Source organism: Jaculus jaculus, chromosome 2 (genome assembly GCF_020740685.1).
Source record: "Jaculus jaculus isolate mJacJac1 chromosome 2, mJacJac1.mat.Y.cur, whole genome shotgun sequence".
NCBI classification, from domain to species: Eukaryota; Metazoa; Chordata; class Mammalia; order Rodentia; family Dipodidae; genus Jaculus; species Jaculus jaculus.
Genome location: NC_059103.1, coordinates 39,521,659 through 39,665,837, shown reverse-complemented (window position 1 = coordinate 39,665,837; position 144,179 = coordinate 39,521,659). Strand labels below are relative to the sequence as shown.

At 42.5% G+C, this 144,179-nt stretch overlaps 1 protein-coding gene and 3 pseudogenes across 1 annotated transcript; 1 reads left to right on the top strand and 3 right to left on the bottom strand.

Annotated features, from left to right (window-relative positions):
* Positions 1-4,140: 4,140 nt before the first annotated feature.
* LOC123458806 lies at positions 4,141-11,804 on the bottom strand (annotated as a pseudogene).
* A 17,176-nt stretch (positions 11,805-28,980) lies between these two features.
* Positions 28,981-35,272, bottom strand: LOC123458646 (annotated as a pseudogene).
* A 15,782-nt stretch (positions 35,273-51,054) lies between these two features.
* On the bottom strand, positions 51,055-101,663 carry LOC123458645 (annotated as a pseudogene).
* Positions 101,664-108,842: 7,179 nt separating this feature from the next.
* On the top strand, positions 108,843-125,675 carry Ska1 (spindle and kinetochore associated complex subunit 1). The gene is made up of 7 exons (XM_045143834.1): positions 108,843-108,958; positions 111,006-111,101; positions 115,252-115,376; positions 117,135-117,232; positions 120,360-120,497; positions 123,820-123,989; positions 124,684-125,675. Exons 2-7 carry the CDS (start codon positions 111,017-111,019, stop codon positions 124,830-124,832), a joined length of 765 nt encoding a protein of 254 aa, XP_044999769.1. The 5' UTR covers positions 108,843-108,958; positions 111,006-111,016; the 3' UTR covers positions 124,833-125,675.
* Positions 125,676-144,179: the final 18,504 nt, after the last annotated feature.

The following is a 144,179-nucleotide window of genomic DNA, read 5'->3' as shown; positions in this document are numbered from 1 at the left end:
AAAGGCTGCAGAATATACATTCTTTTCAATAGCACATGGAACATTCTCTAAAATAGACCACATATTAGGACACAAAGCAAATCTTAACAAATTCAGGAAAATTGAAATAATTCCTTGCATTCTATCTGACCACAATGGAATTAAACTGCAAATCAGTAGCATGAAAGGCTATAGAACATACACAAAATCATGGAAACTAAACAATACACTACTAAATGATGAATGAGTCAATAAAGAAATCAAGAAGGAAATCAAAAAATTTATAGAGTCAAACAATAATGAGAACACAACATACCAAAATCTCTGGGACACAATGAAGGCAGTTCTAAGAGGTAAATTTATAGCCTAAGTGCCTACATTAAGAAATTAGAAAGGTCACAAGTAAACGACCTAATGCTTCACCTTAAAGCCTTGGAAAAAGAAGAACAAGGCAAACCAAAAATCACTAGGCAGGAAGAAATAATAAAGATTAGGACAGAAATTAATGAAATAGAAACAACAACAACAACAAAAAATCCAAAGAATTAATGAAACAAAGAGTTGGTTCTTTCAAAGGATAAACAAGATTGATAAACCCTTAGCTAATCTGACCAAAAGAAAGAGAGAAGAGACACAAATTAATAAAAGCAGATATAAAAAAGGTAACATCACAACAGATTCCAGAGAAATTCAAAAAATCATAGGGACATACTATAAAAGCATATACTCCACAAAGTATGAAAATCTGAAAGAAATGGATGATTTCCTTGATTTATATGCCCAACCTAAATTATATCAAGATAAGATTAATCACTTCAATAGACCTATAACAAGCATGGAGATCTGAACAGTTATCAATAATCTCCCAACTAAAAAAAGCCCAGGCCCGGATGGATTCACTGCTGAATTTTACCAGACCTTCAAGGAAGAGCTAACACCATTGCTTCTTAAGCTTTTCCAGGAAATAGAAAAAGAAGGAATTCTACCAAACTCCTTCTATGAGGCCAGCGTCACCCTAATACAACAACCAGCCAAAGATAGAACAGAAAAAGAAAATTACAGACCAATCTCCCTCATGAACATAGATGCAAAAGTTCTCAACAAAATATTGGCAAACAGAATACAAGAGTATATCAAAAAGATCATTCACCCTGACCAAGTAGGCTTTATCCCAGAGATGTAGGGATGGTTCAATATATGCGAACCTATAAATGTAATACATTATATAAACGGGTTGGAGGACAAAAATCACATGATCATCTCATTGGAGACAGGGAAAGCATTTGACAAAATCCAACATCCCTTCATGATAAAAGTCCTACACAGACTGGGAATAGAAGGAACATATCTCAATATAATAAAAGCTAATTATGACAAACCTATAGCCAACATATTACTAAATGGGGAAAAACTGGAAGCTTTTCCACTAAAAGCAGGAACAAGACAAGGGTGTCCACTGTCCCCACTTTCATTTAATATAGTTTTGGAAGTCTTAGCCATAGCAATAAGGCAAGAGACACACATAAAAGGGACACAAATTGGAAAGGAAAAGATCAAGTTATCATAATTTGCAGATGACATGATTCTATACATAAAGGACCCTAAAGACTCTACTAGCAAACTGTTAGAGCTGATAAAAACCTACAGCCATCTAGCAGGATACAAAATAAATACAGAGAAAACAGTAGCCTCCATATATACTAACAAAAACACACAGAGGATGAAATCAGAGAATCAATCCTATTCACAATTGAATCAATCAATAAACAAATAAATAAAGTACCTTGGAATAAACCTAACGAAGGATGTAAAGAATCTCTACAATGAGAACTTTAAAACACTAAAGCAAGAAATTGTAGAAGACACTATAAGTGCAGAAACATCCCTTGTTCCTGGATTGGAAGAATCAATATTGTGAAAATGGCAATCTTACCTAAAGCAATCTACACATTTAATGCAATCCCTATCAAAATTCCAAAGGCATTCTTCATGGAAATAAAAAAAAAAAAACAATCCAAAAATTCATTTGGAATGACAAAAAACCTCGAATATCTAAAATAATACTGAGCAACAAAAATAAGGCTGGTGGTATCACCATACTGGATTTTAACGTATACTACAGAGCCATCGTAACAAAAATAGCATAGTACTGGCACAAAACCAGACATGTAGATCAGTGAAACAGAATAGAGGACCCAGATGTAAGCCCAAGTAGCTATAGCCACCTGATATTTGATAAAAATGCCAAAAATACTCATTGGAGAAAAGACAGCCTCTTCAGCAAATGGTGTTGGGAAAACTGGATACATATCAGCAGAAGGATGAAAATAGATTCTTTTCTCTCTCCATGCACAAGAATTAAGTCCAAATGGATTAAAGACCTTAACATCAGACCTGAAACTCTGAAACTGCTAGAGGAAAAAGTAGGGGAAACCCTTCAACATATTGGTCTTGGCAAACACTTTCTGAATACAACCCCAATGTCTCAGGCAGTAAAACCACAGATTAATCACTGGGACCTCATGAAATTACAAAGATTTTGCACTGCAAAGGACACAGTGAAGAAAGCAAAGAGGCAACCTACAGAATGGGAAAAAATCTTCGCCAGCTATATATCTGATAGAGGATTAATATCTAGGATATACAAAGAACTCAACAAGTTAAATAATAAGGAATCCAACAAGCCAATCAAAAGATGGGCTTTGGAGCTAAATAGAGCATTCTCAAGGGAAGAAAAATGAATGGCATATAAGCATCTAAAAAAATGTTCTATGTCACGAGTCATCAGGGAAATGCAGATCAAAACTACATTGAGATTCCATCTCACTCCTGTCAGATTGGCCACCATCATGAAAACAAATGAACATAAATGTTGGTGGGGATGTGGAAAAAGAGGAACACTTCTACACTGTTGGTGGGAATGCAATCTGGTCCAGCCATTGTGGAAATCAGTGTGGAGGTTCCTAAAACAGCTAAAGATTGATCTACCATATGATCCCGCTATAGCACTCCTAGGCATATATCCTAAGGACTCATCTCATTTCCTTAGAAGTACGTGCTTTACCATGTTTATTGCTGCTCAATTTATAATAGCTGGGAAATGGAACCAGCCTTGATGTCCGTCAACTGATGAGTGGATAATGAAGATGTGTCACATTTATACAATGGAGTTCTACTCAGCGGTAAAGAAAAATGAAGTTATGAAATTTGCAGAAAAATGGATGGACCTGGAAAGGATTATACTAAGTGAGGTAACCCAGGCCCAGAAAGCCAAGTGCCACATGTTCTCTCTCATATGTGGATCCTAGCTACAGATGATTGGGCTTCTGTGTGAGAAGGACAATACTTAGTAGCAGAGGCCAATAAGTTAAAAACGAGATATAAAGGGGAGAGAAAGGAAAGGAGGAGGATACTGAATAGGTTGGTATTGTATATATGTAAGTACAATGGTTGAGATGGGGAGATAATATGATGGAGAATGGAATTTCGAAAGGGAAAGTGTGTTTGGGTGGGGGGGAGGGAGGGAATTACCATGGGATATTTTTTTATAATCATGGAAAATGTTAATAAAAATTTTTTAAAAATCCTCAACAATAAATAAATAAATAAATAAGTTAAAAAAAGAAATTAAAAAAGAAGATAAAGCAGTAAGTTTAGCCTTCAGTCTCTCTGTAGCCCAGGCTGGCCTCAAACTCAAAGCAACACTATTGCCTCAGCATCCTGGGTGCTGTTACAGGCCTGAAAGCTACACTCATCTTCCTCTGATAGGTTAGTTCAGTTTCTGTAATTATTATTATCTGTAAAAGAATTTACGTTTATTGAATAAAAAAACACACAAACTATAAAGCAAAATAAGTTGCCAAAGGGGTTTAAATAATGCAATTTAAGAAATCTAGGATGATACACTTGGTTTAAATTTGAAAGCATTGAATACTAAAAAAAATGTTTGCATTACATCCCACAGATTCATATGCAGCTGTAAATTATAGAAAACACAAAGCTGTTCTATGATCCTAACAAAGGTATCCTTTCCTTCACCAGAACAAAATCCAGTTAGGCTATTACATTTAAAAATGTTAACACCAAAACACTTTAAATGAACTCTCTTCATGTTTAAGAAAAAGCTATTCATTTTTTCATTTTCTATTCTTGCCCAAACTTTTAATTCTTCCCAGTGGGACCAAAACTTCCTGAACACTGTTCTGTGTCATCCTGCACTTGAACTTCTTCTATTTCTGGATAAAAAAATCCATTCACAAATAAGCTGTTCAATCCAATCATCCTGTTTTACTTCAAACTTCTTTTTCCCAAAATTAAACAATACACCAACATTTCCTCTATAATCTTCATCTATAACATTAGCTCCTACATCAATGAAGTGTTTTATAGCCAAGCCAGAGTGTGGAGCTACTCTTCCATAGCATCCAGTGTAAGATTCCCGGGGGAGGAGGAATCTTCCGTGGTGGGAGACCCACGCCCAAGAACCAAGACTGAGCCACTGGATGCAAAGGCAAGAGGCAGCTTTATTGTTCACACAGGCGCCTGCAGGCACTCCAGTCCTTTGAGAGGCTGAGCGCGCCAGGCAAGGGGAAGGGTCTCTTTTTATAGAGTTAGGGAGAGCAGAAGCAGGTTTACAGAAGCAGAAGCATGATTTCAGTCCCAGCACTGGTTACTGGTTACTTATTAATAGACTTGGAGTCGGTGGGGATCCCTTTTTTTGTTTTCTTCTCGGAAACATCCTGACAGGGTTATCTATAGTACATTAGGCGGGGTTAATGGTCATGCTATGGTCACAAGGTTGTCTGCCTGTCTGCATCTGGGGGGCTGTTTTGGGCTCCTGGTATTTTTCCATGGGTTTTACATTCCCCCATTTCTCTTGGTACTGAGTAAAATCTTTTACTTATAATCCTATGTCATTTTGGCTTAATGACTGATACTGACTAGTGAGGACGAACGCCTGGATAACTGAGAGCCTGTCTCGTATAAACTGTACCAGCCTGTTGAGAATACATGGACCAAAGGTTAATAGGAGCACAAGAATGAGCAAAGGACCCAGGAGAGTGGATAGGAGGGTGGTGAACCAAGGGGATTTATGAAACCAACTTTTGAACCAGCCCGGTCGTGACTCTAGCAATCTCTGCCTCTGGGCTAGTCTTTCAGTGAGCATTTCCATAGATTCCCGGACTATGCCCGTGTGGTCAGCATAAAAACAGCATTCTTCCTTAAGGGCAGCACAGAGGCCCCCTTCTTTTAGAAACAACAAGTCTAGGCCTCTTCTATTTTGCAATACTACCTCTGAAAGGGAAGTAAGGGAAGTTTCTAGAGCAGAAATAGATTTTTCTATGGCCTGTAAGTCTGTGGTTATCGCTTCTTGTAGGGCTCGGGTCTGCTCAGAGTGTACCAGGGCAGTTGTTCCAGTTCCTATCCCCGCTAAGATTCCTCCTGCTCCCAAAAGGAGGGCGATGGTAAGGGTTATGGGCTCCCACCTAGGTCTGTTTTCAAATACCTGAAGAATGAATTCTGATCTATGGTAGGTAATGCGTGGCCATAACTGGACTAGAACACAGTAATCAGCAGTAGAATTAAGGACAGTAGCAGAAACGCAAGGAGTCAGTCCTGTATTACAGGCCCAATAGGATCCATTTGGAGATTCTAAGTAGTAAGCTCCAGGGGACACAGGAGTGGTTTTGTTACATAAATGTTGAAGAGTAGTGGGTATGGTCCCGATACAGGAGCCCTGGCCAGTTACTTCTGCAAGAGTTAATTTATGAGACGCAACAGCAAGACATCGAGTAGGAATGTTAGTGGAGTTGGTAGTTTCCTGGTAAGGCTATACCCTCATAGTAAGGAGGGCTAGCAGTTAAACAGAGCCAGCAGTCTTGGGCATAATTACTGTTAGAGGGATTCAAGGAGAGATAGGCCCCCTGTATTAGACTAAAGAGTCGATTACCTGTTCCCTGGGGTTTATAGGGATGAGTGGTTGGTCTTTTAGGAGGGGGAATTATAACATTGGTAGGTTTAGAAGGCGGGGCCAAGGAAAGTGGGAGTCGGGGATAGGTTTTTGATCTGGTAGAACTGGGTTGGGGCCTATTGGACTTATGTCAGTTGATAATTGGAGCTTAATGGTGAGGAGGAAACCTGGGTCTGGCCCATCTATGTAAAGATGGACCCCCCAAGTATGGCCTTTGAGCCATGTCCTATCTGCCTTGCCGGGAGAAGTGAAAGTAATGTTTAGAAGCATCTTGTTACCCTGATTTAGGCGAGTTACAGTAATAAAATCCCAGGAGGATTTGGGTTGCCAGTATACATTTCCAGTGGTTTTACATCCCCAGTTTTTACAATAATAGTCCACTCTAGTTCCACAGTCTGATGCCTGGGCATGTTGGGGGCAAACATATAGAGTGGAGTTTAACAACTGTCTGGCAGGTTTGGAGTAACATCCTGGGCTAACAGGAGGGTTGTGTCTTTTCCGGTGAGTCTTTTTTTAAAGTCTCTTTAAAAGGTTTTCTATGGGCAGTCAAGGCGCACAGATTGGGGGTTAAGGAGGGCCACCATGTCCATAATGGGGCAGGGGAGGTATTAGACCAAATAATTTGTCCTCCCTCAGAAATGACTAGCCAAGTCAAAGATAAGGGAAGGTGAGGACTAGCAGAGACGTTACTCACAAAACTGAAAGTTAAGAAGAGGCATGTTAAGATCGAGAGAGTCTTATCTTTAGGGGATTTGGAGTGTGATGTGCTTTCCATGATGCGAGGTTTGGTGGTGTGCTGTCTGGGTACTCTGTCAGGGCAGCCTTGACGTGGGAGGTGTGGATCCAAGTGGCAATTCCATCTACTTTTAAGGCCGTGGGAGTTGTCAGGAGCACAGTGTAAGGTCCTTTCCAGCGAGGTTCCAGATTCTTGGTCTGATGTCGACGGACCCAAACCGAGTCCCCTATCTGGAATGAATGGGGGATTAGCGGTTTATTAGTTGCCTCTTTATAGGCAGCTGCTAGAGGTTTCCAAACTTCCTGGTGTACCAACTGTAGGGCCTTCAAGTGAGCCTGTAGGGTGGGGGTATCAGTAAAATTAGAAATTTCTGTAAGCATGAAAGTGACAGCTGGCGGGGGACTGCCATAGAGGATTTCAAAGGGGGTTAGGCCATGAGGGCCTGGGGTGTTCTGGGCCTTGTAGAGGGCCAGGGGTAGGAGTTGTACCCAATCCTTTGAGCCAGTTGCAAGCGTTAATTTAGATAAAGCCTCCTTAATTGTTCTATTTATCCTTTCTACCTGACCTGAACTTTGGGGTCTGTATGCACAATGTAACTTCCAATTGATCCCCAGTGCCTTGGCCACTGACTGACTTACCTGGGAGACAAAGGCGGGTCCATTGTCTGACCCGAGTGCCTGTGGCATTCCATACCGAGGAAAGATATCATCTAGCAATTTCTTGGTTACCACTCTGGCGGTTTCATGCTTGGTGGGAAATGCTTCTACCCATCCTGAAAAAGTGTCTACAAAAACTAGGAGATATTTGTAACCATACATACCCGGTTTTACCTCAGTGAAGTCGAGCTCCCAACAAGCCCCGGGTTGGTGTCCCCTCAGGCGAGACACAAGGGCCATCTGGGCTTGTCCAGCATTTACCTGAGCACACACTTTGCAAGTGTTTGCAACTTCTTTTAGGATTGAACCTTTGTTTAGAAAAAGATGTTCTGTTTCCTTTTGTTCTAGTAGAGTATTCATCTTCTGAGCACTCATGTGGGTTAGCCTGTGAAGTTGCTTAATGAGGAGGGCTGTAATCTTTTGAGGTACAATAGTCTTTTCTAGGTAAGTCCATTTGTCGTGGGCAGCATCATATGATGCCCCCAGTTTCTGAATCAAGTTCAAGTCCTCATTCGTGTATTCCCATCCCAGAGTTGGAGATGCTGCTTTAGGAGTCCCCTCCTCAGTGGCCATCAAAATCAAGAGTTGGGGTCCCAGAGCTGCCTCACGGGCGGTTTTATCAGCGAACCTGTTCCCTATGGCCTCGGGGCTGTTTCCTTTCTGATGACCTGGACAGTGTATAATGCTGAGCTTCTGGGGTAGGTACAGAGCCTTGAGGAGGGCCAATATCTCAGTCTTATTTTTGATTTTTTTTTTTCCTCTGAAGTCAGCAGGCCCCTTCTTTTGTAAACTTCCCCATGTATGTGGGCGGTGGCGAATGCATACCAGCTATCAGTGTACACATTGAGTTTTTTACCTTTAGCCTGCTGGAGGGCTTGAGTCAAGGCAATGAGTTCCGCTTTTTGTGCCGAGGTCCCTCCGGGCAGGGCGCTAGCCCAGACTACCTGGTCTCTGGTGGTCACTGCGGCCCCGGCTCGCCTCTCACCATTCAGTAGGAAGCTGCTACCGTCCGTGTACCAGGTGAAATCTGCATCCTGCAGCGGCTGGTCAGTGAGATCCTTTCTGGTTCCGTGTACCTCTGCAAGAATCTGCTGGCAGTTATGAGTCTCTGGCCCCTCAGGGAGGGGCAACAGGGTGGCCGGGTTTAGGGCCACTACCGGACCAAATTGCACACGGTCTTTGTCGAGAAGCAAGGATTGGTAATGAGTCATACGTGTATTAGACAGCCAGCGATCTGGGGGCTGTCTCACGATAGACTCAATGGCATGTGGCGTTAGCACAGTCAGAGGTTGCCCCAGGGTTAGTTTACTTGCATCCTTGGTCAAGACTGCAACTGCAGCGATCATCCTTAGGCATGGTGGCCAGCCTGAGGCCACTGGATCTAACTTTTTTGAGAGATATGCAACCGGGCGCCTCCGTGGTCCAAGCTGCTGAGTTAGCACTCCCTTCGCAAACCCCTGTCTTTCATCTATGAATAGCTCGAAGGGCTTGGTGATGTCAGGCAAGCCCAAAGCCCGAGGAGAGAGGAGAGAGTGTTTAATTTTGTCAAAAGCCTCTTGCTGTGGCTTAGTCCAATTGAAGGGGGTTCCTTGTTTAGTCAAGGGGTAAAGAGGGGCTGCCATTTCAGCAAACCCTGGTATCCATAGGCGACAGAACCCAGCGGTCCCCAAGAACTCTCTGAGTTGTCTATGGTTCTGGGGGACAGGAATGCGAGCTACAGTGTCTATGTGGGCTGGTGTTAACCAGCGTTGGCCATTTCTTAATTTGTACCCCAAGTAGGTGACCTCTTGTTGACAGATTTGGGCCTTCTTAGCAGAAGCTCTATAGCCCAAGCGTCCCAGAGTCTCAAGCAGGGCCCTGGTACCTGTACGACAGTCCTGATGTGAGGAGGCCGCAAGCAGGAGGTCATCCACATATTGGAGCAGAATTAAGGAAGTGTGCTGGATTCGAAAGTCAGCCAGGTCCCGATGTAAGGCTTCATCAAAGAGGGTGGGACTGTTTTTAAATCCCTGGGGAAGTCTTGTCCATGTTAATTGCCCTGAGATTCCACAGTCAGGGTCCTTCCATTCGAATGCAAACAGTGGCTGACTCTGGGGAGCCAGTCTCAGGCAGAAAAAGGCATCCTTTAAATCCAAGATTGAATACCACTGATGAGAGGGAGGTAAAGAACTCAGCAGGTTATAAGGATTAGGCACAGTGGGGTGGATATCTTCCACCCTTTTGTTAACTTCCCTAAGGTTTTGGTCAGGGCGATAGTCCCCGGTCCACTCTGGGTCTGGGTCTCCTTTGGTCTCCCAACCTATTAGTCCTATCATTGTTCTGTACTACAGTGGCCAAGAGGCGGCTCAATTCTCTGCTTCTCTTGTGTTCCCTAGCATTTTTTTGGGGTTTTTTTTTTTTATGCTTGTCTTCTCTATCCTCTGCCTCCCTGCGTAGGCGGTCCTCTCTCTTTTCTGCTGTCTCTCGTTTATTAAAAATCCTCTCTGCTTCCTTAATTCTCTCTAGAAAGGCAGCAGGGGATTTATCTGGTTTTTGTATTACTTGCTTTACCTTGGCCAAATTAGTAGGGTGGCGCCCAGCACCACGGAGGCCCGCTATGAGCAACTGGCGATAAAGGCGTAGGTGTCCCCTACCGTCTGCTGAGGTGTGGTCCCAGTCGGGGCGGGTCAAAGGAAAAGCATCATCAATCTCATCTAGTATCTGGGTGGGTCTCCCGTTATCGCCTGGAACATTCTTTCTGGCTTCCAGAAAGACTCTCTGCTTTTCTTCTGTCGTGAGAAGAGCCTCAAGGGAAAGGCTTGTGAAGTCTCCCCCTGTGGTGGCTGCTCTCGTTGGCTCCGTAGGCGTCCAGCCACTGGGGAAGGGAGTGCAAGGGGGGGAGGGCGCGGCGGCGCGGCTGGTGCCTGGGTTTGGGATCCATAGGGAGGGGGTCCTTCTGAGAGGAGATCTATGGGGGGGGTATTGGGGTCCGGGGGAAGTACCGGTTTCAGGGGCTGCTTCTTGGTATCAACCGGACAACAAGAGGAGGAAGTAGGGGCAGGGAGAGGCAGTGGCGGGGCAGGTTGGGGGGGATAAAAGGGGTGACCCATAGCGGTGGGCCAACTGCTAGACACTCCCAGGTGACTATATAGGGGACTTGGTCCGGTTGTCCATGTGGACTGTGATTGAACACCTTTGCTTTCACCTGTAAAATAGTAGAGAGGTTAAAGGTCCCATCCCTTGGCCAGCCCACATTAAAGGTGGGCCATTCCGCGGAACAGAAAGTTTGCCATTTTTCCTTTTTGACGTCTACTGACTGGTTGGAAGCAATCTTTTGAACGTCTTTCCAATGATCTAGGGTTAAACTCAGGGGGGTCACCATTTTTTTTTTTTTGACCCATTTTTGTCAAGAGACAACACTAAACAAACACCAAGGACTAAGACAACAGAGAGACAGCCGGCACAGAGACGCGCAGCGCGGCTTCAGTAACAGACTGAAAATGCAGATTCAGACGGGGAGACTGTTCGTCCACCCAACAGACTAACGTATCCCTCGGATACTTGTTGAGCTCCGAAAAATTGGGCTCCCAAATTCCCTGAAGTGTCCTCCAGGGTGGCGGGGGAGAAGTCCGAGCCCGTCAGCTCCTTCTCAAGCCGCCCAGATACAAAACGACACGGATCCGAGCCGATTTTCTAACGCAGTGCAAAAAATGGAACTAGACGTAGACAGACAGAATGGTGCACCAAATCAAATGCTTACCTTCCGGTGGGCAGTAATTGGGTTGGGCGGGGGTCCCCAATCCCGGACGAGCCCCCAGCTGTAAGATTCCCGGGGAAGGGGGAATCTTCCGTGGTGGGAGACCCACGCCCAAGAACCAAGACTGAGCCACTGGATGCAAAGGCAAGAGGCAGCTTTATTGTTCACACAGGCGCCTGCGGGCACTCCAGTCCTTCGAGAGGCTGAGTGCGCTGGGCAAGGGGAAGGGTCTCTTTTTATAGAGTTAGGGAGAGCAGAAGCAGGTTTACAGAAGCAGAAGCATGATTTCAGTCCCAGCACTGGTTACCGGTTACTTATTAATAGACTTGGAGTCGGAGGGGAATCCCTTTTTTTGTTTTCTTCTCGGAAACATCCTGACAGGGTTATCTATAGTACATTAGGCGGGGTTAATGGTCATGCTATGGTCACAAGGTTGTCTGCCTGTCTGCATCTGGGGGGCTGTTTTGGGCTCCTGGTATTTTTCCATGGGTTTTACACTAGGAGGAACAGCTATCTGAATGTCGGTTTTCACAATAGCTTTCTCCATAGGTGGCACCTTATAGTCATATGCACTGTACAGGGCCTAGCCAATGGCCACGCAGACCCTTGGGTGGGGGCCATGGTGTGCTCCGAGAGCTGCACGAAGCGGAGTTGCGAGGCGCCCTGCTCGGTAGGCTGGACCCGCTTGCTGGGGGAGATGGCTACGACCTCCTTGGAGCACGGCATACCTATGGGAGAGCGACCAAGCGGAGGTCATTTTCATATTTCTTATTCAGAATATCTTAAATTTTGATTGACCTTCTCCCCGTGTCCTTCTTTTATACACTCTCTTTCCCTGACCTCACTTAGGCCTTTCCCTTGCCTGTAATCTGTTCTTCTACTTACATATATATGATACCATCCTCTTAAGACCTTCTCTCTCTTCCCTCCCTTATAGCCTTTTTCTAGCTTATGGGCCTCTGCTACTGATTTTTGGTTCCAGACCACACACAAGTCAACATTTGTAGCTAGGATCCACATATAAGAAAGAACATGCGACATTTGGCTTTCTGGGCCTGGGTTACATCACTTAGTATAATCCTTTCAATATCCATCTATTTCCTTGCAAATTTCATTTTTCTTTACTGCTGAATAGAGCTCCATTGTGTAGATGTACCACATATTTATTATCCATTCACCTGTAGATGGACATCTAGGCTGGTTCCATTTCCTAGCTATTGTGAACAGAGCAGCAATAAACATTGTTGTGCAAGTATCTCTAAGGTAGTGAGAAGAGTCATTAGGATATATGCCTAGAAGTGCTATAGCTGGATCATAGGGTGAATCTATTCTTAGCTGTCTCAAGAACCTCCACACTGATTTCCACAATGGCTGTACAAGATTACATTCCCACCAACAGTGCAGAAGAGTTCCCCTTTTACCACATCCTCGCCTGTTGGGCCTTGAGGGGCCCGGACATGAGGCCTAGTGGAACTTCCTGAGCCTAACTGCCTCAGCCTAGCTATGACTCAGCAGGGGGCCAAATGGCCTCTGGCCTGCTATTTCCACACAGGAAATTAGAATTCCTGCCTGTGGGCACTTAGAACTCAGCAGGGGGCCAAATGGCATCTGGCCTGCCACTTCCGCACAGGAAGTTAGAGTCCCCCACTCACGTGCGCTTACAACTAATCATCTCAAAGGTCGCAGTGTGCTATTGGCCCTTACATCTCACCCCACCCTAAAGTTTCCGCCTTCGTTCTCAACATTATATAAACACCTGCCTGTAATAATAAAGTGAGTTCCTGCTTCGGAAGGACTCCCGACTCAGTGTGGTTTTTCTCCAGTGGCCAGGAGAGGTTTCTGGGTCCTCCGATGCTCATCATCCTCCCTCAACCCCTAGGGAGGAACCAGCAGGCCTGGTTCTTCCCTCGGCACTACCTGTGTGGGAAGGAGCCCAACATCTGGCACCCAACGTGGGGCTCTGGGACCCCAACAGACTAGTGCACCCCGTGAGAGGCAGTCATTGAGGAGGTAATCGGTGTGTGCAGGTGAGTGTACCCTCATAAGTTATGAGGCAGTCTTCATATTTACTGCACTAAACTTTGTTTCTACAACCTGTACTTACTTGTCAACATCTCTTCATTCTCTTTCTCTTTCCTTTCACTTTCATTTAGCAGACAAGCTGCATCTGCAGCTTTTGTACAACATGTTTACCTATCTTTTGGATCCTTGCGGTTGTGTTATACTCGTGTGTATGTGGGTTGCTATTGCCCTAGTTTTATAGACATCTCTCTCTCAATCTACCTCTAAATCCAATCCTGCCTTAGAATCTCTCGGGGCACTCCTAAAGAGTAGAGGGCTTAATTTGACTGATAATCAGGCTCAACAGACCTGGGATTGCCTTTTCAAGCTGGCGCCATGGCTACCAGAGATAAATCTCTTTGATTGGGACATGTGGGATAGGGTAAAGGCCCTTGTTTGTCGGGCACATGTGGAGAAGGGTCAAATACTCCCCTCAGGGGTCCTCCCTATGATCTGGGCCCTCAAGGACTGATTCCCTCCAAGACTAACCAAACATAAACAAAAGACAGAAGGAAAAGATAATATACAGGCTGATCTGGCTACTCCTCCTGGAGATACAGCTATAAAACCTCCGAAAGAGGATAGATACATCTTTATACTCCTCACTCAATCCCTTTGAGAGTGCTCCCTGGCCTTCCGGGGGACCTCCTCCATTGACTAACCCTTTCTGGACCCCCTTGGCCCCTCTTTTGTATTAGGCTGCCAAACCACCAGAAAATAAAGCTACTTTTTTATTCCCCGTCAATCTAAATCCTGGGGGCAATCGCCCTGCTGCTTGGTATCCATGGGAAGTGCAGGACCTTAAGGAGCTTAAAAAGGCATTCTCGGGAGGATGGACCCAACTCTCCTTGGGCTGAGACCCTATTACAGGGACTTGCCCATCAACTTTGTATAACCCAAGATTGGAAAAATCTAGTCAGGGCTGTCTTGTCGGGTCCCCTATACCTTAAGTGGTATGCCTATTTTAAAGATGAGTGCCATGCACAGGCAGAACGAAACCAAAATCAACAGCCCCCTGTGCCAATAACTTTTGGGATGCTCTCTGGTATCTCTGATCAATATGCTACAGGCACTCAACAGGTGGCTATACCTGACCCGTATAGGGACCAGGTCAGGGCACTGGGCTTGGCGGCATGGAAAATGCTTGATGAGGGACCCTCTGAAACCCACCTTATGAGGATTACTCAAAAACCATCTGAGGACTTGGCTACATTTATGGATAGGGTGGAAAAAAGTCTCCAAAGAAAATTCCCCCCAGGGGCATTACGAGATCAATTTACTAAAATGTTGGTTTGGGAAGGGATGACAGCTGATCACCGCCTCACCTGTGCGGGTCTCAAGGACAACTCCATGAGTAGATGGATTGTAGCCACCAAGGATGTTGACACTATCTCCCATCAGGCTAGGGCCATGGCTGCTGCCTTTCAGGAAAATAAACAGGGAGATTTAACTGATAGGACCTGCGCATTACAGTTAAATCCTAAAAACTCAACATGTTTTGGATGTGGGGACGTGGGTCACTTTAAAAAGGAGTGCCCCAACAAGACAAAGCCTCCCATGCCCTCTAGGGGGATGACCAATGCCCCTCGCACCCGCTGCCCTAAATGCAATAAGGGGTTTCATTGGGCTAGGGACTGCCTATTGAAGTTTAACATACATGGAAAGCCTTTAAACTCCTACTGGGGCTACCCCCAGCCCTGTTAAATAAGGGAAAAGAATCTATCAAAGCCAATTGGACCGTCCCCTGGCCTTAGACCCAAAATTATTTTAAATATTGGCAATAAAAAACTCAAACTTCTCATTGACACTGGAGCAGACCGAACAGTCCTGAGAAAGGAGGAAGTGCCCCCCTCCTGGCAGCTTGTGCCCGGCCCTCCCCTACTGGGAGTTGGTGGGCAATTCACCTCCTGGGAGACTGCCACGTGGCTCTCTTGGACTGACCCAGGTGGAGACAAAGGAAAAGTCCGCCCTCTCGTGGTGACTGGGCTCACTGCTAGCTTACTAGGACAAGACATCCTTGGAGATGCCGAGGCTTTCATCACTACTGACCATGAGGCCTTTTATAATGATTTGTTAAATAAGAAAAAATATCAACAACAGTTTGAGGAAGGGAGGAAATGTCATCCCAATTACTCCAATGAACACCCCCAATTCTAAGGGCCACTGCCCAGTCCCCTCCCCCATTTAAAATTCAGTGGAGACCGGGGGACCCTATATGGGTTGAGCAGTGGCCTCTCCCTTCTTCTAAGCTACACCAACACCACATACTTATTGGTCAACAATTGGAGGCCAGACATATCCGTCCCTCCACTAGTCCCTGGAACTCTCCTGTCTTTGTCATAAAAAAGCCTAATGGGTCCTGGAGATTTTTACATGATTTAAGAAAGATCAATGAATGCATGATCCCCTTCGAAACCCCCCACAGGGGACTCCCATGGATCCCAGCTATTCCCAATATATACCATATTACTATCATTGACATTAAAGACTGCTTCTTCTCTATCCCTCTCCATCCAGGAGACATGGAAAAATTTGCATTCTCTGTACCCTCTATTAATTTTTGTGGCCCAGATAGGAGATTTAAATGGACTGTCTTACCTCAGGGCATGGCTAATAGCCCACCCATTTGTCAATATTACCTGTCATCCATTTTCTCTTCTCTTATCAATCTCCCCAATACCCTATTTTATATCTACATGGATGATATTATTCCTGGGTGCCTAGATTCCTCCACACTCCAAGATCTTACCCACCAATGTCTAACTATCCTTCATACTCACAGCTTTAAAGTACCTCCTGAGAAAGTTCAAACCGTGCTTCCCTTTAAGATCTTAGGCTTGACCCTTACCCTAGATACAGTTTCACCTGTTAAACCACAACTTTATTTTTTTTAAATAAATTTATTTATTTATTTATTTGAGAGCGACAGACACAGAGAGAAAGACAGATAGAGGGAGAGAGAGAGAATGGGCGCGCCAGGGCTTCCAGCCTCTGCAAACGAACTCCAGACGCGTGTGCCCCCTTGTGCATCTGGCTAACGTGGGACCTGGGAAACCGAGCCTCAAACCGGGGTCCTTAGGCTTCACAGGCAAGTGCTTAACCGCTAAGCCATCTCTCCAGCCCAAACCACAACTTTATATTCAGGATTCTTACACCTTGCCTCAACTCCAGAAGCTCTTGGGAGAAATTAACTGGATGAGGCCTTGGATACCCATAACTACTGAAGAGCTGTCCCCTTTGTTTGACCTCCTAAAGGATCTTAACTTCTCCTCTCAGGTAATTTTGTCCCCTTGTCATCAACAAATTTTTTATAAGGTACAACAGGCTATAAATACTGTGACCTTAAAGAGGTTCAATCCTAATTTGCCCATCTCCCTCTACATATTCCCTGGGGAAACATTATGCAGCACACTGTTGGCCCAGGAAGGTGAGCCCATCCAATGGATCCACCTCTCAGTTGGTGGGATCCCCAGAGTTTATTCTATAACCAACCAGGTTGCTAATTGCATTATCAAGGGCAGAGACACCTCTGTCCAGTTGTTTGGCACAGAACCTCACCTTATTGTCACTCCCTTTAAGATAACTGATTTCATCTGGCTTCAGAGAAATAATAACAGAGTTGCTACGGCTCTCGAGGGGTTTCTAGGTAAAATTGATTACCGTTATGGCCCCCACAAATGGATGAGTTCTTTCTCCAGGTTAGAATGGAAGCCCCCCCCCCCCCCCGGCTTTTCCTGTCTCAACCTAACCCTGACTTGCTTACTGTGTTTACCGATGGAGGGCACCTGGGGGCTTCCCTAGTCGTTTACCCTCCTTTAAAACAGAAAAAAGAGCCTATCCCCATAAAGTCAGTCTCCCATGAGGTTGAGGGGTCAGCACAATTCAAAGAACTATTTGCTGTCATTCTAGCTTTGGACACTATTCAAGAGCCGTTTAACTTATTTTCTGACAGCCTTTATGTTGTTAATTTATTACCCAACCTGGTTGAGGCCCATATTAGACTGGACTCCAACCCTACATCTCCTTTGATGATTCAAGCTCATTCCCTACTCAAACAAAGAATCAATCCCATTTTTCTTCAACATCTCAGGGGTCATCAAAACTTACCAGGATTTCTCTCTCAAGGAAACAATTTAAAAATGGCTGATAAAATGGCTTCTATGCCTCAATGTAATACTATTACAGAAGCTACATGCTTCCACTTATTGACCCATGTCAACTGGAGAGGTCTCAAGCACAGGTTTCCACAGGTACCAGTCAAGAACCTTAAAAAAATTGTCTGGACTTGTAAGTCCTGTCAGCCTTTCCTCCAAGTACTCCTCCTTCAAAATACAGGAAACCTTGAGGGCTCCGCCCTTATCATCTTTGGCAAATTGTTGTCACACACTATTCTCCATTTGGAAAACTTAAATATATCTTTCTTTCAGTCGATACCTTCTCCTGTGCCTGATGGGCATCAGCACATGCCGGGGAAAAATCTAAACATGCCATTAGTCATATGCTTCAATGTTTTGCCACTCTTGGGCTACCTGATCAAATTAAAATAGATAGTAGCCCCTGCTTCATAAGCAAGGCCTTTATAGACTTTCTCCAGACCTGGAAAATCTCACATTCCACAGGCATCCCATACAACCCCCAGGGCCAAACTAGAGTTGAAAGATATAATCAAACTCTCAAGACTGAATTACAAAAACAAAAGGGGAAATTCTTACCCCCACATGACCAACTAAAAAAGGCATTATTTACCCTAAACATTTTTAACTTTTCTAGAGAAAATAAACAATTATCCACTTTTCAAAAACATTGGTCCTCATCTGTTACCTACAGTTCTATCTGGGTAAGATGGAGAGACTCATTGACTGGGGCCTGGAGAGGGCCTGATCCACTCCTCACATCAGGGAGAGGGTTTGGATGTGCCTTCCCTCAAGATGAAAAAAGACCCATTTGGGTACCAATGACAGACCTAAAATATTTGTCCCAACAAGGGGACACTGACAATCACTTCTCTAGGCAGTGTCCCATCCCTGAGGACTGTTCCTAAAATGGTCCTTGCTAAGGACCTGCTAAATTGAATAACCTGCTAAATTGAATAACTCCCTCCCTTGTGGAGGATTGCTGGCTTTGCCTCCGATCTGGGCCTCTCCAGCTACTTGCAGTACAGTTGCCCATACGATCTTAAAAAACTGCTCAGCCACCTTCCCTGTCCCTGTCCAGCTTTTCCCAATGTTTCCTCTGGGCATTTGGGCCCTGCCTTCCCCTAATAATTCCAGTATACATGTGAGATACATTCATCCCTCCTTCTGTAATTTTAACACAACTGAGCCCAGTGCTCAATGCTGCCTGCCTTCTGGAATGGCTTATGTTTGCGGAGGCAGGATGGCCTATGACTTTCTGCCCAGCAATTGGACGGGCCTTTGTGCCTCAGCCACCTTAATCCCCGATGTAGATATCATTTCTGGAAGCTAGATTCCCTGGCTAAGATAGTCCTACAAAACAGGAGAGGACTAGACCTACTAACATCCAAAAAGGGAGGCGTATGTTTGTTTTTACAGGAAAAATGCTGCTTTAACACCAATAAATCAGAAATCATCCAGGACAAGAGGCTCCAGGAAGACTTGGAGAGGAGGCAACAGGACCCCCAGGACAACCTGCTGTGGACAGGCTTACATGACTTCTTACCCTACCTCCTCCCTGTACCTGGACCCCTCCCATCCTTCTCCTCCTTCTTCTCCTTCTCCTTCTCCTCACTGTCGGGCCTTGTGTAATTAACAAAATTACACAATTTATTCACCAGCAGCTGGAGACAATAAAACTTCATCAGGCTGAAATACATTATTATGGGCTGGCAACTCAGGAATTAAGTTCCTCAGATGACCCACTGCCACCTCCTCTGCCTTCCATGTGACCAATGACGGGTAAGATCCCCAGAGGGGGACAACTTAAGACAGGCCATGGAGTGGGTTCTCAACGAGCTAAACACATGGTACCCTATGATGGGTAAGATCCCTAGAGGGGGACAACCTAAGACAGGGGCCATGGTGACTAATGCTCTTACAAAAACAAAAGGGGGAGATGTTGGGCCTTGAGAGGCCTGGACTTGAGGCCTAGTGGAACTTCCTGAGCCTAACTGTCTCCGCCCAGCTATGACTCAGCAGGGGGCTTGACCCTTGGCCTGCTATTTCCACACAGGAAATTAGAATTCCTGCCTGTGGGCACTTAGAACTCAGCAGGGGGCCAAATGGCCCCTGGCCTGCCACTTCCACACAGGAAGTTAGAGTCTCCCGCTCATGTGCGCTTACAACCAATCATCTCAAAGGTCGCAGTGTGCTATTGGCCCTTACATCTCACCCCACTCTAAAGTCTCCGCCTTCTTTCTCAACATTATATAAACACCCGCCTGTAACAATAAAGTGAGTTCCTGCTTCAAAAGGACTCCTGACTCATTGTGGTTTTTCTCTGGTGGCCAGGAGGGTTTCTGGGTGGTCTGAAGCTCATCATCCTCCCTCAAGCCCTAGGGAGGAACCAGCAGGCCTGTTTCTTCCCTCGGCACTACCTGTGCGGGGAAGGAGCCCAACACTCGCCAACATTTATTGTCATTTGTTTTCTTGATGGTAGCCATTCTGATGGGAGAGAGATGGAATCTCAAGGTAGTTTTAATTTTCATTTCCCTAATGGCTAAGGATGTAGAACACTTTTTTAGATGTTTATATGCCATCTGTATTTCTTCCAGTGAGAACTCTCTATTTAATTCTATAGCCCATTTTTTGATTGTGTTGTTTGATTTCTTATTGTTCTATTTTTTGAGTTATTTGTATATTCGAGATATTAATCCTCTGTCAGATGTATAACTGGCAAAGGTTTTCTCCCATTCTGTAGGTTGTCTCTTTGATCTATTCAGAGTGTCCTTTGCTGTACAAAAGCTTTGTAATTTCATGAGATCCTAGTAGTTTATTAGTGGTTTTATTTGCTCAGCAATTGGGATTTTATTCAGAAGGTCATTACCTATGCCAATATGTTGAAGGGTTTCCCCTACCTTTTCCTCTAGCACTTTCAGAGTTTCAGGTCTGATATTAAGGTCCCTGATCCACTTGGATTTGTTTCTGGTGCATGGAGAAAGACAGGAGTCTATTTTCATCTTTCTACATACAGATATCCAGTTTTCCCAGCACCACTTGTTGAGACTATCTTTTCTCCAATGAATATTTTTGGTGTTTTTGCCAAAGATCTGATGGCTGTAGGTGCCTGGATTAACATCGGGGTCCTCCATTCTGTTCCATTGGTCTACATGTCTGTCTTTGTGCCAATACCATGCTGGTTTTGTTACTATGACTTTGTAATATAGCTTAAAATTGGGTATGGTGATATCGCCAGCCTTATTTTTGTTGCTTAAAATTGTTTTGGCTATTTGAGGCTTTTTCTGCTTACAAATGAACTTTAGGATTTTCTTTTCTATTCCTGTGAAGAATGCCATTAGAATTTTAATGGGGATTGCATTAAATGTGTAGATTGCTTTTGGTAAGATTGACATTTTCACAATATTGATTCTTCCAATCTAAAACATGGGCTATCTTTCCATTTCCTTGTGTCTTCTGCAATTTCTTGCTTGAGTGTTTTAAAGTTCTCATTGTAGAGCTCCTTCACTTCCTTAGTTAAGTTTATTCCAAGGTACTTTATTTATTTATTTTTGAGGCAATTGTGAATGAGAGAGATTCCCTGATTTCATTCTTTGCACATTTGTTGTTAGTATATAGGAAAGCTACTGATTTCTGTGTATTTATTTTGTATCCTGCTATGTTGCTAAAAGTGTTTATCAGCTCTAACAGTTTGCTGGTAGAATTTTTAGGGTCTTTTATGTATAGAATCATATCATCTGTAAACCATGATAATTTGATCTCTTCCTTTCCAAGTTGTATCCCTTTTGTGAGTGCATCTTACCTTATTGCTATAGCTAAGACTTCAGTACTATAGTAAATAAAAGTGGGGACAGTGGACACCATTGTTTTGTTGCTGAATTTAGTGGAAAAGCTTTGAGTTTTTCACCATTTATTATTATGTTGGCTGTAAACATTTGTTATAAATAGCTTTTATTATGTTGAGATTTGTTCCTTTTAGTTCCAGTTTCTGTAATACTTTTTACCATGAAATGATGTTGGATTTTGTTGAATGGCTTTTCTGCATCTATTGAGATGATCATGATTTTTTTGTCCTTCACACCACTTATATGATGTATTACATTTATTGATTTGTGTGTGTTTAACCTGAATGGCCACATTCTTAAGACCAGATAAAGACTGACAATGTCTAAGATCATGCCCTTCCCCCTGCCCCTGCATGCTTCTAACATTAAGTAATCTCACTTAACTCTTAACCCTAGCCAACTGCCTAGACCTGCATGACATAGCCAGCAGCAACTCTTTTTCTTCTGCTTTGAGCCCCCGTAGTAAGAATCCTCCCAGAACAAAGGGAGAGCAACTACAGGTCTGTTTACAGTGTACTTAGCCACCATTAAATCTGGAAATGTGCCCTGTATATTTACACATAGCCACCATATAGTTTAAAATGGGCTGCTGCTCAGTTGGCCCCATACAGAAAAAAAAAAAAAAAAAAAAAAAAAAAAAATTGTGATCAGTGGCAGAAAAGCCCAAAAGCACTCTAGAGATTCTGATTGAGGCAGCCACCACGGTCTTTTATCATAGGGATCTAGAGGCTGATCAGAGGAGGAGAAGGACTTTGGCTCTAATAACTGATTTACAAAAAAGCCAACCCTAAAGGAAGGCTCCTGGAGCTTGCTACCAGTGTGGGCATCTGGGACATCTTAAGAGAAACTGTCCCTGGTGGACACCTTCACCTGGGCCCTGTCCTTTATGCCAAAGAAACCACTGGAGGGCCAACTTTTCAAAGGCAGAGACTTCTGAGGCCAGAGGCTGCCCCACAAATGATCTAAATGGATGAAAGAGCTCCAAGCTTCCCCTCCAGCTCCCACAACTCAAGCCTTCATCACTTTCTAGGAGCCCTGGGCAATTTTAATAATGGAAGAGATCCTGATATCTCCTTCTAGCCACTAGAGCCTTAATATCAGTCTTAATTTCTGAACCCACCCAGCTTTCTTCCCAAACAGTACCGGTGGCAGGCATTTCTGGCAAAAACTGTGACCAGACACTTCTTTATGCCTCTCAGTTTTAACTAGGGAAAATTACTTTTCTTCCAGCCTTTAAAAAATTCTCTATTAAGTTGGGCATGGTGACACATGCCTTTAATCCCAGCACTTGGGAAACAGAGGTAGGAGGATCACCATGAGTTCAAGGCTACCCTGAGACTACAGAGTGAATTCTAGGTCAACCTGGGCTAGAGCAAGACCCTACCTCGAAAAAAAAAATTGTTTATTTTTATAAAATGTTTTTATTTATTTATTTATTTGAGAGAGAGAATGAAGCAGAGGGAGAGAATGCGCACACCAGGGCCACCAGCCATGGGTCCTGGGGAATCAAACCTAGGTCTTCTGGCTTTGCAGGCAAGAGCCTTAACCACTAAGCAATCTCTCCAGCCCTATTTTTTTATTTTAAAATATTTTATTTATTTATTTAAGAGAGAGAAAGAGGTAGATATATATAGAGAGAATAGATGCAACAGGGCCTCTAGCCACTGCAAATGAACTCCAGGTGCATTCACCATCTTGTGCATCAGGATTACATGGGTATTGGGGAATCAAACCTGGGGAGAGGAGGAGAGAGAATGAATGGAAATGGGTGCACCTCCTAAAGGTCTCACCACCTCCTAATAGTGACATAGGTTGGCAACCAAGTCTTTAGCAAATGGGCTTTTATGGGACATCTAAGCTCCAAACCATAAATTTTTCCCATTGACAGGAGTGAGATGGAATCTCAAGGTAGTTTTAATTTTCATTTCCCTGATGGCTAAGGATGTAGAACACTTTTTTAGATGTTTATATGCCATCTGTATTTCATCCTTTGAGAACTCTCTATTTAGTTCTTTAGCCCATTTTTTGTTTGGGTTGTTTGATTTCTTATTGTTCTGTTTTTTGAGTTCTTGTATATTCTAAATAATAATCCTCTGTCACATGTATAACTGGCAAAGATTTTCTCCCATTCTGTAGGTTGTCTCTTTGATCTATCCACAGTGTCCTTTGCTGTACAAAAACTTTGTAATTTCATGAGATCCCAGTAGTTGACTAGTGGTTTTATTTTCTGAGTAATTCGAGTTATATTCAGAAAGTCATTACCTATGCCTGTATGTTGAAGGGTTCCCCTACTTTTTTCCTCTAGCAATTTCAGAGTTTCAGGTCTGATATTAAGGTCCCTGATCCACTTGGATTTGATTCTTGTGCATGGAGAAAGACAAGGATCTATTTCCATCTTTCTACACATAGATATCCAGTTTTCCCAGCACCACTTGTTGAAGAGTCTGTCTTCTCCCCAATGAATATTTTTGGCAGTTTTGTCAAAAATCAGATGACTATAGCTGCCCGGATTAATGTCTGGATCCTCTATTCTGTTCCATTGATCTACATGCCTGTCTTTGTGCCAATACCATGCTGTTTTTGTTACTATGGCTATATAATATAGCTTAAATCAGGTATGGTGATACCACCAGCCTTAATTTTGTTGCTTAAAATTGTTTTGGCTATTCAAGGTTTTTTGTGCTTCCAAATGAAATTTAGGATTTTTTTTTTTCTATTTCTGTGAAAAATGCCTTTGGAATTTTTATTTATTTATTTATTTTTATTAGTTTTCTATTCTGCAAGTACAGGCAGTTTGGTACCATTATTAGGCTCATCTGTGACCTAACCCTCCCCATTGGCCCCTCCTTGTTGAGGTATATGGGTTGTGCATTGTGGAGTTAGCCCACAGTTATTGGTAAGATAAATGTCTCTGCATATTATGACCCAACATGTGGCTCTGACATTCTTTCTGCCCCTCTTCCACAAAATTTCCCGGAGCCATGTTGGGTTCATTTTTTGGTCTGCTTCAGTGACGACCCCATCATACCTCAAAAGGGCCCTGGCTGAAACTAAGGAAAATTGGCAAAACAAGCAAGGGTGCTGTTTTCCTGATGAACCAGATACCAGCACAAGGGGGAAGGAGACCAACACAGAGAAAAATGAATGCCCACCAAATCAGAGAGCTATTGGAATTTTAATGGGGATTGCATTAAACATGTAGATTGCTCTTGGTAAGATTGACATTTTCACAATTTTGATTCTTCCAATCCAAGAACATGGGTTATCTTTCCATTTCCTGTTGTCTTCTGCAATTTCTTTTAAAGTTCTCATTGTAAAGCTCCTTCACTTCCTTAATTAAGTTTATTCCAAGGTACTTTATTTTTATTGAGGCAATTGTGAATGGGAGAAATTCCCTGATTTCATTCTCTGCACATTTATTGTTAGTATATAGGAAAGTTACTGATTTCTATGTATTTATTTTGTATCCTGCTATGTTGCTAAAAGTGTTGATCAGCTCTAACAGTTTGCTGGTAGAGTTTTTAGGGTCTTTTATGTATAGAATCATATCATCTGTAAACCGTGATAATTTGATCTCTTCCTTTCCAATTTGTATCCCTTTTTTGAGTGTCTCTTGCCTTTTTGCTATAGCTAAGACTTAAGTACTATATTAAATAAAAGTGGGGACAGTGGACACCATTATTTTGTTCCTGAATTTAGTGGAAAAGCTTTGAGTTTTTCAGCATTTAGTATTATGTTGACTGTAGGTTTGTTATAAATAGCTTTTATTATGCTGAGATATATTCCTTCCATTCCCAGTTTCTGTAATACCTTTTCCATAAAAGGATGTTGGATTTTGTTGAATGTCTTTTCTACATCTATTGAGATGATTATGTGACTTTTGTCCTTCAGACCATTTATGTGATGTATTACATTTATTGATTTGTGTATGTTGAACCTTCCCTTCATCCCTGGGATAAAGCCAACTTAGTTGGGGTGAATAATCTTTTTGATATAGTCTTGTTATCTGTTTGCCAATATTTCATTCAGAATTTTTGCATCTGTGTTCATGAGGGAGCCTGGTCTGTAATTTTCTTTTTTTTGTTCTGTCTTTGCCTGGTTTGGGTATGAGGGTGATGCTGGCTTCATAGAAGGAGTTTGGTAGCATTCCTTCCTTTTCTATTTTATGGAAAAGTTTGAGAAGCATTGGTGTTCTTTATTACATGAAGTTCTGGTAAAATTGACCAGTTAATCCATCGGAGCCTGGGCTTTTTTTAGTTGGAAGACTTTTAATAACTACTTGGATCTCTGTACTTGTCTATTTGAATGGATTATCTCATCTTGATTTAATTTTGTTAGGTCATATGAATTAAGAAAATCATCCATTTTTTTCAGATTTTCTAACTTAGAGGCATATGTATTCTTAAAGTATGTCTTTATAATTATCTGAATTTCTTTGGTATCCATTGTAATGGTGACTTTTTCATCTTTAATTTTATTAATTTTTGTTTCTTCTCTCTTTCTTCTGGTCATATTTGCTAAGGGTTTATCAATCTTGTTTATCTTTTTAAAGAAGCAACTTTTTGTTTTGTTGATTCTTCAGAGTTTTTTTGGTTTCTATTTCATTAATTTTTGCCCTAGTCTTTATGATTTCTTCTCCCCTACTGCTTTTTAGGTTGCCTTGTTCTTCTTTTTTCCAAGGCCTTAAGGTGGAGCATTAAATTGTATATTTGTGAACTCTCTAATTTCTTAATATAGTCACTTAGAGCTATAAATTTCCCTGTTAGGTCTGCCTTCATTGTGTCCCAAAGGTTTTGGTATGTTGTATTATCATCATCTTTTGATTTTATGAATTTATGGATTTCCTTTTTGATTTGTTCAATGACCCATTGATCATTCAATAGCATACTGTTTAGTCTCCATGAATTTCTGTATGCTCTGTAGCTTTTCTTGTTGCTTAGTTGCAGTTTAATCCCATTGTGGTCAGATAGAGTACAAGGGATTATTTCAATTTTCCTATAATTGGTTAAGATATGCTTTGTGTCCTAATATATGGTCTATTTTAGAGAATGTTCCATGTGCTGCTGAGAAAAATGTATATGCTGCAGCATTTGGATGAAATGTTCTGTAGATATCTGTTAGGTCCATTTGTTCCATGACATCATTTAATTCAGATATCTCTGTTTATTTTTTGCCAGGATGAACTGTCAATTGATGAGAGTGGGGTATTGAAGTCTCCCACTCCAATTGTGTTTGATGTTATCTGTGACCTCAAGTCTAATAGTGTTTGTTTGATGAAACTGGGCGCCCCCATGTCAGGTGCATATATGTTTAGGATTGTAATGTCCTCCTGCTGGAGTGTTCCTTTAATCAGTATAAAATGACCTTCTTTATCTTTCCTCAGTAATGTTGGTTTGAAGTCTATCCTGTCAGATATTAGGATAGCAACCCCTGCTTGTTTCCTAGGCCCATTTGCTTGAAATACCATTTTCCATCCTTTCACCCTAAGGCACTGTCTATTTTTATTGAGAGATGAGTTTCCTAGAGGCAACAAAGGGAAGGATCCTGCCTTTTAATCCAGTCTGCAAGCCTATGTCTTTCAGATGGTGCATTGAGGCAATTAATACTAAGAGTTATTATTGACAGGTATGCATTTATTCTCACCATTCTTCTTATTTTGTAGTGTTTCCTGTTTTCCCTTTACTCATTTGTTTTAACTATTATTTGAGTGTGGTTTATTTTTTTCTATTTCCTCCTGTGTGTGTTTTGCTTTCTCTTTGGCATTAAGAATTCCTACAAGTATTTTCTGTAGAGCTGGTTTAGTCGTCATAAATTCTTTTAACCTGTTTTTGTTGTGGAATGTCTTTATTTCTCCATCAAATTGGATAGATTGCTTCGTGGGATAAAGTAATGTTGGTTGACAGTTGTTATCTTTCAGAACTTGGAATACATCATTCCAGGCCCTTCTGGTTTTTAAAATTTGTGTTAAGCTATCTGCAGTTATTCTGATAGGCTTGCCTTTGTAGGTGACTTGCTTCTTCTCTTTCCCTGCTTTCAATATATTTTCTTTGGTTTGTGTGTTTAGTAGTTTAATTACAACATGGCGAAGAGAGGTTCGTTTGAGAGTTTTTCTGTTTGGTGGCATTTCTTTCTCAATTTGGGGAAATTTTCTCTGGATTGAAATTCTTCTCCTTCTGTTATACCCTGAATTCTTGTTTGATCTTTTCATAGTGTCCCAGATATCTTGAAATTCCTATTCATACTTTTCTATTAGCTTGTCTTTCTCTTTGTTGGACTGTATTAGATCTGCCACCTGGTCTTCTAGTTTAGATATTCTGTTCTCTCCCTCATCCATTCTATTGGAGAGATTTTCTACAGAGTTTCTTATTTCATTGGCTGTATTCTTCAGAGTCAGGATTTCAGCCTGGTTTTCCTTCAGTATTTCTATTTCCTTACTCATGTCTTGTAATGACCTCTTTATTTCATTGAGCTGGTTTCCTGTGTTCTCTTTCAGAAGTTTGTTTTCTTCTTTAATTCCTTTGTTTTCTTCTTTGATTCCCTTCATTTCTTCTCTGATTTCTTTGAACATAGATACCATATTTTCTTGAAATTTTTACCAGGCATTTCATCTAAAACAGGATTTATAGTTTTTGGTGGGATTGTATTGTCTTGATACTTTGAGTTTCTTCTCTTATATTGTAGTGACTTTTGTATCCTGAATTGATTTGATGCTTGGGTTTTCTACTTATCTACAGTGTTCCCAGACATTGCAATCCACCTCTAATATACCCTCAGGATATGAATTCAAGGTGTCAGATGTAGCTCTTGTCCCCCAATCCAGCCACAGAAGTAATCCTATGTGTTGAGTTTGTTTGCTAAGCAAGTATTCTAGTGGACTGGGTGGAGTAATTTACTGGCAGATTCTAAACTTCTACCAAGTAACATACAAAAAAAGAACAACACAAACAAACCCAAAAAACAAAAACAAAAACAAAAGCACTAGCACCAAGTATGCAATTGTGGGGAATAAAACAGCCATACAAAGCCAAAATCCCTAAGGGTGTGTGTTGTTCTACACCCTTAATCTTGTCAGCTGGGAGGTAGAGATTTCTATTCTGAATTGGGTTCCGGATCAACTTGGATCTGGATCAGACCCTGCCCCTAATAATGACGGAAGCAAAGCAAGAAACAAAGGCTCTCTATATATGAAAAGACTAAAGGCAATAAAATTCAACCGCCAAATACAGGTTATTTAAAAAATGGTAAAGCCAACCAAGAATATGTACCCCATAGCTTTCCCTGACAAAGAAAGAGAGATTAACTCTTGCAGGACATGTACCTGTTTTTTTTGGTCAGTCAGCCTCTTTACCTTTTGGGGTACCTTCCAATCTCACCAATGCTGAGTGCCCACCTGGATCCCCCCGTGTTGTGCTGTGCAGCTGTACCTCTGATAAGCTCCACTGGCTGCGCTGCCACTGGGGGCTGAATTCTGGAGTTCTGGGGTTCTGATGGTGGGGGATGGGAGAGTTCAGACTTCTGGAGTTGCTCACGCTTTTAGTAGCTCTTTAGTTGATCTCAGCTGTCTTTCCTTCAGATTTCTTAACTTTGCAAGAAGGATGATGAAGTTGAAGAATCTGTTGCTTGGTCTCTGCTGCTGCTGCTGCTGCCTGGCGCACCTAGAGGGAGTGCGCTGGGTGGGTGTGCTGATTGTGGGCTGTGATTGCCTCAGTGGGACTGTGGCTGTTTTTCTCCTTTCTGGTGTATCTTGGTCTCTCTGGCTTCTCCACTATGTCTAAGAATAACCTATACTCCTTCACTTTTCAGAAGAGTGTATTTTGCTGGGGTTTTGCTTAAATCCCTCCATAGGCTGGTTTGGCATGGCCCCTAAGCTGCCATTTTACCTGGAGGTCAAAAAAAGAGAAATTTTTATAAACTCTCTGAGTATATAGACAAATATTGCTACTGACTTACCTCTGAAGGGCATGCTGCAAAAGCAATAATGGTAGGAAAATTTAAAAGCTTTTTTAAAGTTTTTTTTTTGTTTATTCTTATTTATTTGAGAGCAACAGAGAGAGAAAGATGGGGGAGAGAGAGAATGGATGCTCCAGGACCTCCAGCCACTGCAAATGAACTCCAGACATGTGCGCCCCCTTGTGCATCTGGCTAATGTGGGTCCTGGGGAATCGAGCCTCGAACTGGGGTCCTTAGGCTTCACAGGCAAGCACTTAACTGCTAAGCCATATCTCCAGCCCAGAAAATTTAAAATCTTTTAAGCAAGCTCACTGTAGAAGTGAAATTATTCCTCTAAATATTCAATTTTTGTGCAATCTTATTACTTTAGCTATCCAGCCATTACAAACTCCTACCCCATTGGTATCCAAAGACTGCAGAAGATAAAATTGTTAGGAGGATGAGCTGCCCCCTGTACCATCATGACCCTGATTCTCAGAGTCTTCTGACTTTGAGGAACATAGAAAACCTTAAGCCTCCTCTTCACACTCCCATGGTAGAATCACAAGTTTCAAGTCAACAGATTAAAAAAACAATATTCCTCCACTCTGAACCCAGAGACTTAAAGGAGAACTTAAAAGAATCCAGTCTTGGGTTGGAGAGATGGCTTAGCAGTTAAGGTGTTTGCCTGTGAAGGCTAAAGACCCAAGTTAGATTTCCCAGTACCCATGTAAGCCATATGCACAAGGGGGCACATGTGTCTGGAGTTCATTTGCAGTGCATAGAGGGCCTGGGGCTCCCATTCTCAACCTCACTCTCTCTACCTGCCTCTCTTTCTCAAATAAAGAAAGAAAGAAAAAAAAGAAGTCAGTCTCAAGGACACGCCCCAATAGCACACTGAACACAGTAAGAAATGAGGAAGCAAGGAGCAGGGGCACAGTTCAGAGTTGGAGACAAAATATGGGCCAATCAAAGGATGGGGACTTACATATTCAAACTTGAAAAAAATAGTAATGATTTCTTAAAAGCAAAAGAACCAATATTCAAGTTAAACAGCTGCAGTAAAAGGATAAAGAAAAACTTATAGCCCGGTGTGGTGGTGCACGCCTTTAATTCCAGCACTTGGGAGGCAGAGGTGGGAGGATCACTGTGAGTTCGAGGCCACCCTGAGACTTCATAGGGAATTCCAGGTCAGCCTGGGCTAGAGTGAGACCCTACCTCGAAAAACAAAAGAAAAAAAAGAAAAAGAAAAATTTATAATGAGCTCATTTGTCTTCTGTTTTAAAGGGAAAAATGATAACATACAATTCTAAATATAGATAAAATTTGTGGCCACTTTAATTTTTCATTATATTTTTTGTGTACCAACTTAAAGTGTGAATGTATGTAAATTTTTTAATGATATATTAAAAAGCCTTATAAGTACATATTTTTAAACTTAAGTAGTCCTAATTTTAAAACCCTGCAAAATATTACCTTTAGATTTACTATATATTTCATGACATCTTAAATGTTACTTGTTTGGATGGTATAATATTCATTAGTTTTCAGATGAAGTTTCATCAGGTTATAAAGGTTAATATTATATGCATAAATGTGATGATTTCCTTCCAAAACAGGTTTTGCAATAATTGTATTTATTTTTTCAATGATCATAGCTAATAAAAATATTAAATACATGTAATATACATTAAAGGCTCTTTAATTAGATTGATTACAATGGATTTCTTTTTTAGGATTGATGTTCAAGTAACAAATGTAAAGTCTTTATTTTGTAAGCTTGGTGGGGATTTTTATGTTAAGTGTCTTTTGACAGTGGAGATTTCAAAAGATTCAACTCCAGAAAATTATGACATTCAGAACCCGAGTGAGCCAATTTGGGTGTAATAACGATTGTTATATACATAAGCTACATATGTTTATATTGTTACAATGCTTACATGATATCAAACTAATTTTCAGGTAAATGATCATATAGAAAAATACTGTTGTTAATTCAGATACTTTCTAAAGGCTAAAAGTCCAAAAATCGAGACAATAACTTATTTCTGTTTTCTACTGTCCTTGGTAATTAACATAGCTGAGTGAATAATATATTTGCCTCTAGAAGTGTACAGACTAATCGTTGAAAAATGTTTCATAACAAGAATGCCAAGATGTTATCCTGCCCTGTTTTGTGGACTCCTTAAGTGTTATGAAGATGACAATAACAATAATTCTTCTTATTATTTCATTTAAAACTGACATCAAATTTATAAGATATAAAATTTATTTGTTTTTTGTGACTAGGAATATGTATGTATGTATGTATGTATATATATATATATACATGTATATAGTCTATATTACTGATATGGTAATGTTGACTTATATAAGCACTCATATAAATTAAAAAGTAGCAAATTATCTTAAATATTTTTCAATTTAAAACATTTTTCAGGAGGCTATAATGCTAAGATAACACCAGGAAAATTCATGACCCTCATAAATTAGGATGGCTAGCTTTTAATGTGAATGACCTTCAGAGGAAACTCAAAATTAATTAAGAATATAGACAGAGAAAATACAGGATTCTCCTACTCTTCGAAAAAAATTGTAAAACAAGGCCAGGGAGCTGACGTGGAGCCCTGAGAAGAATTCAAACCTCTCCCTGGAACAGTTCAGCTAGAGTTAGACCAGAGGCTTCAAGGCTGAGCCTACCCCCCCACACACCTGCCATCAAACACCCTCTCCAATAAAGAGCAAAGATATGGATGTGCCTGGCAGGGCTTGGGAATGGCTAAACCCAAGGCCACAGAAAAGGTGAAACACTGCTGTTTGAGCTACTGGGGAGTTCCATCGCTCCTCATCCTGACATTGGGGGAGGGGGTTAAAAACGGAGGAGACAAACCATCATAAAAGTCTTGCTGCAAGTTTATGCCAAGGTCTCTGAGCTTAATTAATATGGATGAGATATTGCCTCAAAACAAACAGACAAACAAAAAAAAATTTTGTTTTGACTTTACTTTTTTTCTATTTATTTATTTGAGAGAGAGTAAAAGAGAGATGGAGGGAAGGAGGGAGAGAGAGAATGGGCACACCATGGTCTTCAGTCACTTCAAATGAACTCCAGATGCTGTGTTACCTTGTGCATCTGGCTTAGGGGTACTGGGGAATTGAACCTGGATCCTTTGGCTTTCTTTTTTTTTTTTTTTAAGATTTTTATTTATTTATTTGATTATTTGAGAGTGACAGAGAGAGAAAGAGGCAGATAGAGAGTGAGAGAGAGAATGGGCGCGCCAGGGCTTCCAGCTACTGCAAACGAACTCCAGACACGAGCGCCCCCTTGTGCATCTGGCTAACGTGGGACCTGGGGAACTGAGCCTCGAACCTGGGTCCATAGGTTTCACAGGCAAGCGTTTAACCGCTATGCCATCTCTCCAGCCCTCCTTTGGCTTTCTTAACCACTAACCCATCTCTCTAGCCCTAACTTCTTTACTTTTTTTTTTTTTTTTTTTTTTTTGGTTTTGCGAGGTATGGTTTTGCTCTAGCCAAGGCTGACAAGGAATTTACTATGTGGTCTCAATGTAGTCTCTAACTCACAGCGATCTTCCTACCTCTGCCTCCCAAGTGCTGGGATTAAAGTCACATGCCATGACCCCATCCCCCCCCACTCTTTCCCTTCCCTGCACCATTTAAATTAACAATTACATGTAGATTGTAAGGCTGAACCTCAGCCAAAGAGGCAATGTCCAGTACCCTTCTGCTAGGGATTAAAAGGCAGGCTGCCTTCCCACCTGGTGTACTGCTTACCAGCTTTTAGTGGCTATGTTCCCTTCTGCAAACTTCTAGTCAGGTTTGCCCTAACAAAACTCCTTCAATTGAGGGCTGGTGGTCTCTTGATTTGCCGCCCCATCATGGTCTCTAACACAGTGGAAGGAAGTTGTATCATTGGAGACATGCTCGTGCAGGGGGTATGGGGAGCATGGCTCCTTCCTCTTTCTTGGCTCCCTGGCTGCCAGGAGATGAGCAGCTTTGCTGTGTGTGTGTTCCTACTGTGAGGTACTGCCTCTGCACAGGCTGAGATGCAGCGATGCCAGCCAACAATGGGCCTGGCCCCAGACCTTTACAACCACGAGCCCAAAGAAGCATTTCCTCCATTAAGTCAATCAACGTAGGCATTTTGTCACTGTTAGAAATATTACTGACACAGAGAAGCTTTATTTTTTTATTTTTTATTAGAGATAATGAAACTTTATTTAAACACCAAACCACTAGGAAAATAGACTACAGCTTTGACACAGCAAATCCACTGGCTGTATCGCCATTTCAAGTAAGAAGTTGGTTAAGGAAAAAAAAAAAAAAAGACAACATGGTGCTCATTCAAAAGATAAGGTGCCATGCTGGGGGCAGGAACACTGCATGGTGCAATGACCCCAGGCAAACATGTCACTTGGCAGAGGGATTTGTGTGCCTCCTTTTGGTTCTATAGCAGTCCCAGCTTTTCTTAGCTTAAGGTGCGTACTGTTTTGGCCTTCTGGTTGTCAGAGGATTACCTCCAAAAGCTGTTAATTCAGGGGGCTCCATAATGCTGGGTGTTTAGGCCTTTATTTACTTATTTTTCCCAAGTGCAATACTTCCCAATTTGCCAGCAGTTCTTATTTTACTGTTTATTCCTGGAATCTGGGGTCTCTGATGTGTGTATCTCACAACCAAACCCCTTTTCTCTTCCGGGGGAAAATGTCATTGCAAGATTATTCTGTCATTCTATTGCAGAAAGTCTCCAGGCCCTGTAAGCTAGTGAAGAAAGCTGTTTTCCACCCTCAGTGTGACATTACCATGCTTTTCCAGGGGTCTCCAGATTGAAAGATGTCATGGAAGAACTGACCAGAAAAAGATAAACACAAGGAACCTTTCAATATACTTACTCAATGGAATTAAGATCTAGACCTCTCCCCTTTTTTTCTTGGAAGGTATGTTTTCACTCTAGCTCAGGCTGACCTGGAATTTACTATGTAGTCTCAGAGTGGTCTTGAACTCACAGTGATCCTCTGACCTCTGCCTCCTGAGTGCTGAGTGCTGAAATTAAAGGTGTGTGCCACCATGCCTGGCTCCTTTTCCCTAAGTTTTGTTTTATAGCTTATACAAAATGGTGTGGTGATACTTTTGGTAAACAGGTTGGCAACAGACACACTCCTCTTCCAGTTTCTCTAGCTCATAGGCCAGGTGGAGGAAATTGCCACCCCATGGATGTCTGTGCAGTCAGAGAATCCGGGATCGTGGTCTCTGGGTTGGTATGAGGGCAGTCTCTACTGTTAGGGACAAGCACTTGCCACATGAAATTTAGGGTGTAAACACGCGTGTGTGCCACCTCTGATCCAACATTTAGCACCATTTTTTCCCATTTCACTTCCTAGGATCAAAACATAGAGAAACCAGTGTTCAAAGACCAATGAGCTGCTTCATTTGTTGCCATTGTGGGTTACCCTACTCATAAGCTTGGCTTAAAAGACAACGTTTCCCTTCTTTTAAAACAGATTCCTGCCCTCAGTTCCAATGGTTATTGGCAAAGCTGTTTATTTCCCAAGGGATGAGAGAGACTCCTCCATCTTCTTCTTTTTTTTTTTTAAATTTATTTATTTATTTATTTGAGAGTGACAGACACAGAGAGAAAGACAGATAGAGGGAGAGAGAGAGAATGGGCGCGCCAGGGCTTCCGGCCTCTGCAAACGAACTCCAGACGCGTGCGCCCCCTTGTGCATCTGGCTAACGTGGGACCTGGGGAACCGAGCCTCGAACCGGGGTCCTTAGGCTTCACAGGCAAGCGCTTAACAGCTAAGCCATCTCTCCAGCCCTCCTCCATCTTCTTGGTCATCGTTGGGATAAGGTGCATGTGGTCATCCACACACTTGGCCCCACAGCTGCCCAGCTGCCATTTTACCTGCAGCTCCTTGTTCCCTGCATCCATGGCGTCTCTGGCTTTGTCACTGCAGTGCGTGGTGCACCGGGCCAGCCGGTCCTGGAACTTTTCCAGCTCACTGGTCACCAAGGCCTGGGCCTGAGCCAGAGGAGCATGGCAGCGCTCAATGCACTGGTGAATCTGCTGCATGGATGCCTGGTTGTCTTCACAGCAGCCAGCTCTGCACCGGAACATGAGGCCCTGCATCTTCCAGATGTTCTCTCACTCCACGTTTTTCTCCATGGCATCCACGGCTTCCTGCACGTGGAGCTGCTGCACCTCCGCCATGGCGGCCCGGAACGCCGCCTCCAGCAAGCGCAGAGAAGCTTTAAATAAATGCCTCTGATATTTCTCCATACCCCACGATCCGTCTGAAGTGTTGCTCTTAGGAAGCGCTGGACTTACACTGTTGGTGCTCTCTTTGTTTGTTTAGGCACGGTCTCGTCGAACCCAGGCTAATACCCTCCTTGCTATGTAGTCAAGGATGACCTTGAACTCTTGATCCTCTTGCTTCCACCTCCCAAGGGCTGATTACAGAAGTATGTCACCTCACAGGGCTTGGTGCTCATTTTCATCCACATGTATGACTACGGACCTGACGAAACAGACAAGGGTTAGTAAAAATTGTGTCAAAATGTGTCCTTTGGTATGTGGCTGTAAGTAGAGCTGATGATAATGTTAAGTCATACTTTATAAAAGCATGCTTGTTCTAATACTCCATAATTTACAAGTTTGTAACAACACATTATTTGATCTTTACAAGTGCATAACAATATAAATGGAAAATGAGGACTATTATAGAGTGAAAACTCTGCAATACAGTGAGATCAATGTACTCAAAAAGCCCAAGCCCCTTACCAGATGTACAGCCAGTAAAAATGAATGTGATATTAACAGTAAAGTCTTCCTAAAGTGAGTGTCGGACTCTAGACTGATATCAGACCGTAGACTGAGGATCCCAGAATGAGAGAGGCTGGTGAAAAGGCTAATGGGTAGCCATGAAATGAAGCAGCTCTGAAAGCTCCATTCATAGTGGGCCTGCAGCCGATTCTAGGTATCAGGATCAGGGTCTTAGGCAGAGAAAGTAGTTACACAAAATGAAGAACCAAATAGAAAACCTCAGAGCACAGAGGGATCATGGCAACAAGAAAGGTGAGCACATCTTTGCCAGAGACGTCTAGGGGTACTTCCAGATAGTTATCGGAAATAGAAAGGCCTCTGGTAAATAAAACTTAATTACCAAGTCATGCTTTGTGTTTCAATTACAATTTGTCAGTAAGTACAGACACAACCATTACTTGAGTCATTTACTGATGTATAGATAAACAAGGTTTACCCCATCCTGCTTAAAAGTACAACTGATGCTTTAATTTTTAAAAATTTGTTTTAGTATATCTATTTATTTAAAATAGAGGGAGAGAGTGAGAGAGAGAGAGAGGTGTACCAGGTCCTCCAGCCACACAGCAGATGTATACACCACCTAGTGCATCTGGCTTACATGGATACTGGGAAATTGAACCTGGTTCCTTGGATTTGCCAGCAAACACCATCTATCCAGCCCTATTTATTTTATTTATAAGAGAGAGAGAGAAAGAGACCGAGAGAAAATTGTCACATTGAGGTCTCTAGCCACTGCAATCAAACTCCAGACATGTGACATCTTGTGTGCATGTGCAAATTTATGCACATGTGTCACCTCGTGCATCTGGCTTACATGGGTTCTAGGAAGCTGAACCTGGGTTCTTAGGCTTTGCAGGCAAGCTCCTTAACCACTAAGCCATGCCTCTAGACTCCACAATTGATGCTTTTTGAGACTGGCTTAGGTGGGTAGCTTGGGAAATGAACAAGGGCCAGCAGGCTTTGCAATCAAGCACTTTTAACTGTTAAGCAATCTTCTCAGCCTGAAAGAACAACTAATATGTGTCCTATTAAGGTGTAATTTACTGATAATAATTACTTTTGAATTCATTTTATTTCAATCACTTTGGATTCTGTGTGCGTCTTTCTAGAATTGGGCTTAAACACATACATGTGTGTGTCCTGTCTTATTTTTTGTAATATTTTAATTGTGGGGAACTAGGGTTGAAGCATGGTTTCTGAAGACCACAGTATCTTGGAACTCAGTATGCAGTCTAGGCTGCTCTCAAACTCCTGGTGATCCTCCTGTCTCAACCTCTCACGTGCAGAGAATACATATGTAAGCCAACACACTGGACTATTGTGGTGGTTTGATTCAGGTGTCCCCCATAAACTTAGGTGTTGTGAATGCTAGCTCCCCAGCTGATGGAGATTTGGGAATTAATGCTTCCTGGAGGGAGTGTATTGTTGGGGGTGGGCATATGGGTATTAAAGCCAGTTTCCCCATGCCAGTGTTTGGCACACCCTCCTGTTGCTGTGGTCCACCTTCTGTTGGCCAGGGGATGATGTCCACACTCTGCTCATGCCATCGTTTTCCCCTGCCATCGTGAAGCTTCCCCTCGAGCCTGTAAGCCAAAATAAATCTCTTTTTCCCAGAAGCTACTCTTGGTTGGGTGATTTCTACCAGCAACGTGAACCGGACTGCAACAGTAAAGTGGTACCGAGGAGTGGGATTGCTGCTAGACACCTGACTGTGGCTTCAGCCTTTTTGGAGCTGATTTTCAAGAGGAATGTGGAAGGAGTTGAAACCTTGGCCTAAGAGATGGCTTGCAGTGCTGTAAGTACAGCTTGATGGACTATTCTGGTCAGAGCTGCAAGACCTGAATGCAGTAAGAACTATGGACTGTGAGGTTTGGCTTATGAGGGTGAGAAAGAGCTTTGCTTGGACTGGGCTAGCAGTTTGTGTAAGAAGCTTGCTCTTATGCCTGTGTCCTGAGAAGTTGTGCAGGGTTGCTTTGCGTAGAAATGAACTGGTGTGTGCAGAGGGATGTGACACAGAAAGAAAAATCTTTGGGTGAACTCTTGCCCGTTCAGCTGCAACTGAGAGATTACAACTTTTGAGTCTGGGCTAGCTGACCTGCGCTGGGGCAAGAATGTCAACTCTTTTGAAGGGGTCTGGGTGCTCAAGGAGTGTCCTGTTCTTCAAAGTCTGCTTTATTCCCCCCTGGATTAACAAATTGGCACCCTACGTGGTATCGTGGATTATAAGAAATGCTGGCAAGAGGGTCATTGAGTTTGCAAGACAGTCTTGTGTTTTGGAAATGGCCATGGGCAGTGTAAAGCAGGTTTGCTGGTTGCCTGCATAGAGACCCCATGGGGCCATGAGGATGAACTGTGGATTGCAGTGGAGACCCAGTGGAGATGCCGGGACCATGAGATGGCTGCCGAGGTGCTGCTGGCCCCGATGAAGTTTCCCAGGACTGTGAGTAGCCTAGCTGGAGGGGCGGAATTGGAATGCCAGTGACTTGTTGCTGCTTAGAATTATCGGACTTGAAGATTTGTCACTGGCTAGAGTTGCTGGACTTGAAGCTACAGTTTGATGTTTGCCCTGGTTGTTTTAAATCTTGTATTGGTTGAATGTTTCTTTGCTATGCCCAATGCCATCTATTGCAGTGTATTTATTCTGTGCCATTATGGGTTTTTTGAGGTTATTTTTTGGTATTACAGCTCAGTTAAAAGATCTTGAACTATGGGGATGTATGAACCTCATTGGAATTGATAAAAACTATGGGGACTTTTAAAGTCAGACTGAATGTATTGTATTTTACATCATGTATGGATATCAGTTTATGGGGGTCAGGGGTGGAATGTGGTGGTTTGATTCAGGTGTCCCCCATAAACTTAGGTGTTGTGAATGCTAGCTCCCCAGCTGATGGAGATTTGGGAATTAATGCCCCCTGAAGGGAGTGTATTGTTGGGGGTGAGCTTATGGGTATTAAAGCCAGTTTTCCCATGCCAGTGTTTGGCACACCCTCCTGTTACTGTGGTCCACCTTCTGTTGGCCAGGGGGTGATGTCCACCCTCTGCTCATGCCAACGTTTTCCTCTGCCATCATGAAGCTTCCCCTCGAGCCTGTAAGCCAAAATAAACCTCTTTTTCCCAGAAGCTACTCTTGGCTGGGTGATTTCTACCAGCAATGCGAACCGGACTGCAACAACTATTATTCTGCCTCTGATTCAGTCAGCTTCTCATTGCTGGCGGAAAGTACTTGACTGATGGGAAGGAAGTTGTTTACTTTGGCTTACAGGCTTGAGGGAAAATTTCATGACAGCAGAGGCAATCGTGGCATGAGCAGAGACTGGATATCACCTTCTGGCCAATGTCAAATGGACAACAACAGAAGAAGGGCATGCCAAACACTGGCAAGGGGAAGCTGGCTATAATACCTGTAAGCCTGCTCCCAGCCCAGAAGGTTATAATCCACAAATTGCCACCAGCTGGGAACCTAGCATTCAGAACACATGAGTTTATGGGGGACACCTAGTTCATACTACCACTGCCTCCTTCCCTGTTTTTCTTTAAGTTGCATTGATATGAAAGCACTTATCTTAATTTTCTATTAAGAGTTCATGCAGCCTTTGCAGTTGTAGGACATTGACAGCTTATGCTGGAACTGAGATAAAAGCCACTTCCTTACTGGCCAGCAACTCTTAGTGCTGGAAAGCACTAAGCAAACTGCGAGGGGAATAGAGTTCACCAATAGTGCAAACTAGCAATGGACCGTACAAACCACAAAAGTTAACCAGCCAAACAAGATACATGAACTGGTGCAATAGTGGCATACAGGTTATGGGGGTAATCAAGTGCTTTCTGATTGGATATGAGGCCTGCTTAATGGGAAAGAATTCATACTTGGTACTGAGAACTAAGTCAGAAATCAATGGCTTGGAAAGTCATTGACCCAAATATGAAGCTCCCACTGTTTTTAGGTTATAATGAGAGGGTATGCCCAGTAAAAAGCTATCTAAATGTCTATGCTTACCCCTTTGATCCATGCAGCTCATATTCTTGGTTAGGGAATCTGTTTTTTACAGATGGCAATGAATACAGTGGAGACCTAAGACTCATCAGTATGACAAGAAAACAAAGGCAACTGCCTACAACTACATGATTCATCTCTATCACATCTACAAGGGCCCAGGACACATTAAGAGGAATTGGTGGATTACATATGAGAGCTGCTCTCATTGCTAGTCTGAGAACCTCCTCCAATAAAATAGAAGAAGACTCAAAACTCATCAAAGCAGAAAATCAGAGACTGCTGAGAGCACAACACTAAAGGAGATTAAAACACACCTTCCAAAGCACAAGGAACATTATGGATGAGGGAGCAGAAAGAATATAAAAGCCACAGTGTGAGAAGGTGTACTGTGGTGCAGTAACCCCCCACCACAGAGGCTGATTGGTGCATTCCTGAACTTACAGTGAATACCAATTAACTCACTGAGGAGGGCCCTCAGTGGCATGGGTGCAAGACAGCGGGCACATAATAGTATAACCTTAAAGGACTATGACCGATAAATAATGTTCATACAATAAAGTTCTCAATAAAAAAAGAGTTGCAGTCTTACACATGCATGCAACACATGCACATACACACAAAAAGAAAGTTCAGGACTTCCAGCCAAGATGTCGACCACCTAGCTGCGCTGCAAATACTGGGAAAAGAAAGGCAAGACATTAAGAGTACACTGGGGCTTTTAGGGGAGAGCAATCTCCAACATATTGTCAGTGAGAGGGCACTGAGTGGGGGGAAACAGGGAATTGCGGATCCCCTCGTGGGCGGGTAACCCACACATACCCCCACCCACTGCCCGCTGATCGATCCCTGCATGCAGAAGCTCAGACAGTTCTACACACCCACCTACTGCTTTGGCCACCACACATTAAATGAATCCTGGCAATAACAGGGAATCCCTGATTTCCTCAGAAGTGGGTAGCCCACCCCTGCCCGTATCCACAGCGCAACTGTGTGCAGATCAATCCCTGTGCGTGGAAGTTTAGACTTCTCCACCCACTCGCTCGCATACTGCTCCTGCCGCTGCACGTTCAGCAAGCCCAGTCCCACAGCAACTGCCACACAAGCTCAGACTGTGTCTCTCGCTTGCACCAGCTCAGGTGCGATCCCCAACCTGTTTGCCACATCAGCCATCTGCCATTGTCCTGTGGCAGGGGAGGGCAGACCGCTTCCGGGTCCCAGCATTCCCAGCCAGAGTTTGGGCTGCTTCAGTGCTTGGTACCTCAGTGACCCTCCTAGCTCGAATACAGGCAGCTTTGGCACATTACCACTTGGGAATTCAGGCAACTTTGGTGCCCCTGCAAGGCAGAAGATAGGCAGCTTTGGCAAGTGAGAGCTAAAGCCCAGGCTGCTTGGCAACTGCCCCAGGCTGCCTCAGATTCCCATTGCGCTTGAGCCCAGATTGATCCACCCACCTACGTGCCCATGCACTGTCATGGGCAGACCACAGCGCAAAAGATATAACATGAAAAATCAAATGCAAGAAAATCCAGTTAGATCACCCAGTCCTACAATGAATACATCTAACCAAAACATAGAAGAGTCATTAGGATCAGAACATCAAATTGAAGCTATGAGCAAGGCAACCCTGACCAACCTACTGGTAGAACTTGCAGGAAAGCAACAAAGGACCAATAATCACGTGGATGCTGCCATCACTAAACTATAACTAATAGATAAGGAACTGGAAGGAGTTCAAAGAGAGTTAAGAGTTTTGAGGGAGAGTGAAAAAGAAAGACTTTAAAAGTCAGCTGGCCATGCTAAATGAAGACATAAAGAAATGCAAGCATGAATTCCAAGAATCATCAAGAAAATCAGAAAATGATGTGAAAAGGGAGCTTGACAGAGGGATGGAAATTATACATAGAAAAGTAGTAGAAAATGAAAACTTAATTGAACAAGTCCAAAACTCTCTAGAAGCTCTCAAGAATAGAGTCAGCCAACTGGAGGATAGAAATTCTGATCTGGAAGACAAGATGGAAGAAACAGTTTGAGAGTTCAAAAATTTCAGTAAGTTCAAAAGTTCCTGTGAACAGAACATGAGGGAATTGTGGGATACACTTAAACATCCTAATATAAGGATTGTTGGAATACCAGAAGGAGAAGAAATTCAGACCAAAGGCATGGAGAACTTTTTTAACAAAATAATTGAAGAAAACTTCCCCAGTCTCTTAAAAGAAAGGCCCATCAAGATACAAGAAGCCAAGAGAACTCCAAACAGACTGGATCAAAGGAGAAACTCTCCAAAACATATTGTCATTAAGACTCTAAACATTGACACCAAAGAGAAAATACTAAAAGCAGCTAGGGAAAAATAGCACACCACTTTCAAAGCTCACCCCATCAGAATTACTTCAGACTTCTCAATGGAAATCTTGAAAGCTAGAAGGGCCTGGAAAGAAACACTGAAAAGTCTATGGCTTCCAACCCAAACTACTCTACCTAGCAAAAGTATCCCTCATAATAGATGGTGAAAGAAAAGCTTTCCATGACAAAACTCAGCTTTACAAGTATATGAACACAAAACCAAACCTACAGAGAGTATTTCAGGAAATTCACAGAGAAGAAACAAATAATCAAACTCAAAAGCCTACAAGAAGCAGATCACAATAACCAAACTCAGAGTAGGCACAAAAAACTTCAAAGTCCATGAAAACACCAACACACATCTACCATCACAATATGGCAGGGATCAAGTCAAATCTCACAGTCCTTATCCTAAATATTAATGGCCTTAGTTCACCCATCAAGAGACACAAGCTAACAGGATTGTTGCAGTCCAGTTCGCATTGCTGGTACAAATCACCCAACCAAGAGTAGCTTCTGGGAAAAAGAGGTTTATTTTGGCTTACAGGCTCGAGGGGAAGCTTTACGATGGCAGGGGAAAATGATGGCATGAGCAGAGGGTGGACATCACCCCCTGGCCAACGTAAGATGGACCACAGCAACAGAAGGGTGTGCCAAACACTGGCATGGGGAAACTGGCTATCAAGCCCATAAGCCCGCCCCCAACAATACACTCCCTTCAGGAGGCATTAATTCCCAAATATCCATCACCTGGGGAGCTAGCATTCAGAACACCTACGTTTATGGGGGACACGTGAATCAAACCACCACATTCTGCCCCTGGCCCCCATAAACTGATATCCATACATGATGTAAAATACAATGCATTCAGCCTGACTTTAAAAGTCCCCATAGTTTTTAATCAATCTCAATGATGTTCATACAGCCCCATAGTCCAAGATCTTTTAACTGAGCCATAAAACCAAAAAATAACCTCAAAAAGCCCATAATGGCACAGAATAAGTATTCACACTGCAAAAGATGGCACTGGGCATAGCAAAGAAACATTCAACCAATACAAGATTTAAAACAACCAGGGCAAATATCAAACTCTGTAGCTTCAAGTCCAGTAACTCTAACCAGTGACAAATCTTCAAGTCTGATAATTCTAACCAGCAACAAGTCTCTGGCATTCCAATTCCGCCCCTCCAGCTAGGCTACTCACAGTCCTGGGAAACTTCATCGGGGCCGGCAGCTCCTTGGCAGCCATCTCATGGTCCCGGCATCTCCACTGGGTCTCCACTGCAATCCACGGTTCATCCTCATGGCCCCATGGGGTCTCTATGCAGGCAATCAGCAAACCCGCTTCACACTGCACATGGCCATTTCCAAAACACAAGACTGTGTTGCAAATTCGATGACCGTCTTTCCAGCATTTCTTATGCTCCACGATACCAGGTAGGTGACAATTTGTTAATCCAGGGGGGATTAAAACAGACTTTGAGGAACAGGACTCCTTGAGCACTCAGGCCCTTCAAAAGAGTCTACATTATTCTTGTTGCCCCAGTGCAGGTCAGCTAGCCAAGTCTCATAGGTTGTAATCTCTCAGTTGCAGCTGAACGGGCAAGAGTTCACCCAAAGATTTTTCTTTCTGTGCCATATCCCTCTACTCACACCAGTTCATTTCTACCCAAAGCAACCCTGCATGACTTCTCAGGACACGGGCATACGAGCAAGCTTCTCACACAAACTGCTAGCCCAATCCAGGCAAAGCTTTTTCTCACCCTCATGAGCCAAACCTCATAGTCCATAGTTCTTACTGCCTTCAGGTCTTTCAGCTTTGACCAGGATAGACCATCAAGCTGTACTTACAGCACTGCAAAGCATCTCTTAGGCGAAGGTTTTAAATCCTCCGACATTCCTCTTGAAAATCAGCTCCAAAAGGCCAAAGCCACACAGTCAGGTGTCTAGCAGCAACCCCACTCCTGGTACCACTTTACTGTTGCAGTCTGGTTCACATTGCTGGTAGAAATCACCCAACCAAGAGTAGCTTCTGGGAAAAAGAGGTTTATTTTGGCTTACAGGCTCGAGGGGAAGCTTCACGATGGCAGGGGAAAACGATAGCATGAGCAGAGAGAGGGTGGACATCACCCCCTGGCCAACGTAAGATGGACCACAGCAACAGAAGGGTGTGCCAAACACTGGCATGGGGAAACTGGCTATAAAGCCCTTAAGCCCACCCCCAACAAGGACGGATCAAAAAAGTAGACCCCTCCATCTGTTGCCTTCAAGAAACCCACTTCACCACTAAGACTGACACCTCCTCAAGGTGAAAGGGTGGAAAACAATATTCCAAGCAAATGGGGATAAGAAACAAGCAGGCGTAGCTATATTAATATTGGACAAAATAGACTTCAAACCAAAAATAATCAAAAAAGACAAAGAAGGCCACTTCCTAAATATGAAGGGAATATCCATCAAGAGGACAATCATAAATCTGTATGCACCAAACATAGGGGTACCACAGTTCTTACAACAATACCTACCCAATCACAGAAAAAAAAATCACCACATAGTCTCACTTGTCTACAGCACCTAACCTTAATCTACCTAAGATACCTTACATATCCAGCAAGTATCTCATGGACTAGACACTAGGATGGATGGGGAGGGAGGGAAGGGCATTGAAGTGGTGGGCACAAATCTAGACCCAAACAGCAATGGTACAATAAAATTCTACTTCCTAAAAGGCAGACCAAACGGCTGAACCTTCACCAGGCCCTAACAGGGAATAACTGAACCACAAGACACTGGAGAGGGTAGGATCAGGCTAACCTTAATCTTCTACATCTTCCCTCCCTCCCTCTCCCTTTCTCACTCTCTGTCTTCTCTCTAACTCTTGTATATTAGATATCTTTTTCCTCCTTTTCTTAGTGGGCACTGACCTCCCAGTACCAGCATGGGGCTATCATCCACAATGAGCATTTGATCAGAGAGACCTACAAGGTTTCCTAAAAGACAGACAGATTTCTATCAGAGTACTTGATGACCCCCCAAAGGTTAGTGGTAAGACCCTACTTCTGAAGACACCATATGCAGCTGACACGTAAAATGGAGTGGCATGGCTGGAAGCTAGAAAAGAGTCAGTCCCCAGACAGTCAGCACATCTAGTGCCAGAAGGTGCTACATGGGCGACTGGGGGAAAATAACCAATATCTGTCCAAGCAACTCATGGTCTAACCTACTTAGCAGCAAATAACCTGTTGTGATGCCCACACAAGTGCAATAGTGGCACATAGCCATGGTGGGGAACCAACTGCTCTTGATTTGGCTAACTGATCCCCTCAGTGGTATGGGAACCATACCTGGAGCTGGGAAACAAGTCAGAACTATATCCAAACATCAGCCCACTTTCCAATATCATGCTATCATCAATCATGGGCAACAAGAGGGCCTACACCTATTAAATTCTCTATAAAACGAAGTAAGGGCCGGGCATGGTGGTGCACGCCTTTAATCCCAGCACTCGGGAGGCAGAGGTAGGAGGATCGCCATGAGTTCAAGGCCACCCTGAGACTCCATAGTGAATTCCAGGTCAGTCTGGGCCAGAGTGAGACCCTATCTTGAAAAACCAAAAAAAAAAAAAAAAAAAAAAAGTAAGGGTTATCTCATTTGTCCTGGTGCTAACTTACTCTCCGTTGGAGAATCTGCTTTTCTTTCTCAGATAGATGTAGATCCTAAGGAGAGAGCCACCCCATCATATCTCAGAAGGGCCCCGGCTGAAACTAAGAAAAATTGGCAAAACAAGCAAGGGTGCTATTTTCCTGATGAACTGGATACCAGCACAAGGGGGAAGGAGACCAACACAGAGAAAAATCAACTCCTACCTAATCAGAGAGCCAGAGCCTCAGAGGCCCCCAACACCTCATCACTGAAGCAGACCAAAAATGAACCCAACATGGCTCAGGGAAATTTTGAGGAAGAGGGTAGCGGAAAGAATGTCAGAGCCACATGTTGGGTCATGATATGCAGACACATTTATTTTACCCATAATTGTGAGCTAACTCCTTAATGCTTGACCCATATACCTCAACAAGGAGGGGCCAATAGGGAGGGGGTAGGTCATGGATGAGCCTAATAATGGTACCAAAGTGACTGTATTTGCTGAATACAAAACTAATTAATAAAAAAATAAATAAAAAATAAAAATAAAATATTTTAGTTATATATTTGAGAGAGAGAGAAAGTATAGAGAAAGAGAATGGATGTACCAGGGCCTCTAACCACTGCAAATGAAGTCCAGACTCATGTGCCACCTTGTGCATCTGGCTTCTGTGGGTCCTGGGGAATAGAACCTGGGTCTTTGGGCTTTACAGGCAAGCGCCTTAACCACTAAGCCATCTTTCCAGCCCTTCTTCCCGTTCCAATTTCTATGAAGCCTTGCTCAGTTCAAGGAATTGTTAACCTGTCTGTTTTAGGAAAAGTGCTCCCCCCTCAAGGGTCAGGGAAGCCACAGGTTCTTTCTTGAGGCTAACAAGGATTTGGAAGCTCCAGAAATGAAGACAAACTGATAAATACAGTGAAAACCAAAAGCAGCAAACTTTATTTATTTATTTAGGCTGTAAACAAAAGCTTCCTTCAAGAAGGAGGGGTCCCAGAGCTGGAAGCTTATTGGAGAGGACTTAGTGACTGGCCTTTATAGGGCTTGGGTCTCCTTCCTCCCATCCTGACATGGTAATGAGGGATTGTCCCCACCCTATGAACTACTAAAACTACTGGTCTTCAGCTGGCCATTTTAATTTATTTTTGAGCCAAACCCAACAGATTGGCATTTTTCTTTATGAGAGAACATGAGAACAAGAGCAAGAGCACGTGCACAAGAGAGAGAGAGAGAGAGAGGGAGGGAGGGAGAAAGAGAGGGAGGGAGAGAGAATTGGTATACCAGTGCCTCCAGCCACTATAATCAAACTCCAGATATGTGCACCACCTTGTGCACATGTGCAACCTTGTGTGTCTGGCTTACATGGGATCTGGGGAGTCGAACATGGCAAGTGCCTTAACTGCTAAGCCATCTCTCCAGCCCCACTTTAACTTTTTCCTCTTTCTTTCCTAACTTCCACTTTTTTTTTTTTTTGTTTTTATTGTGGTGATCAATTAAAAATAAACTGAGGATGGAGAAATGCCTTAGTGGTTAAGGTGCTTGCCTGTGAAGGCTAAGGACCAAGGTTTGATCCCTCAGTACCCACAGAAGCTATATTTACAAGGTAGCACATTACATCTGGGTTTGTAGTGGCTAGAAACCCTCATGTGCCCATTCTCTCTCTCTCTGTATCTTAAATAAATAAATCAAATATTTAAAAAATAGACTCTCTGGACTCTGTCTGCCTTTCTGTTGCCCTATGTCAGAAGTCCCCTAGACCCATTCCCTACTTGCCTATGCCCCTCTAAACTCCCCTCAATGCCTGCATTTTATAGAATAATTTTGACTAGCAGCAAAGTTTCCTCTCATTCCTTTCTTTCCACTTGAACACAACTGGAGGCATTTGTGAAGTTACGATATTCACTTTAGAATACATTTATTTTAAGAAAGAAGTGATTTTGTATGATAAAGTAAGTTTCTTGTCCTAATGAAAAAGATTTTTCCAAATGAAAATAGACAAAATGCGGACAAAACTTGAAGGCTTTGTAAAATGGTTAGGAGTTAAAACTGATGGGTATATCCATGACCTCATAGTGATTACTGATACCACACTGAAGAGGGACCTCAGAGGAATGAGCACTGTTAGAGGGGTTGTAAGAGGATAACCTGATGGGAATAAGACCAATATGCAATCTGTTTAGATGTTAAGTTCCCAATCAAATTTTAATAAATAAGTTACATGAAAAAATTAAAGAGAATGGCATGGGTATAACCAAGTTTGTTATAATTAAAGGTTATTAAGAATTTCTCGCTGGGCGTGGTGGTGCATGCCTTTAATCCCAGCACTCGGGAGGCAGAGGTAGGAGGATCTCCGAGAGTTCGAGGCCACCCTGAGACTACATAGTGAATTCCAGGTCAGCCTGAGCCAGAGTGAGACCCTATCTCGAATAACCAAAAAAAAAAAAAAAAAAAAAGAATCTATAAGGAGAGATGGCTCAGTGGTTAAGGTGCTTTCCTAATGAAACTGGGGTTTGATTTCCCAGTATCCATGTAAAGCCAAATGCACAAAGTGGTGCATGCATCTGGAGTTCGTTGGCAGTGGCTAGAGGCCCTGGTGTGTCCATTCTCTCTGTTTTCTCTCTCAACTTGCAAATGAATAAAGAAATAATCTAAACAAATGAATTTCCTAGGCCAAAATTCAATATCCTAAGACTAAGTTAATGCCAGATTTTCTATTTATAAGAGTAAGATATTCTTAAATATTGATCATATCTTGGCAATGTTTATAAAAATAATGGCTTAGAGAGTGGAGGAATTGGGTCAATGAGCAAAGTGCTTATTGTATGAGCATGAAGACTTTTTGAGTTTGAATCCCCTGAATCTTAAAAAAATATGGGTCGCTCTCTCTCTCCTCCTTTCTTTCTACTCACACTAAATAATAATTAAAAATAATCTTTAACAAAGAATTATTCTTACTTTGAGTAGTCTGCTAAATTACATAATCACAACACTTATTTAAATGGAAAAGTAAACTTTGTGGGGTATTTTGGTCATTGTACAAAGTTTTCATTGTACCTATGTCCTTCAATCTCTAGATTCATTGTTAAATAAACAGTGTCACTAATAGATTGTCAAAATTAAATAAAGTTTTTGGATTTGTATCAGTTTCTTTCTTGTTACTGACCAGAAGCAGGTTATGAAAGAAAAGAGGGTTTAATTTGGCATACAGTTCCAGAGGTAGAGTCAACCATGGCAGAGAAAGCATGGCAGGAGCAGGAGGCTGGCTCACATCATCCCAGCAGCAGGGAAGGAGCAGAGAGCAGTGAATGCTGGTTTCTCAGCTAACTTTCTTGAAAAAAAGTTATATATCCCCCCCAGGAACCCAGCTCATGGAATGGTACCACCCACCGTTAGGATGTGTCCTTCCACCTCAACTAATCTAATCTAGAAAATACCTGACAGACATGACCAGAGACTTGTTTCCATGGTGATTCTAAATACTGTCAAGGTGACAAGCAGAGATTAACCATCACAAGCTTCCTTTAACTAAGACATCCCAATTAGTTCTTCTAAATAAATCGAAGGTCTACAGTTTTGGAAAACATTCATCTTCTTCTCCTAAAATAAACACTAGTCATTCTATAAAAATAAAAGTAAAGATAAAAACTATATGAGCCATATCTATTCATGGAGATACTGAACCGGCCCGACTAACTCCATTTTCTTCTAGTTGACTCCATTTTTGTGCTGTTCTCCCCCACTGAATACCACATCCTGGTTAATAGAACATTCTTATCCAAGTTACACCTGCTATGCTGTTTTTTTTTTTCAGCAGCTCTGTGAGGTTCATTGTTTTTAATTAACTGTAACTTTTATGCCTCTGGTTTAATGTTATTGATTAACTGTAACTTCTATTATCTGGCCTGCATCAGGTATGATGTGATTGTGTTTTGTGCCTTCATAAACTCTACTCCACCTTTTTTCCGGGTAGAGGGTCCTCTGGGCATTATCCCACTCTCAGCCACTTGCAATAAAGGACTCTCAATTGGCTTAAGAAGTGTGGTGGTTTGTAATTCTTTCGTGTGGATGATAACAAAGTATAATATTTTAAGGAACTTTTAAACATGATAACTGAAAATTCAGAATTGGCCTACAAAGTATTTCCACAGTGAACTCCTGGGAGATGAAGAAAACTGGGTGATTTAGTCAACTGGGGTGGGGGGGAGATTATGTGAAAGGCTCCCTCCTCACTGGGATGAATACCGGGTACTGTGTGCAGCTTCTCAGCAGCTTCTGTGCTCCAAAGCTTCTGGGGATAAACACTTTAATTCATTTTTCTCACCAGTATTTATTTATTTTAAACTATTTTATTGTTATTTATTTATTTATTTGACAAAGAAAGGGGAAGAGAGAGGGAGAGAATGGGCAGCCAGGGCCTCCAACCACTGCAAATGAACTCCAGATGCGTGCACCCCCTTGTGCATCTGGCTAACGTGGGTCCTGGGGAATCGACCTGAGTCATTTGGCTTTGCAGGCAAATGCCTTAACCGCTAAACCATCCCTCCATCCCTCTTTCTTTCTTTTTTGTAAATTAAATCATGAAATTTCATTATCCTCAACAGAGAAGGGTCAAGCTTGAAGTCCACGAAGTTGAGTCACCCCACCAATAAAGGGAAAGGCTGTAGTAGCAGTACTCAGACACCCCCCCCCTCGACCTGCCCCCTGCTGGTGGCCATTAGGAGCGATCCCAGATGAGGATCCAGAGCTCTCCTGCCTGAAGTCCGCCTCCTCCCTTCCCCAGCCAGCACTTGGGAAGAAACAGCTCACTTAGCACCTAGAAAGAGGCAAGTCAGCTTCTGGGTAAGCTGGTGAGAATCCAGAGGTGTGACACCGGATCTCCTCCCCAAGTCTGTGTCCCGTGACTCGTGGATGGCACCTCCTGCTGTCTTTTAGCCAGCGTGTGTGGTTTTGGAAAGGAGAATGTGGAAAAAGGCAAGTCTCTCACTGGACGTGGGAGACTTACACTTCCACTAAAAAATTATTTTATTTTTATTTATTGATTTTAGAGAGAAAGAGGCAGAAAGAAAGAGAAAATGGGCATGCCAGGGCCTCCTGCCACTGCAAACGAACTCCAGAGGTATGTGCCACCACCTTGTGAACTGGCTTGCATGGGTCCTGGCCCTCTCTCCAGCTCTACTTCCATTTTTTCTTCTTTTTCTTTTCTTGTGTGTTTCTTCTTCTTCTTCTTTCCTTGTGTCTCTCTTTATATTCTGAGGAGCTGGAGCTGCTCCCATCCTCATCTGAGGCAGAATCCCCCAGTAACTGTTTTAGCTGCTGTACCCTTTTCGTGTCTGTTATGCCCTGGAATGATGCCATCCTTGGGATCTTCACGTGGCACTCTGAGCTGCTCTAACCTTTGGTCTCTCGATAAAGAATGGGCATTCTTTGTCTCCTGTGCAGTGACCATATAGTTAGCCACACCAACACTGCATAACTTTGACTTCTTTCCCGGGTGGCATCCTGTCAATGTCTAGAGCGTTGGGGTCCCTGGGTAAGGGTCGCGATGAAGTCAGGACACAGGGGATGCAGAGAAGCTGAATCAAATGCAGCTGCATCTGCATACTTTATTTCTAGCACTGTTCGTTTTGGTACAGAAAGTAATCATGAAAGAAAGTCACTTCATACATACCAAGTGTTTTTAAAACAGTTTTCTAGTGCACACAATAATTGAGGGATAGTATAACTTCTTCCTTAATAATATTGCACAAAGCAATGATAGTTTATGTTCCCAATTAAACTTCAAAGTAACTCAGGCATGCAAAACACCTTTATCTAAGCAGAAACCACATTCTCATGAGGCCTGAGCATAGGCAAAACATTCAGTCTTGTGGCCAAGAAGTATGCTTCTTGTTGACTTCAGCTTGCTGAAGTCCCATGACCTCAGTTCCCCTTGATCCAAGGACACTCTGAGAATTGATTCTCATGCTTAGCCCATCTGAACTTCCTCAATTCCTCCTTTTTTATTTTTTTTTAATTTTAAAATTAAGGTCCAAAGTTTTCCTACATCTTCAGCATGAGGGCAAGTAATACATCCATAAAAACAGAAGAACAATAAAAATATAAAACAAACAATAATTCCCATTCCTCCTGCTGTATGCACTAGACTTTGTATAAGAGATTGAGGGTCCATACCGTTAAGTTTATGAGCTAATATCTGTGCAATTTCAGCAGCTTCAGTATTAGGAAACATAATAGAGAATGTGCTTTCAATATTTTTTTGTAATTGTTCTATTAACTTCTTTGTAGAATTATTTCCAGATAAGTAGGATTGAATTTGTTCCCACTCATATTCTGAACTTTTATACATATAATTGGTTATACAAAATGTTGTAGAATTCCAATCACATTGTAAAGTTACTTGTCTTTCCAACACGAGAATCTTCTTCCCTAACCAACCCACTGTTTGCTTTAAAATATCCATCTCTGCCTGTAACCGTGCATCAATTTGAGTTTGCTGAAGCCACAGTTCATGTGAATCTTTGTGCCATGTTTCAACAAAATACTTTGTTTGCACAGATGTATGTAAGGCTACACCAGCAATAGCAGTAGAGGTTGCCACAGCAATTAATGTGAGAGCTGTTGCTAAAATAATTCAAAACATATGTTTAATATATTTTAATAATTTTGTTAAAAATTCCACTACAATATGATCTAAAGGATCCTGTGACCAGGATCGTCCCAAGTACACAGGTAGCCAAACATGACTTTTTGTTGAAGAATCATAATAGATTGATCATATATCTCATAATTAATAGATGAATTAAAACAAGAATATAGTTTACAATTATAACAAATAGTTCCTTTTGTAAAACTGAAAGATCCCGCTAGAAATACATAAGGCATTGGGATGTAAGCAGTAATATTAGTCATAGCAAATAATGTAAAGTTATATTATGACATGTTTGTGAAGTTCCGGAAAATGATCCATTGAAAAGTCTCACAGGAAATACAGCTGCAGCAACTTTCCAAATATGTGTTTGAATAGCCGTGGGAGAGTGCAATGCAGCAATGCGATTGTCACTGATTCCACCATCTCCCCAAGCCATCAGACGAGATCCTCTTAAGGTGTCATTACCTGCTGTATTCATCCTGGTAACATTAAGCACATCACATCTGGTAATATTCCAATCAGAACAAGTATTAAGAAATTGACCATAAGGGCCCCAATTTACCCATTTGCCTTGTGTTATTTTACCAAACTTCCCTAAACAGTTTTCCCAAAGAATAGGCCAATATTTTAAATCATGATAGGTAAAGTCACTACAGTGTGGAAGAGATAATTCGAATGAATAAGTAATATTCTCCCAAGTCTGATTTATGGACCAAGCAGATAACCTTTGCAGACGGGTATGTGAGCCTGTAATATTTATCCCAGGAGCAATCCAATGTTGATATCCCATACTTAAACAAGGCTCCTGGCCCAAACAGATAGGAAGTTGCTCACCCTGATCTGTAAAATTATACTCAGTGCCATCATGCACATTTAAATAGGTCAAATTATTCCAAGGAGGTGACAGTATAGGAGGTATGGTATAAACTAAAAGATCCATACCCCCCAAGTAACAGGCTCAAGCAGAGGCAGGTTAGGAATGTAAGCCCAATAACTCATATTACTCCCTGTGGCAGATTGAGTTGTCAGAAGGGCGCACATAGTGAGAAACAAATTTTCTGCATTGCAAGGCTTGCCTGTACATTGCATCAGACTCTGCCCTTGAGCCAACAGGGATTTTATTTGACCCCAAGTTGGCAAAGGAGCAGACCAATGACGACGACAACGTTTCAGCATCAGATGAGCCATAGCAGTGGTCAATGCTTCCCCATGTCCATGGGACACCTCTGGGTACGCATGAGAACTTTTATTCCTGTGATGAGCCATAAATATCTTTCTCCCATCACTCTGAATAGCAGGAGTGGCTCCATCTTCCAGGGAACCAAAATTGGCGGCCATCCTGCAAAACAATCAGACCGTGCCCTCTCCCTTGAGCCAACAATTGTGCAGGAACCCATTCTGCATCTTGTGTAATTTTAACCCATATAGGCAAAGGGTCCTTTGGAAGTAATGCAGAAGGCTGGAAATGCCTATCTGCTCCTGTCAAAGTTTCACCCTGTGGCAAATTAAGAAAATTAACAATAAACAAGACTTGAGACATAATAGCTCTTGGATTATTTTGTAAATTCCATATAAGGTCCATTCCATTGTCTATCTTTTTCCTCCTTTTTAATTTGTGTTTTTAAAGTTGCATGAACTCCTTTAACTAAAGCTTGACTTTGTGGATTATATTCAATGCCTGTAATATGTTTAATTTGATATAATGTACAGAATTGTGCAAACTTTGAAGACACATATGCAGGGCCATTATCAGTTTTAAGTGTACCCGGACAACCCATCACAGCCATAGCCTCCAATAGATGTTGAATAACATGAATAGTTCTTTCACCTGAAAGAGGTGTAGCCCAAACAAATTTAGAATAAGCACCTATGGAAACATGTACATATGATAATTTTCCAAATTCAGGAAATGTGTAACATCCATTTGCCATAAATCATCAGGAGCAGCTCCTCTAGGATTAACTCTTGCTATACCACTACGTAAATGTAGAGGTTTACATATGGGACAATTATGAATGATTTGCTTGGCTTGGGAATAGGGAATTTTATAAGTAACATGCAAATGATTAGCATTAGCATGTAAATGATTATGTTCTTCCTTGAGCATTACCACAAGTAAGATAGCCTGGCAGTTTACTATGAGACTGTATATGAGTAATAAAAATTCTATAATTTTTATTATTTAATAAAACATGTAATTGTTGAAATAATTGCAATATGTCTTTCTTAGCATTATGGACTATTGATGTAGTAATATCTCTAACTATATTTACAATGTATGCTGAATCTGAAACTATATTTAAATCTTCTTGAAAATCTTATAAAATTCTTAGTACAGCATATAATTCACTCTGTTGTACAGAGGTCAATGTAGTAAATTCATGTCAATATTTATTCTCAAACCAATGTGCACTTTTAGTTTTGGAAACATCACTAAAAACAGTTCGCGCATTAGGTAAAGGATGTAAAGCAATTATTGGAGAAATAACAAATTCTTGCCTTCTAAAAAAAATCCCATAATTTATTAGATGGAAAATGATATTCAAATTGTCCAGTGAAAGAAACCAAGGCCTGCTGGATAGGTTCACTCAACTGAAATAATAATCCTACTTTTTCTTTAGTAAGGGGAAATACAATAGTAGCACAATCGTATCCTATCAATGTAATACATCTTTGCCTACAATTAATGATTAATCTAGCTATCATCTCTTTATAAGTAGTCAATGTTTTAGGATAAGTATTCTGAGTAGAGATCCATTCAAGAGGATTATTTTGTTGAGCTAATATAGCAGTTGGATAATTGAAAGTGTTCAATATTAACAATTTGATAGGATCTTATAAATTAACTCTATGTAAAAAGCTACTTTTAATATGTTCCCCAGCAAATTCTAATTCTTTTTTAGCTTCTGTAGTTAATATCCTAGAACTATGCAAATCAGGATCTCCCTGTAATAATGAAAATAAATGCTGTAATTTATAAATAGGAATTCTTATGGTTGGCTGCAACCAATTAATGTCACCCAATAGTTTTTGGAAATCATTCAGAGTTTGCAGTTTATCAATTTGTAAGGATATTTTCTGAAGCATTACATACTGTCTGGTAACAGGAAATCCTAAGTATTTAATTAAGCTATCTCTTTAAATTTTTTCAGGAGCAATCACTAATCCATATGGGCAAAATATTGTAGGAAGGTTTTGTAAAATATCATCTAGCATTTCTGTTTGTGGAGCACAAAATAATATATCATCCATATAATGAGCTGTATATACCATAGGCTAAAGCATGATCAACATATATTTGACACATGGTAGGAGAATTTATCATTCCCTAGCCCAGTGCTTTCCTCTTTTACATTTTGGACAAATGCCAGGACTTTTATGAGGAGTATTATTATCTATTTTTATTTTTGGACAGTTCCTTTTCATATGACTTAAAGCCCCACATCCAAAACATTTTAATCCCTCCTTTGTTTGTTGTAACTTGTTATATGTAGCAGCCATGGTTTCAGCAAATAACTGCATCTTGTGAGATTCAGACAAAAGATCTTTACAAGCACAAAGATACTTATTAATATCTCCTGTTTCTTTTACTGGTAAAATAGTCCTTTTACAATCCTCATTAGCATTTTCATAAGCCAGAATTTTTAGCAATTGTTTTCTTACATCTTCCTCTAACACTGTTCTATCAATAACTTTGTATAATCTGACTACAAAATCTACATAAAGTTCATTAGGCTTTTGAATTACTTTAGTCCATGACCTATAATGTTCACCAACAGGTTTTATGTGATCCCATGTATTTAAAGTTATTTCTCTCAATTCCTCATGAAACTGCTCTGGAGCATTAATTTGTTGATCAACAGTATCACATTGACCTGTACCAGATAACACAGGGTATGTGATAGCTCTCACCACAGGATTCTAACTCTGTGCCTTTTCCCGAGCTTGTTCAGTACAAAAGTCCAGGTACCACATTTGCCATTGTAAATATTCGGTATCTTTTAATAAAGCTCTAGCTACAATTTTCCTATCCTCATGAGCCCAATTATTAAAATGCCTAGCAACCCCATTAAGTAATTCTTTAACATAGTGAGATTGAGGTCCATAGAGACTGACAGCTTTTTTCATTCTTGTTATATGATCAACGTCAATACCACTATAACGAGGTAGTTGTGCAATGCCCTGTGCATCTGGACCTGGTCTAATAACTGGAAAAGAATAACTAGGAAATTCATCCTCATAGTCAGTAACAGAATTGAGATCATCCTCATCTTGTTCTGAAATAAAATGTACACTCCTCAGAGCCGAGTGCATTTTTTCAAAAGAAGTTACTTTCGTTTTTGGCAACGTAACTTGATCTTGACATTTTTTCCTCAATTTTAACAATTTTCTCCATCATTTCAGGTAATATACTTTTTATATCTTTATCTGTCGAGGCAACTTCAGAAATATCAGGAGGAGGAGATGCAAAAGGTTCTGCAGTCATTAATTGTGTCTGATCTGCAGAAATTAATTGCTTCATGTTATTATCTAAATCCAATTCTCTAACAGGAGAGGCTTCCTTTTTCAAGTCAGCTATTAAATTTCTTCACTCATAGCCTTGAAAATTGTATAAGTGAAAGCCTACATGGACCAACATCACATGGGAATATTTTTCCCCTTGCCTAACAGCCTTTTCCACATTTCTCTTTGCTTGCTGCCAATTCCCTGGATCTAATGTCCTTTCTTCAGGAAACCAAGGATTATATTCTTGTATAACATTTAAGAATTGCTCTAAATCAGAAGAAGATGCATGAGTACTATGTGCCTATAATAACTGCTTTAGCACAGAAAAATAAGGAGTAGACTTACCTTGTCCCATTGCACTGTAATAAAAGTTTTTATTTACCCTTCCTAAGTAGCCGTCTTCAGGGTCCCTGTTCAGGCGCCAAGTGTCAACGTCTAGAGTGTTGGGGTCCCTGGGTAAGGGTCGCGATGAAATCAGGACACAGGGGATGCAGAGAAGCTGAATCAAATGCAACTGCATCTGCATACTTTATTTCTAGCATTGTTCGTTTTGGTACAGAAAGTAATCATGAAAGAAAGTCACTTCATACATACCAAGTGTTTTTAAAACAGTTTTCTAGTGCACACAATAATTGAGGGATAGTATAACTTCTTCCTTAATAATATTGCACAAAGCAATGATAGTTTATGTTCCCAATTAAACTTCAAAGTAACTCAGGCATGCAAAACACCTTTATCTAAGCAGAAACCACATTCTCAAGAGGCCTGAGCATAGGCAAAACATTCAGTCTTGTGGCCAAGAAGTATGCTTCTTATTGACTTCAGCTTGCTGAAGTCCCATGACCTCAGTTCCCCTTGATCCAAGGACACTCTGAGAATTGATTCTCATGCTTAGCCCATCTGAACTTCCTCAGCATCCAAAGTCCCATAGTTGGTGCCCAAGCCAGAAATTCCCTGGCATGTTCATTGCCTGGTACATCTATATCCCATCTTCTGGCTTATTCTCATCTTCCATGATGAGTCCAGGAGTCTTCTCATAAAAGGACTCCAGTGCTTGGGCTGCCACAGCTGCGCATCGTGTGGCCACAGCTTCTGCTCCGTGGGCCTCCTTGCCTAGGCAGGATGGCACCGTGGGACCAGCTGCAGACAGGCGGCAGGTTCCTCGACCCGCTGGGCCGAGGTGGAGGGGGTCCTGAGGCCTCCAGCGTCTCAGATGAGGCCTCCAGGTCCCACGTTCTCGCTGCAGGTGCCCCAAGCTTGAGCTCCAAGACGTGAGAGGCCTCACTGATGTTTCTCAATTCAATAAATTCATGAAGTGTTCAATAGCACAGTTAGCAAGAATAAAAAGTTAAATAGTATTCATAGTTTGCACCAAAATGGGAAATATTACAAAGCGACTCCTATTGGAGTCCTATTTTCCTTTCAAATTATAAGACAGTATTTGGTTATGCCTATCAAGCCTATAAAATCCTGATCTCTAACAGGTCTAACCTGTTGGGGTTTTTTTTTTGTTTTTGTTTTGGTTTTGGTTTTTGGTTTTTGGTTTTTGGTTTTTCGAGGTAGGGTCTCACTCTGGTCCAGGCTGACCTGGAATTAACTATGTATTCTCAGGGTGCCCTCAATCTCATGGTGATGCTCCTACCTTTGCCTCCCAAGTGCTGGGATTAAAGGCATGCACCACCATGCCCAGCTTAACCTCTTGTTTTTAAGACATTTGCGAGCTGGAGAGATGGCTTAGCACTTAAGGCTCTTGCCTGCAAAGCCAAAGGACCCAGGATCAATTCCCCAGGACCCATATAAGTCAGATGCACAAGGTGGCACATGTGTCTGGAGTTGGTTTGCAGTGGCTGGAGGCCCTTGCATGCCCATTTTTTTTCTCTCTCTTCCTCTTTCTTTCTCTTTTTTCTCTTTCTAAGTAAATAATATGAAAATAAAATATTAAAAAAATTGCTACATGAATAAAAAAAATCATTAAAAGGAATGTTAACAAGCAAACAAGCACAGGAAGACAAACAGTGCATGTTCTCTCTCATATGTGCTTCCTAACCTGAAATACCTTGAGTTGCAGGCATAAGTGAGGGACAGGTAACTCAAAGGACAGATAATAGGAATGGAGGACTTTAGGGGGAGGGAAATGGGAGAGCAAGGGAGATACACACAACACTAAATCCAAAATGAATTGGTACTATAGAAACTTGGACAGCAGGCAAAAAAAAAAAAAAAAAAAAAAATAGAACCCTTAATAGGAATATGGAGGGATTATCTGGTAAGAAGGGCCTTAGAGATGTATGGCATGAAGCCTAATCCTAAAACATTTGGCTCTGGCTTGTAACTCCCAGTACCAGAAATCCCTTAGAACCCAAATTGAGCTGTTGGTCAGAGAGACCTACTAGGTCCCCCAAACAAGACAAGCTTCTGTCAAAGCACTTGATCACCTGCCTGAGGTAAAAGGTAAGACCCTATTGTGAAGGCACTACATGCTTCAAACACAGGGTGTGGAGAGATCTGGCTAGAATCTGGAAGGAAGCCAGTTCCTAGCTGGTGAGCCCATGTAGTGCTGGAAAGTGCTACATGAGCTGCTGGGAGAAAACAGCCACCAGTGTTTTGAGCAAGCAGGGGACACTGCTATATGAAAGCAACCCACCTGACAAGATGTCATACTTGTGCAATAGTGGCACCCAGCCTGGGTGGGTAACCAATGGCTCTTTGATTGGCTAAGAGATCTGCTCAGAGGAAAGAAACCCATAGCTGGAACTGGGAACTGAGTGACTTCTGGGCTCCCCAGGCAGGTAGTGCTGAGGAGGGACCAGGCCTGCTGATTCCTCGCAAGGGGTTGAGGAGGAGGATAAGTGTTGTCAAGTCAGAACCTCTCCTAGTCACTGGAGAAAAACCACACTGAGTCGGGAGTCTTGTCTAAGCAGGAACTCGCTTTATTGTTACAGGTGGTTGCCTATATAATGTTGGGAATGAAGGTGGGGATTTTGGGGGGGGGGGAGAGGTAAGGGCCAATAGTAAACCGCGACCTTTGAGATGATTGGTCCCAAGCATGTGCGCAGTGCGGGAATTCCAATTCCTACCCAGAAGTAGCAGGCAAGAAGCCATTAGGCATCTTGCTGAGTCCTAGCTGGCCAGAGACAAGTCGCCAAACTTTAGCACTTTAGCTAGGCTCAGGAAGTTCCACTAGGCCTTGTGTCCAGGCCTCTCAAGGCCCAACAAGTGACAATCCTATGGTGACCAAGATTATGGACTCCAACAAGAAGCTCCCACTCATCTTTGGCCAAAAGAGAGGTTACACTCATCAGAATCTCTCTAAATTAACAATGCTTATCCCCTTTAACCTATGCTGAACTTACTTTCTGTTGGAGAATCTGTTTTTCTTTTTCAGAAGACAGTGAGAACTAAGGACAACCAAAATCTATCAACAACACTGACTCCCTGTCAGGAGATGAACCACCCCTCGCACAACAGCCAGGGCCCAAGTGAAACCACAGAGGAATTGGTGAGATGATCAAGAGTGATGCTTCCATGGTGGGCCTGATAACCTGTGCCAGGGTGATGACAACAGCCACTGAGGATACTCAAAATGTACCAAAGCAGAACTCCAGAAGCTGCTGAGAGCAGTAGACTTAAAACATCAAGGCTCAGAGAATTTTGCGGAAGAGTAGGCCAAAAGATTGTCAGAGCCACAGGGTGGTAGGAAATATCCAGAGGCATTGCCCCCTCTCCCCGGTGACTGACTTCTGCTCTCACAACTCCTAACCCACAACCCCGTGGTGAATACTGGCAATCCCACTGAGGAACTCTCTCAGTAGAATGGGGACAGGGAGGAAGAACACACCATGTGTCCATACAAAATTTCTATTTAATAAAATGTATACATATTAATAAACTTTCAGGTTATGGAGATGGCTCAGCAGTTAAAGACACTTGCTTGTAAAGCCTTTTGACTTGGGTTTGAGTCCCAGTACTCATGTAAAGTCAGGTGCACAAAAAGGCATGTATCTGGAGTTTATTTGTCATGGCAAGAGGCCCTGACACACCCATCCTTCTCTTTCTCCCCCCAACCCCGTCTCTCAAATAAATAAATATAAATATTTAAAAATTATCAATAAAAGCTTTTTTTTTTTAGTGACAAAAAGGAAAGGTAAAGAAGTTTACTGGGGCTTTTAGCACCTCTTACCTTCTCATGGATGGGAGTTCTCGGTACTTTTTCTTCTTTCCTTCTCTTCATCTAGTAAAGTCTCTCTAAACCTTCTTCTCTGGTCTGTAGATTCCAATTATTTGGATTAATAAGATAAGAATTCAGGGAACTCTAAAATTCCAGTTTCATATAGGTGCATTGGCGAGGAACCCCCAAATTCCTGTATCACCCTTTTCCTTCTCTTCTTTGGATGCTGACTGAAACCCTGACCAGTTTGCCCTGGCACTTTCAGCTTTTTCCTTATTTTCCTTAGTAAATATCCTTTACCTTTCTCAGAAAAAGAAAATAAATATTATACTGTTTTCTGGGCAGGAGAGATTGCTCAGTGGTTAAGTCACTTGATTGCAAAGCTTGATGGCCCAGGTTTGGTTCCCTAGTACCCACATAAAGCCAGACACACAAAGTGGTGTATTTGTCTGGAGTTCTTTTGCAGAGGCAGGAGGCCCTGGTGTGCCCATTTTCTCTCTCCACCCCCTCTCATAAATTAATAACTATTCTCTACCCCCTCAAATAAATTAATAAATATTTTTAAAAGAAATACTATACTGTTATCTGATTCTATCTATAATATGACTTTCTATTTCCTTTCCCAAACTAAAATTTGGTACAATGCCAAAATAACAGAACAGATTAAATTATCATCGACAAATAACAGTTACAATAATTTAGGAGTTAAAGACCAGTTTTTTCTTTTTTAAATTTTTTATTCATTTATTAGAGTCAGAGAGATAGGGAGGGAGAGAGAGAGAGAATGGGCATACCAGGGCTTCCAGCCACTGCAAATGAACTTCAGACGTGTGTACCACCATGTGCATCTGGCTTATGTGGGACCTGGAGAATCAAACCTGGGTCCTTAGGCTTCAATGACAAATGCCTTAACCACTAAGCCATATCTCCAGCCCAAGACCAGTCTTTTCTAAACAATAGAACTGATAACTATGAACTTACAGCTTTAGAAACAAACTTGCCAAAGAAAAAATTAAACAATAAATTCTCTTAAATACTGGAAACATCAAATAAAATATTCCATAGTGTACAAATAACTATAGATACAGGGGGAAACATATAGTTAATCTAGTTTTAAGAGTATATAATTTTTAGTTGGTTAAAATACCTGTTTACTTCACCTGCTTCTTTTACCTTTTTAGGCATTACTATGTTTTTGATTGCCCCGGCCAGTGGGGAGTTGAACAAGGACCTGAGAGGAAGTTAACCTGAATGAGAAAAGGCAAACAGACACAAGAGAGAGACCATGCTAGATGTTTGTTAATGCCTCAGAGTCTTTATTTTTTACACAGTGGTTATATAGGGGAAGAAAAAAAGGGGGAATAAGATGGCTGACATGATTTAGGACTTTGGAATTGTCAGGAAACCTAGAGGGGATGTAATTAGGTGTTCATCTAATCTTGCCTCAATGGCTTAACATCCTTACTGCACCAGGCTTCACATCCTGACCATAAACTGGTCTTTTGCAAAAGATAAGATTCTGTAAGCAGTCTGCTGACCGATGTTCCAGAAGTACCTTAGAGAAAGCTGGATGGACCAGCTTTCTGAGTAATGAGTCAGCTTATGAGCAGGTCCAGGCAAAATGGAGAGGCTTTTGCTCTATGGCTCCCTACACTTGATAGTTTAGTTAGTTTAATGCTCTGATTATATATCACATGATGTAAAAAGAGAGAAAAAAATGAAACCCAGATAATGATGGCTAATAGATTTGATATGATCCAAGGATTTCTTCCTCAGTGGCTTCCTTGATGGCATTGCCAGCTATTTCTTTCTTCTTAAGACTGCCTTCCTACCTAATCAGGCTCCTTATCAGACCCTAGGAATGAGCCTTCCTAGCAACAGGAGATAGGAAATAATATTTGACCTCTGAAAACACAAAATGTGATGCTTGGCCAACTTGTAGTAAGCTGTTAGATGTGATTTCTGGAAAGATGCCACACCTACAGCAAATCTTCTACAAGGTTGATTGATTAGAACCCCAGTGGTTGTGGGCAGTTGTAATACTGCAGGTCCAGAGTGAAACTATCTTGGGCTATGTTAGCCCCTTAAATAGCTATTTATCACCCACTTCTGTGTGGAACCTGACAGTCTTATGACTATTAAGCAAATCCTTGTGGAATGCAGAAACAGATTCTTAGCTTCCAACAACCCAAAAGCTAAAACTGTCATCATTTAACAACTGAGGCCTGTAGCAGAGATTTTCCCACTTTGCTGTAACCAGCCTTCCTGTTCCCACTGATGAATTGAAAAGTGTCTTGATTTATGACTTTGTTTGTTGTTACTATAACAACTTTATGAAACTGTTACCACATTAGAACGTGTAATATGGAGTAACATAAAACTCTGTTTCTGGACCATAATCACTCATATTGACTCTAGAATAAACTCTCTAATTCTATTTGAGGTGAAAACTATGGGATATTTTTTTTCATCAGCTCTTATTAGAGCTTCCAGGGCCCAGGCTCTGACTCTAACAACTCTGGTGACATTACTAGGTACTGTCAGTCAGCCAATAAATCCACTGTCAACCCCAGGGAATTATTAACTAGATTCATCTGCCCAAGACAAAGTTCTCTTTTACAAGCAATAAACCAATTGGGCACTTATACTTTCTCTTCAAAAGGAACCCCGAGGATCAACATCAGATAAGTAAGTCTATGGATATATATATAGCTCCTGATTTTGAATTTATCCAAATGGGAGATGTTGCAGTCAGGTTCTCATTGCTGCCAGAAATTACCTGACCAAGAGCAGCTGTGGAGAAACAAAGGTTATTTTGGCTTACAGATTCAAGGGGAAGCTCCATGATGGCAGGGGAAAACAATAGCATGAGCAGAGGGTGGACATCACCCCCTGGCCAACATAAGGTAGATAACAATGAGAGTGTGCCAAACACTGGAAAGGGGACACTGACTATAATACCCATAAGCCCGCCCCCAACAACACACTGCCTCCAGGGAGCTTTAAATTCCAATTGCCATCAGCTGGGGAGACTAGCATTCAGAATACCTAAGTTTATGGGGGACACCTGAATCAAATCACCACATTCCACCCCTAGCCCTCATAAACTGAGAACCATACATAATATAAAATGCAATGCATTCATCCAACTTTAAATGTCCCATTTTTTAAATCAATCCTAATGATGTTTATACATCCCCATAGCCCAAGATCTTTTAACTGAACCATAATACCCCCCCCAAAAAAACCCTGAAAGATACACATTTACAAACTATATTTTAGGGGGTTGGAGAGATGGTTTAGTGGTTAATGCACTTGCCTGTGAAGCCTAAGGGATCCAGGTTTTATTTCCCAGTACCCATGTAAGCCAGATGTACAAGGTGGCACATGCATCTAGAGTTCATTTGCAGTGGCTAGAGACCTCGGCATGCCCATTCTCTCTCTCTCTCTTTCCTTCTCTCTCAACTAACTAAATAAAAATTTTAAATTGTATTTTATTATGTTTACTTGAAAGAGAAAACATAGAGATACCACAGCTTCTTCCTGCTCCAAACAAACTTCAGACGCATGCACAACTTTGTGCATCTGGCTTTATGTAGATACTGGAGAACTGAACCCAGGTTGCAGGCTTTGCAAGCAAGCTCCTTAAAACACTGAGCTATCTCCCCAGCCCAAAAGATATAAATTTATGAACATGATTTCAAAGATAAACTCAGGGAAAATCATGTCCAAAAATGTCACCATACAACACACCAAGGGGAACAAAGATTGAAAATTAAAATGTAAGTTTTTATTAGATACCAGAGTGCAAGAAACATTTTTCTAAGGCTCAAAACTGGCCATAAGCAGATGACTTTTTGTTTGACAAAGTGAGTAATAAAATAAAAAACTAGCTGCATTGTAGTACAAATGTTCTCATTTTATCAGGAGGCAGAGGTAAGAGGATCCCCATGTGTCCGAGGCCAGCCTGGAGCTACAGAGTAAGTTCCAGGTTAGCCTGAGCTAGAGTGAGACCCTGCCTCACAAAAATTTATTTTATTGTGTGTGGGTGTGCGTGTGCGTGTGAGTGCATGCACACGCACACACACACACACACACACACACATGCACCATGGCACACATGTCGAAGTCAGAGGACAACATCTGGGTCAGTCTTGGCTTTCCACTCCATTCTGATGCATGGTCTCTTGTTTATCAATCCACTCTTGAGCTTCTGAAAGAATTTCCTGTCTCTGGCCCCCTTCTCACCAGGGTTGCATTGGGATTACAGAAGCCCACCACAGCTCTGGCATTTTGGGGAGCCCTGGGGATCAGAACTCAGGTACTCAGAATTGCCTGGCATGGGAATATTTCTTATGGACCCCCATAACTCTTCTGGGAATACTTTTGTGGGCAGCCTTTCCTATAAGCTCTTGCCTTGATCCTAAAACCAAGTTAATCATATGCTTTGAAGTCATTCGCTGTGTTCTTAAACCGTACACTCAGCTTGTTTAAACAATATGATCTGCCTATATGTCTGAGCAGCCTAGGTAATCAAGCTTTACGAGGAATGTTGGACATACTGATGTGATCTTAAACCATGCTCCGTATTTTATCTTCCAAGTGACTTAGCTGTGCCCCTGGCACAGAGCAATGAGTGCATGGGTAAGATGTAGCAATCAGATTTAGGATGACTGCTGGAAGCAGTGACATCAGAAGCAGTGACTTACCCACAGAAATGCTGAAAGCAGCATGTGAGTTTATTCTGAAGACATCTGTGACCCGTGATTGGTGTGTGTGTTCTGGGCCAACCAAGATCAACAGCCCTTACTTAGCTCTTTCCTTTGAGTAGCATTTAAAGAAAAAAAAAAATTCTTCATTTTTTGGAGGTAGGGTTTCACTCCTGCTCAGGCTGACCTGGAATTCCCTATATAGTCTCAGAGTGGCCTCAAACTCGTGGCGGTCCTCCTACTTCTGCCTCCCAAGTGCTGAGATTAAAGGTGTGCGCCACCACATCCAGCCATTTAAAGAATTTTTAAAGACAAAGTTCCTTGTTCCTTTCTCACGCATTGCTGATTATGCTGCTCAATAAACAGTCAAGAGGAGTACTTGCTTGCTCACAGGTGGGCAGCAGGCTCACTCTTGGTTTAAATGATCCAGAGTCAGGGCTGGAGAGATGGCTTAGCGGTTAAGGCACTTGCCTGCAAAGCCAAAGGATCCAGGTTCAACTCTCCAGGACCCATGAAAACCAGATGCGCAAGGGGGCGCACGCATCTGGAGATCCTTTGCAGTGACTGGAGGTCCTGGCATTCTCTCTCTATCTGTCTCTCTCTCGCCCTCTTTCTCCCAAATAAATAAATAAAATATTTTTTTAAAAAAACAAAACAAAAATAAATAAATAAATAATCCAGAGTCAGTTTTTTTTTTTTTTTTTCATTTTAATTTCAGGCACTGCTGCAGCCTGGCAAGTGTTTAATCCACTGAGCCATCTCCACAGCCTCTGATGTTCTCATTTTTGTTCATAAACTTGCCACCAGTGGACGTGTAGTGAGAGGAAAGCAGACATGGGCAGAGTGAACTAGGGCACCACCATGCACTTGAAGAAGTCCACAGCCCAGGGCAGAGTTTAAGGGAGTAGCGCGGTTTTGCCATAAGGACACTCAACAGATGAGAAAACAGGTATAAGGAAAGCCTGTTCAAGGACTTTCTGAATATAACCCCAGTTGCTCAGGAAGTGGAACTACCAATCAACCATTGGGACCTCATGAAATTAAAAAGCTTTTGTACAGCAAAGGGCATGGTGAGTAGAACAAAGGCAACTTACAGAATGGGAGAAAATTTTTCTCAGCTATACATCTGACAGAGGATTAATATCCAGGATATACAAAAACCACACACAACTAAGTAATAAAGGCTGGAGATATGGCTTAACACTTAAGGTACTTGCCTACAAAGCCTAACAACCTGGGGTTCAATTCCCCAGCATTCACATAAAGCCAGATGCACTGTCAGAGTTTGAACCAAGGTGACTGTGGACACAGAAATGAGATGCAACACCAGCATCAGCAGAGGACTCAATCTCTCTTCTCCAAGTCTGAGACATGGGGATTTTTATTGTGAACCAAGACGAAGAAAAATGTTTGTGAGTGTGAAGTAAAATTAAAAGCAGATGTATAACTTGAGCAAGACAAGAGCTGTGCCCTGAGCAAAACAGGGTGTAAGAGCTCAATCACTACTTTATATGTTACTTATGATATAATGCTACAGGGAGTCGTTCTAAGAACAGTGCAGGAAGTTCACCCCAAGAATGCACTTAGGTGGGATGCCACCAAGTACGCCCAATTATTCGCTTTGTATGCTTGAGAATTCTTTGGTCTTCTGTCTGATTCAACTTCTATCTTGCTCTCAGTTAACTCCTTCATTTCCCCCTTTTGGTTTATCAAAATTTGAAGGCATAATATTGAATATAGTTGCTCAATGATCATTTAATTGTTGGGTGTCAGAGGTTCTTTTCCAGAATGCACAGAAACATGAAAACAATAATCAACACAATTAATACAATTAGAGTAGATCCCCCCAAAACCATTTAAAGTGATCAGAAGGATTCAAATGAGAAACACTCTCTGAAATGTTCTCTAATAATTGTGTTTCAGTAACCTCTTTAAGATGGTTAGCAAAAGTGTTTCTAATATGTTCTTGTAAGTCAATGATTTTAGAACTTATATATATTAAATATATATATATATATATATATATATATATATATATATATATATATATTTGTTTGTTTGTTTTGTTTTTTGAGGTAGGGTCTCACTCTAGCTCAGGCTGACCTGGAATTCACTATGAAGTCTCAGGGTGGCCTCAAACTCATGGCAACCCTCCTATCTCTGCCTCTCAAGTGCCGGGATTAAAGGCATGTGCAACCACGCCTGGCTATCTTTTCTAATATTCAAAAAATTTAAAGTAAAAAGTGCATTTAAGGGCTAGAGAGATGGCTTAGTGGTTAAGTGCTTGCCTGTGAAGCCTAAGGACCCCAGTGTGAGGCTTGATTCCCCAGGACCCACCTTAGCCAGATGCACAAGGGGGCGCACACATCTGGAGTTCATTTGCAGTGGCTGGAAGCCTTGGCGCGCCCATTCTCTCTCTTTCTTTCTATCTGCCTCTTTCTCTCCCTGTCAGTCTCAAATAAATAAATAAAACCAACAAAAAAATGACAAATTAAACAATTAAAAAAATTTTTAAAGTGCATTTAATATTTGTTCTGTAGAGGTAATGTGTATTCTTTCTCTGTTTTTTTAAAAATATCATTTATTTAAGAGAAAGAGAAAGAGGGAGAGAGAGAGAATGGGCACAACAGGACCTCCAGCCACTGCAAATGACCTCGAGAGGCATGCGCCCCTTGTGCATCTGGCTTGCACGGGTCCTAGAAAGTCAAACTGGGATCCTTTGGCTTTGCAGGCAAATGCCTTAGCAGCTAAGCCATTTCTCCAGCCCCCTGTTTTTGTTTTAATAACATTTCTTTTCACATTCTACTAGCTTGCTCTGTAATAGACTATCCTTGAGGGTTATAAGGGATACCAGTAACGTCTGATATTCCATAATTGAAAGAACTTTTGTAATTTGGATGATATATAAGCAGGGACATTACCTATTTTTATTTTTCCCCATAACATTAAAGGATTCTTTTAAATGCAAGATCATAGTATTGGCTTTTTCTTTAGATACTGATGTAGCCCATTGAAAACCTGAATATGTATCTATAGAATGATGGACATATTATAATTTTCCAAAAGAAGAAATGTGCATAACATCCATTTGCCATATTTCATTGGCACAACTACCTCTAGAATATACGCCTTGTGGTAAAGAATGTTTATGAATAACTTGACAAGTTGGACAACTATTGGTAATTAATTTTGCAGCTCTTTGTGTAATGTTAAACTTTTTCATTAGTGATTTCCAATTTGCATGAGTTTGCTCATGAAATTCTACTGCTGAATTAAAGTATACAGAAATATTGTTAGATATCAGAGTCCATTTTATTATTTAATTTTGTCGTAGGTCCAGGGAGTGAAGTATATGCTTTAATATGAGTTATGAATAATTTTGATTGCCAATTATGTAGTAGTTCTTATAATTGCCTAAAAAGAGAAATTAGTTCTTGCAGTGAATCAGGTAAAGTTACTGAATATATATTTTTCACCATATAAGCAGCATATTTAAAATAAGTAACTATATTAATATTATTAGTATAGTCAGTAAGCACCATAATGATAGCAGTTAAATCAGCTTTTTGAACAGAATGCTAAGGGATTTTAACTATTTTAGAATTGTTGCCAACTGTATATCCAGCAAACCCTAATTTATTAGCATCAGTGTATACAGTAGATACTTCATCCAATGGTATTGATTGTACTATAGGATCAGATATAAAACTAGTCATTTTCAGAAATTGTATCTTTTTTGATTTAGTATAATTATTGGATATAGTTCCAATACAATTACTTAAACTAGTTTGCCAGTCTTCATTAGAATTCCATAATTGACCTTGTTGTTGAGAGGTTAATAGTACAATAATTTCCTCTGGGTCTTTTTCCTCTGCCACTTTTAATCCATATTTACTAAGTTCCTTTAGAGCTTTACAGAATATTTCTGTTAAAGAAATTTGTTCAGGGTGTACAAAAAGAATATCATCTATGTAATGTATAATATAGGCTTCGGAGTATTTCTCACAAATTTTTTCAAAAGGCTGATTAACATAATATTGACACAAAGTAGGACTACTTAACATTCCTTGAGGCAATATCTTCCACTGAAATCTTTTGCTAGGTGCTTTATTATTAATAGCTGGTAAAGGCAAATTTTTCTCTGCCCTTTTCTTGCAATGGTATGGTTAAAAAGCAATCTTTTAAGTAAATAATGATTATTAGCCAATTTTTTGGAATGAAACTAGGTTGAAACAATCCAGGTTGGAGAGCTCCCATTGGTTGTAGAACATCATTAATTTTTCTAAGATCCGTTAACGTTCTCCATTTTCCTCGTTTGTTCCCTTAATAACAAATACAGGTGAGTTCCAGGGACTATTATATCCTTCAATATATCCTTTGTCTAATTGTTCTTTTACCAGGTCCATGTAAAGCTTGGAGCTTCTCACCATATAGTGGCCACTGTTCAAACCACACTGGTTTCTCAGTTTCACAATGTAATGGTAGGGCAAAGCTCTGCATAGTGGCTGTGATCATAAATTTGGATATCTAAACTCGTTTTCATTATTCTTTATTTCAGTGTCAATGTGAAATCTCTTAGAACTTTGTTCATCTTTTCCCAAGCTTTTAAACAAGGGTTATATCTCATATTAAGCACCATATTTTTTAAAAAAATTTTGTTCATTTTTATGTATTTATTTGAGAGTGTCAGAAGGAGAGAGAGAGAGAGAGAGAGAGAGAGAGAGAGAGAGAGAGAGAGAGAGAGAGAGAAAGAAAGAATGGGCATGCCAGGGCTTCCACCCACTGCAAACAAATTCCATATGCGTGTCCCCCCTTGTGCATCTGGCTAAAGTGGTTCCTGGAGAATCAAGCCTTGAATTGGGGTCCTTAGGCTTCACAGGCAAGCACTTAACCGCTAAGCCATCTCTCCAGCCCCAAGCACCATATTCTTAACAGTATGAAAGTAGGAATTTGTAAAGAACCTCCCCATTATGATAATAAATCTCTTCCCCATAGATTAATGCTAATATCTGCTATGAATTGGGAGATTAAACCTTGCTGTACTTCAGGCCATTTATATACAACTGCTTTTTCACTTGCCATATGTCAAAAAGTGTTCCAATATCTCCAACAGTAGCATTTACTCATTTCTTTACCCATTGAGATAGTGAAATTAGCTGGGCGTGGTGGCACATGCCTTTAATCCCAGCACTTGCAAGACAAAGGTAGGAGGATCACCATGAGTTCGAGGCCTCCCTGAAACTACATAGTGAATTCCAGGTCAGCCTGAGCTAGAGTGGGACCCTACCTTGAAAACAAACAAACAAACAACAACAAAAAAAAAGAGATAGTGAGATTATAGAAACATCAGCTCCAGTATGTATTAGGTATTTGTTGTTTTATTTATTTATTTTCCAGACTGACCTGGAAGTCACTATGTATTCTCAGGCTGGCCTTGAACTCACAGCGACCCACCTACCTCTGCCTCCCTAGTGCTGAAATTAAAGGCATGCACTACCACACCCAGCCCTGTTCTTTTATTTTTAACTTAGTGTGGGCCATGAATCTCCCTTCTTTTCCTATACTTCCAAATCCTCCTGTTCTCTGCACTGACAATGGATTTTTTTCGTTTTGTTTTTGTTTGTTTGTTTTTGTTTGTTTTTTTGAGGTAGAATCTCACTCTGGCCCAGGCAAACCTGTAATTCACTATGTAGTCTCAGGGTGGCCTCAAACTCATGGTGATCCTCCTACCTCTGCCTCCTGAGTGCTGGGATGAAAGGTGTGCACCACTACGCCCAGCTTGTTTTTGTTTTTTTCTTATATGGTTTGGTAGTTTGAATAGATGGTCCCCAATATATTCAGTATTTTATTAGTTTGTAGTTTGGATCTCCAGCCACCTGGCTGGAGGAGGTGTCACTGGGTGGCTCTTAAGGTGTGGTGGTGAGTTTGAAATTCCAATCTAAAGATATACAAACTTCCTAATTCTACCTAGAGTTCCTGAAGTGTGCTATGTGGCTTTTGGCTTTTAGTTTTTCTCTTTCTGCTTGGGCCTGTGAAAACAGGCCAGCATATTCTACCATTATGAACTTCCCTATATCTGTAAGTGTCAATAAATATCTCTTCCTCCTTAACTGTGTCTGGTCTGAAAGTTCATCTCAGGGAACCTGAAGCTGTCTGCTACAGAAATTGGTACCAGAATGTGGGGTGAGATGAAACTGACCATGTATATTTTAGTATTGTGGAACTTTTTTTTAGAGGAATGAGCATGGCCTTGGTGCTTGCAACTGAAGATGCCTTCTGGAGTGGTAAGCCAAATTTTATGGACTATTCTGATGAGAGTTTGAAAATACTAAGTATAAACAGTATTGAACTTTGAGACTAAGAGGAAGGAAAGACTGCAGAGGACTTTGTTGTAACTGGACTACTACTGGCATAGGGCTGGCCGTGTCCTGATGCCCAGGCCCAGAGTGTTTGATTGAGGTTCAATTTGTAATGGACTGATGTGTTTGGCTAAAGATATTGGGCTGAGAGACTTAAGATTTTAGGTTGGAAAAACTCAAGCAATTTAAAATAACAGGCACTGAGATTGGTTTTAGGTTACTGAAGCTGCTATATTAGCAATCTTAAGGAAGATGGCCCAACTGCTTTACATTAAAACAATGGAGAGGATGCTTGAGGAAAGACTATGATAGAAATGGAAACTTTTTCAGAAGGAGTTGACTAAAGAAGGAACCTGTTAGTCAAGGTCTCAAGGTCATGAATTATTCCCCCCCCCCCCAAAATTAAGAATATGGCTGTGTCCTGCAAACCTGGTATTGGTTTTGGAAGCATGAAAAATGCATGGAGTGGTCATGAATTGCACACAGTTCCAGGAGCTGCTGCTGAGATGTGGCATGAGGCAGGGTGTGATGACCCTGATAGGCTGGCAAAGCCTTTGGAAGATAGATGGAAACCCAAAGATATTTTGGTTATACCAGGAGTGTGCAAGGGCTATCATCGAGTGCACTGTTGGCCTGGAATGAAAATGTTCCATGGCTATTCTGCCCAGCTGGAGGGGCAAAAAACAACAACAACAAAAAATGTGGTAGTTTGAATAGATGGCCCCAAATATATTCAGTGTTTTACTAGTTTGTAGTTTGGATCTGAAGCCACCTGACAGGAGGAGGTGTCACTGGGCGGATCTTAAGGTGGAGTGATGGGTTTGAAATTCCAACCTAAAGATATGCAAAGTGTCTAGCTCCACATAGTTACTGAAGTGTGCTGTGTGGCTCGGTGCTGATGGCTTTTCTCTCTCTGCTTGAACCTATGAAAACATATTAGCTTCTTCTGCCATTATGGAACTTCCCCTGGGTCTGCAAGTGTCAGTAGATATCCCATCCTTAATAACTGTGCCTGGTCTGAAAATTCATCTCAACAAACCTGAAGCTGTCTGCTACATATGGTAATAATAGTAGTTGTACTATGCTGTTACTTTTCTAACACTGTAGGAGTAGTGGTCGAAGCCATAGTTTTATTTCCCTGTATAATCTTCATCTATCACTCCAGTATGAATTTGTAATTGTTAAACTACTTTTTCCCAGATTATTCCTACTGTATCTTTTGGAATAGGTCCAAAAACTCGAGTAGAAATAACTTGTATTGCTTGATTTGGATTTAATTCTGCGTTCTCTGGAATATCTGCATCTAGTGCTGCATTCCCTCTTGTGGCATGGAGGAGGTCACCAACTGAGCATTCACGTGAAATTGTCCATTGGTCACTGGATATTGCACCATGCTTACGTTGATTTGTTTCAGGCCCTGAGCTAAGCTCTTCTGGAAGTTTCCCAAAATTGGTTGTCCATCTTTATCTCATTTAGATCTACATTCCTTTACCCAGTGTTTCCCTTTATTATATCTGGGCCAAATGCCAGGATGAGAATTAATACTGCCAATTTTAGTTTCATTGTGGTTAGCTGTTTTTCCTTTTCTACATTTTTTTCTCATATGCCCTAGCTTTCCATAATTATAGCATTTTGTACATGATCATTTAATACCACCTGTAAAGCTGTAGCTAATAAATTTGCTCTGTAAGGTTCAGATCCAATATCCATATGTCTTAATACATTTCTGTAATGGGCACCTTGAGTACACAATGGTCTAACACCTTTGACACTCAGAATTAGCATTTTCATAAGCTAAGTTTTGTAATAATAAATCCTGCACACCTACCTGAGAAACAGCTTTATCAATAGCAGGTCATAATCTAGACAAAAAAAAATCTGTTTAGCTCTTTAGAAGACTGGGTAATTTCAAGAAAACACTGACCTACAATTTCCACTTTATCCCTGGCCCTAAGACAGCAAAGGTATACTTGAACAATAGCAGAAACATCATATTGTAATTGAGCTGGTATCCCAGCCATGTTCCCCAGCCAGTGATGAGTTCACCAATTATAGGAACATTATTTTCTTGATTTTTTTGAGCCATATTCTGAGCCTCATCTTGCCACAAAGTTCTAAACCTCATATAAGCTCCAGCTTCTAATACTGCTTCAGAAATAGTTTCCCAATTGTATGGAATTAATCTCATTTCTGTTGGCAGTCCTTGTGATAACCCTTTAACATAAGTGGAATGCATACCATACACCAGTATAGTTTGCTTAAGATCCTTAAAAGTTTTGTATGATAATGGCTTATGTTCAAAAGTAAAAGCTCCCTAAGAGTATTGAGCATTAGGAGGAACTTGTTTTACTGTTACTGGAAATACAACTTGATTTTCCTGGCTATCAGGTACGACAAACATTTTGATGATGTCTCAATAAATCATTTGTCCCAGATATATATGGATTCTAAGCAGGGGGAGGAGGGCCTTTTCATTTTTCCCATACTTTTCTTTCCGCTTTATCCATATTAAAAGATAAATTTTGAATTTCAGACATTAATTCTTTATATTGCCTCTTTGATATCTTTATTTCATCTTCAGAAGAGGATGAATTCTCACTAGATTCATGTCCCTTTTCTTTATCTTTGGGTTGTTCATTAAAAAGAGAGTCAAGTTATAAATTACTAAGACTAGCTTTTGCCAATGATATCTTAGGAGGAACAGGTAGCAGATGACCTTGAATTTCCTCCACAGACATATATCCTCTCCAGCTTTCCTTTTCTCAGTTATCTTTCATATCCTCTATATCAGTACCAGCTTTTTGAAATGATTCTTCAGAATCAGTTTGTAATGGCTTTAATGCCTGAGATATCAAAGTACATGAATGATCACATGGGAATTGTATTCTCTCCTTTTTGGTGAGCTCTTCTTAAAGCTTTCAATGCCTGATTACATGTTCTTAGATTCAGTATTGCCTATGCTTGCAGGTGGAACCAGTAGCAATGCTTATGAAATTGATTAAATAATTATTTAAAAGTAGTATCTTTAACCTTAACTCCTTTCAAAGCCATATATATTCATTTTCTACTGAAGGAGAATTTCCCATGCTCTACTTTTTCCTGAAAGTTTCGCTTACCTCAGAATGGCCAATTTTCCTTTTGTTTTCTTGTGCCTGAATTCTTTTAATTTGAGCAGCACTCAAGCTCCCCGTTTGGGTGCCAGATGTTGGAGTTCAGAGCCAAAGTGTTCATGGACACAGAAGTGAGATGCAACATCAGCATCAGCAGGGACTCAGTCTCTCTTGGAGAAGGAGTGCCTTGGCCTGAGACATGGTGATTTTTATTGTGAACCAAAGCAAGAAAAATGTTTGTGCATGTGAGGTAAAATCAAAAGCAGCTATACCTTGAGCAAGACAGGAGCTGTGCCCTGAACAAAACAGGGTGTAAGAGCTCAATCACGACTATATATGTTACTTATGATATGAAGCCATAGGGAGTCATTCTGAGAACTGCGCAGGAAGTTCAATGCAAGAATGTATTTAGGTGGTATTCCTCCAAGCACATCCAATTATTCTCTTTGAATGCTTGAGATTTCTTTGGTCTCCTGATTCAACTTTCTTCTTGCTCTCAGTTAACTCCTTCAGTGCACAACATGGCACATGCATCTGATGTTCTTTTGCAGCATCTGGAGAACCTGGCATGCCTGTTCCCTCTGCCAGCCTCTCTTCTCTCTATCTGCATTTCTGCTTACAAATAAATAAATAAAATATTTTAAAAGTTAAATAATAATAAATCAAAAAACCCAAATAAAATGGGCTATGAAACTGAATAGAGAGTTCTCAAAAGGAGAAGTACAGATAGCCAAAAAAACATCTAAAAACATGTTTCACATCCTTAGCCACCAGGAAAATGCCAATCAAAATGATGTTGAGGTTCCATCTCATTCCTATCAGAATGGCTATCATCAGGAAAACAAATGACAATAAATGCTAGCAAGGATGTTGAAAAAGAACCCTTCTACACTGTTGGTAGGAATGTAAACTGGTACAGCCATTGTGGAAATCAGTGCGGAAGTTTGACAGCTAGAAATAGGTTTGTCATATGACTCAGAGATATGACTCCTTGGCATATATCCTAAGGACTCGTCTCACTACCTTAGAGATACTTTCTCATCCATGTTTATTACCACTGTATTCACAATAGCTAGGAAATAGAGCCAGCCTATATCCCCTTCAACTGATGAATTAATAATGAAGATGTGGTACATGTATACAATTCAGCAGTAAAGAAAAATGAAGTTATAAAATTAAAAATCAATGGGTGGATCTGGAAAGAATTATACTAAGTGAGGTAACCCAGGCTCAGAAAGTCAAGTACTGTATGTTTTCCCTCATATATGGATCCTAGCTACAAATATTTAGATTTGCATGTGAGCTGGGATAAAAGTCATTAGTAGAGGCCAGGAAGGTAGAAAAGGGCTGTAAGGGAGGGAGGACTTACAGGGAGGGTATTGTGTATATGTAAGTATAGGGCAGATGACTGGGGGTGCAAGAGACAAAGTGGAATCAGGGGAAGAGACTAATTAACAAAGGGTGGGAAGAGGATTAAACAAAATTTAAAATTTATGAATAAGCCATATGAAAACCTACTTCTTTGGATAATGGTGCACGCAGAAGCCATAGATTGTTACTAGAAAATTTTCAGTACCAGGAATGGGATACCTTCAGTGAGTTTTTGGCCAGGGAGATCCTTAATGCCCCCAAACATTATAGGTCATTGCCTATGTTCTTGGTTGCCCACCCAAGCTAAATGGTAAAACCCTATTGCTGAAGATTCCACCTGTTTGCGCCTACAAGTCACTGAGAAATCAAGCTGGAGCTAAATTGGAAGCCTTCTCCCTGTCGACTGACTGAAAGCTTGAAACTGTTATGCTTGTATGCAGCCCTTTGGGAGAGAAAGAAGGCATCAGTGGAGATAAACAAAAGTGAACACTGAAAGCCTTAAGTTTGGTCAGCAGACCAAATGTGACAACTAGTGAATTGTGGCACGTCTGTTACCAACCACTCTGAAACTGGACTGGAGGCCCACTCCACAGGAGGAAAAACATGTCTGTCAAAAGACTATGGAAGGGGAGGTCATGAGCCCTAGGGGAGTAATGTTTGCTGTTGTCTGGATAAATGTATATATTATGTTCACCAAACTGCTGTGTAAGCATTTTTTCCATGTTTATACCCTCTTTGGATTTTCTTTTCTCTTTAAAATATTTTATTTTTATTATTTATTTATTTAACAGAGAAAGAGAGAGAATGGGCATGTCAGGGCCTTTAGCCACTGCAAATTAAGTCCAGACACATGCATCTCCTTGTGCATCTGGCTTACATGGGTCCTGTGGAATTGAACCAGGGTACCTTGGCTTTGCAGGCAAATGCCTTACCTGCTAAGCCATCCCTCCAGCCCTGGATTTTTTTTTTTTTCTTTTCACGATAGTATGTCACTGTTGCTCAGATTGGCCTCAACTTTTCTACCTCTGCCTCCCCAGTGTTGGGATTAAGGGCGTGTGCCACCATGTCTGGTTTCTCTTTGGACTTTCTGTAAATCTTTTACTTCTTCTTATCTCTTGCCTTACTTATTATTTATTTTAAATTTTAAATAACTAAAAATATTTTTATTTATTTGCAAGCAGGGAAAGTGGGAGAGAGAGTATGGGTACACCAGAGCCTGTTGCCACTGCAAATGAACCACTTTGCTCATCTGGGGAATTGAACATGAGCCAGTAGGCTTACCCAAGTGTTGCAGTCAGGTTCGCATTGCTGGTAGAAATGACACAACCAAGATCAGCTTGTGGGAAAAAGAGGTTTATTTTGGCTTGCAAGCTTGAGGGGAAGCTCCACGATGGCAGGGGAAAACGATGGCATGAGCAGAGGGTGGACATCACCCCTGGCCACCATAAGGTGGACAATAGCAACAGGGGAGTGTGCCAAACACTGGCAAGGGGAAACTGGCTATAATACCCATAAACCTACTCCCCAAAATACACTCCCTACAGGAAGCATTAGTTCCCAAATCTCCATCAGCTGGGAACCTAGCAATCAGAATGCTTAAGTTTATGGGGGACACCTGAATCAAACTACCACACCAAGCAAGTGACTTTAAGTGTTGAGTCATTTCCCTATCCCACCTTCTTTTACACCAGTCTTGGGGGGCTATTTCTTAAACTACTTAACTGGTAATTTTCATACATGCATATATTTTGATAATAATTCCCTTCCATTGCTTTCTCTTGACCCCTCTCCCTTCCACTGATACCCTTCTTTTTCCAACTAGCCTCTCTTCTTCTTTGATGTATTTCGCCCCCCCTCCATCATCCATGATATGATGTTGATGGGCCAGTGTTGTGCAGGTTTTGTTCAGTCAATGACAGTCCCCATGAGATTATTAATGCAATGGCTACTTCATGTCTAGAGGACAGCACTTCTCCCCAGCCTCTGGCTCTGACATGTTTTTCTACCCTTGTGGGGGTAGTTTTAAACCAAGAGGATAGGAAAATTCTGTAGATGTCCGTTAGGTCTAAGTGATCTATGGTTTTGTTGAGCTCTCTTACTTCCCTGTTGAGTTTCTGTTTGGATTATCTGTCTATTACTGATAATGGTGTATTGAAGTCCCCATCTATGATGGTGTTGGTGGTTATTTCTGTTTTATTGTCAAGTAGGTTTTGTTTTATGAACTGTGGTGCCCCTGTTTTTGGTGCATACAGATTTATGATTGTAATATCCTCTTGATGGATATTAGATTGATAAGTAGGAAGTAGCCTTCTTTGTCTTTTTTGATTATTTTTAGTATGAAGATATTTTATCTGATATTAATATAGCTATGCCTGCTTGTTTCTTATTCCCATTTTCTTGGAATATTGTTTCCCACCCTTTCACCCTGAGGAGGTGTTTGTCTTTAGTGGTGAGGTGGGTTTCTTGAAGGCAACAGGTGGAGGGGTCTAATTTTTTGATCCATCCTGTGAGATTTGACTTGATCCCTGCCATATTGTGATGGTAGATGTGTGTTGGTGTTTTCATGGACTTTGAAGTTTTTTGTGCCTACACTGAGTTTGGTTATTGTGATCTGCTTCTTGTAGGCATTTGAGTGTGATTATTTGTTTCTTCTCTGTGAATTTCCTGAAATACTCTCTGTAGGTTTGGTTTTGTGTTCATATACTTGTAAAGCTGAGTTTTGTCATGGAAAGCTTTTCTTTCACCATCTATTATGAGGGATACTTTTGCTGAGTAGAGTAGTTTGGGTTGGAAGCCATAGGCTGTTAGACTTTTCAGTGTTTCTTTCCAGGCCCTTCTAGCTTTCAAGGTTTCCATTGAGAAGTCTGAAGTAATTCTGATGGGGTTACCTTTGAAAGTGGTGTGCTGTTTTTCCCTAGCTGCTTTTAGTATTTTCTCTTTGGTGTCAATGTTTAGAGTCTTAATGACAATATGTTTTGGAGAGTTTCTCCTTTGATCCAGTCTATTTGGAGTTCTCTTGGCTTCTTGTATCTTGATGGCCTTTCTTTTAAGAAACTGGGGAAGTTTTCTTCAATTATTTTGTTAAAAAAGTTCTCCATGCCTTTGGTCTGAATTTCTTCTCCTTCTGGTATTCCAACAATCCTGATATTAGGACATTTAAGTGTATCCCACAATTCCTTCATGTTCTGTTCACAGGAACTTTTGAACTTACTGAAATTTTTGAACTCTCAAACTGTTTCTTCCATCTTGTCTTCCAGCTCAGAGTTTCTATCCTCCAGTTGCCTGACTATTCTTTTTTTTTTGTTCTTTTTTTGTTGTTGTTGTTTTTTTGTTTTTCGAGGTAGGGTCTCACTCTGGTCCAGGCTGACCTGGAATTCACTATGTAGTCTCAGGGTGGCCGTGAACTCATGGCGATCCTCCTACCTCTGCCTCCCGAGTGCTGGGATTAAAGGCGTGCGCCACCACGCCCGGCTGCCTGACTATTCTTGAGAGCTTCTAGAGAGTTTTGGACTTGTTCAATTAAGTTTTCATTTTCTACTACTTTTCTATGTATAATTTCCATCCCTCTGTCAAGCTTCCTTTTCACATCATTTTCTGATTTTCTTGATGATTCTTGGAATTCATCCCTGTATTTCTTTATGTCTTCATTTAGCATGGCCAGCTGATTTCTAAGGTCTTTTTTTTTCACTCTCCCTCAAACTCTTAACTCTCTTTGTACTCCTTCCAATTTCTTATCTATCAGTTCTAGTTTAGTGATGGCAGCATCCACATGATTATTGGTCTTTTGTTGCTTTCTTGCAAGTTCTACCAGTAGGTTGGTCAGGGTTGCATTGCTCATAGCTTCAATTGATGTTCTCATCCTAATGACTCTTCTGTGTTTTGGTTAGATGTATTCATTGTAGGACTGGGTGATCTAACTGGATTTTCTTGCATTTGATTTTTCATGTTATTTCTTTTGTGCTGTGGTCTGCCCATGACAGTGTATGGGCACATAGGTGGGTGGATCAGTCTGGGCTCAAGCGCAATGGGAATCTGAGGCAGCCTGGGGCAGTTGCCAAGCAGCCTGGGCTTTAGCTCTCACTTGCCAAAGCCGCCTATCTACTGCCTGGCAGGGGTGCCAAATTTGCCTGAATTCTAAAGTGGTAATGTGCTAAAGCTGCCTATATTCGAGCTAGGAGGGTCACTGAGGTACCAAGCACTGAAGCAGTCCAAACTCTGGCTGGGAACACTGGGACCTGGAAGCAGTCTGTGCTCCCCCACCATAGGACAATGATGGATGGCTGGCACAGCAGACAGGTAGTGGATGGCACCTGAGCTGTCGCTAGTGAGGGACACAGTCTGAGCTTGCATGGCAGATGCTGTGGGACGGCTCGCTGAACATGCAGCAGCTGGAGCAGTATGCAAGCGAGTGGACGGAGCAGCCTAAACTTCCACGCTCAGGGATTGATCTGCACGCAGCTGCGCTGTGGATATGGAGAGGGGTGGGCTACCCACTCCTGAGGGAATCAGGGATTCCCTAGTATTGCCAGAAGTTGCTGAACATGTGGTGGCTGGAGCAGTAAATGGGCGAGAGTGCAGAGCAGTCTAAGCTCCGCAAGCAGGGATCCATCAGCAGCAGCAGACACAGTGGCTATTTGGGGGTGGGGTGGGCTACCTACCCATGAGGGGATCCTTGATTCCCTGTTCCCCACCCCAGTGCCCTCTCACTGACAATCTATTGGAGATTGCTCTCCCCTAAAAGCCCCAGTTTACCCTTGATGTCTTGCCTTTCTTTGCCCGGGATTTGCAGCGCAGCTAGGCAGTCACCATCTAGTTGGCACCTTTTAGCAAAATATTTTAATTTTTAAAATGTACAGCAGAAACTGGGGAAGCTCAGTGGTTAATGGTGCTTGCTCGCAAAATCTACAAGCCCCAGTTTGACTACCTGGTACTCACGGAAAGCCAGACGCACAATGTGGTACATATATCTGGAGTTCATTTGCAGTGTCAAGAGGTCTGAGTGTGCCTATACTTTCTCTGTCAAATAAGTAAATAAACTTTAAAGGTGGAGCATGTGAGCTGGGTGTAGTGGTGGAAGGCAGAGGTAGGAGTGTTGTGGGAATTTTCTGAATGAGACTCAGAACCCTTTGGACAGAGGAGAGGAAGATTTATGCATGCTGGCAGCCTGACACCCAGCTCACTCTGTCATGGCCTCTGCTCCAAGCTCAGGAAAGAGGGTCTTTCTATGTCTTTCTTCCTACAAACAAGCAAGGTTACAGAAATGCACATGGCATGAGCGGGCAGCTACATAGTTTAAGTTTCTTGTGATTTCTGTTCCAGTCAGCCCAAAACTATCAGTAACTCGCAGCACTGGTAGGGGACTTTTCTTCAGTGCCTGGTTGTTCCTTATGGACACAAAGCTTATCTTTCTGTTCTCTGGTCTCCCCTGTGAAGGCTTGTGGGCAAGTGGGAGTTTATCTCTCTGTTCTCTGGTCAGTTGGGGGTGGGGAGGCTCTCTAACGCAGCACAAGGTTTTCTTTTATTGCTCTTTTCTGCTAAAAGAGCTTCCCTGACAATCCCACTGAACATCCGGCAAGGTACTGTCTTCCGTAGGGTAAAGGACAGCCCTCGTCCTTGCTCAGAACAGCGGCCAGGGCTGGATTTCTTCCCATGTATTTGCTCAGGAATGGAGGCACTTTGTTCCCACTGCAAAGTAAGAGGTCTATGCTCAGGTCTTTTTTTTCATATGCAAGGAGACCCCTCATCTTGTGATTTTTTTTTCCACCTGTATCAACCACAGGCTAATCCATTCTGGAAGATGCATCTGCTGGGCAAGGGCTCCCCTTATGAGTCCTTTCCTTTCTTTAAAAAATTTTATTTAGCTGGGTATGGTGGTGCACCCCTTTAATCTCAGCACTCAGGAGGCAGAGATAAGAGAATCACCATGAGTTTGAGGCCAACCTGAGGCTCCATAGTTAATTGCAGGTCATTCCAGGTCAGCCTGGACCAGAGTGAGACCTTACCTCCAAAAAACCAAAAAAAAAAAAAAAGCAGAAGAAGAAGAAATTATTTATTTACTTGAGTGCCAGCGGGAGAGAAGGAGAGAGAGAGGGAGGGAGGGAATTCATGGATGTACCTGGGCCTCTTGCCACTACAAAGGAACTCCAGATGCATGTATGCATGTGTCACTCTGTGCACCTGGATTTAATATGGGAACTGGGGAATCAAACCCAGGCCATCAGGCTTTGCAAGCAAGTACCTTTAACCACTGAGCTAGCTCTTTAGCCACTGAGTTCTTTTCGTTAGGCCACATCCTAGCAGATCCAGGTCGCCTCCTCCCAAGCTCTTCCCATTTGCCAGGCAGGTGCCCAGGTTCCCTCTTCCATTGCTCATGCTTTGTGGCCTTAGACACAGTGAGTCTGGGGAGACTCATGTCCATCAGGAGATGGCCTGCAGTAGGTGTCACTGTAAACCTGCAGGCACACATCAAGCAAGATGGAAACTGCCATGTACAGGAAAGAGAAGTTGATGTGAAGCCAGCAAGCCAGATGGAAGAAGATGAGCAGCATGCTGGTCAGCCTCTTGCACAAGACCCCACAGGAGGGGGTGGCAGCCAGGCTGGAGAGCAGGCGGGCCAGGCCTGACAGAGACACCAGTATGGAGCCAGCGAGGTGGTGGCAGGCTGGCCATGACAAGTCCTTTCTTATCTAAGAGCATTTCATTGTCTTTAACCTTCTTTACCAGAAAATGCATTTCATATTTATAATTTTGTATCTTTTTCTTACTTGATGGTTCCTTTCAGTATCATTATTTTTATTACAATGTAGAAAACACTCTTTCTTAATAATTATATTATAAAGAAAACCCTAAGCCGGGTGTGGTGGTGCACGCCTTTAATCCCAGCACTCGGGAGGCAGAGGTAGGAGGATCGCCATGAGTTCAAGGCCACCCTGAGACAACAGAGTTAATTCCAGGTCAGCCTGGACCAGAGTGAGACCCTACCTCGAAAAAAAAAAGAAAACCCAGGAAGCTATATTTGAAGTAAGAAAACATGTAACTTTTTTCTCAAGTATCTATAGTTATAAATATAGGCAAACAGTAATAGTCCTGTGTTTTCTAAACAAACTATAATTGTTAAATATTTAAATTTTATTTTAACAGAAATTATCTTTGTTTAAAATGTGATCTTGGGGGCTGGAGAGATGGCTTAGTGGTTAAACGCTCGCCTGTGAAGCCTAAGGACCCCGGTTCGAGGCTCGGTTCTCCAGGTCCCACGTTAGCCAGATGCACAAGGGGGCGCACGCGTCTGGAGTTCGTTTGCAGAGGCTGGAAGCCCTGGCACGCCCATTCTCTCTCTCTCCCTCTATCTGTCTTTCTCTCTGTCTCAGTAACTCTCAAATAAATAAATAAAATATTTAAAAAAAATATTTTTAAAATGTGATCTTGGGCTAGAGAGATGGTTTAGCAGTTAAGCGCTTGCCTGTGAAGCCTAAGGACCCCAGTTTGAGGCTCGACTCCCTAGGACCTACATTAGTCAGATGCACAAGAGGGCCCATGTGTCTGGATTTCGTTTGCAGTGACTGGAGGCCCTGGCATGCCCATTCTCTTTCTCTCTCTCTCTCTCTTCCTCTTTCTCTCTGTTGCTGTCAAATGAATAAATAAAAATAAACAAAAATTAAAATGTGATCTGTTCTTTTGGATCCACCAGGCCACCAAAAACAGAATTAAATCTGACATTTAATTAATTAATTAATTAATAAATACTGTTTTCTTTACTTTTGAGTCACTTGTTTTATTTTGTACAAAGCATGTTAATAATTTAACAAGTATTTCACCTAAATTGTTTTATCTTTTTAAAAATATTTTTATTATTGTTTATTTACTTCAGAGACAGAAAGAGAGAGAGAGAGAGGAATAGGCAGATAGGAGATAGAGAGAGAGAGAGCATGGGTGCACCAGGGTATCCAGCATTGCAAACAAACTCTGGACACATGCGCCACCTTGTTCATCTGGCTTACGTGGTCATGGAGAATTGAACCTGGCTCTTTTGGCTTTGGAGGTAAGCACCTTAACCACTAAGCCATCTCTCCAGCCCTGTTTTATCTTTAAAACTAAAAGTGAGAGAGAGAGGGAGAGAGAGAGAGAGAGAGGAAGAGAGAGATGCTTTTGTTGTGAGTTTGAATTAATGACCAAGACCACCCAGCTGAGATGTTAAAGAAAGAGTCTTCATTAGCTGGCCAGCGACTGCACAGAACTTAGAATCTGCTCCTGGGTGAAGCCCCAACCATTGAGTTTAGCAGCATTTTAAAGGCAAAAACCACATTATTCAAAATGGTTTGGAAAGTCCCCAACATTTTTATTGTTAACTTTACTTCTGCAAAAGCAAGCAAGCCTGGTTACACAAGTGGGAATTAGCAGTTAGCTGGAAGCCTGAAATAGTCACTAGGTCACCAAGTGTCTGGACCACAAACCCTCATCCTTGCCTCTTGTTCTCAGAATCTCTCTCTTTTTTTGTATAGTGAACTTAGTCTCTGGGTCTTTCCCTCACACATATAGCCTTAAACCCCAGGTTGGTCCTGTTTCTCAAGTGACCATTCCTGTAGGCTGCCAGTAGTTTAAGGTAATTTTAAGAGGGTTGCATTTTCCTTCCCTGAATTTCTCTAAAGATTTGTGTCTACAGACAGAAATGAAGGGGTCACCGTGGGTCCAAAATGCCTTAGTCTCACAGCCCCAACTGGCACAGTGATATTGGCCCTCTCCTTGGCAACTAGGTCCCAGTTGCTGGACAAATAGGGTACTGAGAGCTTTTTCTGGATTCTTCTACCCTATTCATCCACAGCCATAGGCTGAGACCTCTGTCCTGCTTTGAGTCATCACACTGTTATATTTGTCCCATTCTTCCCCAAAGATATCACAGATGTCAACTAAAAAGACAGCCTGACTCATGGTTATTAGTTACTGGATTATCCTGCCTGCATCAAAATCTCTGAGTTACCAAGAACAATTGTGAGGCTTGTGTGGACATATAGCTTCTATCAGATAGGGAAAGTCAAGAGGGGAAGGAGTGTGAACCAAACTAAAATTACTAACATTTTGTAACAGTGATTACTTACCAAATAATCATAGGCAGAGAAACAAACAAAGCAGAAGTAGTATAGAACAGGTGGCCCTGGGAGGCTCTTATCTTAAGAGCATCCTGGTTGGCTTCAGATTTCTGCATGGTTCAATAGTCATTTGGGCCCTTGGGTGTTGCCCTTTCAGCTGGGTGTGGTGTATCCAGGATTGGTTTCCAGTTACTGTCACTGCAATAGGAGAGGCCAGGATTATGGTGAAAGGTCCTTGCCAACGAGGCTGAAGGTTACTGGGACTGTGTCTCTTCACCTGGACCAGGTCTCCAGGCTCAAATGAAGATGGTGACAGTTCTAATTCAGGTCCTTTGTGGGCCTCAAGGACTAGGGGATAAATCTTCTGGAGAGTTGGCTGGAGAGCCTGAAGGGACCAGAGAAGGTCATGATTAGTAACCTCTAACAGATGTTCTTTCCCCAGTTTAGGGAATATAGGGGGAGGTCTACCATGGAGGGTAATTTGAAGGGTGTAAATCCCCCCCTTTTTTTCTAGATAGGGTCTCACTCTACCTGAGGCAGAGCTGGAATTCACTATGTAGTCTCAGGGCGGCCTCGAACTCATGGCAACCCTACTACTTCTGTCTCCCAAATGCTGGGATTAAAGGCGTGTGCCATCACACCAGACTTTAAATCCCTTCTTATTAGGAGTACATCTTACCCTTAAGAGGGCAGCAGGAAGGAGGCTCACCCAATCCCTGCTGGTTTCAAAAATAAATTTGGGCCGGGTGTGGTGGCACATGCCTTTAATCCCAGCACTCCGGAGACAGAGGTAGGAGGAGCGCCATGAGTTCGAGGCCGCCCTGAGACTACATAGTTAATTCCAGGCCAGCCTCAGCTAGAGTGAGACCCTACCTCGAAAAACAAACAATAATAATAATAATAATAATAATAATAACGATAATAAATAAATAAATTTGGTTAACATTTCTTTAAGAGTTCGATTCATCCTCTCTACTTTCCCTGAGCTCTGTTACCCATAGGCACAATGGAGGTGCCACTGTATTCCTAGGGTTTTCCTATTTATTTAGAGATATGGGCTGTGAAAGCTGGGCCATTGTCGGACCCCGAGGCTAGGGGAAGGCCAAACCTGGGAACTACTTCCTATAACAGCTTTTTCACAGTTATTTGAGCTGTCTCAGTCCTTGTAGCGAATGCTTCTATCTATCCTGAGAAAGTGTCCACCATTACCTGTAGATACTTATATCCGTAAAGTCCTGGCTTAACTTCAGTAAAATCAATTTCCCAATGGTCACCTGGGAAGGTTCCTCTGCTCTTACCCTGGGCACCAGTAGAGGGCCACCTTAGTTCACTCGATGAGAGGTTACACACCTGGTAACTAGATCCTTGGCTGTTAGACCAAGGTCAGGGCTGTAGAAGTGTTATCTAAGTAATTCAGTCAGTTTTGTAGAGCCCAAATGGATGTTCTCGTGAAGATTTTTGAGCAATGTGCATCCTAGCTCACGTGGGAGAAGAACCCTACCATCTGGCAACTTCTTCCATCCCGAGGGCACTGTTGTGACTTGGAGTGTGTCTCCCAATTTCATGTCCTCTTCCATGTGGTCAGGTCAACCGGGCAGTTCAAGAGGAGGGGACACCACAAGAACCTTAAGGAGTCCCTGGTTTTAAGGCAGCTTCTCTGGCTGCTTGGTCTGCTGGCCCCGGCAATGGATAATAGCCACTTGTTTAGGGAGCCAAGTGGCCTCAAACAGGGCCAATATTTCTTGAGTATTTTAAATTTGTTTTCCCTCAGATGTAAGCAGTCCCTGTTCTTGATAGAGGGCTCTGTGTTCATGTGTCATGGCAAAGTCATAATGACTTTGGTGTACACATTTATGACCTTGTCCTTTCCATATCTCAAAGCCTGAGTCAATGCTATCAGTTCAGCCTTGTGAGCAGAGGTTCCATGCCCAAGAGCTTAAGCCCACGTCTTTTCCAATGTTACCAACACTGCCCCCATACCTGACTCTATAAGAAATAAAACTGGAACTGTCAGTGAGCAATACCTCATCGGGGTTGTCTCATGGAATGTCTGTGAGGACAGGCTGGAGGCCCTGGATGGATTCAAGGCCTTCAAGACAGTCGTGAACCGGTTCCTCAGGATTATTATCAGGCAGGAGGGTGGCCCGGGGTTGAAAAGAGTTATCCTTGAGAATCTGATCCTTGGTTGGTCTAAAAGCCAGGGCTTGATAACTGGTTTGTCCCCCACTTTTAGTGTGACCATGGGCTGTGGAGGGGCTCAGGGTAAGGAGCCCCCGTCAGTCCTGTTTACTCAACTGCAAAACCTTAGGGGCTCTCTCCTGCCACTTTGGGTACTTGTTCTTCCAATGTCCTGTCTCTTTACAGTAAGCACACTGATCTTTATCTAATTATAGTCTTTTATCTAGCAGGGTCGCCCTTTGAATTGGTGCTTTTTGGCCTCTTGGTGGTCCGTAGAGGAGCTCCTGGAGAGCCACCACCATGATCCTGGTGATCTTCTCAGCTTACTTATCCTCAGGTGTGTCTCTGTTATTAAAGATCCACCTGGCTATCTCCACTGATTCTGACAAGAACTTTCCCTAAAATCCTTCCTGCTTTTGCAGTTTCTTCCTAATGTCTGGCGCGGACTGAGAAACAAAAGCAATATTCAGAGCTCTCCTATTTTCAGGAGCTCCAGGGTCTATAGGAGTGTATGTGTTGTAGGCCTCCAGGAGGTGTTCTAGGAGACTCATCAGGTTCCTGCACAACATCACTCACCTTGAACAAATGTGTATGTTTCCATGGCACAGCTCAGACTCTCACCAACAGAAGCCAGTGGTAATTGTCAAGAGCCTCCTTACCTGGGTCTGAATTGTGGTCCCAGTTTTGGTGGGTGAGAGGGAAGGCCCTTTTCAGATGGATAGGGTCCTCAGTGGGGTCCCGCCCGGTCCCATGACATGTTTCAGAGCTCCCTTCTGGATTTGGTCTAGCTCTTCTGTCGTGAAGAGAAGTTGCAAAATTGTCCCAAGTGGGCAGGTGGGAAGAAGAGATAGTCTCCAGGAGAGGTAAGACCTTGAGGTTTTTTAGAGAAGGAAGGGTTCTGCTGTTTTCAATTATAGAGATTGCTGGTGGAAAGGGGGACATAGACCATGAGGGGGGCTCTAGTTCCAGGAGCCTGGCACATGGATAGGAGTGGGGCTGAGGGTGTTTTAGGGGGTTATTAAGGGGTCCTGGTGCATGGCCAGCTTAGGAGTGAATCAAGCTGTAGGACTGGCTTAGGGGGCTCCTGCAAGGAGGGGGAAGACTTTTGGCTCTTAGGTTCAATAGAAAGCAGTATTTTAGAGCTTGATCGATGACATTGTTAGCACATTTCTGAAGCCAAGGGAGCTTTTCAGTAACTATCTCAATCTAAGTTAGAATATAGGGAACCTGATGGGGATGTCCAGGTTGCCCAAGGATAACCCATTCAATTCGATATGCACTTGGGAGGTCAAATGTTCCTTCTGGTGGCCACCGTACATCAAAGGATGACCAGTCTAATTCACAGAATTTCCTGAGGGAGAAGGCATCACACGTAGTGCCCAAGTCAGAGGCTGTCTGCCAAAAAAAATGAAAAGGTCCTAAAGAAACATTGTAAAGGGCTAGATGTGGAATTTGTCTGCCCTACGGTGAGTTGTCAATTTCCATAGGCAGCCTTCTAGCAAAATCCAATAAAAACTAGATACAGAGTGACAAAACAAACACAGAACAAAAGGAGAAAGACATGTGGCCACAACAAACTGAAACAACCAGACCAGGGGTCGGGGCGATGTCTCGCCACTGTCTGGGATTAGGGAAGTATTGCTGTGTCCAGCCTTCCACTGAATCCCCCTTACCTCTGGAGGCTTTTCAGACCAGATGACTCTGCGCACACAGTGTTGATATCTCCTGACTGCCAATCCTTCCTTCCAAGACCTAGACAAATGCCCTTAGCAGCTGCACCCTGGGTCCTCCACCTAATAGTCGGCGTAGAGTCCTAAGTGGTCAAGGCTATGAGGTCAGACTCAGGGGACAGTTAATGAGAAGAATTTAAAATCTCCCTGGGGCCTCCAAAATGTTGAAAATTCAAATTAATGACCAAGACCACCCAACTGAGATGTGTCTGGCCAGCATCTGCACAGAACATAGAATTCATTCCTCAGTGCATTCCTGACCATTGAGTTTAGCAGCATTTTGAAGGCAAAAACCACATTATTTAAGATGGTTTGGAAAGCCCCCAACATTTTCATTATATACTTTAGCAAAACCAAGCAAGCCTGGTTATCCAAGCAGAAATTAACAGTTGGAATTCTGAAGTAATCACTAGATCACAAAGTATCTGGACCACAAACCCACGTCTTTGCCTCTAGTTATTCATTCTCAGAATCATTTGTTGACCTCTGTTTTATTGTAGGGCCTGATAACTTAAAATAGCTGTCCTTCAGTGGAATACTCAGAAGCCATAGACTGTTACTAGAAAATTTTCAGTGCCAAGGGTGGGATAACTTCCAGTGAGTTGCTGGCCGGGGAGGTCCCTGATACCCTCAAAACATTACAGGCCATTGCCAAGGCCCTTGGTTTCCCACCAGGGATAGATGGTAAGACCCAACTGATGAAGACTCCACATACTTGGGCTGCAAGGTCACTGAGAAATCCTGCTGGAACTGAGCTGAAAACCTCCTCCATGTAGACCAGCTGACAGGAAGCTGGAAAAAGCCATGCTGCATGCAGTTCAATGGGAGAGAGAGCAATCACCAGTGAAGATACTCAAGAGTGGACTATAGCCTTAAATTTAGTCAGGTAGGCCAAATGAGCCAATAGGTGCAATAGTGGTTATTGCAGTCCAGTTCACATTGCTGGTAGAAATCACCCAACCAAGAACAGCTTCTGGGAAAAAAGAGATTTATTTTGCTTTCAGGCTCAAGGGGAAGCTCCACAATGGCAGGGGGAAACGATGGCATGAGCAGAGGTGGACATCACCCCCTGGCCAACATAAGGTGGACCACAGCAATAGGAGGGTGTGCCAAACACTGGCAAGGGGAAACTGGCTATAAAGCCCATAAGCCTGCCCCCAACAATACACTCGCTCCAGGAGGCATTAATTCCCAAATCTCTATCAGCTGGGATCCTAGCATTCAGAACACCTAAGTTTATGGGGGACACCTGAATCAAACCACTACATTCCGCCCCTGGCCCCCATAAACTGATATCCATACATGATGTAAAATACAATGCATTCAGTCTAACTTTAAAAGTCCCCATAGTTTTTTAACAATCCCAATGATGTTCATACATCCCCATAGTCCAAGATCTTTTAACTGAGCCATAATACCAAAAAATAACCTCAAAAAACCCATAATGGCACAGAAAAAACATTCACACTGCAAAAGATGGCACTAGGCATAGCAAAGGAACATTCAACCAATACAAGATTTAAAACAACCAGGGCAAACATCAAACTCTATAGCTTTAAGTCCAACAACTCTAGCCAGTGACAAATCTCCTAAGTCGGATAATTCTAACCAGCAACAAGTCTCTGGTATTCCAATTCCGCCCCTCCAGCTAGGCTACTCACAGTCCTGGGAAACTTCATCGGGGCCGGCAGCTCCTCAGCAGCCATCTCATGGTCCCGGCATCTCCACTGGGTCTCCACAGCAAGCCACGGTTCATCCTCATGGCCCCATGGGGTCTCTATGCAGGCAACCAGCAAACCCGCTTCACACTGCCCATGGCCATTTCCAAAACACAAGACCATGTTGCAAACTCAATGACCCTCTTTCCAGCATTTCTTATAATCTACGATACCACGTAGGGTGCCAATTTGTTAATCCAGGGGGGAATAAAGCAGACTTTGAAGAACAGGACACTCCTTGAGCACTCAGGCCCCTTCAAAAGAGTCGACATTCTTCTTTTTGCCCCAGCACAGGTCAGCTAGCCCAGTCTCAAAGGTTGTAATCTCTCAGTTTCAGCTGAATGGGCAACAGTTCATCCAAAGCTTTTTCTTTCTGTGCCATATCTCTCTGCTCACACCAGTTCATTTCTACGCAAAGCAACCCTGCACAACTTCTCAGGACGTGGGCACAAGAGCAAGCTTCTCACACAAACTGCTAGCCCAGTCCAAGCAAAGCTCTTTCTCACCCTCATGAGCCAAACCTCACAGTCCATAGTTCTTACTGCCTTCAGGTCTTTCAGCTCTGACCAGGATAGTCCATTAAGCTGTACTTACAGCACTGCAAAGCATCTCTTATGCCAAGGTTTCAAATCCTCCCACATTCCTCTTGAAAATCAGCTCCAAAAGGCCAAAGCCACACAGTCAGGTGTCTAGCAGCAATCCCACTCCTCGGTACCACTTTACTGTTGCAGTCCGGTTCGCATTGCTGGTAGAAATCACCCAACCAAGAGCAGCTTCTGGGAAAAAGAGATTTATTTTGCTTTCAGGCTCAAGGGGAAGCACCACGATGGCAGGGGAAAACGATGGCATGAGCAGAGGTGGACATCACCCCGTGGCCAACATAAGGCAAACCTAGCAACAAGAGAGTATGCCCAACACTGGCAAGGGGAAACTGTCTATAACACCCATAAACCCACCCAACAATACACTCCCTCCAGGAGGCATTAATTCCCAAATCTCCATCAGCTGGGAACCTAGCATTCAGAACACCTAAGTTTATGAAGGACACCTGAATCAAACCACCACAGACTCCTTACAAAACATCCTCCTCCAGACACCAAATGGCATGGATATCCATGACCTTGCAGTAACAGACACTACCTACACAGGACCATCCTAATAGGAGGAAAAAGATCATGACATCAAAATAAGAGAGAGGGCGAAGGGATATAATGGAGAGTGAAGTTTCAAAGGGGAAAGAGGGAGGAGGGAGGGAATTACCATGGGATATTGTTTACATTTATTGAAGTTGTCAATAAAAATAAATAAATAAAAATTTTAAAAAATGGCTGTTCTTAGGCCAAGTTGCTAGAGACTATTTCACTTTATTGTCCCAAATGCAATTGTAAAAGAGAAATTATAATTATGATATAATGAACACATTAGGGTCTTTTATAAACCTTAAAATGCTTTGTAGTCTTTTAAAAAATATTATTTATTTATTTATTTATTTGCAAGAAGAGACAGATAGAGAGACAGAGATAATGGGCATCCCAGGGCCTCCAACTGCTGCAAACAAACTCCAGATGCATGTGCCACTTTGTCATCTGGTTTTACATGCGCACTGGGGAATTGAGCCTGGGTTTTTAGGCTTTGCAGGCGAGTGTCTTAATCACTGAGCAATCTCTCTAACCCAGCTTTGCCATTTTTGAGCAGATGTTTTTTCTCCCCTTAGTGCCAGACTTTTAGAGCGGTAGAATTAGATAGGTTAGAACCTTGAAAGCACTGTATTTCTAAAAAGCAAGCAGTAGTCAAAATCATCTTAAAATGTCTATATATATATATACATGCACACATCTTAAAATTAGACATACGCAAAGTGAGTACTCAAAACTTTTAAAAACATGTGTAACTGAAATAGCCACAGATTTTGTTATGCAGCTTTTCTTAGGACACAAAATGGCACATAAGACAGCTACATGGAAACAACTCCTATGAAGAGACATGACACAAATTATATTAGGGTAGGGAGGGTAAGTTAGAGAGTACACAGTCTTAAAAAACCCACAAAGTGGCCAGGTGTTGCGGAGCACACCTTTAGTCCCAGCACTTCGGAGGCAGAGATAGGAGGATTGCTGTGAGTTTGAGGCCATCCTGGGACTACAGGGTGAGTTCCAGGTCAGCCTGGGCTAGTGTGAGACTCTATCTTAGAAAAAAAAAAAAAAATCAAACCAGAAAGTTTACTTCTCTACCTCACTAAGATATAAGAAAGGTTTAGTGATACACAGGATGGAAAGGGGAAACTTGTACATGAAATTAGTTAGCATCTTTCTTTGTTTAAGAGTAAGAAAGACTGCTCTTACACATGAGAATTTTTTATTATTATTTTAGAGAGAGAGAGAGAGAGAAAGAGAAAATTGGGACACCAGTGCCTCAACCATTGAAATCAAACTCCAGACACTTTTGTGCCACCTAATGAGCATGTGCAACTTTGTACCTGCCTCACCTTTGTGCCTCTGGCTTACATGGGATCTGGAAAGTAGAACATGGAATTTAGTTATTTTTATTTTTTTATTTTTGGATTTCTGAGGTAGGGCTTCACTGTAGTTCAGGCTGATCTGGAATTCACTATGTACTCTCAGGGTGGCCTTGAACTCATGGCAATCCTCCTACCTTTGCCTCCCGAGTGCTGGGATTAAAGACGTGCACCACCACACCTGGCAAACATGAAATTTTTAATGTAGTATGGAATCTCTTCTTCCTTTAGGTTTTATCTTACAACAGGCCATAATAATCTTTGCCTTTGATTAAAATATTTTTCTGCTTAGAGATAATAAAGGAAGTGGTAAGGTCAGAGGATAGATTGTTCAGAAAAAGCTGGCAACTAACAGTGAACAAAATGAAAGACTCTAATTCAACAGCAGTGACAGGCTTAATTCATGAAAGCCTGAGAAAGGCTCTGGCCAGGAAGGTCAAGACCAACTTCACTTCATGGTGCGTTGCCCAGGAAAGAGGAGGTGAAGATGTGCTGGGCCTTGAGAGGCCCGGGCGTGAGGACTAGTGGAACTTTCTGAGCCTAGCTAAAGTCTGGTGACCTGTCTCTGGCCAGTTAGGACTCAGCAAGATGCCTAATGGCTTCTTACCTGCTACTTCCGCGCAGGAGCTGGAATTATCATTTCAATAGTCACAGTTTACTATTGGCCCTTGCCTCTTCCCCCATCCTAAAATCCCTGCCTTCATCCCCAACATTATATAGGCAACTGTTTGTAACAATAAAGTGAGTTCCTGCAAGTTCCTGCTTCCACAAATTTCCCGTCTCAGTGTGGTTTTTCTCCGGTGACTAGGCGAGGTTCTGAGCTGTCCGATGTCCACCCTTCTCCTCAACCCCTTGGGAGGAACCAGCTGGCATGGCCCTTCCTCAGCACTACCTACTCACCAGCAGAGCCCGGCAAAGATGAGAAGGCTTTTTCACCTCCCTTATCTCTGGGGCTTGTCCTCCCCATGATGCTGGAGGACAACTTCCCCTTGATGGCACCACAGACTACTTTTTGTCTGTAAGAGGAACAACTCAACTGGCACCCTGGAGACACAACCCTGAAGTACAATGAAACCTGAGGCACACAGGAACCAAGAGGAGGGATTCTGGAGAACTACCCAACTAAATGGGTGGCACCTGGGTTCACTAGGAATCCCACCAAAGGAGCCCTATCAACTCCTCGGTAAGGGTCCTGGAGTACCCTCTGACAAGATATTTCCTGAACAGACCCAGGGGCACCTGAGTAGCCTCTGGATGAGATGAGCAGCCAGGGCCAAAACCATGATCCCTTTTGGTTAATATTTTTGGAATTTTTGTCTTGGAATTCTGGGTTGAGGGCAGTATCGAGATCTTGAACTGACCATGTCTATATGAAAGTGTGTGACTCACTACATTGCTGCAAGGCTGAACACAAAGATACTGTGAAATGGAGAAGCAAGGTGTGAAGTCCCAATCTGGGGTTCCATGGTTACTTCATATGGCTGAGCATGGCCCATCATGGGGAACCTGACTGGGCTTTGTATGGTACCACCAAAACCGAGAGCGCCTGAAACATCCCTGTGAGGGAGTGGTCAGCGATGGAAGATGCAAGACTCATTCTAAGTGTACAACACTCACACAGGGCAAGATGTGGGGGCTTGCACAGTAAATCATCTCCTTTGGAATGTATGTTAATAAATTTTAGAAAGAGTTTTAAGGGTGAATATGGGGTAAAGTTCACTCCCCATAAGTTGCATACCTTCTGTGAGATAGACTGACTAGCTTTTGATGTAGAATGACCATCCAGAAGGACCTTAGACAAAAGGTCATTGCAAAGGTCTATGAAATAGCCATACAGACAACTCAGCTAATTCCCTTATATTGGTTGCTGTCAAGAAGCTGTTCAGACCTGAGCCATCTTGAGAATGAGTCCTGGGGCAGGCTAGGTATGCCACTGCTTCAACCTTCTGCTGAAGGAGGGAGTGGAAAGCTCGGCTGTCCTTGCCATGCTAAAGGGATAACATCTGCCTTCCCAGCTCCTAAGAGTCTATACCAGAGCATGGGCGCACAGCTTTCTAATGCAAGCTGCTCCACCACGCTGTAGGTCACTCAGCGTGGCCCACAACCTGCACTTCTCTGCCGCAGACTTTCCTGGATGTGGTTGAGAGTAAGTGTCAGTGTAAATACTACTGAGCCAAGACAGCAGGGAGTTTCCTGTCAAAGTGTGTTTGGATTTGTAAAAATTTCCTGGACACTTTTTTAAAGTGGATAGGCCGGTGTTGGTACATTGTATCCCACCCAATCATTGGAAGACCGTCAGTAAGGATTCATCTCGTAAAAGCCTTGGTCACTCGACAGAGCTCTGAAGAGTGTGAGCTACGTCTTGAGTCACAGCGAGCCCTGACACCCTGCCTGGTTCTTGTTGCAGGTGTTCCCGCCTTGGAAAAAAAAAGGAAAGTGAGGGATTTGACTACTTCTTGGCACTCCTTTAGGCTCTTGGTTAGGGGTTGGGTGATGGCTAAGGACACAGGCAGCTTCTCATCTGGCTCCAGGCTGTGACAGCCTGTGGAGCTGGGCTCTGCACAGCAGCTGGGCCACTGTTCTCCAGGTATCTGGTGATGGCATGGTACCCCACAGGGGCTGTCAATGTGTGGGTGTTGGCGAGGAGCTAGCTCATCAGGTGAAGAACTGAAGGGACTTAGCACTCAGCACTGAGGGGCGTAGAAGTGCCACAGCACCCTGCAGGACACGGGTGCACTCGGGTGCAGCTGCCAGGGTGGAGGGAGGCATCCTCAGCAGTACGCTCATGTTTACCAGAAGGAAATGTAGCTTGAATCATAGCTGTCATCAGACACAGCTCACCAGCCTGCTGGTGATGTGCTCTTGGCTCTTCTCATTCATAAATTAGTCACATATCTAGTTTTATTTTAGCTAGGAATAGATTGTAAAGGAAACCTAAGTTCATTATTATATTTCTACCACAAAATTTCAGTTAATGGATTTAAAATGATTTTAGGATTTGCCTTTGGTTTTAACCACTTACCTACTGTCTTAATGCTAGGATTCAGAACCAGTTCTGTGGTAATTAGCTCGTGTGGCTTTGCATAGTGAACTGTGTTAAGTATGAAGTATTCCAGTCCCAGGAGTTCCTCAGCAATCTGAACTCTTGGTCAGGGTGAGTGGCTCAGATCAGCTGCCCATCTGTCTGCCAGGGAGGTGCACTCTTAGGAATAACAAGAAACACAGGTGGCTCCTATCTATAGAAGCTCTTGACATGTCACAGGACCACTCCACTCACTTTCAGCAGTTACAGGCTTATATCATCATAGTTGGAATTTAGTTTCTGTTCTGATGTAATCAGTCTTGATCTCTGAACTAAAAACTATGTGCAGAAAAAATAAATAAAACCAGGCTCAGACTCACTGAGCGACGGAGGTTGTGAGCACAGTGAGGACCAGGTCAGGCCTCAGCTCTGAGATGCCCTGGAATGATGGGCCCAGAGTATGGCCTTCTCAAGACAGCGTCCTGAGCTCAGTTCAGACTGCCTCTCAAGTCCAAGATTTTTATGGTGTGACTTTTCCTACAAAGTTTGTGATCAAGTATTCACTACAGTTGAAGTACTAACATCAAAATATTTATTCCTTTGTGTGACTTGCTAGAGTCCCATGGCTATAGCTAACCATTTTTATTGTGTAAATACTGCCTAATTTTACATGAACTATATCATAATAAACTATTTTTGCATCGCCCTTTGAAAAAAAAAAAAGAAGCTGTTCAGAAACACCTCCTTTTGTTGAGAGTCTATCTGGACAGAAAATCCCAGTTGATACTAGCTCAGACCACAGCATCTTGGGATCAAAAGCGACCAGGCCAGATGGAAAAGAGGACAAAGGAAAAACCAAGTTTGCCTAGTAAGCCAGAGGAAAACCTACCACTACTGTTCCATTTTACCCAATGTTTCTGAGACTCTCCAGGTGACCAGCCACTGCCTTGAGATTCACACTCTGAAAGCCAAGAGATGACAGCTCCAACATTGGCCACTCCTTTCTCACCAACAACTCCAGAGACATCCCCACTCCATGATGTCAGGACAGGGGCCCAACCTAAGACTCAAGCCACGATCGAGATGAAGGCACTCCAGATGCCCCCACATGAGACTGGAGAATCAATCTATTGTGACCAGGAGGGAAATATTCAGGGAGGACAATGTACATTCATTACTTGCCTTTCACTACCACAGACCTCCTAAATTGGAAAAAATCTCCCTCCTATACAGAGAAACTTCAGGCCTTACTAGACCTCATGCAGTCCATCATCGAAACCCACAGGTGGCTAGCTGGATTGATTGCCATCAACTCCTCCAGACACTATTCAACACAAAGAAATGCAGAGAAGTGACCCTTCTAAACTGCTCTAAAAGGGCTAAAATAGCATGCCCCTTCCAGTGAAGATAATGTCTGTTGCAGTCAGGTTCGCATTGCTGGAAGAATCACCCAACCAAGAGCAGCTTGTGGGAAAAAAAGAGGTTTATTTTGGCTTACAGGCTTGAGGGGGAAGCTCCACCATGGCAGGGAAAATGATGGTATGAGTAGAAGGTGGACATCACCCCCTGGCCAACATAAGGTGGACAATAGCAACAAGAGAGTGTGCCAAACATTGGCATGGGGAAACTGGCTATAACACTCATAAGCCTACCCACAACAATACACTGCCTCCTTAAGGCGTTAATTCCCAAATCTCCATCAGCTGGAAATCTAGAATCCAGAACACCTAAGTTTATGGGGGACACCTGAATCAAATCAGCACAATGTCCAAGCCTATGCTCAGGTCCAATTTCCAGATTCTGGCCCAATGTGGGACCCAAATGATGACATAGGGTTCTAACATCTTCTGTGGTACTAAGAAGCTCTTATAAATGGCTTAAAAGAAGAAAAAAGGCCATAAATAAGAGGTTCCGAGATACTAAAAATGTCTGAAACGAGCCCACAAACTTTTATGAATAGCTATGTGAAGCATTTTGGCTCTACACTCCCTTGATCCCAAAGCACAAGTCAACCAGAGGATGGTCAATGCAGCCTTTGTTGGAGAACCCCAAGAAGATATTTGCTGAAAGCTCCCCCAAATTGTCAAACTTTGCTAAAAAAAACAACAACACTGAACTACTAGTGGTGACCACCATAGCCTTCATTAATTGCGACCAGACAGCCCAGTGACAGGCAGACCAATCACAAAATACAAGGATGATCAGATACCAGGGCCCTTAGGTGAAAGTCCACGTGTTCACATTCACTGCATGCGAACATTCAATCCAGCCACCCTGCCACCATAGGGATTGTCTGGCCTGATCATGATTGTATTAATCATGGATGAAGTGTTTTCCAGCAGACTGATGCCGCCAAGACCCAAGTGTAGAATACTTCACTGATGGCAGCTGCTTCATGCCAGATGAGGTATGTCTTGCTGGGTGTTCAGTGGTCACTTCAAATTCCACCGTTGAAGCTGAGCCTCTACCAACAGCTTCTACCCAAGCACTCCAGTTGGCAGTGGGAGTCTATGCCAATGTCTTGATAAAAGACCAGAAGCTTCATGACTCCGAACATGAAGAGGACTGCTTTGAGTCTGAACGTGGGAAATACCTCCCCGAGGGGTGGTGGAAATTTTCTGATGGCCACCTAGCCATCCCTGAAACATTAGCCCCTGTGTTTTGTCAGACAGTTTCGTCAAGGGACACACATGGGCCAAATGGCTCTTGAAACTGTCCTGAGTCAACACTTCCATGCCTCCAACTCACGAGCATCTCCTGGGCAATATGTAAATGCTGTGAGACACGTGCCCACAACAACCCACGTCATGGGGCCAAATCTTCCAGGCGTCCAAGGGCACCACGGGGTCCAGCTGCTTGGACAAATATGCCACCGCCTATTTCACAATCCCAGTTGCTGGGTCAGCACCTGGAGCAAGACTCCCTTATTTTCATGTACTTTCAGGGCGAAAGGCAGGGAGTGCTAACATGGGCGCTTCCTCCAATTTTCCTTTGAGTTGTTTGAAAGCTTCTTGCGTCCATTTAAAATGGAAAGAGGTCTGTTGCAGATGCACGGAGCGCGCGGTGCAGGGGCCCGGCTGCGGGACTCAGAGCCGCGGAGCCCAGCTGCCCCGGGGATTCCGGGATTGCTTTTTAGTCTTGGGCAAGGATACCAGGTAATCAGTTGTTTTCCCAATTTTCCTTTCCCCCAGCTGATGTAGTATTCTGAGTAGGTGACTCCTCCTGGCAGATTTGAGCCTTTTCTCTGAGATGCCATATCCAGAAACTGTAGAAACTGTAACCTTGTATCAGTGCCCCTTTCACAGGCCTCTCTGGAGGGGGCGGCATAGTGCACCCTGACGTAGGCAGTTTTCTAGGTCTTTTGCCAGCCCCTCCCCAAAGATGGTGGGGGGATTTTTGAACCTTGAGGTACTTGTGTCCATGTCAGCTGGCTTTTTGTTCCTGTCTCCAGATCTTCCCACTCGAAGGCAAGGACGGGTTGACTTGCTTCTGCTAACCGCAAGCAGAAGGCGGCATCCTTTCAGTCCAGGCAAGTGGAAACTACCACGTGGGGAATCAAGCTGACAGGGTGTATATGGGGGTCACAGGGTGTGGAGTCTCAGTGGTGCCACTGACTCAGCGCGGATCCTGCACCGGCTGACAATCGTCCGTTCCCAGCTTCTGTACCAGGAGCAGCGCGATGTTCCATGGAAATCGAATCTCTTGCAGTTTCTCCTTTTTGAGACTCTTGATGTGGGGGGATATCCCAAACTAAGTTTCCAGGGAGGTTGGGTATTGCCTCTCTCTTATGGGGGTGTCCCCATGCTTGTGGGTCATCACCACAGGAGCATGACCTTTAGCAAGGCCAATCTCCTTACATATGTCCCACACCTTGGGGGTGTGCTCCAAATACCAGCTAAGTTGGTTTATTTTGATTGTGGGCTCCTGGGAGTGGATTGAGATTGAGTCCAGTTGCCCTCGGTCAGATTCAGTCTCCCATCCTGTGTCTTGACCTTGGGTGGGCGGGCCTGCTTGGAAATTGCAATCATGGTGGGTCTTCTCTCTTCACAACCTTGTGTTTTTGATCCTTCCTTTTCTTGGGGCACTCATCCCTCCAATGGCCCTTTTCCTTACAACATGCACATTGGTCTTTTTCTTTCTTTCTTTCCTTCCTTCTTTCTTTCTCTTTATTAACAACTTCCATGATCGTAAACAATATCCCATGGTAATGCCCTCCCTCCCCCCGCTTTACCCTTTGAAACTCCATTCTCCATCATATCCTCTCCTCCTCTCAATCAGTCTCTCTTTTATTTTGATATCATCATCTTTTCCTCCTATTATGATGGTCTTGTGTAGGTAGTGTCAGGCATTGTGAGGTCATGGATATCCTGGCCATTTTGTGTCTGGGAGGAGCATGTTGTAAGGAGTCCTACCATTCCTTTGGCTCTTTCCGCCACCTCTTCTGCAATAGACCCTGAGCCTTGAAAGGTGTGATATAGATATTACAGTACTGAGCACTCTGGTCACTTCTTCCCAGCACCATGACGCCTTCTGAGTCATCCCAAGGTCACTGCCATCTGAAAAGAGAAGCTTCTCTAGCATCTTGGTCTTTTTCTAATGGGAGGTGATGGTTTCCCTTACTGGCAGGTGGCAGTCTCTGTCTTCCAGTGGCACTTTCTTCTTTGATGTCCGCTGCCATGTTGTGAGCCTTTTTCTCCAGGTTTTTTCTTTTTCTGTGTGCTGTTTCCTTGCAGTTAGCCACCACCTTGGCTGTGATACCAATGAATTGATCAGTGTGCATCCCAGTGAAGCCTTGTAGCTTCTGTAATGTTTGGTGCACGTCTGAAGCTGACTTCTGGACCAAGTTCTGTTCACCATGGACCAGTGCTGCTGTGCTTCAGGATTAAATGGAGTGAAACATCGACATGGGCCACAGAGTCTCTCACAGAACTGACTGGGTGATGCATGTGGCTTCTGAGTCACCTCGCTCTGGTCAGATTGATGGCTCGCTGTGCACCCTCTCAGGTTCCTTCAAAGATTGCTCGCCTCATTTAGATGAGGGGTTCTATTCCCTCTTAGGTGTTGGGGGTCCCAGTTTGGGCATTTGTTTGGAAGGGCAGTGTCTGCGAATCATTCAGGGTTTGCAGCATCTGTGGGGCCTGGGTAATTAACCAGACTGGCTCAGGCAGTTTGATAGACGTGCTGCCTCTTATCAGAGGTGAAGAGAGCGGATAGCAGCTGGTGGCAATCATCCCAAGCTGGCTGGTGTTTCTGCTTGATAGTAGTCAGTATCATGGCTTGGGGTTCTCTGAATATGGCAGAGTATAGCAAAGTCAGTTTTGGAGGTCAAGGGCTAGTAGGTATATTGTATCGGACCTGCCCCATAAATTCCGTCTCCCCTGGGGAGGGACTGACCTGGGATTTGTCACAATGGATAGAGGTGTACCAGTCCTCCTCCTGCCCTCTCTTCCCAGGTATCAGGCATCCGGAGTTTGAGGATTGTTACAGCCAGGTTCACATTGCTGGCAGACATCACCTGACCAAGAGCAGCTTGTGGGAAAAAGGGATTTATTTTGGCTTACAGACTCGAGGGGAAGCTCCACGATGGCAGGGGAAAATGATAGCATGAGCAGAGGGTGGACATCACCCCCTGGCCAGCATAAAGTGGACTGCAGCAACAAGTGAGTGTGCCAAACACTGGCCAGGGCACACTGGCTATAATACCCATAATCCCGCCCCCAACAATACACTGCCTCCAGGAGGTGTTAATTCCCAAATCTCCATCAGCCGGGAACCTAGCAGTCAGAAATCCTAAGTTTATAGGGGACACCTGAGTCAAACCACCACAAGGATCTTCCCCATTTCTCAGCTGGAGGGGTTGCTGATGGCAGTGGGAGATCTTGGTTCTCTTCCCATGCCAAAGCTGGACAGTGCTTTCTATAGCAAGTGCAAGCTGACAGGCAGTGGCAGCTCAGGTTTCAGATCAGTTGCAGGGGGCAATGGTTCACAGTTGGGAGATGCAGGGAAGGCTCAGTGTCTTGTTTGGTTTGGCTGTTCTTGTGGCCAGCACAGTGGCTGGTTTTCTTTGTACACGGAAGCAGAGCCAGTCGGGTGGGCCCAAAGCTAGCATAGCATGTACCAGCAATCAATGTACAGGAACTGATCAGGATGGCCTGGGTTGCTGGGGCAAGCTTCTCCCCTCTGCGGATGGCAGCCAGAGCTAGGTGCCCTCAGGGGGCCATTGCACATCAAAGGATGGCCAATCAACTTCACAGAAGGTCTTTAGCTTTAATGGTTTCAACTTGATACCATAATTGCCAGAATATCTTGCCTTGAAATTTTCTAACATAGTCTGGAGCACCGTCAGATGTTTCAACTAGGAGGATCTTAATTCACGTGTGCCTATGGTGTGCTTTGTGTGTGCGCAGGGAGGTGTGGAGCGTCTGGAGACCCTCCCTCAGATGCCCACCTGGCCGGTTGCCTTACGGTGGCTTAAAGCATCTTGCCTTTGAGGGCCATGCATATAAACCCCACGCCTGGTCAGAGCCCCCTATTATGAGGGGATGAGTGCCTGTTTAGATGAAGTGACCCTGGTGGAACCACAGGTTAGGGCTCAATTGGACTCCATAGCTTCAGAGCGATGGAGCCAGTCACGTTCACTCTCACTTTCACACTCAGTCGCTCAAGTTTAAACAGTTCTCTATTTAGTCCCACTAATAATCTGGATCTAGCTAGATACCGAGCCTGGAACAACTTCAGTCTGGATGGAAAGAGGGTCATCACCTTGGGACTGCCTTGATGTTTGGAATTCTTCTTGTGGGGATCAATCTGTGGCCAGCTCCTTACTATACTGATTGGCCCAGGTTTTTCTGCCTGATCTGACTGGCTGCTCCCAATTCCTCCATTTCATTGTGCTCTTCACATGTCCTGGCCCAGGGCTCAGCAGTTCTCCTCACAGCCTCCTGGTTGGAGACCTCAGAATCATGCCATGGGTGTATACTTCTTGGTCTTGGGGGCTGTAGTGGGATGCAGAGCCCAGGAGCAATGGACCCTTTTTACCCAATAAGGGGTCCAGTGGTCTGATCTTGCTGGAGCCTCCAGGAAATGTGGGAATTTCCTGACAGATTGAGACTCAGAGCCATTTGGACAGAGAGGAAGACTTATTCACACCAGCAGGCTGACACCCAGATTTCTCTGTAGTGGCATTAGCCTTGGTATAGACATGAGGGGCTTTTTATACTTTTCTTCTATAGCAAGTGCAAGCAAGCAAGGCTCCAGGAACCATGTGGCTTGAGGAGGAAGCTACGTGGTTTAAACAACTTGTAATTCTTGTTCCAGTCACCCCAAGGCTATACTGGGTGGGGAATTTATCTCCCCTGGTTTCTCCCTATGGGTAACCTGTGGGCAAGACACTTATCTCTGTGTTTCCTGGTCTCTCCCTGTGGGTGGCTTGAGGGTGACCAGGGACTCATCTCTGTTCTCTGCGGGTAATTTGTGGCTTGTTGGGGGGCTCTACAATCCAGAACAAGTTTCCTTTAATACTGCTATTTTCTGCTAGAGTTGGTGTCCTATTTCAGGACAACAGATATTTGTTCATATCTCTCCAGGAAAAGTCAGACAACAGAATGAAAGCACGTTTTTCCTACTCTCTCTCTCTCTCTCACAATGAAAGCAATAACCTACGTAACTTATACTAAAGTTTCTTTAAAGAAACAGTTACATGTCTGAAGGAATACTCAAAGGAGGAAAGTGAGTACATGTGACAACGGGAACAAGGAAAAATGAATATGAATGAAAAGTAACTTTAAAGAAATGATTATTCTAGCTGCAAAGTGAAAATATATTGCGGGATTGCTGGAGTTTGGATCTTGAAAGGCTTGGTCTCCAGTCCGTGGCACTGTTAGAAAGTGGTGGAACCTTTTCAGAAGCAGGTCTACTAGTAATGTTAGAAAACAAATGATAATACAGGTAATCTTTTTAAAATTTTTATTTTTGCCATTTTCATACACATATAATTTGATCTCATTTCTCCATAATGAAACTTTATTCCCCTCCGTATCTCATTCTCTCTGTCTCCTATCTGCCTCTCTTTCTCTCTCTCAAATAAATAAAAAAAGTTTTTTGGGTTTTTTTTGTTTGTTTTTCGAGGTAGGGTCTCATTCTAGTCCAAGCTGACCTGGAACTCACTGTAGTCTCAGGGTAGCCTTGAACTCACAGTGATCCTCCAACCTCTGCCTCCCGAGTGACTGCTGGGATTAAAGGCGTGTACCACCATGCCCGGCCAAAAATTCAGTTTTTCTATTTTTTTTTTTTTTTTTTAAGAGTGATGTTTAGCCTTATAAACTTAGAATACAGGGCCGCTGCTGTGTGAATGATTTTTGTTTGGCTGGTGCGTTTGTGAAGAATGGCACTGCTCTGCCACCTTGTGGCCATTTGGAAATTGAGCCCTGCAGCAGACATAAAACAAGTAGGAAGACAGCAGATGTTTTAGGGAAACTTACTTGATTAGAGCTTTTTAAATTAATTAATTAATTCACTTATTTACACTTACGTGTGTGCGTGTGTGTGTGTGTGTGTGTACATGTCAGGGCCTCTTGCCACTGCAAATGAACACCAGATGCCTGTGCCACTTTTGCTTGTGGATTATGTGGGTGGCTTTGGTATTACATGCAGGCCACAAGTACTTTTAACTGCTCAGCAAGCTTCCCACGCCCCATGGTTGAACCCTTATTTATACATAGATGAAGTATATTAGTTTAAGGAAAATTTCTCATCTTGTTGGCATTATCAAGCAAGTACCTTTAAACATTGAGACTTCTGTCCAGCCGTCCATCCCCCTTTTCTTGGTAATACCAAGAAAGCTTCTCCACTGAAAACTTAGCTACCTAAAGAGTAAGTGAACTTTTGCACCCATTTCTTTGTATGTGCGTGTGTGCACACGCGCGCGCAAGTGGTCCATGGCAGATGTCTTTCTCAATTGCCCTCCACCTTATTCTTTGAGAGAGGGTCTCCCCTGAACCTGGAACTCACAGATTCAGCTAGATTAGCTGACCAGCAAACTCTAGGGATTCTTTACCCACACCTCCCCAATGCTGGGATTACAGGTGTACATTCAACAAGTATGTTACTGACTGAGCCATCTTACCAGCCCCTTACCCATTTCTTAAAACAGAATGCATCAAACATCAAAATCTATTTTCTTCAGAATTCATGACCTTTTAGACATTTTTAAAAATATATTTATTGTCATTTATTATTTGAGAGAGACAGAGAGGAATAGGCAGATATATATGTATAGATGGAATAGGTGTGCCAGGGCCTCCAGCTACTGCAAACAAACTTCAAACACATGTGCCACTTCATGCATCTGGCTTATGTGGGTACTAGGGAATCAAACCTGGATCTTTAGGTTTCGCAGGCAAGCACCTTAACTGCTAACCCATCTCTCCAGCCCCTGGAATTCATGATCTTTTAAAACAGTATCACCTCAATGTGTACAGAAGTTCTGTCCATCAACTGAGTACAGGTTCAGTCATAGCCAGTCAGAAATGCTAGTGAATCTAGAGAAGGCATGGCATTTTCTTACTCTACCGCTTGTTTTGTTTATTTCATGGTGCATTGCAGAGTATCATATTGAGTGTCTTAAGCAACAGAAATTTAATTTTTTTTCACTGTTGTGGAGGTAGAAGGTTAAAATCAAGGTACTAGCAGAGATGTTCCTTCCTGAGAGCTATGAGGCTATAGTCAACTCCAGACTTCTCACCTTGAAGATGGCCACTTTCTCCCTGTGTCTCTTCCTACCATTTTCTGGTCATCTTTTTTCTTTTCTTTTCTTTTCTTTTTTTTAGGTAGGGTCTCACTCTAGCTCAGGTGACCTGGAATTCACTATGTAGTCTCAGAGTGGCCTTGAACTCATGGCGCTCCTCCTACCTCTGCCTCCCAAGTGCTGGGATTAAAGGCATGCGCCACCACACTTCCTCTTCCCATCATTTTCTGATTATGGTGTGTGTCATGTATACATGTGTGCATGTGGTGTGTGTGTGTGTGCAGATACTTGTGCCTGGCATGCATGCATGTGCAGGCCAGAGAAGGACATGTGAAGTGCTCTTCTACCTTATTTACTTGAGACAGGGTCTTTCACAGAACCTAAGGCTTCCTAGAGCTTTCTGGTTTGTTTTTATTATTGTTGTTTGGTTGATTGGTTAGATGGGCTGACCGGTGAGCCCCAGTGCTCCTTTTCTCTCTGCCTCCCCTCAGTGCTGGGATTACAGGGATGGAGAACCTGACTCAGCTATTTTTTTAAACATGGATGTTGGGGATAGAACTCAGGTCCTCCTATTTGTGTAACAAGTGCTCTAACCCTGCTCTCTAACTTTCCTTTTCTTCTTTAAAAAGAAAAACTTTTAATTGGGAACTTTAATATATGAATATACTATAACTTAGTTGTCTTGCTGTCGGGTCATCCTCTTTCCACCACCCTCATTCCACTGAGGCGCTCCCCCTTCAAGGTAGCCCTTCCTTTACTTTGTTGTCTCATTCTTTTTGTCCTCTTCCAGCCTCCATGTCAAAATGCTCATGGGTTCAGAATCCTGCTGGTCATGTGAGGGTATGGGTAATTACTGTGGGGTCACGAATGCACTGATCAGTTTGTGTCAGAAGAACAGTGTCTCACAGGTCACCTTTCTACCCTGTATTTCTTTAACCATTGAGCCATCTCTCCAGTCCTGCCTTGTGACTCTTAGTCTTGCCACGCCCTTCTTTTGCAGTGTTCCCTGAGCCTTGGAGGGTGTGTTAGAAATCTTGCCAGTGGGCTGGAGAGATGGCTTACTGGTGAAGGCACTTGCCTGCAATGTCTGATGACCTGGGTTCAGTTCCCCAGTACCCATGTAAAACCAGATGCACAAAATGGTACATGCATCTGGAATTTGTTTGCAATGGCTAGAGGCCCTGGCACACCCACTCATTCTCTCTCTTTCCTTGCAAATAAACAAATAAAACCTTAAAAAAATAATGGGTATGATAGAAATGACTTGTTCAGTGCCAGACATTCAGCTTTCTCTTCTTGTCATTCTGATGGTCTTAGTCTCCCTGGTACTCCCTGCCATCTGTAGAGAACAGGTTCTCTAAACTAAGAAAGATAGCATTAATCAAAGGGCATAAACACATACATTTAGAAGGCTTTTTGACCTGCATCACATCTCCATTTAGCCAAAGACCCGGTAGGGTCTAAGGGTCTATAGACTTCTAAGCTATGGCTTTTTAAATTTTTATTTTATTATTTTGGTTTTCAAGGTAGGGTATTGCTGTAGCCCAGTCTGGCCTGGAATTCACTATGCAGTCTCAGGCTGGCCTTGAATTTACAGTGATCCTCTGCCTCCCGAGTGCTTGTATTGAAGGCTTGCCACCATGCCCGGCTCAATAAATTTTTTAAAAATTCAATATTTGTATCTCCCATTATAGAGACCATAAGCCCCACAGAGACAGGAGTCAGCTCACCAGGTTGGCTGCTTTTTTGGAATTATCTGGATATTTAAAACGACAACATGCAGAGCCTGCTTGACCTTCTGAGGGCCTGATTTCATAGATGTGACAACTGTCAACGCTGACGCTGGGGACCGAGCTGCAACTTTCCAGAAACCGCTGCTCGCGCTTCCGTGTTTCACCAGGCGCCCGCTAGGGGGCGGCGGTCAACGCTGGATGTTCCCGCGTGTCCTCCGCGGCCCCGCCTCCGGGCCCGCCCCCGCCCCGTCCGTCAGCGGCCTGGGCGAATGGAAATGGGCGCAGTCGTCGCGCCTGCGTGTTTGGGAACGTACTTGTGCGCCTGCGCGGCTTTAGGTCGGGCGGGCAGTTTGAATTTCACTTCCGCCGCTGAATTCCGCCTCCTCGCGTTTCAGGCGGGGTGGCAGCAAGTGGGGTCTCTGCTCCGGCCCCCGCAGGCTGGGGCTCTGGTGTCGGTGTTCGCGGGCTCGTACGCAGCCGAGCATCGCTCCGCAGGTAGGGCGCGCAGGGCCTCGCCGGAGGGATTCTCGGCCCCTCTTCACCTGCCTCCTTCTCTGCCTCTCTCTGCCACCCAAGCCATGAAGCCCCCGTCCCTCCCACCACAAGTCGCGGAAGGTGTTTGCTTTTTTTTTTTTTTTTCATCTTTTCAATTTTTATTAACATTTTCCATGATTATAAAAAGTATCCCATGGTAATACCCTCCCACCCCTTTCCCCTTTGAAATTCCGTACTCCATCATCCATCATAATCCCCTCCTCATCTCAATCAGTCTCTGTTTTATTTTGATGTCATGGTCTTTTCCTCCTCTTATGATGGTCTTGGGTAGGTAGTGTCAGGGACTGTGAGGTCATGGATATCCAGGCCATTTTGTGTCTGGGGGAGCATGTTGTAAGGAGTCCTACCCTTCCTTTGGCTCTTATATTCTTTCCGCTACCTCTTCTGCATTAGACCCTGAGCCTTGAAAGGTGTGATCGAGATGTTACTCAGTACTCCAGTCACTTCTTTCCAGCACTATGATACCTTCTGAGTCATCCCAAGGTCACTGCCATCTGAAAAGAGAAGATTCTCTACCCAAAATGAGAGTAGTATTAATATAAGGGTATAAATATTAAGAGAAGTGCTTACTGGGCAGTTTGATAAGCATAGTATATACAGTTTTCCAGACATCAGTAGATATTACACCCCTAGGGCTCATGACTATCCCTGTTTTAAGTTTTCAGTATCAAGGATGTGTTTCCCCCATGGAGTGGGCCTCCAGTTCAATTGGAGGGCAGTTGGTTTCCACCATGACAGACGTTCCACTATTGTACCTGTTGGCTCATTTGGGCTGGCTGTCCAATTATAAGGCTTGCAGTGTCCACTGTTGAGTATCTTCACTGGTGGTATCTCTTTCTCCCATTGAACTACATGTAGAATGGCTTCTTCCAGCTTTCTGTCAGCTGCTTTGTTTTGAGACCCACCGACTGCACAGACTTCCAAGACATATCAGTACTGTGCTTTGGTTAGAAACTGAATTCTGTAGAACAGAAAACAATTGCTCCATGGAATGGGATTTGGAGCTGGAGAGATGATTAAGGTGCTTGCCTGCAAAGCTAAAGGATCGCAGTTGGATTCCTCAGGACCCATGTAAGCCAGGTGCACATGGTGGCACATGCATCTGTATTGAAGGAATGCCATATATTTAATGTTTATAGCTTATATAAGTGTAGATGGAATATAATCAATGTATCTATGAGAAATATAAATGTACCTGGGACTTTCACTGGAGATAGATGTTGCTCTTCCCTCCTCTGAAACTGCAGGGGGGGGGAGATTCCTCTGATGGTAGCCAGTAAGAATTCTGTGACTCTGAGCCTGACCTTTTGGACAGTACATAACTACCTTATCTCAGGAGACAGCTGTCTGTAGTAACCTTATTTGACAGAACCCTGCACTCACAGATGGAAATCTCTGCTCCCTCTAAGTGTGGGAGAATTCGGACAAGCAACTATAAAAGGCGGATAAGTCCAGCACAGTCTTCATTCAGGGCCTCTGTCAGGTTTTTGGCATTAGACAGCAGAGGTCTGCGGACGAATAAAGGCTCTCTCTCTCTGAAGTGGATTTTGCCTAATTATTCTCATTGACTCATTAATTCCTATAAAATCTGTAGTCATTTGCAGTGGCTGAGGGCCCTGATGAGCCCATTCTTTCCCTCTCCCTGCCCCCCCTTCTCAAATAAATAAAAATACAGTGAAGAAATGGGATTTACTCGATGTTTACCAGTTTGGGATTTGAAAATGAACAGACATTTGCTAGGCTTTTCTTAACTTTTTTTTCCAATTAATTTTTTTTTTCTCTTTTTAAAGAATGGGGGTGCCAGGGCCTTCAGCCGCTGCAAATGAACTGCAGACACATGTGCCATCTTGTGCATCTGGCTTATGTGGGTCTTGGGGAATTGAGCCAGGGTCCTTAGACTTGTAAGGCAAATACCTTAACTGCTAAGCCATCACTCCAGCTCCAAGTTTTACTTTTTTTAAACATGTATGTTCTGTTTCTTATTCAGACACTGAAAAGATGGCTTCAGATCTGGAACAATTATGTTCTCATGTTAATGAAAAGATTGGCAACATTAAGAAAACTCTGTCATTAAGAAATCTTGGTAAGTACAATGCCCTGACTTTTTGTACACAAGGTAACATCTTGATTATTGTTCCACTTTGACTATCTATGCCTGGTTATGTGAATGCCTCTTAGGTGATTATAGATTCTGAACAGTGATTTTTCAAGGCACTCCAGTGTCAGCTTGAATATTATAGAGCATACATTAAATAGTGAGCTGAATTTTCTTTTGCTTTGTTTTCTATTTCTTTTCTGAGACATGTAGGCCAATGGTAAGATTAAAGGCATCCATGGTTCTAGAGTTAAGTTTATAAAAGAAAAAGAACTGAGGTGGAAAAGATTGGGAGACGTGGAAGTAGCCCATAATCCATTCTCACCCTGCTGTGAAGGAAGCTTCTTTTTTTCTTTCTTTCTTTTTTAATTTTATTTATCTATTTGCAAGCAGGTGTGGGGGAGGGGGATGAATGGGCGTGCCAGGGCCTCCAGATACTGCAAGTGAACTCCAGATGCATGTGCCTCTTATGCACCTGCCTTACATGGGTCCTAGGGAATTGAACCTGGGTCCTTTGGCTTTGCAGGCAAACGTCTTAAACACTAAGCCATTTCTCCAGTGCCCAGGAAGCTTATTTCTGAATCTCACTGTAAAACCAATCACTGAAAATGAAGTTTATTGTTTAAGCATCCATACATTTGAGGTCACAACTGTCTTTAATATATTTTGACAAAGAGAAAAAAGGATGATGACAGTCCAGAGAAGTGGGTTATCCTCGTCAGGCCTAAAGTGTTTTAACAGTGTTCCTTGACCCTGTCTACAATAATTCTGGTTTTTGTTGTTGTTTTGAGGCAAGGTCTCACTCTTCTGTATCCCAGGCTGACCTGGAACTCACAGTGACCCTCCTACCTCAGCCATTAGAGTACAGGGATTAAAGGCCACCACTCCTGGCTGCTGGAAGGATTGGGATGTATTTTCTCCTGTAATTTGTATTATGAATTGATAGCTTAAGGTTTTGTGGTGGTTTCTTTTTTTTTTTTAAATATGAGATTATAGTAGGTATTCCTTCTAGGAATTTGGCAATTTTAGTGCTTTTTTGAGAATTTCTAATAATGGAGCATTATACGTTTTATGCTTTATGGTTCACTTATTCTGTAGAAAGTTAAAGTCAGGTGCCCTGTTGACTCAGCTTAGTGCCGCCGCCCATTTCACAACTGAGGCAACCGACTGGCTTGCCTAGCTCACACAGTGCATGAGGAGGGTGACCGTTTCTGAGTCTGAGTTCCCAGTGCAGTGCTCTACTTTTCTGTCAGTTTTATTGAAAAAAAAAAAATCAAGGACTGGAGAGATGGCTTAGCAGCTAAGGAATGTGCACACAAAGCCTAAATACTCAAGTTCATTTCTCCATTACCCATGTAAGTCAGATGCACAAGGTGACACATGCATCTGGAGTTTGTTTCCAGTGGCTAGAGGCCCTGGTGTGCCAATTCTTTCTTTCTCTACTTATTTCTCTCAAATAAGTAAATAAAATACTCCTCCCCACCCCCCGAGGTAGGGTCTCACTCTGGTCCAGGCTGACCTGGAATTTACTATGTAGTCTCAGGGTGACCCTGAACTCACAGCGATCCTCCTATCTTTGCCTCCCAAGTGCTGGGATTAAGGGTGTGCGCCACCACGCCTGACAAAATACTTTTAAAAGACTTAATCCCAGTACTCGGGAGGTAGAGGTAGGATGATTGCCATGAGTTTGAGCCCATCCTGAGACTACATAGTGAATTCCAGGTCAGCCTGGGCTAAAGGGAGACCCTACCCTGGTTGGGGGGGGGGGGGACGACTAGAAAGAACTCTTAGATTAAAAAAAAAAAAAGCATCAGGACTGGAGAGATGGCTTAGTGGTTAAGCGCTTACCTGTGAAGTCTGAGGACCCCGGTTCGAGGCTTTATTCCTCAGGACCCATGTTAGCCAGATGCACAAGTGGGCGTACACGTCTGGAGTTCGTTTGCAGTGGCTGGAGGCCCTGGCGTGCCCATTCTCTCTCTCTCTCTCTATCTGCCTTTTTCTCTATCTGTCGTTTTCAAATAAATAAACAACAAAAAAATTTTTTAAAGCATCATTTATTTGCATGTGTGCTGTGACATGCCAAGTTTTCTTGCTTTGCAAATGAATTCCAGACACATGATTTATATAGATACTGAGGCATTGAATCTACAACTAACAGGCTTTGGAAACAAGTTCCTTTAACTGATGAGTCTTCTTCCCAGCCCCAGACTTTAAAAAAAACAAAACCAACTTATTTGAAACCAAGAGAGAAGAAGAGAGAATAGGTACTTCAGGGCCTCCTGTTACTGCCAGTGAACTTGACACATGCACCACTTTGTGCATCTGACTTATGTGGGTTTGGAGAATTGAACCTAGGCTTTCCAAACAAGCACCTTTTAACAACTGAGCCATTTCTCCAACCTAGACTTTTTCTTTCAATTAAAATATATATATATATATATATATATATATATATATATATATATATATATATTTGTTTTTACGCAAAGAAAGAGAGAACGAGATATTGAGAGGATGGGTGTGCCAGGGCCTCTTTTCACTACAAACTCCAGATGCATCCAACATTTAGTGCATCTGGCTTTATGTGGGTACTGGGGAATTGAACCCAGGCTGCCAAGGGTTTACAAGCAAACCATTGAGCCATTGCCCCAGGCCCCTAATTTATTTTTTGGTGTACAGATATTTAGGTATTGTTCATTCTGGCAAAGGAATTGAGTGAACTTTGTTTCAAGGCAGGATGTCACGTTAGGCCAGGCTAACCTGGATCTTAACTCTGAAGCCCAGGCTGGCCTTGAACTCACTGCTGTCCTCCTACCTCAGCCTCTAGAGTGCTGAGATTATAGACATAAGCTACCATGCCCAGCCTCTTTAATAACTAGCTTTGTTTAACTTCTCTTAATGAGGGATTAATATTAGGTAAATGGATATAATTTGTATATCTATAAAATTAAACTCAAATAACCCTACTTAAGCATGAGGGCTGGCTAGACCAGTCACACTTACACTGGGAAATTGTCATTTTTTAGATAAGAATGATAATTTGTCTGTGTTCACAGCCTGTTAGTAAAGCCTCGTGTTTTGTCTGCTGGTGCAGCTGCTGTAATTCACTAGATGCCTACTCTACTATCAAGTATGGACTTGCTAAGTTGGTTAAATTATGGCAAATCAGTAAAGAAGGTCCTAAAATGTAGGTGACTAGAAGTTATTTGGGATACCAGGGTTCAAGAAAGAGATACTGTGTCCAACTGGCTATCTAGCCCTCTGAAATTAGACTTAGCACAGATGTTGTAGTTACCTTCTTTTTTTTTTTTAATATTACTGTTTCCACCTGGGTGTTTTGAATAGTGTGGATGATATAAATATGAATTTCAAACCAATGTTACAAATTTCAAACAAGAACAACCCTGTCTGCAGTTCTACATCCAAACACACACATAACTTAAGGATAGTCCCAAACATAAGCTGATCACCCTGCAATTGCAGTTTTTCAGATTGCACTATTGCTGACACCTTATACTCTGAAGTGGGGTACAGGACTCATTTGAGATTCTCATTTCTAATGCCCTGTGTTTTGAAGCCCCAAAAAGTCTTGGATCTTGTCCACCATTAAGCCGTGAGGCTGGCAGCCTCCTTTGCAGAATTCCTTCACACCACACTGGCTGGACTTATTATGACATCTGTTCACACATCCTACGTGGAGGTCTGTGGGTCCCTTTTTATGTCAACCCTTTCTCAGCTAGGCATATGGAAGGGTGTTTATTCTATAGTGAAGGAATTTGCATGAAATCAAAGCTGCAGGAAACACTTTATTACTTATCTCACTCTTCCTTTTCTCCATACTTCTACGAAATGAGGCTTAAGCCCAGCATGGTGGCACACTATGTAATTTGTGCACTCAGGAGATTGAGGCAGGAGGATTGTAAGTTCAAGAGCAGCCTGGGCTACTGTCTAGCCAGAGCCTTTCACAGAAAACAAAACAAAAGGCTTAAGGGTATCAGTGGAGACGGCTCCGAGGCCTGACACTGCAGTCCTTTCTCCAGGGCAGCTATCTAAGGCATGACTTCCTGCCCTAGGGACATAGGTACTTAAATATTTTGTTATGTACTTTATTTTCTACTTTATTTTTTGTTTATTACAGGCCAGGAACCTGCCTTGAGGAATATATTAAGTAAAATAGGAGCTGAAATCATTATAGTAAATGAACTTCTAAATGAATTTGAATTGGAAATCCAGTATCAAGAACAAACCAACGCTTCATTGAAGGTAATCCTTTTCTAATGGGGAAAAAAACAAGCAAACACCATTATAAAAGGCAATACATACAACTCCTTAATCACCAGGTAGTTTATTAGGATTCTGTGTCATGTTCTTAGCTTTGTAAGTTATTAGTGTATAGAGTGCTATTTGTATTTAGAGTTCCATAGCTACTTCTTTCCTGAACTGAAAAGGAGGGTTTCAGAGTAAGCCTTGGTCGGTGTAATGTAAACAGATGATGATGCCCTGGGAGAGTGATGAGTAAAGAACATCTGCCCAGCTGAGATGTGGATTTGTACCTTGGCTGTCCTTGGTACTGTCTGACACCTCGAGAAAGCTTACTTCTGGAGGCTCCAGAATCCTCTTTGAAAAGTAATACTGGGGGCTGGGGCCATGGCTGAGCCAGTAAAGTGCTTACCATGCAAGCCCAAGGACCTGAGTTCAGATCGCCCAAACCCATGTAAAAATAAATAAATACATAAATAAATAAAATTAATAATACTACTGTACTGTTTCTTAGCACTTGTGCTTCTGCATTTCTATGTTTTTTATAAAATATGGTGATTTGTCAGTAAGGAGAAGCCCGAGTCTCACTCACATACATATTTTGTTCAAGTAAAACTTCGAACTGACTGCAGGTAATAGAAATGCTTATTACTTCCCAGTGAGGAAGGTGCTCAGTCTGGACCACGGTTACCTCATATTGCTGTGGAGCCACTGAAGTGTTTGTTCACTGAGATTGCATAAGGTAGCCTCTGTGGTCCCAGTTAGCCCAAAGACCTTAAGATCTGTGAAGACGTTTCAGTGCTAGGTTGTGCCTGATGTACTTAGTCAAAAGGAAAGTAGTGTCCATGGACATAATTTAATTTTCCAAAGGATGATTTCATAAATTCAAAATGGAAGCCATTATTGGTATTTGAGCTCTAACCTGAGAGCACCCAGGGTTGGATGTGAGCCTAGAATGTTCAACTGAGAACCAAAGGCTATTTAGAATTTCCACTCATGTTATGATTGGGAGCCAGGCACCAGGAATCCAAAGATATTCTCCTTATTAAAATTTGTAGGATTTTATTGCCTCAAGTTCTAGTGTTCAAATAAAAACCAAGACAAAAAAGACAAAAGGGCGAACAAACCTTAAAACTGAGAAACCAGTTATGGTAATGAGGAAGCTTCAGCATATGAACGTTGGCATGGAAATCATGCCATGCACCATCTTGTGCTTGTTGTCTGGTTGGCATTACCATCCTCATGCTGTCGTGCATGGGGAGTGTGGCTCACTCAAGGAGAGCAATTTACCAGAATGAAAAGCACCATTTTTTCATCTATTTCTTAGCTACCTCCCAAGGGTAAAGTGTTTGGGAAAGACTTACACCTCACCCCTACTTCGTGGTGGGAATGTGATTACAGTGCTTTTGTTTTTGAGAGAAAGAAAAAATCCAGTGGAGAAAAATGTGATATCACCATCAAAGCAGCTCTAGAAGCCAGAGGTTTTTTTGTTTGTTTTAGTTTCTCCTCTTTGCTAGGTTGGGGATTAAAGCCTGGTCCTTGTACAGAGTTGGTAAGTGCTGCACACTGAGCAACAAGCTATACTACACTCTTTTCTTTCTTTTCAGATTGCTGTGTTTAGTGCTTTTTTTTTTTTTTTTTTTTGCTTCAGTGTTCATGTTTGGCACTCACAGGGCCTCACTATGGTTCATGGTCTTGGTATCTTGATGTCTTGTAACATGTGCAGGAAAGTTTTGCTCACGAGCATTTTTTACATTTTAGGAGCTCTGTGACTCTCTTGAAGAAGATTTCAAAGATGTGGAACATCTCAAAGACAACATTCCTTCCCATTTGCCTCAAGTAGCAGCAACCCAGAGCTTGTGTGTATATTTGTGTTATTCTTGCTATCTGGATCTATAAGCTTAGGAACACAGAGTCTCAAAGTCATGTGCTCTGGTGTATACTTGACGTGTTTGCCAATGGTTATTTAGTGTTTTGTCTCCTGTACTAGAAACAATATTTCGCCTGTCCTTACCAGTGTCCTCATCCTGTGTCTCTAAGGAAAACACTTTCTTACCCCAAGCAATACTTCCTGCACACACTTCCCACTTGTTCATTCTTTGCCTTGGAGCTTGCCAGAAAGTTCTCTGTTATGAGAATAGGGTGTTTATTTTATCAGCATTCTCTGTCTCCTTCCTCTAGACACCAATCTCATTCTTTCTCCTCACCAGGTTGTGACAGTGAAGGTCTCCAAACATCATTAAGATTTTGCCCTCTGTGAGCACAATTGGCCACCAGGGAACCCACACTGCCTTAGGATAAGAATAAGCTGAAGAGATTCTGAAAAAGTCAAAGGAGTGATCAACTTGGTCGTCCCTCTCTAGTTTGCGTCCCCCTGGCCTGGCCTGACAGTGTGTTTGCTTGCTGTTCTCCCAGAGGCTCTTGTGGCTGGCTTCCAGCTGTTGTCACCACCTCTCCTGAGAAACTGATGGCTTGCAGGATGCAGAGTGCTCAGAACTCTCCTGAGCTGTGCCTGCTTTGCAGACTTAGCTGTTTGCCTTGATTCTGCTGCTGTTTCCTTAGCTCTCATCCCGCACCTCTCAGCTGTGCCCTACCCCTCTCCCTTAGCCACTGCAGTGCACTCCTGTGTCCTGCTGCAGCCTTGACCTCTAATTCTGATGCTCTCATGGCTGCTGGGAATCTAAATCAGGGAGCTGGTTTCTTCTCAAACTTTGCAGGTCTAAGGCTGTACTCTCTGGCTTTTGTTATCTACTTGTGTTGCCTATGCAGGGACTGGACATCTTCACCATTTCTTCCTCTCTTAGCCGTTACCTGTCCATTTTGTCTCTGGATTTTGTCTCTTTCTTGCTCTCCTTGCCTGGCTCATCACATTTTGCTCTCTGATTTGGGAGGTTGTGTGTTTTATCTTTGCAGTATTTCTCCACTCCTATGCCACCAAAATTTTATTTCTAGTAGATTAAAAAACAGTCCGTGGCTAACTTCATTTTAAAAATTTGTCATACACAGCAGAAAAGTGATTAAGCTATTACCTGTACAAATTGAATAATAAGCAAGTATCTATGTATCTACTGGTCAGATTAAAGTACATTGCAAGTATGTTAAGCACTCTGGATGAAAACCTTTCTCCTGTCACAGATGTAATTGCTATTCTATCCTTAAGAATAATGCGGCCTTTGCATGTGTGCTTCTATATACAGCATATTGCTTCAACTCGAAAGACTGAAGGACACACACCACTCCTGCTAGACAAGGATCCCTATTACTGCTGGTGGTTGGTGGCCTCTAGAAGCAAAAGCTCGAGCGCCCTGTGCATGTGACCTGGGGGTTGGGATTTCCCTACAAGTCATTAGGGAGCATGGTCATGAGTGACTGCTATGGAACACTTATATTGTCAGGATTATAGCTAGCAGCCCAGGAGCTCCCTGTCGCCTACCTTCTGCACTTGGCCAGGTCACACAGAGCCTTTCTGGAGGGACTGCTTGCTACAGCTCTGTGGGGCCTCCAGGAGTGCTTGGGTGCTCGTTTAGCACATGACTGGGAAAATCCAGAAGTGCCTAAGATTCATGTTCAGCAAAGAGCCAGCCAATGGTATGATGGAGTCACAAAAGGAGGCGGAACCATCACATTGTCCATGTTCTTCCTGTAATTCTTTTGAGTATATGCATGTGGAATGCACATGTGGGTGAATGTGTGTGGATGGAGGCCAGGAGCTGACTTCTGTATCTTCCTCTTCACTTTCCATCTTTTCTTTTCCCTTTAATTTTTATGTGTGTGTATGTGTGTGGGCATGCACATGTGGAGGTCAGAAGACAACTTTGGGACCTCAGGGTGTTTGTCCTTCTGCCTCCTTTGAGACAGGGTCTCCCCACTTCTTTCTTTTTTTTCCCTGTTGTATGTGCACCAGTCTAGCTGACCATAAGCTTCCAGATTCTCCTGACTCTGTCTCTCATTGCTGTTTGTCTCACTGGGATACAGACACTCATGTCATTTTGCCTCTGGCTCTAGGTGGATGCTGGGGAAATGAACTCTGGTTGGCAGGCTTGTTTGCAAGCATCTTTAGTGATTGAGCCATGGAGATGAGGGTTTTTCATTGAACCCACAACTTGCTGATTAGGCTAGACAAGCTAGTTGGCAAACCCTGGGGAATTTCTTGTCTCCACTTCCCCAGGGCTGGGATTGCAGGCACATGCCACCACCTTTGGTATTTTATATGGGTTCTGTGGATTCAAAGTCAGGTCCTCAAGCTTGTGCCACAAGCATTTTATCCATTGAGCCATATTTATAGCCCTTATTGTAATTCTGACTTGTTTTACTGCACTGACAAGTAGAGTATTTCCAGAATATATTAACAGCCCATACCAGGCCTAGTTGCCTTCTGGATCTGGTGTTTAGCTGTTGTCTTGACTTCTCTTGTCTATCTAGAGATTCTCTTTGCTTGCTTCTGTGTTGGATCTACAGTTTCTTGTATTAGAGGCAGGAACTGTGTTAGGCAGACTGGATTCAGATGTGACCCACACTCGTCACTGTCAACTAAAATGAGTCAAAATGAGTCTCAGTCATAGTGACAGATATGAACAACCAACAGAATGCACTGGAATAAAATGACTCATTCCAGGTTCAGAACTGGGGAAATCATGAAAAGAAGCTATTTAGGGGTTAAGATAATTCAACTTCATACATATTGACTTTGAGAAACCAATAAGAAAGCAGTGGAAATGTGTGGAGATGTATATGTATGTATGTATGTATGTATGTATGTATGTATGTGTACACACACACACACACACACACATATGTGGTGACTAAAGCCACATTAGCCACATTGCTAATGATTCATGAAGGAGTAGGGATAAAAAGAAAAGTTGGCTATAAAATAATCAAACCAGAATGTGTCCTGTATTTAAGATCTTTGTTTCAGTTCAAAAAATTTCTAATATGCTTCTAAGTTCTGACAATTACCTTTATATATGTATATCTGCTCTGTAGGGTTAATGAATCAGAACGTAACCTTCAAGAACCAGTCAAAGTTGAAGAACCTGTACCAGCAAAGAAACCCTCAAAAGAACAAAGAATTATTAAAGAAATGCCATTTATAACTACTGATGAGTTCAATGGTGTGCCAGCGTAAGTGCTGAAAATAGATTTTTGTTTTGAATTTATTTGCATGTGTGTGTTTATGAGCGTGCCAGGGGTTTCTTGCCACTGTAAACAAACACCGATGCTTACATTAGGTTTGCATCAGTAGTTTCGGAATTAAATCCCCAACTGGAAGGCTTTGCAAGCAAATAATTGCTGAGCCATCTTCCCAGCCTCTTGAAGGAGATTAAATGTTAAATTTATTAAATTAAATTAAATGTTCAGCCCTTTGCTAATCAACATAGACAATTTTTAAATCATAAAGCTTGATGATAGTAATTTGTCATGTGCTATGTTGAAATACCGATCTTTTCTGAAAGAGTTTTGCATTATACTGTGAAAAGGTAGGAAATTTCTTATTGAAATTTTTTTTTTTTTTTTTTTTTGGTTTTTCGAGGTAGGGTCTCACTCTCGTCCAGGCTGACCTGGAATTAACTCTGTCATCTCAGGGAGGCCTTGAACTCATGGCAATCCTCCTACCTCTGCCTCCCGAGTGCTGGGATTAAAGGCGTGCGCCATCACGCCCGGCTTGAAATGTTTTAAATATGTTTTTTGTTTAGGTATAGGACTTGCTTTTGTAGAGGTCTACAGGTGGGTCTGTTTGTTGCTTAGATCTTTTTTTTCCCCTGGAACCTGTGATAGAGATTCTCTCTACTGCCTCTGGGAAGCAGCCTGGTGCTGCTGTAGTTGTAAAGATGTGCTGTGTAGATTTGAGAGGAGAGAGTGTGTTTGGTTTCCTTTGTGCCTTGCACATAGTTGTCTGAGTGCTGTGCTCTAAGCACTGGATCACTCGCAGGACACCGGAGTAAAGCTCACGAGCCGCCTCTCCTGGCGAGAGGTCGTCTCTATTTTTATCAGTGACAGCAATGGGAGCTAGTTGAAGTCCATGTTCTTAAACTCATGATTTCAGGGCTTGGCCTAATCTCTAAGTTTTATATATTTTTATGTATCTTATTAAGTTTATTACAAACAAAGTTTGTTATAAAATATTTATTGTCATAAAATAAACTCATTTTTAATTCTGCCACTCAGGTAAGATAGTGTATTTCCAGATTTTATTTAATTACAAATACAAAATACCAAATTTTGGTAGTTATTACAATGTAGTTGTAAATTTACTTTGCTTATTTTTTATTTTATTAAATATATATTTTTTTTGAAAGAGAGAGAACACACGAGAATGGGCATTTCAGGGCTTCCTGACACTACAAACAAACTTCAGATGTATGCACCGCTTTGTGCATCTGGCTTTGTGTGGGTACTAAGCAATGAATCGAACTCAGGCCTTTAGGTTTTGCAGGAAAGTACCTTTACTGCTAAGCCACCTTTCCAGCTCCTGCTCATTCTTACATCATGAGCTTTTTTCCATAAAGTATCATGAAAAACTTGGACTGTAATAGTTGTGTAATATTTCATCATGTGGCTATTCTATAATTTAAGCATTCCCTCGACAGATGAGGTGGAATGTACTTGTAATCCCGGCTGCTTGGGTGGCTGAAGCAAGAGGATTGGAAGTTTAAGGCCAGCCTGTGTAATTTAGTGGGGTCCTGTCTCAAAAGTAAAGTCAGAAAAGGTCTGGGCATGATGGTAGCTCAGGGAGTAGTACTTGCTAAGCTGGGGCAAGACCTTAACAAAACTCCTTTGCGAGAATCTGGGTTGATTTTGTGATTACAAATAGCGTTGTAGCTGAGTCTCACTTCTTTTGGTGGCAGGAGCACTAGGAGGAGAGGATCCTAGGAGGAGAGGAGAGCCCTGGGTTCAGAGTGCGCGATCATTTCACTTTCCAATGTGCCCAGCGCTCTGCCTCTCCCACCAAGCCTTGGGCAACACTGACCTCATTGCCATTTCCAGAATTCCACATAGTTGGAATGGTACAATATCTAGCCTCTTGCCTCTTTATAACCATGCAGTAGATGCAGATCCTCATGGCTTTGATAATCATTTCATTGTATGAGTGTGTGGAGTCCAGAGAACAACCTTGAGTGTCCTTCATCAAGTATCATCCACCACTTAAAAAGCATTTTTAAAATGTATTTCATGTAATTATTAGAGGGAGAGAGAGGCATATAGAAAGAGAAAATGGACATGCCAGGAGCTCTAGCCACTGCAGACGAACTCCAGATTCATATACCACCTTGAGCATCTGGCTTTATGTGGGTACTGGGGAATCAAACCCAGGTCCTTGGACTTTGCAGCAAGGGCCTTAATCAGTGAGCCATCTTTGCTAGGTTGACATGGAATTCACTATGTAGTCTCAGGTTAGCCTTGAACTCAAGGCAGTCCTCCTACCTCTGCCTCCCAAATGCTGTGATTAAAGGTGTGCACCTCCACACTTGGCCCTGTCCACCATTTTAAAAAATATTTTTATTTATTTATTTTGTGTGTGTGTGTGTGTGTGTGTGTGTGTGTGTGTGTGTGGTTTTTTTTTTTTTTTTTTGAGGTAGGGTCTCACTCTAGCCCAGGCTGACCTGGAATTCACTATGGAGTCTCAGTGTGGCCTCAAACTCACGGCAATCCTCCAATTTCTGCTTCCCGAGTGCTGGGATTAAAGGCATGCACCACCACACCTGGCAATATTTGTATTTTGTTTATTAGAGAGAGAGAGGGAGAGAGTGACATGGGTGCGCCAGGGCCTCTAACCACTGCAAATGAACTCCAGACACATGTGCTATCATGTGCATCTGGCTTTCATGGGACCTGGAGAATCGAACCAGGGTCCTTAAGCTTTGTAGGCATGTGCCTTAACTGCTAAGCCATCTCTCCAGCCCTCTGTCCACCATTTTTGAGACAGGGTCTCTCACTGGTCTGGAAGTCACTGAATCAGGCTAGACTGGCTGCCCAGCTAGTGCTGTGATTCTAAGTGCGCCACTCCACGCCTGGCCTTTTCTGTGTGTACTTTTGTGATGGAGCCCAGATCCTCTTCCTTGTACAGGCAACACTTGACCCAGTGAGCTACCTCCCCAGCCTGGTGCCTTATTCCTTGTTAGCACCAAATAGCATCGCTTTATTATATTACAATTTATTTATCTTCTTACCTGTTGAAGGATATCTGGGTTACTTCCTGTTTTAGGACATTTATGTAAAGAATAGAGATTAATGCATACATTTGTGATTAGGGAAGCTAGGCAGTACATGCTGCCATCTGTAATTTTTCAGCTGTTGACCTTTGTGGCCTATTTAGAAGCTGACATAAAATTATTTTTATAAAGGGTACTTAAGGAATAGTGCTACCACTGTATAAAATTGTTAATTTGTTCCAAGAAAATAATTTGTGTGACGAGTTAAAAATAATTACATGTCTTTTTTATAGATACATGAAATCTCGTTTAACCTATTGTCAAATTAATGATGTTATTAAAGAAATCAACAAGGCAGTAGCTAGTAAATACAAGATCATGCATCAACCAAAAGCATCTATGAATTCTGTGAATAGAAATCTGTACCACAGGTTTATTAATGAAGAAACAAAGGACACTAAAGGTAAAATGACAGCATACGCAAGTACATATCAACTGTTTGGGGTAAGATCATGAGAAATAAAGCTGATTCTAGAAAATTCTACATCTAGAGGGTTAACCTTATACCAGGGGCACTTTTCCTACTGTGGATATTTATCATGCTAGAGACATTTTTGTGGTTACAGTAGGAGGAGGCCAAGGGCACAGTGCTTGGGACAGCAGTACCCAAGATAGCTGCAGTGTCGGCCAGATAATGTACTGAAATGTACTGAAAGTTACAGTAGTGATGGTGACAGCTGTGCTCATATAGCATTACCATGTGCCGCATAGTATGCTAAACCTTAGTCCTCACAATATCATTGGCCCGTTTTGTAGACTAGGGACTAGGCAAAGAGAGCTCAGCTTGTTCAAGATCATCTAGTTAAGTGAAGGGGTTGCTGTGGGTTCCGTTCTGTTATCCACTACTGCGTAATGCCTCTGGAGAGGCAAGTTGTTCAAGAAGTAATCAGCAGTAAATGACCTGATACCTTGCTGAAATGCAGGAGTAAATGTCATGCACACAGCTGATAGAATGTTATTTTAGGAAGAATAGTTTTTCACTTTGATTCAGTTAGGGCAGTAAGAATGATTACTATCACTCACAATTTAATACCTTGAAAACTTACATTGAAAGTTGTTGGTCTCATGAAAATAATTACTAATATCTTTATTTTCAGGTCATTATTTCATAGTGGAAGCTGACATAAAGGAGTTCACGACTTTGAAACCTGACAAGAGATTTCATGTCATCCTGAATATTTTGCGACATTGCCGGAGGTTGTCAGAGGCCCGAGGGGGAGGACTTACCCGCTATGTCATAACTTGAGGCCTTTGCGATCATTGGAACTGACTGGAAGTAGTGTGTAGAAGCTAGTCTTATAGTTTAATTACATATAATTTCCTGGTCTTGTTTCTTATAGAAATAAAACCTCTTTTGGGTAAAGCACATACATTTTCAAAATTGACTGCCTTTAGGAAAATAGATGGAAATGGAACCATCATGTTAAGCAAAATAAGCCAGACTCAGACAAATACTGCATATTTTCTCATATGCAGAGCCTAGATTTGAAGTTACATATGTGTGTGCTTATAAATGTGTATATGTGGAACTAGAAAGGGGCTCAAGAGGGAAGAGGTCTTAAGGAAGGAGGTAAAGAGGGTAATGGACATGTACCAGGAAACAGAAGAGGGGAGTGTTTGGGAGCCAGCCAGAAGGGATTAGGAAACACAGGGGAGGGCAATGAGAGAGGGACAAGTTAGAACAAAATGTAACGACTATCCAAATGCAATAATGAAACCCGTTGCCACGTGTGCTTACTTAAAATTAATTTTTAAAGCTCCTTGCTTTTTAGCTGATATTTAAGCATCTGCCATATAAAGGGTATGTGCTGGCACAGAATAGAACTCACGTCTACTTTGTGTGTACTGACAGTGCTGTAGACCTCAGTGACATGGGTATAGATGTGACACTGGGAAAGAAATGTTAAGATAAGGCCAAAGATAATTCCATCAAAGACACTTAACATGTTTCTTAGAAGTGGGTTTGAAGGCAGCCTGGCCAGCTGACTGATGTGCCTTCCCCATGTGTCCTTAAGGAGCAGCTGTGTAATGGAAGTGTAATGACATATATCTAGACACTGATTGTATAATAAATACATATTGCATCTTTGTTCCGGTTCTTTATTCAGAGCTTCTAAACCCTTGTATGTGTAAGTGATGGCAGTGCGTCCGGTTCCTGACACAGCTCTTAAGACCCTTTAAATCTCTTGCTGTTTAGAGCTTTATTTAATTCTCTTTATTTATTTGTACACACGTGCATTATGCAGTTGCTGGTGCACCAGGGCCTCTTGCCATTGCAAACAAATACCAGAGGCTTTGTGAATGTTTTGCATCCAGCTTATGCAGGTGGCTAAAGAATTGAACTCCATCGGGCAGGTTTTACAAGCAAGAACCTCTAAGCACTGAACTGTCTCTTTAGCTCCTGAGCATCTTTTCTAATTCGCAGTTGGCTTCAGAATGGGGGCTGGTGCAGGACTCAACACAGCCGATGGGAGGGAAGGTACTGTTTTGGCTTACAGTCTAAGTGGAGGCTTCAGGGTGGCGGGGGCAGCAAAGCCCGAGGCTTGAGCAGAGCTGAGTGTCACTCTGCCATTCTGCCAGACAACAGGAGCAGGGGAGTGAGCTGAACTCTGGCAAGGGGGAACTGGCTGTAACACCTGAAGTTTGTCCCCCAAAACACACTTCAGCAAGGTTCCACCTCCAAAATCACCACCAGCTTGGGACCATGCATTCAGAGCACATTGGGTTCATGGGGGACATCTGATTCTAATCACCATACCAAGGAAGGGATTGAGAGTGGAAATCAAGTTCATTGATGGTGCCAACCTGGTGAAGCCATAAGAATTCCTAAACTAGTTTGGAGAGCTTCCTGGTTGGAGGACATGTTGATGTGCTGAGCCCAGAAGGAGGTCCACCCCAACTCCTTGTACCCCAGTTCCTGGGCTTACAACTCTTTGGGAGGCATTTGTGTCCTTTATAATGAGATGGAAAACTCCAGTCAGGTTTCCCTGATCTCTCTTAAGTCCTAGCAAAATTATCAAGCCTGCTGGACATGGTGACACACACCTTTAATTTTAGCACTCTTAGGATTGCCATGAGTTCTAGGGCATCTGCAGCTACAGAGTGAGTTCCAGGTCAGCCTGGGCTAGAGTGAGACCCTACCTCAAAAAACAAACAAAATTATCAAGTCCTTTAAAGGGCCTTATAGGAACTCCGAGTTGTAGCCAAGGTAAACAGAGGTGTGGGTGTTCTGGGGACCCATTAGTTGTGATTATAATCTGAAGTCCAGAACTGAATTGGGGGTGCCAAATGGTGTCCAGAGAGTTGGAGAATTGGTTCCTGTGGTGGGAAAGCACCACACATGGTCAGAAGTGTTAGGGGAATGTTTTGTAGAAGAAAAGTTTTTCCTTATAAGTTGCAAATGATAAAATAACTTGTGAGAAAGTTGACAGGGGTCATGAGAAATGGTAATTGGGTTGTAAGAAGCTAGTCATTCCTCTTCCACACCTGGGGAGACCGTCTGGTCTATTTATAGCTGTGCCATCTGCTTGGCAGGCTAATCCCTGCAAGTGACTGTGATGACCAGAGTGCATTACAGACCCTGCATATTTATTATCCTGTCTTTAATGTAAATTAGTTTTTTGACTTACTTTAACTTTGCTATGTTGCTGGGGCTGGCCTTACATTCCGGGGCTCAAGCTATCGTTCCGCCTCACTTTCCTAAATAGTTGGAAGTACATGCATGTGCCACTGAATGTAGATGCAAATATTGGCATGATAAATGTCCTTTAAGTTTTTACTTGATTTTTCTCTGAGTCATTTCTTCATATGGGGAAAAAAATTATCTTTAAAATATTTCTGCAACTCATGTGGAACATGTCAGCAAGTTTGCTTCATTGTTGCTGAAATGGTGAACAGAACAATTTTTTAAATTTTTCTTTATTGACAGTTTCCATAATTATAGACAATAAACTATGAAAATTCCTTCCCTGCCTCCACTTTCCTTTTGCAACTCCACTCTCCATCCTATCCCCTCTCTCTCTCTCAGTCTCTCTCTCTCTCTCTTTTTTTTTTTTTGATGTCATCATCTTTTCCTCCTGTTATGATGGTCCTGTGTAAATAGTGTCAGGCACTGTGAGGTCATGGATATCCAGGCCATATTGTGTCTGGAAGAGTTCTACCCTTCCTTTGGCTCTTACATTCTTTCTGCCACCTCTTCTACAACGGACCCTGAGCCTTGGAAGGGTTGATAGAGATATTTCAGTGTTAAGCACTCCTCTGTCACTTCATTTCAGCACTGTGGTTGGTGCCTTCTGAGTCATCCCAAGGTCACCATCATCTAAAAAGAGAAGCTTCTCTAACCAAAAGTGAGAATAGCATTAATACATACGTGTGAACATTAAGAAAAGTGTTCACTGGGCTGTTTGGTTAACATAATATATACATTTGGCCAGACACCAGCAGATGTTACACCCCTAGGGCTCATGACTACCCCTGTGTACATTTTCAGTATCAAGGGATATATTCCCTCCCATGGAGTAGGCCTTCAGTCCAATTAGAGAGTAGTTGGTTTCCCTCATAACAGACATGCCACTGTTGTACTCGTTGGCTCATTTGGCCTGGCTGGCCAAATTTAAGGCTTGCAGTGCCCACTGTTGTTGATCTCCACTGGAAATTTGTCTCTCTCCCATGGAACTACAGGCAGCTTAGCTTTTTCCAGTTTTCTCTCAGCTGGTTTACACAGAGGAGGTTTTCAGCTCAGCTCTGACAGAATTTCTCAGTGACCTTGCAGCCCAAGTATGTGGAGTCTTCAGCAATAGGGTCTTACCATCTATTCCTGGTGGGAAACCAAGGGCCTCAGCAATGAGCTGTAATATTTGGGGGGCATCAGGAATCTCCATGGCAAACAATTCAATTCAATGGAAGGTATCCCATCCCTGGCACTGAAAATTTTCTAGTAACAATCTATGGCTTCTGGGTGTATCATTGTCCAAAAAGGTAGGTTTCCATATGACTTATCATACCCTCTTAGATTTTCATTAGCTCTCTCTCTACCTTTCCTTTACTCAATCTATTCCCCTGACCTCACTTAGGCTTTTCCACCCCCATTAATCTATACTTCCACTTACATATATACAATTACATCCTCTTAAGTCCCCCCTCCCTCCCTTTATATTCCCTTTATATTCCCTCTCTAGCTTACTGGCCTCTGCTACTGAGTTATGTTTCAACTTACATGAAGTCCAATCATTTGTAGCTAGGATTCACATATGAGAGAAAACATGTGATGTTTGACATTCTGGGCCTGGGTTACTTTACTAAGTATAATCTTTTCCAGACCCATCTATTTTCTCACAAGTTTCATAATTTCATTTTTCTTTACCACTCAGTAGAACTCCATTGTATAAATGTGCCACATCTTCATTATCCACTCAGCTGAGGGACATCTAGGCTGGTTCTATTTCCTAGCTATTGTGGATACAGTGGCAATAAACATGGTTGGGCAAGTGTCTTTAAGTAGTGAGATGAGTCCTTATGATATATGCTTAGGAGTGATATAGCTGGGTCATATGCTAAATCTATTTTTAGCTATCTTAGGAACCTCCACACTGATTTCCAAATGGCTGGATGAGATTGCATTCCCACCAACAGTGTAGAAGGGTTTCCCTTTTTCCACATCTTTGCCAGCATTTATTGTTATTTGTTTTCTTGATGGTAGGCATTCTGGCAGGAGTAAGATAGAATCTCAAAGTACTTTTATTTTGCATTTCCCTGATGACTAGGAATGTAGAACTTTAAAAAAAATATATATTTCTATACCATCTGTATTTCTTCTTTTGAGAACACTCCATTTAGTTCCATAGCTCATTTTTTAATTGGGTTGTTTGCTTTCTTATTTAGTTTTCTGAGTTCTTTGCATATCCTGGATATTAATCCTCTTGTCTGATGTGTAGCTGGTAGAGTTTCTCCTATTCTGTAAATTACCTTTTTGTAATATTCAGTGTTCTTTGCTGTACAAAATCTTTGTAATTTCATGAAGTACTAGTGGTTGATTTGTGGTTTTATTCCTGAGCAACTGGGGTTATATTCAGAAAGTCTTTGCCTATACCAATATTTTGAAGGGTCTCCCCTACTTTGTCCTCTAGCAGTTTCAGAATTTTGGGTCTGATATTAAAGTTTTTGATTCATTTGGACTTATTCTTGTGCATGAGGAGAGAAAAAGATCTATTTTCATCCTTCTACAGATACATGTCCAGTTTTCCCAGCCCCATTTATTGAAGAGGCTATCTGTTCTCCAATGACTACTTTTGGCATTTTTATTGAAGATCAGGTGACTGTAGCTACCCAGACTTACATCTGAGTCCTCTATTCTATTCCATTGATCTACATGTCTGTCTTTGTGCCAGTACCATGCTGTTTTTGTTATTATGGCTCTGTAATAAAGATAAAATCAGGTACAGTGATACCACCAGCCTTATTTTTGTTGCTCAAAACTGTAGATATTCAAGGTTTTTGTGCTTCCAAATGAATTTTAGGATTGTTTTTTTCTTTTTCTGTGAAGAATGCCATTGGAATTTTGATGGGGATTGCATTTAGTATGTTGATTGCTTTTGATAAGATTGCTATTTTTACAGTACTTATTCTTCTAATTCAAGAACATGGATTTCCCATTTCCTAGTATGTTCTGCAATTTCTGTTTTGAGTGTTTTAAAGTTTTCATTGTAGAGATCCTTCATTTCCTTGGTTAGGTTTATTCCAAGGTACTTTATTTATTTATTTACTTTTTGATACAATTGTGAATGGGAATGATTCTCTGATTTCATCCTCATTGTGTTTGTTGTTAACATATAGGAAGGCTACTGATTTCTGTGTGTTTTGTATCTTGCTACATTGCTGTAAGTGTTTATCAGGTATAAGTTTGCTGGTAGAGTCTTTAGGGTCATATCATCTGCAAATAATGATAACTTGATCTCTTCCTTTCCAATTTGTATCCCTTTTATGTGTGTCTCTTGCCTTATTGCTATGGCTAAGACTTCCAGTACTATATTAAATAAAAGTGGGGACAGTGGACACCCTTGTCTTGTTCCTGATTTTAGTGGCAAAGCTTCAAGTTTTTCTCCATTTAGTATTATGTTGGGTGTAGGTTTGTCATAAATAGACTCTATTATGTTGAGATATGTTCCTTCTATTCCCAGTTTTTGCAAGACTTTTATCATGAAGGGGTGTTGGATTTTGTCAAATACTTTTTGTGTATCTAATGAGATGATCATGTGATTTTTGTCTTTCAGTCCATTTATATGATGTATTGCATTCATTGATTTGCATATGTTGAACCATCCTTGCATTTCTGAGATAAAGCCTATTTGGTTGGGGTGAATGATCTTTTTGCTATATTTTTGTATTCTGTTTGCCAATATTTTGTTGAGAACTTTTGCATCTATGTTCATGAAGGAGATTGATATGTAATTTTCTTCTCTTGTTTTTTGTCTGGTTTTGGAGTTAGGGTGATGCTGGCTTTGTAGAAGGAGTTTGGTAGGCTTCCCTCTTTTTCTATTTTATGGAAAAGTTTGAGAGGCATTGGTGTTAGTTCTTCCATGAAGGTCTGGTCAAATTCAACAGTGAATCCATCTGGGCCTGGACTTTTTTTAGTTGGGAGAATTTTTTTTTTTTATAACTGCTTGAATTGCCATACTTGTTATATGTCTACTTAAGTAGTTAATCTAATCTTGATTTAATTTTGGGAGGTCATATAAATCAAGGAAATCATCCATGTCTTTCACATTTTTAAACTTATATGTTCTTCTAGTATGAGTATATGTTCTTGTAGTATGTCCCTATGATTTTCTGAATTTCTGTGGTATCTGTTATAATGTTGCCTTTTATTAATTTGTGTCTCTTCTCTGTTTGTTTTGGTCAGATTTGCTAAGGGTTTATCAATCTTGTTTATCCTTTCAAAGAACCAACTCTTTGTTTCATTGATCCTTTGGATTATTTTTTCTTTTTGGTTTCTATTTCATTATTTTCTGTCCTAATTTTTATTGTTTCTTCCCATCTATTAATTTTTGGTTTGCATTGTTCTTCTTTTTCCAAGGCCTTCAGGTGAAACGTTAAGTTGTTTACTTGTGACCTTTCTAATTTCTTAATATAGGCATCTAAAAGTATCAATTTCCCTCTGAGGACTACCTTCCTTGTGTCCCAAGGTTTTGGTATGTTGTGTTCTCATTATCATTTGACTTTATAATTTTTTTTTTTTAATTTCCTTCTTGATTTCTTCATTGACCCATTCATCATTTAGTAGTGTATTATTTAGTTTCCATAATTTTGTGTATGCTTTGTAGCTTTTCTTGCTGTTGATTTGTAGTTTAATGTAATCAGATAGCATGCAAGGAATTATTTCAATTTTCCTGTATTTGTTAAGATTTGCTTTGTGTCCTAATATATGGTCTATTTTAGAGAATATTCCATGTGCTGCTGAAAAAAATGTGTATTCTGCAGCATTTGGATGAAATGCTCTGTAGATATCTATTAGGTCCATTTATTCTATGACCTCATTTATCCAGATGCACTCTGTTTATTTTTTGTCAGGATGACCTGTCAATTGATGAGGGTAGAGTGTTGATGTTACCCATACAACTGTGTTTGGTGTTATCTGTGTTTTAATAGTGTTTCTTTGATGAAACTGGGAGCCCCCATGTTAGATGCATATATATGTTTAGGATTGTAATGTCCTCCTGTTGGAGTGTTCTGTTGATCAATATAAAGTAACCTTCCTTATCTTTCCTAACTAATGTTGATCGGAAGTCTAACATGTGCTTGTTTTCTAGGCCCATTTGCTTTGAAACACCATTTTCCAACCATTCACCCTAAGGTAGCATCCATCTCTTGTGGAAAGTTGAGTTTCTTAGAGGCAACAAATCCATAGGTTCTGCTTTTTAACCCAGTCTGCAAGCAAACCTATGTCTTTTGATTGGGGCATTAAGGCTGTTGATATTAAGAGTTATTATTGAAAGGTATGTATTTATTTTTGCCAGTTTCTTGTTTTGTAGTTCTTCTGATTTTACCTTTGCTTTCTTGTATTAACTAGTATTTGAGTATGGTTTATTTTTTTCCAGGTTCCTTTTGTGTGTGCTTTTCTTTCTCTTCAGCATGAAGAAGCCCTTCAAGTATTTCCTGTAGAACTGGTTTAGTCTTCATATATTCCGTTAGCTTGTTTTTGTTGTGGAATGTCCTTATTTCTCTGTATATATGAATAGATAGCTTTGCAGGATAAAGTTATCTTGGTTGACAGTTGTTATCTTTCAGAAGTTGGAATACATTTTTCTAGGTCCTTTAGGCTTTTAAAGTTTGTGTTGAGTAATCTTATCCTGATGCCTTTGTATGTGACTTGATTTTTCTCTGTAACTATTTTCATTGGTTTGTGTGTTTTATAGTTTAAATATAATATAACAGTAAGAGGTTCTTTCCTGATTTTGTCTGTTTGGTATTCTATAGGCTTCTTGTATCTGTATTGGCATCACTTTCCCTTTTTCTTCTATGATTTTGTTGAAAATACCTGGTATGCCTTCAGGGAAATTCTTCTTCTACTATGCTCTAAATTCCTAACTTTTCATAGAGCCCATAATGTCTTAAAATTCCTACTCATGTCTTCCTGTTAGTTTGTCTTTCTCTTTGTTAGATCTGCCATCTGGTCTTCTAGTTTAGATATTCTGTCCTTTCCTTCATCTATTCTACTGGTGAGGCTTTCTACAGAGTTTTCTATTTGACTTATTCTGTTTTACATTTCTAATAATTCTGGTTAGTATTTTTTCATTATTTCTATTTCCTGTCTCATGCCTTATATTGACCTCCTTTTTTCATTAAGTATTTGTTCCTGTGTTCTCCTTTAGGAGTTCATTTTCTTTTTTGATTCCTTTGTTCTCTTCTTCAATTCCCTTGATTTCTTCTTTGATTTCTGTGAGTACAGATAAAAAAAAAATCTTCTTGAAACCTTTGTTAGGCATTTCATCTAAAACAGTTTTATTAGAATTCATTTCTGATGGATTTATAATTTTTGGTAGGATTGCATCGTCTTGATTCTTTATGCTTTTGTATTGTAGAGATTTTTGTATCTTGAGTTAATTTGATGCTTGGGTTTTCTAATTATCTGCAGTATTTTTAGCCGTGTAAATCCAACTTTATATATATTCAGTGTAGGAGTTTAAGGTGGCTGGTGTGGCTCTTATACTCCAAGAGAAATAGCAGAAATGACCCTAGATGTTGAGTTTGCCTGCTATTTAAGGATTGTAGTAAACTGTGTAAAGCAAATTACTGACAAATTCTAAAATTTAATTGAGCATTATACACTTTAATTAAAACCAGCACAGAGTATTTATTAGCAGTATTGGGATTAAAATAAACAGATAATCTAATACAGCCAAGTTCCCTAAGGTTGCGTGTTACTCCATACCCTTAGTCCTGTCAACTAGGAGGTTGATATTTCTGGTCTGAAATGAGTTCCAAGTCAGCCTGGGGCCAGTCAGTCCCTGCCTTCAATAATGACAGAAGAAAAAGACAAAGGCCCTAAAAGTTAGAAAATGTCAAAGGCAACTATATTCAACACCAAAATATACTTATTTGAGGATAAAGCCAACCAAGAACATATCATTTGAATGTAATGCATAACCAACCTTTCCTGACATGGGAAGAGATATTAGTACTTCCAATGCAGGCCTATGTATCTGGCTTTGTGTAAGTAGACCCTATTACCTTTTGGGATGGCTTCCAGTCTCACCAATGCTGAGTGCCCTCTTTGATCTTAGGTGCTGGGTATCCAAGAGTGAATGAGTGCCCTCTTTGATCTTAGGTGCTGGGTATCCAAGAGTGAGTGAGTTCTCCAGACATTCATGGCCATGATGGTTGGGGGATGGGAGGCTATGCAGGGTGACCAGAGTGGTATATGAGCTGCTCAGCTGGTCCCATTTGTATCTCCTTCAGCAGCTGCTCAGCTGGTCCCTGTTTTCTTCCCCTTCAGGTTTCTTGACTTTGGGAGGAGGCTGATGTGAGTGGAAAGTTGCTTCACCTTGTTTATGCTCCTGCTGTTCTGCATTGCTGGGCAGGTGGGCTTGTAAATTGGGGCCACTAGCGCTTTGGTGGGATTCTGGCAGGTGTTGTCCTTTCTAGAAGATCTTTGTCCTTCTTGCTTCTCTGCTGTGGTTGATAATAACTTATACACCTTCACTTTTTGGTAGAAGTGTGTATTTTGTGCTTCTATTCATTTCCCTCCCTTGGTTGCTTTGGCATGGCTAGTATGCCGCCATCTTACCCAGAAGTCCCCAATTTTCAGCTTTTTAAAAAAATATGTTTTATTTATTTATTTGAGAGAGGAAGAGAGAGAATGGATACCCCAGGCTTCCAGCCACTGCAAATGAACTCCAGACACACCACCTTGTACATTTGGCTTATATAGGTACTGAATAATAAAACCTAGATCCTTAGGTTTCACAGGCAAGTTCCTTAACTGCTAAGCCATCTCTCCAGCCCCAACAATTTTCATTTTAATTGTTGGTATATTATCCGTGTATTACATTTAGGTAGGTGTATAGTTGGTTAAAACAAAGCTGTTACCTTTAAAACAACTAAAGTCTCTTGCTTGATCTTTATTTTCAAATAAAACAATGACAGGTTTTTTTCCTACCCATTTTTTATATTTTATTTATTTGAGAGAAAAAAGAGGCAGATTGGGGGGGGGGAGAGAGAGAGAGAGAGAGAGAAAATGGGCATGCCAGGGCCTCTAGCCTCTGTACACGAACTCTAGATACATGTACCTCCTTGTGCATCTAGCTTTACATGGGTACTGGGGAATTGAACCCAGGTCCTTAGGCTTTACGAGAAAGCCCCTTAACCTCTGACCTATTTCTCCAACTCGCTACTCATTTTTAAGGTGAGAGAGAGAGGGAAAGAGAAGCAAGAAAAATAGAGAGAAGGGGTGCGCCAAGGCCTCTAGCTACAGCAAACTCCAGATGTATACACCACGTTGTGCATTTGGCTTTTCCATGGGAACTGGAGAATCAAACTAAGGTCCTTTAGTTTTGCAGGCAAGCGCCTTAATAGCTAAGTCATCTCTCCAGCCCCCTCTGCTCATTTGTTAAAAAAATTTATTTGGGCTGGAGGGATGGTTTAGTGGTTAAGGCGTTTGCCCGCAAAGTCAAAGGATCACGGTTCTATTCTCTAGGACCCAGGTAAGTCAGATGCACCAGGGGGCACATGCATCTGGAGTTTGTTTGCAGTGGCTGGAGGCCCTGGTATGCCCATTTTCTATCTCTCCCTGCCTCTTTCTCTTTCTCAAATATATAAATAAAATATTTTTATTTGTAAGGAGAGAGAGAGAGAAAGTATGGGCTCTCGGGGCTTCCTGCCATTATAAATAAACTCCAGATGCATACACTATTTTGTGGATCTGGCTTTATGTGGTTACTAAGGAGTCAAGTCCAGGCCATCAGTCTTTGCAAGCAAGCACTTTAACTGCTGAGCCACAGGAGTGTGTGCTGAAGACGTGGCAGTGAAACTTCCCTCATGGTGACAGGAGTGTGTAGTGACGACAGGCCCATGAAGCTCCTCTCATGGTGCCAGGAGTGTAAGATGAGGACAGGGCAGTGAAGCTCCTCTCATGTGACGGGAGTGTGTGATGAAGACAGTGCAGAGAAGCTCCTGTCATGGTGTTAGGAGGGTGTAATGAAGACGTGACAGACTTGCTTCTCTCATGGTGACAGAATTGTATGATGAAAACAGGGAAGTGAATCTCCTCTCATTTTGACAGGAGTGTGTGATAAAGACGTGGCACTGAATGTCCTCTCATGGTGACAGGAGTGTGTGATGACGACAGGGCAGTGAATCTCCTTTCATGGTGACTGGAGTATGTGATTAAGATGTGGCAGTATAGCTCCTCTCATGGTAACAGGAGTGTGTGATAAAGACGTGGCAGTGTACCACCTCTCTTGGTGACATGAGTCTGTGATGAAGACAGGACATTCAAGCTCCTCTCATGGTGCCAGGAGTGTATGATGAAGACAGGGCAGTGAGTCTCCTGTCATGGTGACAGGAGTGTGTGATGAAGACGTCACAGTGTAGCACCTCTCATGATGACAAGATTGTGTCATGACGTCAGTGCAGTGAAGGTCCTCTCAAGTTGACACGAGTGTTTTATGTAGACAGGGCAGTGAATCTCTTCTCATTTTGACAGGAGTGTGTGATGATTACAAGGCCATGAATCTCCTCTCATGTTACAGAAGTGTGTGATGAAATGGGTAGCTGAATGTCCTCTCATGGTGACAAAAGTGTGTGATGAAGACATGGCAGTGAAGGTTCTCTGATGATGATAGGATCGTATGATGAAGACGTGCAAGTGAAGCTCCTCTCATGGTGACAGGTGTGTATGATGAAGACAGGGCAGTGAATCTCCTCTCATGGTGATGGGAGTGTGTGTTTTAGATGTCGCAGTGTAGCACATCTCATGGTGACAGGAGTGTGTCATGACGTCAATGCAGTGAATATCCTATCATGGCGACCAGAGTGTATGATGAACACATGGCAGTGAAGCTCCTCTCAAGTTGACTCGAGTGTGTTAGGAAGATAGGGTAGTGAATTTCCTCTCATGGTGACAGGAGTGTGTGATTCAGATGTGGCAGTATAGCTCCTTTCATGGTAATGGAGTGTATGAAGTAGAGAGGTCAGTGAATCTCCTCTCATTTTAGCAGGAGTTTGTGATGAAGACAGGGCAGTGAACCTACACTCATGGTGACGGGAGTGCCTGACAAAGACAGGATAGTGAATCTCCACTCACTTTGACTGGAGTGTGTGATGGAGACGTGGCAGTGAAGCTCCTCTCATGGTGACAGGAGTGTGTGATGGAGACGTGGCAGTGAATCTGCTCTCATGTTGACAGGAGTGTGTGATGAAGAAAGGGCAGTGAAGCTGCTCTCATGGTGACAGGACTGTTTGCTGACGTCAGGGTAGTAAAGTCCTCTAATGGTGACAAGAGTGTGTGATGAGGTCAGGGCGCTGAAACTACACTCATGGTGACAGGCATGCCTGATAAAGACAGGGTAGTGCTCCTCTCATTTGGACGGGGTTGTGTTATGAAAACATGGTAGTGAAGCTTCTCTCGTGGTGACAGGAGTGTGTGTTAATATGTGCCAGTATAGCTCCTCTCATAGTAATTGAGTGTGTGAAGAAGACTGGGCAGTGAATCTCCTCTCATTTTGACAGGAGTGTGTGATGAAGGCGTGGCAGAGAATATCCTCTCATGGACACAGGAGTGTGTGATGACGACAAGGCAGTGAAGCTACACTCATAGTGACAGGAGTGATGACGAAGACAGGGTACTGAGTCTCCACTCATTTTGACAGGAGAGTGTGATGAAGATGTGGTAATGAAGCTCCTCTCATGGTGACAGGAGTGTGTGATTAAGGTGTGGCATATAGCTCCTATCATGGTAATGGAGTGTATGAAGAAGACAGGGCAGAGAAGCTCCTTATTTTCACAGGTGTGTGTGATGAAGACATGGCAGTGACTTTCTCTCATGGTGACAGGAATGTCTTAGGAATTAAGGGCAGTGAAGCTTCCCTCATGGTGACAGGAGTGTGTGATGAAGACATGGCAGTGAAACTCCTCTCATGTTGACTGGAGTGGGTGATGATGGCAGGTCAGTGCATCTCCTCTTACGTTGACAGGAGTGTGCGATGAAGACAGGGCAGTGAAGCTCCTCTCATGGTGACAGGAGTGTGTGATGAAGACAGGGTAGTGAATCTCCTTTCATTTTGACGTGGGTTTGTGATGAAGACATGTCAGTGAAGCTCCTCTCATGCTGACAGGAGTGTGTGATGATGACAGGGCAGTGAACCTACAGTCATGGTGGGAGGTGTGCCTGATGAAGACAGGGTAGTGAATCTCCTCTCATTTTGACGGGGGTGTGTGATGAAGACATGGCAGTGAAGCTCCTTTCATGTTGACGAGTGTGTTATGAAGACAGGGGAGTGAAGGTCCTCTCATGGCGACAGGTGTGTGTGATGAAGACAGGGCAGTGAATGTCCTCTTGGTGACAGAGTGTGTGATGAAGACGTGGCAGTGAAGCTCCTCTCATGGTGACAGGAGTGTGTGATTAAGATGTGGCAGTATAGCTCCTCTCATGGTAGTGGAGTGTATGAAGAAGACAGGGCAGTGAATCTCCTCTCATTTTCACAGGTGTGTGTGATGAAGTCGTGGCAGTAACCTCCTCTCATGGTGACAGGAATGTGTGAAGAAGATAGTGCTGTGAAGTTTCTCTCATGGTGACAGGAGTGTGTGGTGAAGCTTCTCTCATGGTGACAGGAGTGTGTGATGAAAACAGGGCAGTGAAGCTCCTCTCATTTTAACAGGAGTGTGTGATGAAGACATGACAGTGGAACTGCTGTCATGGTGACAGGAGTGTGTGATGAATACGTGGCAGTGAAGCTCCTCTCATGGTGACAGGAGTGTATGATGAAAACAGGGCAGTGAAGGTCCTCTCGTGGTGACAGGAGTGTGATGAAGACATGGCAATGAAGCTGCACTCATGGTGACAGAGTTTATGATGAAATCAGTGCAATAAAAATTCTGTCATGCTGACAGGATTGTATGATAATGATGGTGCTGTGAAGCTCCTCTCATGGTGACAGGAGTGTATGATGAAGACAGGGCAGTGAAGCTGCTCTCTTGGTGACAGGAGTGTATGATGAAGACAGGGCACTGAAACTCCTGTCATGGTGACAGGAGTGTGTGATGACGACAGTGTAGTGAATCTCCTGTCATTGCCAAATGGCAATGGTACCATAAAATTCTGCTTCTAAAAGGCAGACCAAATGAACCTTCACCATGCCCTTACAGGAAATTCCTGATCCACAAGACACTGGAGATGGTAGGATCAAGTCTAACCTAAACTTTCTTCATCTTCCCTGCCTCCCTCTCCCTCTCTTTCTCTGTCTCCTCTCTAACTCTTCTATATTAGTTATATTTGTCCTCATTTTCTTACTGGGCACTGACCTGTAACTCCCAGTACCAGCATGGTACAATGAGCTTTTGATCAGAGAAACCTACAAGGTCTCCTAAAAGAATGACTGATTTCTGTCAGAGTACTTGATGACCCACCAAAGGTTAGTGGTACTACCCTATTGCTGAAGACACCATATGCAGCTGACATGTAAAATGGAATGGCATGGCTGGAAGCCAGAAGAGAGTCAGTCCCCAGACAGTCAGCGTGTCTAGTGACAGAAGGTGCTACATGGGCGACTGGGGGAAATGAGCAATATCTGTCCAAGCAACTCATAGTCTAACCTACTTAGCAGCAAATAATCGGTTGCGATGCCCACACAAGTGCAATAGTGGCACACAGCCATGGTGGGGAACCAATTGCTCTTGATTTGGCTAACTGATTCCCTAAGTGGAACGGGACCCAGAGCTGGAGCTGGGAAACAAGTCAGAATCATATCCAAACATAAGCCCTCTTTCCAATATCAAGCTACTGTCAATCATGGGCTACAAGAGGACCTACACCTATTAAACTCCTCTATAAAAAAAAGTTAGGGTTTGCCGGGCGTGTTGGCGCACGCCTTTAATCCCAGCACTCGGGAGGCAGAGGTAGGAGGATCGCCGTGAGTTCAAGGCCACCCTGAGACTACAGAGTTAATTCCAGGTCAGCCTGGACCAGAGTGAGACCCTACCTCGAAAAACCAAAAAAAAAAAAAAAAGTTAGGGTTATTTCATTTGTCCTGGAGCTAACTTACTCTCTGTTGGAGAACCTGCTTCTCTTTTTCAGATAGATGCAGGTCCTAAGGAGAGAGCCACCCCATCATACCTCAAAAGGACCCCGGCTGAAACTAAGGAAAATTGGCGAAACAAGCAAGGGTGCTGTTTTCCTGATGAACCAGATACCAGTACCAGGGGGAAGGAGACCAATACAGAGAAACCGACTCCTACCAAATCAGAGAGCCAGAGCCTCAGAGGCCCCCAACACCTTATCACTGAAGCAGACCAAAAATGAACCAAACATGGCTCAGGGAAATTTTGCAGAAGACGGGGTGGAAAAAATGTCAGAGCCACATGTTGGGTCAGGATATGCAGACATTTATCATACCAATAACTGAGGGCTAACTCCACAATGCATGACCTATACACCTCAACAAGGAGGGGCCAATGGGGAGGGGGTAGGTCACGGATGAGCCTATTAATGGTACCAAACTGCCTGTATTTGCTGAATACAAAACTAATAAAAATAAATAAACAAAAGGAAAAAAATAGAAAAAAAAAAGAGAGGAGATTCACTGCTCTGTCTTCTTCATACACTCCTGTCGCCAAGAGAGTAGATTCACAGCACTATCTTCATCATACACTATTGTCACCATGAGAGAAGCTTTACTACCCGGTCTTCGTCATACATTCCTGTCACCATGAGAGGAGCTTCACTGCCCTGTCTTCATCATACACTCCTGTCACCATGAGATGAGCTTCACTGCCTTTTTGTCATCACACACTCCTGTCACCGTGAGAGGAGCTTCACTGCCCTGTCTTCATCATACACTCCTGTCACCATGAGATGAGCTTCACTGCCTTTTTGTCATCACACATTCCTGTCACCGTGAGAGGAGCTTCACTGCCCTGTCTTCCTAACATACTCCTGGCACCATGAAAGGAGCTTCATTGCCCCATCTTCATCACACACCGCTGTCAACATGAGCGGATATTCACTGCCCTGTCATCATCAAGTGCTCCTGTCTACATGAGAGGACGTTCACTGCCATGTCTTCATCACACACTCCTTTCACCATGAGAGGAGTTTCACGGTCAGGTCTTCATCACACACTCCTGTCACCATGAGAGGAGATTCACTGCCCTATCGTCATCATACGCTCCTGTCACCATGAAAAGAGTTTCACTGCTCTGTCTTCATCACACAGTACTGTCACCATGTGAGGAGCTTCACTGCCCTGTCTTCATCATATACTCCTGTCACCATGAGAGGTGCTTCAGTGCTGTCTTCATCATACACTCCTGTCGTCCTGAGAAGAGCTTCGCTGCCCTGTCTTCCTCACAACTCCTGGCACCATGAGAGGAGCTTCACTGCCCTGTCCTCATCACACACTGCTGTCACCGTGAGACGAGCTTTAGTGCCACCTCCTCATCACACAGTCCTGTCACTATGAGAGGAGTTTCACTACCAAGAATTCATCACACACTTCTGTCAAAATGAGAGAAGATTCAATCCTCTGTCTTCATCATACACTCCTGTCACCATGAGAGGAGCTTCACTGCCATGTCTTCACATACACTCTTGTCACCATGACAGGAGCTTCACTACACTGTCTTCATCACACAATCCTGTCACCATGAGAGGACCTTCACTGCCACGTGTTCATCACATTCCTGTCACCATGAGAGCAGCCTCACTGTGCTGTCTCCTGTCATTTTGACAGATGTGTCATGTGTGATGAAGACGTGGCAGTGAAGCTCCTCTCTTGTGACAGTAGTGTATGGTGAAGACAGTGCCGTGAAGTGGCTCTCATGGTGACAGGAGTGTATGATGAAAACAGGGCAGTGAAGCTCCTCTCAAGGTGACAGGAGTGTGTAATGAAGACATGGCAGTGAAGCTACCCTCATGCTGACAGGAGTGTATGATGAAGACAGTACAGTGAAGCTCCTCTCATGTTGACTGGAGTGGGTGATGATGGCAGGTCAGTGCATCTCCTCTTACGATGACAGGAGTGTGTGATGAACACAGGGCAGTGAAGCTCCTCTCATGGTGACAGGAGCCTGTGATGGTTTCATTCCTCCTCACTGTGGATCAGGAAGTAGAGTGCAAGACTAGAACCATTGGCCAGAATATGAACTTCCTGTTCTTTGCCCTAATCACCAATTCCACCAGTCAAGTCTCCCTTTGTAAAGGTTTTCATATTCCCCAGTTCCCACATAATTCTGCCTCCAGCTAGAAGCCAAAATTTCAAAGCAAGGGACTTATGGGAGATATTTCTGATTCAATCATGACTTTCAGAAATGAAGTCCCCGGGCTGGAGAGATGGCTTAGCGGTTAAGCCCTTGCCTGTGAAGCATAAGGACCCCAGTTCGAGGCTCGGTTCCCCAGGTCCCACGTTAGCCAGATGCACAAGGGGGCGCACGCGTCTGGAGTTCGTTTGCAGAGGCTGGAAGCCCTGGCGCGCCCATTCTCTCTCTCTCCCTCTATCTGTCTTTCTCTCTGTGTCTGCCGCTCTCAAAAAAAAAAAAAAAAAAAAAGAAATGAAGTCCCCATCCGCATGATGTTTTAGTTCAACTTGGCTTTTTTGGTGTTGTTATTTATGTTTCTACTCATGTAGCCCAAGCTGAATTTTCTATCTCGCCAAGGTTCGGCTTGAACTTTTGGTTTTCCTGTATCTACCTCCTCAGTGTTGAGATATAGATATGTGCCACCATGTCTAGTTTATATAATTTTGGTATTGAACCTACTGCTTCATGCTTGCTAGGCAAGCAGTTTACAGCTGCATTACATATAGTCCCAGCCTCAAAACAGTCTTCGAAGACCTGTTGTTTAATATCTGTCATTAATTTTATAAAATCTTAGGCCTGATCTCTTTAAATATCTCTTACATTTTATTCTCTTATTTTCTGGTGATATTCTTTTGTTTTGTTTTCTGAGGTAGGGTCTCAGTGTAGCCCAGGCTGACCTGGATTTCACTATGTATTCTCACGGTGGCTTTGATATCACAGTGATCCTCGTACCTCTGCCTCCTGAGTGCTATGATTAAAGGCAAGTGCCACCAAGCCGGGCCTTGTGCTGACATTCTTATAATGTGTGTTTTTCATCTGTTCACTCATTAGTCGGGACATTGGTTATTTACTCCTAAGGTCATTCTAGTGTCTTAATGAAAATCCAAAGATGTCTCTGTTTCTGTGAACATGTGCTATGTGTACTGACCTTTTTCTCCTTCCAGATCCTGTTTGCAGTATTCTGCTTGGAACCCCTCCCCTCACCTGTGTGCATCAAGCATCTGAGTGTAGAAGTAGTTTTGGGGAGTTGGTGGCTCCTTGTTTTCCTGAATTTTATCCCCTGTTTCCAGCCATTCTGATGCTCGCAAAGATTTCCCTCTGGTACCTCAAACCAGTAGTATTGTACTCTTCTCTTAGCATTTTAGCTAACCGGCAAGCAGACTGGGGAATGCTCTTGGGAAAAATCTGTTGAAATATGGATCTCTCCCTTCACAAATTGCCTTCTTTTCAGGGGAAATGTTCCTGCTAATCCTGCTTGGTATTTGACAATGTAGCAGTCAGCTTCACATTGCTGGGATGAACTTCCAAACCAGACACAGTTATGGGAGGCAAGGAATTTATTTGAAGCTTACAGATCCAAGGGAAGTTCCATAATGGTGGAAGAAGCTGGCCCCCTTTCACAGATCAAAGCAGAGAGAAATACCACCATCAGCACTATAAGTATGCATGCTCCAGGAGCCCCAGGCAGAGCTCTGGCACTCTGCATATCATAGGCTGGAATTTAGATCCATCCCCAGGGCTGCACTCCAGTATCCATGCATGGTGACACCTCCTCTAGCCAGGTGCCTGGAGATCCTATTACAAGCTT

Coding starts and splice junctions, on each gene's coding strand:
- Ska1 (XM_045143834.1), top strand. CDS start 111,017: ATGGCTTCAGATCTGGAACAATTATGTTCTCATGTTAATGAAAAGATT. Junction 117,233..120,359: donor GTAGCAGCAACCCAGAGCTT/GTGTGTATATTT, acceptor TCTGCTCTGTAG/GGTTAATGAATCAGAACGTA. Junction 120,498..123,819: donor GAGTTCAATGGTGTGCCAGC/GTAAGTGCTGAA, acceptor TCTTTTTTATAG/ATACATGAAATCTCGTTTAA.